Source organism: Hylobates moloch, unplaced genomic scaffold, assembly GCF_009828535.3.
Source record: "Hylobates moloch isolate HMO894 unplaced genomic scaffold, HMol_V3 SCAFFOLD_14, whole genome shotgun sequence".
Taxonomy (NCBI): Eukaryota; Metazoa; Chordata; class Mammalia; order Primates; family Hylobatidae; genus Hylobates; species Hylobates moloch.
Genome location: NW_026652289.1, coordinates 14,345,218 through 14,489,396, shown reverse-complemented (window position 1 = coordinate 14,489,396; position 144,179 = coordinate 14,345,218). Strand labels below are relative to the sequence as shown.

The following is a 144,179-nucleotide window of genomic DNA, read 5'->3' as shown; positions in this document are numbered from 1 at the left end:
AAAAAAAGAAGAAGAAGAATTCTCCTTGGGGACCTGGTCTGCAAACTCCACTTCTGTTCCCACTTCTAAAGGTGCAGCTGTTGTCCATGGAGAATTCCAAAAATGTGTCTTGATGACAATAATGGAAAGTAGTTGGTGTTTTTCTTCCTTCATTTGGATTTCAGTTTTGTATACTAAACAGAAGTAATTGCATTTGATGACAAAGGAAAAAGAATGAAATCAACAAAGGGATCATTTGGGCTTTTTTTGGTTCAGTGATTCCTGTGGTAGCTGTTGTCGTGGTTAATTTTCTGTGTCAATTTGGCTAGGTCATGGTACCCAGTTGTTTGGTCAGGTACCGGTCCAGATGTTGTAAAGGTATAGGTATTTTTTTTTTCTTAAGTAAGAGTCTCACTCTGTCACCCAGGCTGGAGTGCAGTGGTGCAATCTTGACTCACTACAACCTCTGCCTCCTGGGTGCTGCCTCCTGGGTTCAAGTGATTCTTGTGCCTCAGCCTCCCAAGTAGCTGGGACTACAGGTATGTGCCACCATGCCCGGCTAATTTTTTTGTATTTTAAGTAGACACGGAGTTTCACCATGTTGGCCAGGCTGGTCTCGAACTCCTAGGCTCAAGTGTTCTGTCCACCTCGGCCTCCCAAAGTCCTGGGATTATAGGGGCAGGCCACTATGCCTGGCCTGTAAAGGTATTTTAAAAACATGATTAGCAGGATATGGTGGCTCATACCTGTAATCCCAGCACTTTAGAAGGCCAAGGCAGGAGGTTAGCTTGAGGCCAGGAATTTGATACCAGCCTGGCAAGATGGTGAGTCTCTACAAACAAATACACAAAACTTAGCCAGGTGTGGCGGCGTGTGCCTGTGGCCCCAGTTACTTGGGAGGCTGACGTGGGAGTATGGCTTGAACCCAGGAGTTCAAGGCTGTAATGAGCCATGTTTATGCTACTGCACGCCAGGCTGGGTGACAGAGTGAGACCCTGACTCACAAAAAAATGTGATTACTATTTCAATATATGTAGTATACTCTGAGCAAAGAAAATTACCCTCCATAATGTGGGTATGCCGTATCTATCAGTTGAACACCTTAAGAGGAAAGACTGATGTCCCCTGAAGAGGAAGGAATTCTGTCTCCAGCCTACCTTGGGACTGAAGGCTGCAATATCAACTTTTTCCTGGCCTGCACTGCAGATTTAGGACTTGCAGCCCCTACAATATTTTTTTTTTTTTTTTTTGAGACGGAGTCCTGCTCCGTCGCCCAGGCTGGAGTGCAGTGGCACAATCTTGGCTCACTGCAACCTCCGCCTCCCAGGTTCAAGCGATTCTCCTGCCTCAGCCTCCCAAGTAGCTGGGATTACAGGTGCCTGCCACCACACCCGGCTAATTTTGTATTTTTAGTAGAGACGGAGTTTCACCATATTGGCTAGGCCAGTCTTGAACTCCTGACCTCAGGTGATCCCGCCCACTTCGGCCTCCCAAAGTGCTGGGACTACAGGCGTGAGCCTGCAGCCCATACAATTACATAAGCCAGTTCCTTAAAACAATCTCTGTCTCACACACACGCGTGCCACACACTTACACACACACGCCTGCATGTACACACAACTATTTCTGTAGAGAACTCTACCTAGAACAGCCATTTTGCCGGCTGAAAACAGCAGTCTGCTTTCTCAGGAACTTAGTTATTATTATTATTTGAGACAGCGTCTCACTCTGTCACCCAGGCTGGAGTGCAGTGACATGATCATAGCTCACTGCAGCCTCTACCTCCTGGGCTCAAGTGATCTTCCCATCTCATCCTCCCAAGTAACTGAGACTAAAGGTACACGTTACCACACCCAGCTAATTTTTAAATTTTTTTGTAGAGACAGGGTCTCGCTATGGTGCCAGGCTGGTCTTAAACTCCTGCGCTCAAGTGATCGTCCTGCCTTGGTCTCCCAAAATGCTGGGATTACAGTCGTGAGCCACTTTGCCTGAACAGGAACTTAGTTTTAAAGAATATATGCATGTAAGGCTGGAATTTAGTATTGCCAAAATTACTCTTATGAATCTTTGGTTCTCAATAAGGTCTGGTGTATGGAGCCATCTTTACACAATATGTTGTTGGGTGGCATATCAACTCAAAAACAGTCCTTTTCCCTGCTCTTAGAGATGAACAGATTGCTGTTTCTGTGTGTTTGTTTTCAGTTGAGCATCAGTTGAAGGAATTGCTTGGTTATGCGGGGCCTTGTTGTATCAAAAATATGTACTTAAAATAGCAGAATCAACTCACAAGGTGAGATGCTCGCACCATGAGCGGTATCTACAGACTGACAGTGTGCAAAGAAATTTTGGATTCAAATCTCTAGTCTTCCTTCTACTCCAGGGCATAAAATTGTTGATGGGAATAGCAGACAAAATCTCTTTTATGATGTAAACTCATATTCTCTCACTCTCTCTGCCTCTGCCCTCAACATGCATATATACAGTTGATGTAAGTTATGTGTAAATGTAAGCTGGGTGCAACTCTCCTGTCCAGTAAGAATGAGGGCCTGGCCTACTGTCAGATTTCACTAAACACATTTCTGGACTATGGTGTGCATTAAGATGTCTCTTCATAACCATCCCCAAAGGAGTCTTCAGTCATTTCAGTTTGCATAGCAATGCAAAAGAGACCACTCTGTTCTTTTTTTTGAGATGGAGTTTTGCTCTCGTTGTCCAGGCTGGAGTGCAATGATACGATCTTGGCTCACTGCAACCTCCGCCTCCCAGGTTCAAGCACTTCTCCTGCCTCAGCCTCCCAAGTAGCTGAGATTACAGGTGCCCAACACACTTGGCTACTTTTTGTATTTTTAGTAGAGATGGGGTTTCACCATGTTGACCAGGCTGGTCTTGAACTCCTGACCTTAAGTGAGGAGGCCTCAGCCTCCCAAAGTGCTGGGATTATAGGTGTGAGCCACCATGCCTGGCCCTCAGACATCGAATTTAACTCTGGTGAATATTATTTATGATATGACACTGTGGTAGCAGCTGCTAATATGGCCCTCAGTGATCCTTGCCTCCTTGTGTGAAAAAGGGGTTTATGCTCCAGTGTGTCCCCCCCCAGTATTGGCTGACCATTGTGGTGAATAGAATTCTGGGAAAATGATGGTGTAGGGCTGATCTGGTTCAGCTCTGTGTCCCCACCCAAATCTCATCTCAAATTGTAATCCCCATATGTCAAGGGAGGGACCTGATGGGAGGTGATTGCATCATGGGGGGAGGTTCCCTCATCCTGTTCTCATGACAGTGAGTGGCTTCTCATGAGATCTGATGCTTTTATAAGTGTTTGGCAGTTCCTCCTTCACTATTTCTCTTTTCCTGCCACCTTGTGAAGAAGGTACTTGTTTCTCCTTTGCCTTCCACCATGATTGTAAGTTTCCTGAGGCCTCCCCAGCCATGCAGCCACGCAACCTCTTTCCTTTATAAATTACCCAGTCTCAAGTATTTCTTTATAGCAGTGTGAAAATGGACTAATACAGACAGTGGCTTCCAGGGCTAAGTCATCAAAGACATTGTGGCTTCTGTCTTGTTCTCTTGGATTACTCATTCTGAGGGAAGCCAGCTGCCATGTTGCAAGGCACCTTCTGAGAGGCTCATGCAGAGAGGAGCTGAGGCCTCCCATCAACAGCCAGCACCAACATACCAGCCATTTAGGGGGACCATCCTGGATGTGCATGCTGCAGCCCCAGTCCAACCTTCAAATGACTGCAGCCCACTTCAGCCAATATCTGACTACAACTTTATGAGAGAATTTGAAACGGAATTGCCCAGCCAACCCACTCTTGATATTCTGAGCCACTGAAATCATGACAGAAAACACAGAAAACAAGTGATGATTGTTATTATAAATCACTATAAATGAGTAATTTGTTAGCAGCAATAACTAATACAGAAACATTATCTTTTTTAATTATTTATTTATGTTATTTTATTTTTTGAGACTGAGTCTCGCTCTGTCACCCAGGCTGGAGTGCAGTGGTGCAATCTCGGCTCACTGCAACCTCCGCCTCCCGGGTTCAAATGATTCTCCTGCCTCAGCCTCATAACTGGCTGGGATTACAGGTGTCCACCACCACACCTGACTAATTTTTTTGTATTTTTAGTAGAGACGGTGTTTCACCATGTTGGCCAGCTAGTCTTGAACTCCAGGCTGGAGTGCAGTTGTACAATCATAGCTCACTGCCGCCTCCACCACCTAGGCTCAAGCGATCCTCCAGCCTCAGCCTCCCAAGTATCTGGGACAGCAGATGCACACCACCATGCCCAGCTAATTTGATGTGAGTTTGACTATTTTAGTTACCATATGTAAGTGCAATCATGCTTTCTTGTTGTTGTTTTTGTTGAGACCATGTGCTCAGATTCCTAGCACACGACTATAAAGTTAGGAAGGAGTCCCCAAGACCACTTTCCCCTCTGATACCAATTTAAAGTTTAGGGCTCCCCACAACCACCTTCAAGTTCAATAATCCACTTGGTGGACTTGCAGAACTTACTGAAAGCTATTATACTTACACTTACAGTTTATCATAGCAAAAGGACACAGATTAACATTAGCCAAGGGAAGAGACACATAGGGCAGTGTCCAGGAGAGCTTCCAGCAGTCCTCTCCCAGTGGAGTAATGGACTCCTGCAAACTATATGCATGGACCATATACATGGAGTATTGCCAACCAAGGAAACTCACCAGGCTGTTGGTGTCCAGAGTGTATAGTAGGGCTTGGTCTTGTGGACATGGCTGGCTTGACCTTTAGTCTGTTCCTTCGGGGGTCAAGCTGATATGGTGTGGCCGAATCTCCCACCATAAATCACACTGGTCTAACATGTTGTGTCTGTTTGGCATGGCCCATGGCCTCCAGGTAAACATAGTGCTATTATCAAGCAGGACGATCTAAGGGCTTAGAGATCACCTCCCAAGAGGTAAGAGCAAAACCCAGATCTCACTTCAAGTAGGCTTAAAATTCTTTACTACACAATACCCTTTCCTTGTTACAGGAAAGTGGGGGTGCCCTGCTGGCCCTCACAGAGGAAGATCTCATAACTCATAACCCACAAAACTGTAATGAAGGGCAATCCATCCGACTGAAAAACAGGACTGGAAACAGGCACTGAACATTCCAGAAGCAAAGAGAGGGGAATAGGGGAGCGTAAGTGGATTTAATGACGGCTAGTCTACAGGATAAAGTGCAATCGATTCAGGTTATTGAAAATTCACCCCCAATATTTTCCTCTACTCATCAAATATGGAAGAAAGGGGCTCAATGGAGCTTGCTCATGGCTCACATCAGGGCCAGCCCGCCTCAGTCTTGTTCTCTGATTATAACATCGAGGACCCCTAGGTGGCGCTGATTTCCAGCTTGGGTGGCAAATAGTTAAAAACAAAAAAGGAATCTGAAAGTTCAACAAACTTCTTTTTTTTCAAACTTTTTTGTTTTTTATTAAGCACATTCCACAGTACAAAGCTGTCATGAATAATATCTGTTCAATTGCAGTTTCAATAGCTGTTCAGACACAAATTTATTTCAAACAGATAACTGGCAAACATAATTAACTACAAGTTAGAATTAGACTATCCCAGTGCTTTAAAACATTAATATAGCAGTAATTTACATTTGCTCAATTATGGTTAGCAAAATAAAGTCCAGAGTATGGCTGGGAATTTACTATTATAATCCCAGAAAGTCAGAATTCCTTGGGTGCCAAAGTCCCTTGCTATAATTTAGTAGGAACAATTCAAAGGTTGTGTACATATTCAAAGGCCATGATCTCCCAAGGAACAAGGGGGACTTCTCTATTAAACATGCAAAAACAACAAAAAATCTATTCATTCATTGAGAATTGCCTCCTCCTCAGCCCCTACCTTCCCCCTGGGCTTTCCTGACCAGTTTGATATTGAAGTTGTAGGATGAAAGTGGTCAAAACTCAATCACTTTCACAACCACCGTCAAGCTTACAACATCCACCTTATGAATGGAGATTTATTGTTTACGCTTTGAGACTCAACTTCTCAAAAACATAAATTAATTTAGTAACATGAGAAGGAAGGATATTTTTTAAGAAAAACTAAAAAAGCAAAGCCAACTCGATAAATCACATACACACACATTGATCCCCACACCGTTCTCAATGCAAAGGACAAATCGGAGCCCAGGGACCTTCCCTTTAGTAGTAGAGCGCACTTCCACGGGAAGAGGTTTAATTTATAGGAGGCTGTTTATTGGTCCTTTAAAATGCTATTGACGGCCAGGTGTGGTGGCTCACACCTGTAATCCCAGCACTTCGGGAGGCCGAGGCGGGCGGATCACGAGGTCAGTAGTTCGAGACCAGTTCGGCCAATATAGTGAAACCCCGTCTCTACTAAAAATACAAAAATTAGCCGGGTGTGGTGGCACGTGCCTGTAGTCCCAGCTACTTGGGAGCCTGAAGCAGAGAAGTGTCTGGAGGCGAGGAGGTTGCAGCGATCCGAGATTGCGCCACTGCACTCCAGCCCGGGCTACAATGCGAGACTCTGTCTCAAAAAAAAAAGAAAAAAGTTATTGACATTCCTTGATCTTTGGAAACAATGGCAAAGGGCAAATCAAACCTAATATTGAATAAGGGAGAAGGAGTGCCAATTGGATGCCAATGTCCTTTCCATGCACCGTCAGGGTGACAGTGCCAGATGCCAACATCCTTTCCATGCACCGTCAGGGTGACAGTGCCATTTACACATTTGGGCTGTGTACTCGGGAGTATTCAGGAGCTTTGAGAACCTGCTGAGGCCGCAGCAGCAGGTGACACCAGAGATGACTGGGGTGGGATTCATGGGGTTGAGGCTTTACACCACTTAGGAGTGCCCTCCCCTCAGCATGGGCCTCTGAACCAGCCTGACCTGACCTGCAGGCTCCAACACACCAGCAGGCCCTGCCAGAACCTTGGCAAGGACAGGATGCATGAATTCCAGAGTCAAGACAGCCCGTCAATAGGGCCTTATTATTTCCCCTTCCCAGGGCCACAACTGCACAGAATAATGATTTTTGACAGTGAAGTCAAATGAATACTATGGGAAGTGACCACTAGTACTCAGGAGTACTTATGAGAAAAAGAATAAGAACAAAAATGTTTAAGTTACCTCTCTATTGTATAATATATACTGCACAACAAATAAAACATTTCATGTTCAACTTTAGAAATTACATTTTAAAACAAGATTCTCATTTAAAACACACACAAACCACACACACACACACAATGACAACAAAATAAAAACACTGTAGGAATACCGCAGGAAGGGTTCCAGGTAATCCACATCAACCCTGGTATCAGGTTCTTGAGCCCAGCCCATGGCTAAGTGTGAACACACTCTGTATTAGTGTCTCAAGTGCAGGGGGCCCTGACCCCAGTAACTTTGAAGTTAAACTGTTATGTACATTATATCTACATGTGAATACAGTATTTTAAATTAAGAGGCAAGCACACATATAAAGGCATTACTCTACCAAATATCAGGAGATGGTTGCGGGACAGAGAACAGTTAATAAAAGGGCTAACCCCCATGGCATGTGTATACCTATGTAACAAAACTGCACGTTCTGCACATGTACTCCAGAACTTAAAGTACAATTTAAAAAATTAAAAATAAAATAAAAGAGCTATGTTGGGAGATAATAACTGACTTATAGTTCTTTTTTTTTTTTTTTGAGACAGAGTCTCGCTCTGTTGCCCAGGCTGGAATGCAGTGGTGCAATCTTGACTCACTGCAACCTCCACCTCCAGAGTTCTGGCCATTCTCCTGCCTCAGCCTCCTGAGTAGCTGGGACTAGAGGCGCACGCCACCACGCCCGGCTAATTTTTTTGTATTTTTAGTAGAGACAGGGTTTCACTGTGTTAGCCAGGATAGTCTCGATCTCCTGACCTCGTGATCTGCCCGCCTGGCCCTCCCAAAGTGCTGGGATTACAGACATGAGTCACTGCGCCCGGCCAACTAACTTACAGTTCTTTAAATTAAAAGAAATTGGTACAGAAAGCAAGTATAATCCAAAAAATATTACTATAACAATCCAGAGAGATTTTTCTTTTTTTTTTTTTTTTTTTGAGACGGAGTCTCGCTCTGTCGCCCAGGCTGGAGTGCAGTGGCGCAATCTCGGCTCACTGCAAGCTCCGCCTCCCGGGTTCACGCTATTCTCCTGCCTCAGCCTCTCCAAGTAGCTGGGACTACAGGCGCCCGCCACCACGCCCGGCTAATTTTTTTGTATTTTTAGTAGAGACAGGGTTTCACCGTGGTCTCGATCTCCTGACCTCGTGATCCGCCCGCCTCGGCCTCCCAAAGTGCTGGGATTACAAGCGTGAGCCACCGCGCCCGGCCGAGATTTTTCTATTGTCCAGTGTGTTCCTAATACAACAAGTCAGAATTCATAATGACTTGGACGGTCAAAAGGAGAATGCTAACTTTTGAAAATGAGAGCCCTGGACATTCTGAGTAGGTGTTTGGCACCCAAAATTTCACTGAAGAAGAATGCTGTTTCTTAATATCAAACCAAAGTGCAAAACAACATAAATTAGAGGCCAAGAATTCTCTTGTCAGTCAATTTACTTCTGTAAAACAGATTCTATGTTCCTTTTCTATGAAGAGTTTACATTTGAAACATTAGATTTTTTTCACTGATGAGGGAAGGAAATGGGCTTCTGTGCTACTTTGAAGTTGGTGAAGCTAAGGTCTCCTTCTCAAAGTAGAGCCGGAATCAGAGGTGAGAAATGTCGGGACTTGAAGAGTTAGGCTGCTTTGCATCTACCCAGCGTCTAGAACCAATTCCAGCTTCGTAACTCAGCTGTGAACGAAATCCCTTAGGCATTGGTAGCCATGTAGCCAGTAGTTCAAGACTAGAAAACCCAGAAACGGGTGAAAGTGCAGACTGTTATCTAGAGATGTAAGTGTATGTTCTGGAGGGGGAATGGGTCTCATTCTGGGCACTGGGAGGCACATTTAAGAAATCCCAAATCAAAATAGTGTCATCATGGGAGCTGCTGACGATCTGAAACTCATCGAACTGTAGCCAAAACACATAACCAGAATGTTCCACCAATGTGCACAAACACAATGTGCTTGCTGGGGCCCGAGGGTCAAGAGTGGCTTGCAAGTCCTAAACTTTAATTTTCCCATCATAGGCCCCACTAACCATCCTCTTGTTATCAAACTGGATGCATCGAACCAATTCTTCATGTCCCTCTAGGACTCTTAAACAGGAGCCACATTCAATATCCAAGAGCCTAATGGTATTATCTGGTGATCCACTGACAACCAGCCCATCCCTGTACTGGAGACAAGACTCGCCTGTGTCCATTGAGAGTATGAGCAAATTCACAGGTGCTCATGCTCCAGACTTTGATGGTCCTGTCAGAGAGGCGGACATGATGTATTTCTCGTCAAAGTCTACTACGTTGACAGCAGCTCAGTGGCCAACCAGGACACTGCGTAAAGTGATATCGGTCGCAGAAGCCATGTCCCACACAGCAATGGAGCAATCCTTGGAACAGGTCACCATCAGTCCACTGCTGAAGCGTAAGTGCAGTACATCCTCATTGTGGTGGATTAATGTATTAAGAACGTCACCTGTGTTCACTTCCCACACTGTCACCGTAGAATCCGAAGAGCCAGTTACAATGACATGCTCATCCTACTGCAGTCGGAGGACAGAGCCTGTGTGGCCGTTAATTCTTTCAAACATTCCAGGTTGGTTTTATCCCAAATCTTAATATAATTATCTTGTAGGCCACTGATAATTTTTTCATCATCGTACTGTAAACCATAGACACCTTTACTATTTTCAGAGCGGTACTGAATCTTCTGCAAGCTGTGTCGGCCACACTGCTAGGTGGATTCTATAGTTTCTATATCCTGGATAATCTTTGGGTATAATGACCTATAAAATGAATTTGGAGGGCTAGCTGTGGGTCTGTTTTGAAACAGGTACTGATCCCACCCTCTTCTTTCTGAAAGTCCTTTCCATAGGGGATCAGTGTGTACCATTCGTTCAATCAGCTTCTTCCAAAGCATTCATTCTGAGGTCACTCCCTGCCATTCTTTACATCCAGCTCTGCTGCACACAGAGGCCTGGCATCCAGGTATGCAAGAATGTTTTCTGCTATGTGATCTAAGCCTTGCTCGGATAAAGCAGTAATAAAGTCATGCTGCAACATGGGCTTCAGGTAAGAGTTAATATGTCCATGCTGATAATGACACATTCGTGAAATATGATGTTCCACAAATTCCAATTGATCTGATTCAGACCACTGGTTAAAATATTGAATACACAAGTCTTTTTCTTTTTGACAGTTTCCTTCTGATGGCCTCTTTCTGGAGACGATCACAAATGATGTTCCATTACTTATCTGCCAAGGAGTATTTTTCTTTGGGGACTTATCTTCATCTTGATCTTCCATAACTGAAGTGTTAGTTCCACATGGCTGGGGAGGACTCATAAGCATGGCAGAAGGCAAGAAGGAGCAGGTCGCATCTTACGTGCAATGGCGACAAGCAAAGAGAGAGAAGCTTGTGCAGGGAAACTCCCCTTTTTTAAAAACATCGGATCTCGACCAGGTACGGTGGCTCACGCCTGTAATCCCAGCACTTTGGGAGGCTGAGGCTGGTGGATCCCGACCTGAGGTCGGGAGTTTGAGACCAGCCTAACTAACATGGTGAAACCCCGTCTCTACTAAAAATACAAAATTAGCCAGGTGTGGTGGCGCATGTCTGTAAACCCAGCTACTTGGGAGGCTGAGGCAGGAGAATCGCTTGAACCCGGGAGGCAGAGGTTGCAGTGAGCCGAGATTGTGCCATTGCACTCCAGCCTTCAACAAACCTCTTCTATCAAATTACATTTCTCAGTGAGGTAAGATTACAATAAGAATTGGCTTTCAATTTGTGCAGTTGGTGTAAGTTCACCTCTTGATTCACTGCTGTGGTGGTTGGAAAGGTATTCCACTGCCAATAGGACAAAGTTCAACAGGGATGGGGCCAAGGCCTGCTATTTAGGGAGGGAGGAGGGGAGAGGAAGACAACTATGGGCAGAGAGTGGCACAGAACAAACAGCAGGCATTTTCCACAAGGGCAGGGCTTCCTACAAAACTAACAACTGAGTTTAGCCAGCAGGGGTGCCTGAGTGAGGCCCCCCCGCAGTGCAGCGGGAGAATGGGGCAGTGGGAAGGTGGAGGGTGCAGGGGCGAGGTGGGGAGGGAGGGCTGGGGAGTTGGGAGTGACGAAAGAAAACTTTTCCTGCTTCGCCCCTGCTGCCTTCTCTACACCGACTGGGCTGTCTTCAACAAGGAGGGGAGATATTTCTCTTCGCTCTAGTTTCCCTCCCCACTCCATTTGCCTTTTTCAGGATTTCCAGTCTCCTCCCGCCTTCTTGGATAGGAAGCCTGGACTACAAGCAGTTGTTTTATTTCTTTATGCTGTAGACAAAAGCTAAATAAGTCTCAAACTCAAAACTTGGGTATCAAAGCCTTGACAGGTCTTATTTTAGGCACAAGAGTAAAATAAAGAGAAGTGAAGCATTGTTTGGAGTGGTGATGAGACACAGACGGTAAAAATGAACAGGAAAGTGTCCAACGGTGACTATTGCTTATGAAGGAGTGAAACTGAGTGTCTGATAGCGGATGAGTGGGTGGGCATTCTTAGCTATGTCAGGAATGGTTGCTTTAAGAAGGTGACATTTAAACAAAGAGCTGAAAGACAAGAATGAGCCAGTAATGTTAACAGCTTCTGTTGGGGAAAAATCCCTTGAAGTGATTAAGGAAGCCTGGACTTGCCCGAGAACATGTGGAATGAACTAAGACTAAGCAAACCGGCTGAGGATGGAGCTTCCACACCCAGCGGAAGGAGTGTTTGAAATAATAACACATTTCAGTTATGGGAAAATTAAGAAAGCTGCAATCCTCACCACCAAGGGAGAGGCTGGCAAAAGAACTGGGTCTTGGGTGGCTCTACTGAAACCCACCAGAAAGCCTCCCGAAGCTTTCTCTAAGACTTGCCCCTAACTTGGTGAGCTGTGTCATTTCCAGTATAGTGGGGTGGGGACAAGTGAGGACTCTGGCATCAGAGACAAAGCACTGAATTCTAGGTGTGTGACCTTAGGCAAATATTAATGACGTGGAGCCTCAGTTTCCTCATCTGTAAAAGGGGTATGAGAACCCTCCCATTCAGGGAGATTGTGAGGGTTCAATGTGATGATGTGTGCAGAATATTGCCATAGAGTTGTCATGAAGGACCTTAAAAGGTAGTGTTCAGGCCGGGCGCAGTGGCTCATGCCTGTAATCCCAGCACTTCAGGAGGCCAAGACGGGTGGAGCACCTGAGGTCAGGAGTTCGAGACCAGCCTGACCAATATGGTGAAACCCCATCTCTACTAAAAATACAAAAATTAGCTGGGCGTGGTGGTGGGCGCCTGTAATACCAGCTACTCAGGAGGCGGAGGCAAGAGAATTGCTTGAACCCGGGAGGCAGAGGTTGTAGTGAGCTGAGATCATGCCATTGCACTCTAGCCTGGGTGATAGAGTGAGACTCCATCTCAAAAAAAAAAAAAAAAGGTGGGGGTGCTGGGCGTGGTGGCTCACATCTGTAATACCAGCACTTTGGGAGGCTGAGGCAGGCGGATCATGAGGTCAGGAGATCCAGACCATCCTGGCTAACACAGTGAAACCCCGTCTGTACTAAAAATACAAAAAATTAGCCGGGCATGGTGGCAGGCGCCTGTAGTCCCAGCTACTCAGGAGGCTGAGGCAGGAGAATGGTGTGAATCTGGGAGGCGGAGCTTGCATGCAATGAGCTGAGATCGCGCCACTGCACTCCAGCCTGGGCAACAAAGCAAGACTCCATCTCAAAAAAAAAAAGAGAAGAAGAAGAAGAAGAAAAGAAGAAGGAGAAGAAGAAGAAGAAGAAGAAGAAGAAGAAGAAGAAGAAGAAGAAGAAGAAGAAGAAGAAGAAGAAGAAGAAGAAGAAGAAGAAGAAGGAAGAAAGAAGGAGGAAGAAGGAGGAAGAAGGAGGAAGAAGGAGGAAGAAGAAAGAAGAAGAAGAAGACGAAGACGAAGAAAGAAGAAGAAGAGGAAGAGGAAGAGGAAGAGGAAGAAGAAGAAGAAGAAGAAGAAGAAGAAGAAGGAGAAGAAGAAGAAGAAATTAGCTGGGTGTAGTGGTGCACGCCTGTAGTCCCACCTACTCAGGAGGCTGAGGCAGGATAATCACTTGAATCCAGGAGGCGGAGTTTGCAGTGAGCTGAGATTGGGCCACTGCACTCTAGCCTGGGCAACAGAGTGAGACTCTATCTCAAAAAAAAAAAAAAAAAAAAATAAGGTGGTGTGCAGCCACACATCAGAGGTTCTTGACGTGGCCCAAGCAGATTGCTCGGTGGGATAAGCAGGTGCTTTCTGTAGCCCCAGGTCTTGGAAGGGAGGAAGAAATGCCTTTACTACCTGGAGGACTCTTTCCTAGCAAACTCCTTCTTGCAAAGGACAAATGGCATTATCTCATGCAGCTGTTGCATAACAGGTTATGTAACTACTTAAGGGGAAACACAACTCTGTGGATGGCTGAGATTTCACAGAATCACACATCATTGTTTTAAATATAAACACTTTCCCACATCAACATGGAAATAGCCAGCACAGAAGACGATGCAGGTGGCTTGTCACCATTTACATGGTTCTGATTTCCAGCTGGTGGTCAACATAAGCAGAGAAAAAGGCAAGAGTAAGTCCATCTTGTTTTGGGAGGCAGGAGATCCGAATTCTAGTTCTGGCTGGGCAGCCTTGGGCAAGTCACTCAACTCTTGTTACTCCAAATGTGGTACCTGGGCCAGCAGTATCCACGTCCCCTGGGAGCTTGTTGGAAATGCAGAATTTCTGGGCACACCCCAGATTTACCGAATCAGAGCCTGCACTATTAGTAAGATCTTCAGGTGGTTTTATGCACATTGAAGTGTGGGAAGCATTAACTTCACATCTCTGAGCCTTTCTCTCCTAAATAAGGGGCCAAAGTGTCTTTCTTTTTTTTCTTTGTTTGTTTGTTTGTTTGAGACGGAGTCTCACTCTGTAGCCAGGCTGGAGTGCAGTGGCATGATCTCGGCTCACTGCAATCTCCACCTCCTGGGTTCAAGTGATTCTCCTGCCTTAGCCTCCTGAGTAGCTGGAATTACAGGGGCGTGCCACCATGCCCAGCTAATTTTTGTATTTTTAGTAGAGATAGAGTTTCACCATGTTGGCCAGGATGGTCTCGAACTCCTGACCTCGTGATCCACCCTCTTTGGCCTCCCAAAGTGCTGAGATTACAGGCGTGAGCCACCACGCCCAGCCCAAAGTGTCTTTCAAATTGAATATAACTAGCTTCGGCCAGGTGCGGTGGCTCATGCCTGTAATCCCAGCACTTTGGGAGGCCGAGGTGGGTGGATCACCTGAGGTCAGGAGTTTGAGACCAGCCTGACCAACATGAAGAAACCCCATCTCTACTAAAAATAAAAAATTAGCTGGGCATGGTGGTACATACCTGTAATCCCAGCTACTTGGGAGGCTGAGGCAAGAGAATCACTTGAACTCAGGAGGCAGAGGTTGCGGTGAGCCAAGATCGTGCCATTGCACTACAGCCTGGGCAACAAGAGCAAAACTCCGTCTCAAAAAAAAAAAAAAAATCTATATCTATATCTAGCCTCTTAAAAATTATAAAAGTAGGCCGGGTGTGGTGGCTCATGTCTATAATCCCAGCACTTTGGGAGGCTGAGGCAGGAGGATCATTTGAGGTCAGGAGTTTGAGACCAGGCCTGACCAAACTGGTGAAAATCTGTACTAAAAATGAAAATGAAAAAAAAAAAAACCACCTAAGTAGCCAGGCGTGGTGGCACATGCCTGTAATCCCAGATACTTAGGAGGCTGAGGTAGGAGAATTGCTTGAACTTGGGAGACAGAGGTTGCAGCGAGCCAAGATTGTGCCACTGCACTCCAGCCTGGGTGACAGAGTGAGACTCCATCTCAAAAAAAAAAAAAAAAAAAATTACAAAAGTAATATATCTTCACAATTAAGAAAAACAATTAAATAGAAAAAAGAGCAAAAATGATTATCTGGGCATGGTGGCAGGTGCCTGTAATCCCAGCTGCTTGGGAGGCAGAGTTAGGAGAATTGCTTGAACCCGGGAGGTGGAGGTTGCAGTGAGCTGAGACGGCACCATTGCACTCCAGCCTGGGCAACAAGAGCGAAACTTCATCTCAAAAGAAGAAGAAAACAAAGAACAGAGAGCAAAAATAAAATGTACAAGTCCTTCTCCTTCCCATAACTCCCCCTCCCAGGCCTGCCTTCCACTAGCCATCTCCTGGACTTCCTCAGGCTGGACTCTGGCATCCAGGGTTTCTCCCTTCCTGGCAGGCAACACCCACACTCCAGGTGGGCTTCTTTCGAAGCAGAGTTACTTGCCTTGAGTTGGAGGGGTGGGGTGGAAAATCACCCCTTCCCCACAAGCTAACCACACTCTTCACCGAAAGGATTGCTCTGATGTGCCTGTGGATCCTCCCTTTCCCCTTGACAGCCTGCAGGAAAGGAATGGGTTCCAGGTCAGAGAATTGGTCCCGCCACCTCTTAGCAAGTTATGTGGGGTTGCCTTTACTCCTCACTTTGAAGTGTCAGCGGCTTGTCACTTGTCACTTATATTCTCGGTTTGAGGCTTCAGCTGACATCCTCAGACAAGAGTCTGTTATGGTCGTCCAAATCTAGGGGTCTGTAGATTGACCCCATCAGACCATATTTGTCCCAGTGATCATTTCATGGTTGGCTCGCTCTTTCTCCAGCATGAACGTGACATGATCAAAATTATGACTGCCCTTCATAAGGGTCATTCTGGCTGCCCTAAAGGGAGTTTGCCAGCATCACTGGCTTCCATGCCTGCTCAGTTAGAAACTTTCCATCTTTGTCCAGTTTTAACAGACTGAGATCTTGGCCAAGCCTAAAATCTGAGGTTCTCACCTATCATCTCCATGAATGAACAACAAATGCTACCTACTTGGCTGATTTCTATGACTCAAATATCCTTTCATTAGCAAAATGCAGAATTACAGAATGGAAGCAGCTTGCATTTGGTTTTGATATGGACTTATTCATCAAATATTTATTAGAGTTGACTCTGTGTTGGCACTATGCCTGGACTGGAGGTTTAATAATGAACAAGACAGGCAAGGTTAAATTTGACGAAAGGCCAGATGCGGTGGCTCATGCCTGTAATCCTAGCACTTTGAGAGGCCAAGGCAGGTGGATCGCTTAAGCCCAAGAGCTCGAGACCTGCCTGGGCAACATGGCAAGACCTCATCCCTACAAAAAATACAAAAACTAGCTGGGCATGGTAGTGTGCGCCTGTAGTCCCAGCTACCTGGAAGACTGAGGTGGGAAGTTCCTTTAAGTCTGGGAGGCAGAGGTTGCAGTGAGCTGATATCATGCCACTGCACTCCAGCCTGGGAGACAGAGTGAGACCCTGTCTCAAAAAACAAATGGACAAAAGATACCCCTGTGAGCTAGCTTTCAGTTCTGGAGGAAAAAAATCTCTAGGAACTGAAAATCTTAAGTTAGTCTCCATGATAACTGAATCTTACCTCTTGTAAAATTTGCCTTAATAGTATTTTTAATAGTTAAAGCATTTAAAATCTTTATGTTGGATTTATTTTATTTCATTTTGGAACTCAGGTTCCAAAAGTAGATTTAATCATACTCCTCAATTTATGGCACACTTAAAAAAAAGAACTACTTTATTGTGGTAAGAATACGTAACATGAGAGCTACCCTCTTAATACATTTTCAAGTGTACAATACGGTATTGCTAAGTATAGGTACGGTGTTGTACAAAAGGTCTCTAGGGCTCATTCATCTTGCTTAATTGACACTTTATGCCTGTTGATTAGAAACTTTCCATTGAGGCCGGGCATGGTGGCTCATGCCTGTAATCCCAGCACTTTGGGAGGCCGATGCAGGTGGATCACCTGAGGTCAGGAGTTCGAGACCAGCCTGGCCAACATGGTGAAACCCCATCTCTACTAAAAATACAAAAATTAGCCAGGTGTGGTGGTGCACACCTGTAATCCCAGCTACTTGGGAGGCTGAGGTGGGAGGATCACTTGACCTTGAGAGGTGGAGCTTGCAGTGAGCCAAGATCACACCACTGCACTCCAGCCTGGGTGAGATAGCAAGACTCTGTAGCAAAAAAAAAAAAAAAAAAGAAAGAAAGAAACTTTCCATTGATCTTTCCCCAGCCCCTGGCAACTACCATTTCACTTTTGTATTCCATGAATTGGCCTATTTTAGATACTAATTTTAAGTGGAATCATGCAGTATTTGTTCTTCTGTGACTGGCTTATTTCACTTAGCATAATGTCCCAAAGTTCATCCATGTAGTCCCATATTGCAGAAGTTTCTTCTTTTCTAAGGCTGAATAATAATATTCCACTGCATGTGTATTCCACGTTTTTTTTAATCCACTCATTTGCTAATGGACAGTTGGGTTGCTTCTGCATCTTGGCTATTATGAATAATTCTGCAATGAATATGGCAGTGTTAACACCTCTTGGAGATTCTCGTTTCAATCCTTTTGGATCCATACCCATAAGGTGAATTGCTGGGTCATACGGTAGTTCTATTTTTAATTAATTAATTAATTAAAAAAAATTTTTTTGAGAAGGAATCTCCCTCTTGTTGCCCAGGCTGATGTGCAATGGTGCGATCTCGGCTCAGTGCAATCCTCACCTCCTGGGTTCAATCGATTCTCCTGCCTCAGCCTTCTGAGTAGCTGGGATTACAGGCATGCCCCCAGCTAAATTTTTTTTTTGTATTTTTAGTAGAGATGGGGTTTCACCATGTTGGTCAGGCTGGTCTGGAACTCCTGACCTCAGGTGATCCGCCCACCTTGGCCTCCCAAAGTGCTGGAATTACAGGCATGAGCCACTGCACCTGGCCCTATCTTTAATTTTTTGAGGAACCTCTATGCTATTTTTCATAGCAGTTGCACCATTTTGCATTCCCATCTACAGCGTAAGAGGATTCCAGTTTCTTCATATCCTCACCAGCGCTTTTTGTCTTTTGTTTGATAATAGCCGTCCTGACAGGTGTAAGGTGATATCTCATTGTGGTTTTGATTTGCATTTCTCTGATAGTTAGTGATATTTGTCCCCACCCAAATCTCAGGTTGAATTATAATCCCCAGTGCTAGAGGTGGGGCCTACTGGGAGGTGTTTGGGTTATAAGTGTGGATCCTTCATGGCTTGGTGCTATCTTCAAGATAGCGAATGAGGTCTCACAGGATCTGGTTGTTTAAATGTGTGTGGCTTTGGGAGGCTGGGGTGGTGGATCTCTTGAGCCCAGAAGTTTGAAACCAGCCTGGGCAACATGATGAAACCCCATCTCTACAAAAAATACAAAAATTAGCTGGGTGTGGTGGTGCATGCCTGTGCGCCCAGCTACTGGAGAGGCTGAGGTGGGAAGATTGCTTGAGCCAGGGAAGTCAAGGCTGTAGTGAGCCGAGATCGTGCCACTGCACTCCAGCCTGGGTGACAGAGCAAGAGCTTGTCAAAAAAAAAAAAAAGTGTGTGGCACCTCCCCTGAATCCCTCCCACTCTTGCTCCCATTCTTGCCTTGTGATGTGCCTGCTCCCCCTTTGTCTTCTGCCATAATTGGAAGCTTCCTGGGCCCTCCCCAGAAGCAGAAACTGCTATGCTTCCTGTACCGCCTCCAGAACCGTGAGCCAATTAAACCCCTTTTCTTATATATTACCCAGTCTTAGGTATTTCTTCATAGTAGTGCAAGAAGAGCCTTACACAATTAGTGACACTGAGCGTCTTTTTGTTGGGCATTTGGATGGCTTCTTTGGAGAACTGTCTATTCAAGTCTTTAGGCCATTTTAAAATTGGGTTATCATTTTTTATTGCTATCAAGTTGTAGGTAGTCCCCATGTATTTTGGAAATTATCCCCTTATCAGATATATGGTTTGCCGATATTTCTGCACCCTGTTGATTGCCTTTTTTACTCTGTTGATTATTGCCTTTGCTTTGCAGAATTTTTTTAGTTTGGTGTAGAACCACTTATTTATTTCTGCTTTTGTTGCCTGTGCTTTTGGTGTCATAGCCATGAAATCGCAGCCAAGACTAATAGCATGAAGACTTCCCCCTATGTGTTCTTCTACAGGTTTTATAGTTTCAGGTCTAATATTTAAGTCTTTAATCCATTTTTAGTTGATTTTTGGGGTAGTGTAAATTAAGGCTCCAATTTCATTCTTTCCCATGTGAATATCCAGTTTTCCCAACACTATTTGTTGAGGAGACTTTTGTCATTGTGTATTCTTGGCATCCCTGTCAAAGATCAGTTGACCATTATTTGCAGATTCTGTTAAGTCTCTCTCTATTGTGTTCCATTAGTCTATATGGCTGTCTTCATACCAGTACCATATTGTTTTCATTATTGTAGTTTTGTAAAATATTTTGTAATCAGGAAGTGTGATGCCTTCAGCTTTGTTCTTCATTTTCAAGATTAGTTTGGCTATTTGGGGTCTTTTTTGGCCTCACATGAATTTTAGAATTACTTTTTTTTTTCATTCTGTAAAAAATGCCATTGCGGTTTTGATAGGGAATGCATTCAATTGTGGATGACTTTGGGTAGCATTGGACATTTTAACAATATTAAGTTTTCTAATCCATGACCATGGGATGTCTTTCCATTTATTTGGATCTTCTTCAATTTCATTTATTAATGTTTTGTAGTTTTCTGTTTATAAGTCTTTCACCCCCTTAGTTAAATTTGTTCCTAAATATTGAACAGGGTCTTGCTATGTTGCCTAGGCTGGTCTTGAACTCCTGAGCTCAAGCGATACTCCCACCTCAGCCTTTGTGACCTGCCAGCCTCAGCCTCTCAAAGTGCTGGGATTACAGGCGTAAGCCACTGCGCCCGGCCGATTTCTTTCTATTTTTTATTCTCTATATTGTCGATTTCTCCTTTAATTTTTATTATTTCATTTCTTCTGTTAACTTTGGGCATAGTTTGCTCTTCTTCTTCTAGTTTTTTTTTTTTTTTTTTTTTTGAGACGGAGTCTCGCTCCATTACCCAGGCTGGAGTGCGGTGGCGTGATCTCGGCTCACTGCAAGCTCTGCCTCCCGGGTTCACGCCACTTCTAGTTTTTTGAGATGTAAAGTTTGGTTGTTTGAGATGTTTCCTCCTTTTAATATAGGCATTCATTGCTATAAACTTCCCGCTTAGTACTGCTTTTGATTCATCCCATAAGTTTTGGTATGTAGTATTTTATTTTTAATTTAATTTAGTTTTTTCAGAGATGGAGTCGCACTCTGTTGCCCAGGCTGGAGGGCAGTGGTGCAATCATAGCTCACTGCATCCTTGGTCTCCCTGGCTCTATAAATCCTACTGCTTCAGCCTCCCAAGTAGCTGGGACTACAGGTATTTGCCACAATGCCTGGCTAATTTTTTGTTAGTTTGTTTTTGTACAGAAGGGGGTCTCACCATCTTGCCCAGGCTGTTCCCAGACTCCTGGGCTCACACAATCCTTCTGTCTTGGCCTCCCAAAGTGCTGGGATTACAGGTGTGAGCCACTGCACCCAGCTGGTATGTAGAATTTTCATTTCTATTCACCTTAAGATATTTTTTTGATTTACCTTTTTTTTTTTTTTTTTTTTTGAGACAGAGTCTTGCTGTCCCAGGCTGGAGTGCAGTGGTGCAATTATGGCTCACTGAAGCCTCAGTCCTCCAGGCTCAAGTGATCCTCTTGCATCAGCCTCCAGAGCAGCTGGGACTACTGGCATGTGCCACCACGCCTGGCTAATTTTCTTTTCTTTTCTTTCTTTTTTTTTTTTTTCTTTTTTAGTAGAGATGAGACCTCACTTTGTTGCCCAGGCTGGTCTTGAACTCCTGAGCTCAAGTGATCCTCCTGCTTTGGCCTCCTGAAGTGCTGGGATTACAGGCCTGAGCCACCATGCCTGGCCTCAGAGCTGTGTTTTTCTGCTATTGGCTTCTAGTTTTATTTCACTGTGGTCAGACAAGATACTTAGTATGATTTCAGTCTTCTTAAACTTGTTAAGACTTGTTCATGACTGTTATGGTTTGAACGTTTGTCCCCTCCTAAACTTATGTGTTGGAGATTTAATCACCAATGCAACAGTTTTGGGAAGGAAGGCCTAATGGGAGGTGTTTAGGTCATGAGGGCTTTATCCTTGTGAGTGGATTAACGGTGCACTTGAACGAGCTATTTAGAGTGGGCTCATCATCTTCTGCACTTTTGCCATGTGAGGAACAGTGTTCTTCCCCTCTGAAGGATGCAGCCAAACTTCCCAGCACCTTGATCTTTCACTTCCCAGCCTTCAGAGCTGTGAGAAATCAATGTCTATTCTTTACAAATTACCCATCCTCAGATATTCTCATATAGCAGCACAACATGGATGAAGGCAGTGGCCTAACATTACAATTTATCCTGGAGAATATTCCACGTGCACTTGAAAAGTATGTGGATTCTGCTGCTGTTGGGTGGAATGTTCTGTGTATGTCTGTCAGGTCCATTTAGTGTACAGTGTTGTTCAAATCATTTGTTTCCTTATCAATAGCCTATCTGGATGTTCTATTCACTATTGAAAGTGGGGTATTGAATTCTGTTACTATAATTGTATTGCTTTTTTTTTTTTCCTTTTTACAAAGTAGCCAGAGGCTCGGATATTATTGTATTGCTTTCTCTCTTTAGTTCTATCAGCACTTGTTTTATATATTTAGGTGTTCTGATGTTGAGTGAATATTTATAATTGTTATGTCTTCCTAGTGAATTGGCCATTTTATCATTATATAATGTCCTTCCTTGTCTCTTATGACAGTTTTAAATTTTAACTCTATTTTGTCTGATCCAAGTATAACCACTTTTGCACTGTTTTGTTTACCAGTTGCATGGAATATGTTTAAGGACACACATTGCTCTGTGTGTGTCCTTAAATCTAAAGTGAGTTTCTTATAGACAGCATGTAGTCTTGTTTTTTTATCCACTCGGCCATTCTATATCTTTTGATTAGGGAGTTTAATCAATTTACATTTAAAGTAATTATTTATAGGGAAGAATTTACTACAGCCATTTTATTGTGTTTTGTTTTTGCTTTTGTTTTTTGGGGTTTTTTTTTGAGACAGAGTCTTGCTCTGTCGCCCAGGCTGCAGTGTGGTGGCACGATCTCAGCTCACTGCAACCTCTGCCTCCTGGGTTCAAGTGAGCACGTCTGGCTAATTTTTGTATTTCTAGTAGAGATGGGGTTTCACCATGTTGGCCGGGCTGGTATCAAATTCCTGACCTCAAGTGATCTGCCTACCTTCGCCTCCCAAAGTGTTGGGATTACAAGCATGAGCCACCATGCCCAGCTTTATTAATTGGTTTGTGTGAGTCTTATAATTCTTTTGTCCATCTGTTCCTCTCTTGCTGTCTTCCTTTTTGTTTTGTTGTTTTTTTGTATTGATATGCTTTGATTCCTTCCTCTTTTTCTTTTGTGTAATTTTTACAGATATTTTCTTTGTCATTATCATGGGATTTACAAAAACAATCTTATGGTTAGAACAGTCTATTTTAAGCTGATAACAACTTAAGTTCAATTGTATACAAAACATAATACTTTTATTACCCCCTACACACGCTTTATGTTGTCATAATTTACATGTACTTATGTATCTATTAATGTATCCTTTAACTATAGGTATTTATAATGCTTTTGTCTTTTAACTTTTATACTAGAATCAAAAGTGATTTACCCACCACCATAACAGTATTGCAGTATTCTGTATTTGTCTTTGTATTTACCTTTACCAGTAAGTTTTATATTTTCTTATGCAACTGTTTTGCTGTTTTAGCATCCTTTTGTTTCAACTTGAAGAACTCCCTTTAGCATTTTTTTTTGTATGGCAAGTTTAGTGGTAATAAAATCTTTTAGCTTTTGTTTTCCATGGGAAAACTTCATTTCTCCTTCATTTTGGAAGGACTATTTTGCCAGGCATAGTATTCTTAGTTGACAAGTTTTTTTTTTTTCCTTTCAGTACTTTGATTATATTACCCTATTCCCTTCTGGCCTACAAAGTTTCCACTGAGAAATCAACTCATAGTCTTATAGGGGCTCCCTTGTACATGTCCTTATACATTCTCCTCTTAACTGTGTACTATTATTTATTATTATTATTATTATTATTTAGAGATAGGACTCACTCCATGGCCAAGACTTCAATGCAGTGGTGTGATAATAGTTCAATGAAGCCTCAAATGCCTGGGCAAAAGGGATCCTCCCATCTCAGCCTCCAGATTAGCTGGGACTACAAGCACAGGCAACAATGTCCTGCTAATTATTTTATTTTTTGTAGACACAGGGTCTTGCTTTGTTGCCCAGGCTGGTCTCAAACTCCTGGGCTCAAGTGATCCTCCTGCCCTGACCTCTCAAAGTGCTGGAATTACAGGCACAAACCACCACACCAGGCACTTCTTGACCATTTTTAAGTGTATAATTCAGTAGCATTAAGTATTTCATATTGTTGTTGAACCAGTCTCCAGACTTCTTTTCATCTTGTAAATCTAAAACTCTAGGGCCAGGCGTGGTGGCTCATGCTTGTAATCCCAGCACTTTGGGAGGCCGAGGCGGGCGGATCACGAGGTCAGGAGATCGAGACCACGGTGAAACCCCGTCTCTACTAAAAATACAAAAAAATTAGCCAGGCGTGGTGGCGGGCGCCTGTAGTCCCAGCTACTTGGAGAGGCTGAGGCAGGAGAATGGCGTGAACCCGGGAGGCGGAGCTTGCAGTGAGCCGAGATTGCGCCACTGCATTCCAGCCTGGGAGACAGAGCGAGATTCCGTCTCAAAAAAAAAAAAAAAAAAAAATCTAAAACTCTATACCCATTAAACGATAACTCTTCATCCCTCCCTTGCCTTAGCACCTGTCAGGCACCATTCCACTCTTTGTCTCTATGGATTTGACTACTCTGTTTATCTCATATAAGTGAAATCATATGATATTTGTCATTTAATTTTATTGTATTGTAGAGATGGATCTCACTCTGTTTCCCAGACTGGAGTTCAGTGGCATGGTCATAGCCCCCTGTAGCCTTGACCTCCTGGGCTCAAGCAATTCTCTTGCCTCAGCCTCCCAAGTAGCTGGAACTACAGGCATGCATTAGCTTGCATGGCTAATTAATTTTTTTTGTAGAGACAGGATCTCACTATGTTGGCCAGGTTGTTTTCAAACTCCTGGTTTCAAGCAATCCTCCTGCTTTGGCCTCCCAAAATGCTGGGATTATAGGCATGAGCCACCTCACCTGGCCTATTTGTTCTTTTTTGTCTGGCACATATTGCTTAACATAAGGTCTTCAAAGTTTATCCATGATGTAGCATGTGTCAAAATTTCCTTCTGTTTTAAGAATAAATAATATTCTGTTGAATAGATACTTCACATTTTACTTACCCATTCGTCGGACAATAGAAACTTGGGTTGCTTACGTCTTTTGGTTATTGTGAATACTGCTGCTACGAACACGGGTGTACACATATCTACTCATGTCCTACTTTCAATCCTTGTAGGTATATACCCAGAAGTGGAATTACCTCCTCACGATTTATTTTTATTTTTATTTTTGAGACAGATTCTTGTTCTGTTGCCCAGGCTGGAGTGCAGTGGTGCAATCTTGGCTCACTGCAACCTCTGCCTCCCAGGTTCAAGCAATTCTCTTGCGTCAGCCTCCCAAGTAGCTGGGACTACAGGTGCCTGCCATCACGTCTGGCTAGTTTTTGTAATTTTAGTAGAGACAGGGTTTTACTATGTTGGCCAGGCTGGTCTTGAACTCCTGACCTCAAATGATCTGCCTGCCTCAGCCTCCCAAAGTGCTGGGATTACAGGCGTGAGCCACCGCGCCTGGCCACACCCTCACTATTTTTAATTACAAACTAAATGGCTCTGTGTTGAAAAAAGAAAGTCAGGATGGGCACACAGTCTGTTGAATATTTACCACCAGTTTAATATCTTAACTGGAGGTCCTTATTTAAAATGAAGAAAAGGGGCCAGGTGAGGTGGCTCACACCTCTAATCCCAGGACTTTGGGAGGCTAAGGCGGGCAGATCATTTGAGGTCAGGAGTTTGAGACCAGCCTGGCCAACATTGTGAAGCTCTGTCTCTACTAAAAAAGTACAAAAATTATCTGGGCATGGTGGTGTGTGCCTGTAGTCCCAGCTACTTGGGAGGCTGAGGCAGGAGAATCATTTGAACCTGGGAGGCAGAGGTTGCATTGAGCTGAGATCACACCACTGCACTCCAGCCTGGGTGATAGGGTGAGACTCAGTCTCAAATAAAATAGCCGGTGTGGTGGCTCACGCCAGTAATCCCAGCACTTTGGGAGGCTGAGACAGGCAGATCACGAGGTCAGGAGTTCAAGACCAACCTGACCAATATGGTGAAACCCTGTCTCTACTAAAAATACAAAAATTAGCTGGGTGTGGTGGCACGCGCTTGTAGTCCCAGCTACTCGGGAGGCTGAGACAGAAGAATCACTTGAACCTGAGAGGTGGAGGGTGCAGTGAGCCAAGATTGTGCCACTGTACTCCAGCCTGAGCAACAGAGTGAGACTCTGTCTCAAAAAATAAAATAAAGTAAATAAAATGAAGGAAAGGGATTTTTTTTTTTTTTTGAGACAAGTTACTGCTTTGTTGCCCAGGCTGGAATGCAGTGGCACAATCTTGGCTCACTGCAACCTCTGTCTCCTAGGTTCAAGTGATTCTCCTGCTTCAGCCTCCCAAGTAGCTGGGATTACAGGTGCCCATCACCATGCCTGGCTAATTTTTGTATTTTTAGTAGAGACGGTGTTTCACCACGTTGGCCAAGTAGGTCTCGAACTCCTGACCTCAAGTGATCCACTTGCCTCGGCCTCCCAAAGTGCTGGACTATTTTGGAAGGCATGAGCCACCGTGCCTGGCTAGGAAACGGATTTTTTTTTTTACCTTCTCACAGATTCATATAAGGTCCCACTCACTGACATTCTTTCAATCACATCTTGTTTCTGGTGTAACTGTTTACACACACACTCTCTCTCTCTTCATAAATTGTACCCACACAAGTATCATAATCTTATTAAACACTTCCCATACTCACATAGCTAATCACCTTACATTGTAGATATGTAATTTCACAAAATCTATTGCTTTAGGTTTATATAAAAGATCAAGTTCCTTTCAATAAAATAACAACAACAATAAAAAGATTATGACCTTACAAAAAGCCCTTGAAATGTCTAAAATAGATTAAATAAAATATAGATCAGCAACTCAGCAGGGAATAAGAAACAGCTAGCATTTCACAGACTTACACAAAGCCAATGAACACATGAACATATACTCATTAGCATGAATAATCAAGTAAGTAGAAATTTAAAATGAGGTTTTCTTTTTCACCGCTCAGATTGGTAGGTAAAGAGACTGGTATTACGGTTTGGTGAGGCTGTAGGGAAATAAACAGAGTAGGAATGGAATTAAGCACAATCACTCTGTTTTTTAAATTTATTTTATTATTTTTATATATAGGATCTTGCTCTGTCTCCCAGGCTGGAGTGCAGTGGCGTGATCTCGGCTCACTGCAACCTCCACCTCCTGGGTTCAAGCAACTCTTGTGCCTCAGCCTCCTGAGTAGCTGAGATTACAGGTGTGTGCCACCACACCCCCACTAATTTTTGTATTTTTTTAGTAGAGACGTGGTTTTGTCACGTTGGCCAGGCTGTAAGCACAACCATTTTGAAATACAATTTGGCAAAAACTTGTGAGTTGGCATATATACTTTTAGCAATTTGTATCTCAGAAGCATTCCACAAGTCCATAGAAAACACATATCTGTTCTAATAGCAAATAACTGAAAACATCTACAAGTCTATCCATAGGTGTGATATGTTGAATTGTGTCCCCTAAAAAGATAAGTTTAAGTCCTAATCCATGGCATACTTCTGAATATGACCTTACTTGGAAATACAGTCTGTGCAGATGTGATTAGTTAAGACAATGGTCCCGAACCTTTTTTGCACCAGGGACTGATTTCATGGAAGACAATATTTCCATGATAGAGGGTGGTTTCGGGATGAAGCTGTTCCACCTCAGATTATCAAGCATTACATCCTCATAAGGAGCAGGCAACCTAGATCTCTCACATGCGCTGTTCTCAATAGGGTTCACCATCCTCTGAGAATCTAATGCTGCCACTGATTTGACAGGAGGCGGAGTTCAGGTGGTAATACTTGTCACCACTCACTTCCTGCCATGTGGCCCAGTTCCTAGCAGGCCACAGACTGGTACTGGTCTGCAGCCCAGGGATTGGGGACCCTTGAGTTAAGATGAGGGCATATTGATATGGCTCCGATGAGTGGAGGAACACAAGGGTTCTTGGTCCTCATGCCGGTTTAGATAAAACGACATGGACACAAGTGGAGTGGTTTTAATAGGCAAGTTTATTAGGCAAGAAGGGAGAAGGCAGAAGGAAGAAGCTCCCTCGTACAGAGACAAGAGGCAGGGAAGCTCCAAAGCCGAAAGGGGAGACACCAAGTGGAGTGGAAACCAGCTAAGTATATATAGAGGCTGGAGGAGGCGGTGTCTGATTTGCATAGGGCTCAGGGGATTGGTTTGACCAGGCATGTCATTCACGCAGACCGGGAAAAAGCTGGTCCTCCCACCCTAGCCTTTTAATATGCAAATGCAGAGCACCATGATGTTCTACACATGTGGGGATATGTGGGGGCGGCCATGTTTGCCAGGCACATGTGGGGCAAGGGCAAGAAGAAGAGGGTGGGAATCGTCATGTTTGGGTAGACCCAGTTTCTAATGGCCAGCATGTGCATATCAAAGGTTGCTGGCCTGGCTCTAAGAGCCTGGGCTTTACGAGAAACGTTTCCGGAGCAGCTTTAAAAATGAAAACTTCCCAAAGACCCCTTTTCCTCTCTATCTGCCTAAAATAATTTCTTAATAACTCCTACCACAATATGGGATTAGAGTTGACCCTAAACCCAAAGATGGGTGTCCTTGGAAGAAGAGGAGAGAACACACAGAAACAGACACACACAGAGAGGAAGACCACGTGACCACATTGGCAGAGATTGGTGTGATGGGGCCATAAGCCAACGAACACCAGAAGCCACCAGAAGCCGGAAGAGGCAAGGGAGGATTCATTTCTAGAGCTGTTGGAGAGACTGCAGCCCCACTGAGACCTTGATTTTGCAAATCTGCCCCCTAGAACTGTGGGAAAATAAATTTTTGTTGTTTTAAGCCACACAATTTGTGGTAATTTGTTATGGCAGCCCCCAAAAAATATTGTAATAAGGGTTAGTTCAATAAATAGTGGTACAGGCCAGGTGTGGTGGGTCACACCTGTAATCTCGGCACTTTGGGAGGCCGAGGTGGGTGGACCGCTTGAGGGCAGGAGTTCGAGACCAGCCTGCCCAATGTGGTGAAACCTCATCTCTACTAAAAATACAAAAATTAGCTGGGCATGGTGGCGTGTGCCTGTAGTCCCAGCTACTCTGGAGGCTGAGGCAGGAGAATCGCTTGAACCCAGGTGGAGGTTGCAGTGAGCCAAGATTGTGCCACTGCACTCCAGCCTGGACGACAGAGTGAGACTCTGTCCCAAATAAATAAATAAATAAATAGTGGTACATACACATGACTAAAGATGGAAGTGGAAACCTGCCATCTATTCCCTTTTTTTCGTTTTTTTTTTTTAAGACAGAGTCTTTGCCCTGTCGCTCAGGCTGGAGTCCAGTGGGGCAATCTCGGCTCACCTCTGCTTCCTGGGTTCCGGAGATTCTCCTACCTCAGCCTCTGAGTAGTTGGAATTACAAGCCCACACCACGCCCGGCTGATTTTTGTATTTTTACTAGAGTGGGGGGTTTCACTATGTTGGCCAGGCTGGTCTCAAACTCCTGACCTCAGGTGATCCGCTCACCTCGGCCTCCCAAAGTGCTGGGATTACAGGCATGAGCCACCATGCCCAGCCTATTCTCTTTTATGTTTCGGTTTCTGAACTATGTGAAAATAATTTCTTTCAAAAAATAAAGTAAAATTTAAGGGTTGGGTGTGGTGGCTCATGCCTGTAATCCTAGCACTTTGGGAGGCGGAGGCAGGAGTATTGCTTAAGCCCAGGGGTTTGATACCAGCCTGGGCAACATTGTAAAACCCCATCTCTACAAAAAATACAAAAACTAGCCAGGCATGGTGGCATGCATCTGTAGTCTCAGCTGCTTAGGAGGCTGAACAGGTAGGATTGCTTGAGCCTGAGAGGCTGGGGTTGCAATGTGTGGTGATCGTGCCACTGTACTCCAGCTTGGGGGACAGAGTGAGACCTTGTCTCAAAAAATAAATAAGTAAATATGGCTCACGCCTGTAATCCCAGCAGTTTGGGAGGCTGAGGCAGGTGGATCACCTAAGGTCAGGAGTTCAAGACCAGCCTGGCCAACGTGGTGAAACCCCATCTCTACTAAAAATACAAAAATTAGCCTGACGTGGTGGCGTGTGCCTGTAGTCCCAGCTATTCGGGATGCTGAGGCAAGAGAATCACTTCAACTTGGGAGGCGGAGGTTGCAGTGAGCCAAGATCGCGCCATTGTACTCCAGCCTGGGCAACAAGAGCGAAACTCCGTCTTGAAAATAAATAAATGTATAAATAAAATCAAGTAAATGTGATTCTGAGCCTTGTTCTATACACCATTAAAAGATTAACTCAAAGCACATGTCGTAAGAAAACTGGAAGGGGAAGAGAGTCCCGATCAAGTAGCATAGGAAGAAGAGTTTTTATTTTTATGAATATAAGAAAACCAGCCTGGGCAACATGGTGAAACCCCATCTCTACAAAAAAGTACAAAAGTACTTTTTCAGACGTGTTGGCACATGCCTGTAGTCCCAGCTACTCCAGAGGCTAAGGTGGGAGGATCTCTTGAGCCTGGGAGAGAGAGGCTGCAGTGAGCAGTAATTGTGCCACTGCACTCCAGCCTGGGCAACATAGCCAAGACCCTTTCTCAAAAAAAAAAAAAAAAAAAAGAAAAGAGAAAATAAGATAAGCAAGTATACCCTAGAAGGCCTGGGTACTTAGCATACATTCTGTTGAATCAAAATGCATGAGAATCTTAATGATAGTTTACTCATACTGTACTTAATATGCAAAATTAGAATAATCAAGTAAGAACAATGATTAGATGCCATTTTTAAATTCTAAAATGAATGCCATGTGGGGATGAGAGTGCTGGCCTTGAACTCAGAAAACCTCGGTTCAAGTCTGGGTTTTTCCCATTTCTAGGTTGTGATCACTTCCCTCCCTGAGTCCTTAATTAAAATACCCAGTTTAGGCCGGGCATGGTGGCTCAAGCCTGTAATCCCAGCACTTTGGGGGGCCGAGGCAGGCGGATCACGAGGTCAGAAGATCGAGACCATCCTGGCTAACACAGTGAAACTCCATCTCTACTAAAAAATACAAAAAATTAGCCAGGCGTGGTGGCAAGCACCTGTAGTCCCAGCTACTCAGGAGGCTGAGGTAGGAGAATGGTGTGAACCCGGGAGGTGGAGCTTGCAGTGAGCCAAGATCATGCCACTGTACTCCAGCCTGGGTGACAGAGCAAGACTCCGTCTCAAAAATAAAATAAAATAAAATAAAATATCCAGTTTATAAATAGGGATAACAATATCTGACTGGCCTGATAACAAGGGCTTGTAAGTACAAAATGCAATAAGGAGAAAGCAATTCATGGACTTTGACTCTCAGTACCCAGGAAAAGTCTTGAGCATGAAGGAAGAACATAGAGGAAGTCATTAGTGATAAGGACCACAGGTGCAGTTGCAATTCCTGCCCTTTCTGGCAAAGAAAAAGGAGAGATCTGTGCCAAAACAAGCAGCTTCTAACTCAAGTCATACACCAAGTCAGTCCCTTGCACTGCACATTGTCCTACTGCTGGCACCGTCCTGGTCTTGCCAGTAATAGGTTGGGTATCCTAATCTACTGCCCGGAACTTTCAGTGGTTTCCTCTTCAGTTTATCTAGTTAAACGTTCAGGATAATCCTTCCCCTCAGCCCCCTCCCCCATAAGTGAAGAAACTCCATCTCAAAATGGCTTCACCAATGTTGAGGTGTATTATCTCGCAGAAGAAGAAATCCAGAGAAAGTGTGGCTTCGTGTTAACAAATATATGGGCTGGAAGATCATGTCTGTTAGCTCTACCACCTTCGGCTTGTTTTATGGAGTCTAACTCTCATTACGTCTGCAAGATGATTGCTCTAGATATCCAGGAGAAGAAACAAGACCAATTCTTCATTTTGCATATCTTTTTTTTTATTTGTTTTTTGAGACGGAGTCTTGCTCTGTCACCCAGGCTGGAGTGCAGTGATGGGGATCTCGGCTCACTGCAACCTCTGTCTCCCAGGTTCAAGTGTTCTTCCTGCCTCAGCTTCCTGAGTAGCTGGGACTACAGGTGTCCACCACCACGCCCAGGTAACTTTTGTATGTTTTAATGGAGACAGGGTTCCGCCATGTTGGCCAGGCTGGTCTTGAACTCCTGGCCTCAGGTGATCTGCCCGCCTCGGACTTACAAAGCGCTGGGATTACAGGCATGAGCCACCATGCCCAGCCTTATATATATTTTTTTGTTGTTTGTTTTTTGAGACAGGGTCTCTGTCACCCAGGCTGGAGTGCAGTGGCGCGATCTTGGCTCACTGCAGCCTCCACCTCCTGGGTTCAAGCAATTCTCCCACCTCAGCCTCCCGAGTAGCTGGGATTACAGGGGTGTGCCACCATGCCTGGCTTTTTTTTTTTTTTTTTGAGACAGTCTCCCACTGTTGCCCGGGCTGGAGTGCAGTGGCACGATCTTGGCTCACCGCAACCTCTGCCCCCTGGGTTCAAGCGATTCTCCTGCCTCAGCCTCCTGATAGCTGGGGTTACAGGCGCCTGCCACCACACTCAGCTAATTTTTTGTATTTTTAGTAGAGACGGGGTTTCATTATGTTGGCCAGGCTGGTCTCGAACTCCTGACCTCATGATTCGCCCGCCTTGGCCTTCCAAAGTGCTGGGAGTACAGGCATGAGCCACCGCACCCGGCTTATATATCTTTTTGAAAAGAAAAAGAACATATCCCAGAAATTTCCAACCGAGTTCCCCTCTGGGTCAATACCGGAATTGGGTGGGGGTCTTCAGCTCACCCCTAAACTCATCATTGATAAGCAGAATGAATGACCACGGCTGGTTTAGACAACTGAGATTTCCTCTGGCCACTGTAAGGAAGGATAGACACTAGAACAAAATTGGGTCTAACAGAGTGGAAGAAAGGGAAAAGGGTTGGTGGGGAGATAATCAATAGTGCCAGCAAACTGGAAAATCATGTTGATATTTCGGTTCTGCTCTTTGACTATGGTAATTGTGTATAAGTTAAAAGGGGAGGTCCATCCATCATTATTTTTCTTATCTCAGATAGCTAAGAGACATCATGAACTTAACTGTGTCCGAAATGAAACTACTGGTCTTTTTCCTCACACCTGCTCCACTGGCAGCCTCCCTGGCCATATTAATTAACAGCAACTCCTTCTATTGAACCAACACCTTGGAGTTATCCTAGACTCCTGTCCTCTTGCATTCAACATCTTAACCATTGGCAAATCCTATTAGCATGGACTTTGAAATACTGTACCCAACTTGGGGTCCAGGGAACTATGGCAGGGATTTGGGGGAAGGCTATAACTCTCTGCCTCAGCATGAAACCCAGCCATGCTCCAGTACCACAGAAATAGGGGGTATCTGGAGGTACCACCCTTGGCATGGAATTAGGTGTCCTCATGATGCCAGTGGCAGTGGTAAAACTTCACGTGGCTCTGTGAATGATGGACAGGAACAAGAAACCAGACCAGAAGAGGAGGCTGATATAGTTTGGCTGTATCCCCACCCAAATCTCACTTTGAATTGCGACTCCCACAATTCCCACATGTCATGGAGGTGTGGGGGCATGTCTTTCCCATGTTGTTCTTGTGATCGTGAATAAGTCTCATGAGATCTGGTGGTTTTAAAAATGGGAGTTTCCAGTTGGGCACAGTGGCTCACGCTTATAATCCCAGCACTTTGGGAGGCCGAGGTGGGTGGATCACCTGAGGCCAGGCTTTTGAGACCAGCCTGGCCAACATGGTAAAACCCCGCCTCTAGTGAAAAAACAAAAAAATTAGCTGGGCCTGGTGGCACGTCCCTGTAGTCCCAACTACCCGGGAGGCTGAGGCAGGAGAACCCCTTGAATCCGGAAGGTGGAGGTTGCAGTGAGCCAAGACTGCACCATTGCACTCCAGCCTGGGCAACGAGAGTGAAACTCCATCTCAAAAAAAAAAAAAAAAAGAAAAAAAAGACTGGGCACGGTGGCTCACGCCTCTAATCCCAGCACTTTGGGAGGCCGAGGTGGGCGGATCACGAGGTCAGGAGATTGAGACCATCCTGGCTAACATGGTGAAAACCCGTCTCTACTAAAAATACAAAAAATTAGCTGGGTGTGGTGGCAGGAGCCTGTAGTCTCAGCTACTCGGGAGGCTGAGGCAGGAGAATGGGTTTGAACCCGGGAGGTGGAGCTTGCAGTGAGCCAAGATAGCACCACTGCACTCCAGCCTGGGCAACAGAGTGAGACTCCATCTCAAAAAAAAAAAAAAAAAGAAAAAAGAGAACAAAGAAATATCTGAGACTGGGTAATCTATAACGAAAAGAAGTTTAATTGGCTCCCGGTTCTGCAGGCTGTACAAGCATGGCACCAACATCACTCAGCTTCATGGAGGGCCTCAGGGAGCTTTTATTCATGGCGGAAGGCAAAGTGGGAGCAGGCATTTCACATGGTGAAAGCAGGAGCAAGAGAGAGAGTGGGGGAGGAACTGTAACACACTTCTTTTTTGGGCTATGCAAATTCTCCAGTTGCACCCCGGGTCTAATGAGTCAGAAACACTGGGGGTGGAAGCGTATTTCCAGCTACAGCCATGTGAAAAGTCAGCAAATCCTCTCCCCAGAAAGCAACTATAAGTCTGAACAAAATTGACAAGAACAACTATTTCGGTGCTCTGGAAATCAATAAAACTCATACAACAATCTGAGAAGTGTTTAAGCTTGACAACATGCTGAACATCGGGTAAGAACAGTGGATGTCTGAGGCGTTCTTTCCTAGGACTGCTCCCATCTCCTCTAGCCGACTGGGTGTGGAGGTTCTGCCAGGGCACGACCAGGCATGAGGACCTGCAGTGGTGCTGCCAGGTTGGAGGGGGCTTACTGGATTTGCTGTAGCAGGTGATGCCCACACCTATGGCACTGTCAGTGGAAGTGATGACAGTTTTGCCTTTCAAGAAACGCCATAGGAAGTCCTTTAGACTGAAAGAAAGGGACATCAGAGAGCCACTTTAATGCACAGGACAAAAATAGGCCGGGTGTGGTGGCTCACGCTTGTAATCCCAGCACTTTGGGAGGCCGAGGTGGGTGGATCACGAGGACAAGAGATTGAGACCATCCTGGCCAACATGGTGAAACCCCATCTCTCTAAAAATACAAAAATTAGCTGGGCATGGTGGTGCATGCCTGTAGTCCCAGCTACTCGGGAGGCTGGGGCAGAATTGCTTGAATACAGGAGGCAGAGGTTGCAGTGAGCCAAGATCACACCACTGCACTCTAGCCTGGGCGACAGAGCGAGACTCCATCACACACAAAAAAAAAAAAAGAAAAAAGAAAAACCACTGGAATTGTTAAATATGTGGGCTGATAGAAAAGACTCCATAAATATATTTTTCTCATTTCTTCTGTTACCTTTTAAAAAAGACATAATATTGTGTAAAGCAATAATCATAACATTGTATTGTTGGGTTTATAGCACGTATAAATGTAATACATATGATAACACAAAAAAGAGGGAAGAGAATTGAGCTTTATTAAAGCAAAATTTCTATGTTTTATCTGAATTAAATTAGTATTAATCTGAACTATATTTAGATAAGATGCATATTGTTATGAAAATATCAAGTTGTACTCCTTAAATATATAGTTTTGTCAATTATACCTCAATAAAGCTGAAAAAATTACTTTGAGATGGCTCTTATTAAAAAATACATATTGTGGCTGGGCGCGGTGGCTCACGCTTGTAATCCCAGCATTTTGGGAGGCTGAGGCGGGCGGATCACGAGGTCAGGAGATCGAGACCACGGTGAAACCCCGTCTCTACTAAAAATACAAAAAAATTAGTTGGGCGTGGTGGCGGGCGCCTGTAGTCCCAGCTACTCGGAGAGGCTGAGGCAGGAGAATGGCGTGAACCAGGAGGCGGAGCTTGCAGTGAGCCGAGATCGCGCCACTGCACTCCAGCCTGGGTGACAGAGCAAGACTCCGTCTCAAAAAAAAAACAAAAAAAAAAACAAACATATTGTAATCCATACAGCAATGACTAAGAAAATAAATATTTAAATAGTTAAAAAAAGAATTTAAATGGTGTATTAAAAAGTATTTAACACAGAAATCAGTGAAAGAGGGGCAGAGAAACAAAAATAGGAGACATATGGAAAACAAATAGCAGGTTGGGTATGGTGGCTCATGCCTGCAATGCTAGTACTTTGGGAGGCTGAGGTGAGAAGATTGCTTGAGCTCAGGAATTCAAGACCAGCCTGGGCAGCATAATGAGACCCCATCTCTACAAAATTATAAAAAGAAAAATTAGTGGGGTGTAGTGGTGTTTGCCTGTAGTCCTAGCTACTTGAGAGGCTAAGATGGGAAGATCTCTTGAGCCCAGGAGTTTGAGGCTACAGTGAGCTGTGATCATGTCACTGCACTTTAGCCTGGGCTATAGAATGAGACCCTGCTTCTAAAATAATAAAAATTAAAAAAACAAAGAAAAGTAAATTAAGCAACAACAAAAGAAAACAAATAGCAAATGGTAAATGTAAATCCAAACATCATTAATTACATTAAATGTGAATGGTCTAAACTTCCAATAAAAAGCAAGATATTTGGATTGGATAAAAAAGGCAAAATCTAACTATAGGCAGTCTGCAAGAGTTACATCTTCGGTTCAAAGACACAAACAGGTGGAAAGTAAAAACATGGAAAAAGATATGCTATGAAAATAGTAGGCTGGACATAGCAGCACATGCATCTAAAATCCTAGCACTTTGGGAGGCCAAGGTGGGAGGACTGCTTGAGCTCAGGAGTTTAAGATCAGCCTGGGCAATATGGCAAAACCCCATCTTTACAAAAAATACAAAAATTAGGGCATGGTGGTGTGTGCCTGTAGTCCCAGCTACTCAGAGACTGAGGTGCGAAGATCCTTGAGCCTCAGAGGTCAAGGCTGCAGTGAGCCATAATTGGGCCACTGCACTATAGCCTGGGTGAGAGAGACAGAGTGAGACCCTGTCTCGAAAAACAAAACAAAACAAAACAAAACAATAGTAACCATAAGAGAGTTGTAGTCATTAGTTATGTGGCTATCAGCTAACATAAACTTTAAGTCAAGAAATATTACTGGAGACAATGAGGAACATTTAGTAATGATAAAAGTCAATATGTCAGGAATGTACAAGTCATAAATATGTACGTATCTAATAAAGCCTCAAAAACATGAAACAAAACTGTCAGAATTAAAAGAGATATAAGGAGATACAGACAGTTCAACAACAGTTGAAGATATCAATATTCTATTCTCATTAATTGATGAAAAAATTAGACAATAAATCAGCAAGCATATTAAGGACTTAAAAACATTATTAACCTATATGACCTAATTGATATACGTCCAATGAGTCTCAACTCATTCAATGAGAATAGTTAATAAAGACATTTTTATTACCAGAAAATAAAATTACAGAATAATATCCCTTAACATACCAAATTCTGCAACATATATAAAGGATTATATACTCTGAACAAGTGGGATTTATTATAGGAATTCAAGGTTGGTTTAATGTCTGAAACTTGACCAGTGTAATATACTATATTGCTAGAACAAAGGACAAAAACTACATGATCCTCTCAATAATAGATGCAGAAATACCTTCTAACAAAATCTAACAGTCTTCCATGTTAAAAACTCTCAACAAACTAGGAATAGATGGGAACTTCCTCAACCTGGATAAAGTGCATCTATGAAACACCCACAGTTAACATCATACTTAACAGTAAAAGACTGAACATTTCCCTGAAATGTCAGGAACAATGCAAAATGTCAGTTCTTGCTACTTCTATTCAACACTGCCCTGGGGGTCCCAGACAGTGTTATAAGGCCATAAAGATGAAAAAAGACTTAAGTGGACATTTCATTAAAGAAGATACACAAATTGCTAATAAGCATTACGATAAGATGCTCAACATCATTAGTCATTAGAAAAATGCAAATTAAAATTACAATGAAATATTACTATACATTTATTAGAATGGCTGTAATCAAAAAAGAAAAACAATACCAAGTGTTGGTGAGGATGGGGAGAAAATGGAACCATCATACATTGCTGATGGAAATGTAAAATGATGTAGACACTTGGAAAAGCTAATTGGCAGTTTTTTTAAAAAAGTTAAACAAAAGTTAAAAAACCAAAGAGAAATAAAACCATATGTATTCACAGGCATGAATGCCAGTGTTTACAGCAGCATTATTCATAATATTCAAGAACTGGAAATACTCCTGTATGCATTGTCTAAAGCTGCTGTAACAAACTACCATGAACACGGCCGGATGCAGTGGCTCATGCCTGTAATCCCAGCACTTTGGGAGGCCGAGGAGGGTGGATTACCTGAGGCCAGGAGTTTGAGACCAGCCTGGCCATCATGGCAAAACCCTGTCTCTACTGAAAACACAAAAAATGAGCCGGGTGTGTTGGCAGGTACCTGTAATTCCAGCTACTTGGGAGGCTAAGGCAGGAGAATTCCTTGAACTCAGGAGGTGGAGGTTGCAGTGCGCTGAGATCGTGCCATTGCACTCCAGCCTGGGTGACAGAGTGAGACTCTGTCTCAGAAAAACAAACAAACCAGAAAAACAACTACCACAAACTGAGTGGCTTATATAACATTGTCTCATAGTTTCAGAGGCTAGGAGATATCAAGGTGTCAGCAAGGCTGGTTCCTTCTGAGGCTGTGAAGAATCTGCTCCATGCCTCTCCCCTAGCTTTTTGGGGTTTGCTGACAATATCTGGTGTTCTTTGGCTTGTAGAAGCACCACACCTATCTCTGCCTTTATATTCACATGGGGGTGTTCTCCCTGTGTGCTTATGTCCAAATTTCCTCTTTTGTAAGGACACCAGTCATACTGGACTTAGGGGTTCATCCTACTCCAGTATGACCTTATCTTAACTAATTACATCTGCAAAACTCCATTTCCAAACATGGTCACCTTCCAAGTTATTGGGGGTTAAAACTTCAGGGCTGGGCACGGTGGCTCATGCCTGTAATCCCAGCACTTTGGGAGGCCGAGGGGGGCAGATCACAAGGTCAGGAGATCGAGACCATACTGGCTAACACAGTGAAACCCTGTCTAAAAATACAAAAAATTAGTCGGGCGTGGTGGCGGGCGTCCCAGCTACTTGGGAGGCTGAGGCAGGAGAATGGCATGAACCCGGGAGGCAGAGCTTGCAGTGAGCCGAGATCGTGCCACTGCACTCCAGCCTGGGCGACAGAGCGAGACTCCATCTAAAAAAAAAAAACTTCAACATATGTATTTGGGGATGGCGCACAATTCAACCCATAATACATTCAAATGTCCCTCAGCTTATGAGCGGAAAAATGATCTGAGATACAGTCTATCCATGTAACGGAATAGTATTCAGATATAGAAAGGCACAAATTACAGATAAGTGCTGTAACATGAACTGAGCTCTAAAACATCATGCTAAGTACAATAGGCCAGATGCAAAAGACAACGTATTGTATGATACTACTTATATGAAATGTCCAGAAAGGGCAAATTTATTGACAGAAAGCAGGTCACTGGTTGCCTGCAGCTTGGGGTGGGAGAAGGGATTAAGCAAAAACTAGCATGAGGTAAGTTGGGCTGATGGAAATGTTTTAAAACTGCATTGTGCTGGTAGCTGCCAACTACATAAATTTATTTTAAAAATCATTAAAATGCATGCTTACAAAGGGTGAATTGTATGGTATGTAAATTGTATCTTAATAAAACTGTTAAAAAAAAAAAAAAACGAAACCAAGCCAAACCTCCCAGGTTGGGGAGCAGCAATTTTTTTTAAAAGAACAATAACAATAAACCAGTGCTTTTTTTTTTTTTTTAAGGCAGGGTCTCACTCTGTTGCCCAGGCTGGACTGCAGAAGCACGATCTCAGCTCACTGAAACCTCTGCCACCTGAGTTCAAGCAATTCTGCCACCTCAGTTTCCTGGGTAGCTGAGACTATAGGTGTGTGCTACCACGCCCAGCTAGTTTTTGTATTTTTTGTAGAGTTGGGGTTTCACCATGTTGCCCAGGCTGGTCTCAAACTCCTGGGCTGAAGTGATCTGCCCGCCTCCGCCTCCAAAAGTGCTGGGATTATAGGGTTGAACCACCATGCCCAGCCCCTTTCCTTATAAACAGAAAGAAGTTGTGAAGCAGAATCATCCTGTGATGATAAAGGTATGACTAAATAATACTTACATGAAAAACATGCAACTCAATTAACTTCAGAAATGTAATGATCTCAAACAAAATATATCCTCTTATATCCTTTATCTCAACTTAAATATCAATCTTCATGCAATAAGTAAAATCTGCACTGATGAGACTTTTAAAACAGCAGCCCCACCACATATGAGGCTTATAAATCAAGCTTGTCCAACCCGCAGCATATGGTGCCTGTGGCCCAGGAAGGCTTTGGATGCAGCGCAACACAAACTCATAAACTTTCTTAAAACATGAGATTGTCTTTGCGATTTTTTTTTTTGCTTACCAGCTATCATTAGCGTTAATGTATTTTATGTGTGGCCCAAGACAATTCTTCAAATATAGCCAATGTAGTACTGGTCCACGGCCCAGGTGATGGGGACCCCTGGGGTTTAAGCCACACAAACTTGAGGCATTATCATTTCAAGTTTAAGTCTCACCCAACTCCTACCCACATAGTAGGGTAGAGGATCATGAAGAAAATTATGTGCCTTAAAGGGAATAGATAATTACATTTTTAAAAAACAACTTTGAGGCTGGGTGCGGTGGCTCATGCCTATAATCCTAGCACTTGCGGAGGCTGAGGCAGATGGATTGCTTGAGCCCAGGAGTTCTAAATGAGCTTGGGCAACACAGGGAGACCCCATCTCTACCAAAAAATAAAAAAAAATTAGCTGGGTGTGTTGGTGCTCACCTGTAGTTACAGTGAGAGGTGACAGCATGCTGGCAGTCCTCAGAGCCCTCGCTCACTCTCGGCGCCTCCTCTGCCTGGGCTCCCACTTTGGCAGCACTTGAGGAGCCCTTCAGCCCACCACTGCACTGTGGGAGCCCCTTTCTGGGCTCGCCAAGGCCAGAGCCGGCTCCCTCAGCTTGCAAGGAGGTGTGGAGGGAGAGGCGCGAGCGGGAACCGGGGCTGTGCGCAGTGCTTGCAGGCCAGCTGGAGCTCCTGGTGGGCGTGGGCTTGGCGGGCCCCACACTTGGAGCCTGCCGGCCCCACGCAATGAGGGGCTTAGCACCCGGGCCAGCGGCTGCAGAGGGTGTACTGGGTCCTCCAGCAGTGCCGGCCCACCGGCGCTGCGCTCGATTTCTCGCCTGGCCTTAGCTGCATCCCCGCAGGGCAGGGCTCAGGACCTGCAGCCTGCCATGCCTGAGGCCCCCCACCTCAGTGGGCTCCTGTGCAGCCCGAGCCTCCCCTGCGAGCGCTGCCCTCTGCTCCATGGCGCCCAGTCCCATCGACCACCCAAGGGCTGAGGGGTGCGGGCGCACGGCACGGGACTGGCAGACAGCTCCACCTGCAGCCCCCGTGTGAGATCCACTGAGTGAAGCCAGCTGGGCTCCTGAGTCTGGTGGGGACTTGCAGAACTTTTAGGTCTAGCTAAGGGATTGTAAATGCACCAATCAGCACCCTGTGTCTAGCTCAGGGTTTGTGAACGCACCAATTGACACTCTGTATCTAGCTACTCTGGTGGGGAGGTGGAGAACCTTTGTGTCTAGCTCAGGGATTGTAAACGCACCAATCAGCACCCTGTCAAAACAGACCACTCGGCTCTACCAATCAGCAGGATGTGGGTGGGGCCAGATAAGAGAATAAAACCAGGCTGCCGGAGCCAGCAGTGGCAACCCACTCGGGTCCCCTTCCACACTGTGGGAGCTTTGTCCTTTCTCTCTTTGCAATAAATCTTGCTGCTGCTCCCTCTTTGGGTCCACACTGCCTTTATGAGCTGTAACACTCACCATGAAGGTCTGCAGCTTCATTCCTGAAGCCAGCAAGACCACGAACCCACTGCGAGGAACGAACAACTTGAGACGCGCCGCCTTAAGAGCTGTAACGCTCACCGCAAAGGTCCGCAGCTTCACTCCTGAGCCAGCGAGACCATGAACCCACTAGAAGGAAGAAACTCCGAACATAGCCGAACATCAGAAGGAATAAACTCTGGACATGCCACCTTTAAGAACTGTAACACTCACTGCGAGGGTCCGCGGCTTCATTCTTGAAGTCAGTGAGACCAAGAACCCACCAATTCCGGACACGCCAGCTACTGAGGAGGCTGAGGTGAGGGGATCACCTGAATCCAGGAAGTCGAGGGTGCAGTGAGCCGAGATCATGCCACTACACTCCAGCCTGAGTGACAGAGTGAGACCTTGTGTCAAAAAAAAACAGAACAAAATAAAACAAGAACGTTGAATAGGATGTGTGTTAATTCTGAGATGGAGTCCAGACTTAAGAATGATCCTGAGGCTTAGACCCATATCCAAGAGGATGATTCCAGCCTGGCACTTATAGGTTCCTCAGGCACCTCAGATGCACCCTGTCCTGAATTAACTTGAACCTGCTTTCCTTGGTAAACAGCACCAAGGGGGCTAGAAACCTGGGGGCTGCCCTTACCTTTCCTCTCTCACCTCTAATGGGTGGCTGGACTTGTGGTTGCATTTCCGTGATCTCCCAGATTTCTTCCAGTGATGGCCTTAGGTGGGCTCTTATCCTGTCTCCCAAATGGCCTCTCTGCCTTGAGTCTCACCCCATCTGCTCTCAGTCCACCCACTTAGCTATTCCAGAGACCATCTGACTCCCCGTGGACACCCCTCTGGTGGCTTCTCATCTCTATCAGAAATTGCTTTTGACCGCATGTAACAGAAACCTGGTTACGCTATTTAACCAAATAAAGGTTTATTTTTCTCATGTGATGAAAAGTACACAGATAAGCAGCCTACTTCCACTGATAACCATTGAGGGTTTCTTATGACTCTTACAGTAATGAAATGTATATTTACAGTATAAAGACATACAATTTTAAGGTTTTAATATAATTGGGTCTAAGCACAGTATTGTTTGTTTGTTTTTGTTTTCAACTGCCCAGGTGATTCTATTTTGCAGCCAGGGTTGATAAACTCTACATCTAGGCCCAGTGCCTTTGATTTGCAGCTGAGGTCTAAAGAGAATTATTGAAACTGCAGTCCCAGCTACTTGGGAGGCTGAGGTTGGAGAATCGCCTAAGCCCAGTGGGGTGAGGCTGTAGCGAGTCAAGATTGCACCACTGCACTCCAGCCCGGGCGACAGAGCGACACTCCATCTAAAAAAAAAAAAAAAAAAAAAAAATTTCTGGTCTACCTTTTTGCCCACCTTTTAACCACAGAGGTCCCCCAAACATGAATTTTCACTCTCAGGAAGGCTGAAATGACACATTCATTACAAGTGGTTTAGTCATCTGCATGTGCCGCCATCTGATCTGAGGCATCTATTCCTCCTCACCATTCCTGACAAAATTGAACTGTCTACATGTGCCACATTCTCCTCTTTCTCTAATTCCTTCCCTCCTTCCTTGCTTTTCTTTCTTCTCTTTCTCCTTCTTTCTCTCTCTTTCTTTTTCTCTCTTTCTCTCTCTCTTTTTTTTCTTTCTGACAGGGTCTTGCCTGTTCTGCTTCTTTAAACCCCGGGTTTCAAGTTCAAAGGTCGCTCTCATCTGATTACTCTATTTTATTTTATTTAAGTTAGATACTCCACGATGATGACGATGATTATTGTTGAGACAGGGTTTCATTCTGTTGCCCAGGCTGGAGTGCAATGGTGCGACCACAACTCACTGCAGCCTCAACCTCCTGGGCCCACACGATCCTCCTACCTCAGCCTCCCAAGTAGCTTGGACTACAGGGGTGTACCACTATGCTCGGCCAACTACATGTGCCAGGTTCAACCCACGTTCCAGGGTTCCAAACAACCCAGGCTCTATCATCCTGTCTTAACAAATACACCTTCATAAAGACCTGGAAGGCAGGTTCAAATGGAGAATTCTTGGACTTCTTTCAGTTCTGTGTAAAAGGGTAGCAGTGGGGAGCTGGCTGCCTGCCCGTCCCTGGCCTCTCCTCCTTTCCCACCCCTGCTCCTTGTGGCACTGGACAGGGCCTACGTTCAAGGCTAGCAGTGTACTCAACGAGGGACAGTCCCCGTGTGGCCTGTTCAGGATCCTATACACAGGCTCAGGGCTCTTTGGGCAGGAAATTCCAGGATCCTGGTACTCAAGTGGTGTTCTAAACAGTGGTTCTTGGCCGGGTGTGGTGGCTCACACCTGTAATCCCAGCACTTTGGGAGGCCAAGGTGGGCAGATCACTTGAGGTCAGGAGTTTGAGACCAGCCTGGCCAACATGGTGAAACCCCATCTCTACTAAAAATACAAAAACTTAGCCAGGCATGGTGTGCACGCCTGCAGTCCCAGCTACTTGGGAGGCTGAGGCGGGAGAATCACTTGAACCCAGCAGGTGGAGGTTGCAGTGAGCCGAGATCGCACAACTGCACTCCAACCTGGGTGACAGAGTGAGACTCCATATCTAAATAAATAAATAAATAAATAAAACAGTGATTCTTAACTGGGAGTAATTTGGCAACGTCTGGAATTATTTTTGGTTATCCCAGCCTGGCAGGGAGGGACAGGGTATTACTGGCATCTAGTGAGTAGGGGCTAGGGATTCTACTAAACATCCTACAGTGTACAGGACAGCCTCCACAGCAAAGAATTGTCTGGCCCAAAATGTCCATAGTGCCCAGATTCGATGCCCTGCATTAGGAAGACACAAATACTCTTAAATGTCACAGAGTTAAATTCCTTACCCCTGTTCTAGGAGAGATGATATTCTTGGGGGGAGCATCTTCTTGGCTTCAACACGTTCTTTTCTCCATGGGAGATGATGCCAGAAGAGGGACAGAACAGGGCCCGGTAAAGTATGGGGCCTGGGGCCGGGGACCCCCTTGTTCAGGTGTGAGGACCGTCCTAGGAAAGCACCACCCAGGCATCATTAGACCGTCTCAAAAGAAGAGTAATTCACTGTCCCAAAGCAGCTCTCTCGTGTCTGTGGGCGGCTCCCTTGGCAAGTTCACAATCAACTGAAATCTGCCGAACTTCCTGGAACCCAAAGAAACTTCAGCCTTGGGCAAAGGCCGTTTGGCCAGCATTTGCACTGTTTATGCAACCGGTTAGAATATACGAATTATCTGGAGACTACTACTAAATACAACAGGCAAAACTGCAAATATGTATACTTCCTAGAGGATGATAAAAAATGTGAATTGTGTTTCTCTGATAGAGGATGCATTAGAGTCTGAGGGTCTAAATAGCGTAAATAATAAATAAGTAAATAGATAGTAGTGTAACTCCAAACGAGGCTGGAATAGCTTCTACTGTTGTTTCACACTGGACTTCAATTAAGTCTCAGTATTTTGCCAGGCTCAATATTAAATACTAGGTTGAACGTGGTGGCTCATGTCTGTAATTCCAGCACTTTGGGAGGCCGAGGTGGGTAGACGGCTGGCTTGAGATCAGGAGTTTGAAACCAGCCTGGGCAACATGGTAAAACCCCATCTGTACCCTAAATACAAAAATCAGCCAGGTGTGGTGGTACATGCCTGTGGTCCCAGGTACTTGGGAAGCTGAGGCAGGAGGATGGCTTGAACCCAGGAGGTCGAGGCTGCAGTGAGCTATGATCGTGCCACTGCACTCCAGCCTGAGTGACAGAGCAAGACCCTGTCTCAAAAATCAAATAAACAACCCCCTCGCCCCAGACAAAAGTAGTTTGCACTATTTTCTCATTTCATAATATGTTTTTGAAATATTTCCCTTGAAAGGCAAGTCATATTTATCATTCCTGTTGTATGGAGGCATCATAAACTATTTCACCATTCTACCCTCCTTGAGTGTTGTGGCCTTGGGACCAGACACAAACGCAGGAGATGCCTAGAAGCCAACTAGTTGCCGTTTGGTTATCTGTAGGGTTGTGGCCTTGCCAAACAGGAAAAATATAAAAAGAACACCGAATTCTGCCAACAAATAAGAAACTCTATACTAAGGACTAAGAAAATTGCAGAGGAAGAAAAGGTGAGGCCCCAGGTTGAGGTGTAGCGACTTCCTATACCCTCAGAAAACTAAAAAACAAGACAAAAAAATGAAAACTACAAAAGCATCCATCTTGGGGCGTCCCAATTTCTGAGTAACAAATGAGACGCTGTGGCCAAAGTCAGTCATAACTAATGACATTTCTAGACAAAGTGACTTCAGATTTTCAAGGCGTACCCTGTTTACATCATTTTGCCAATTTCGCGTCCTGCAACCGGCGGGCCACGCCCCCGTGAAAAGAAGGTTGTATTTTCTCCACATTGCGGGGTTCTGGACCTTTCCGGGCTGCGAGGTGGGGGCAGTCTCCGGCGCACGCGGCCCCTTGGCCCCGCCCCCAGACATTCCCGGCCACTCGCGGCCCGAGGCTGCCGCAGGGGGCGGGCTGAGCGCGTGCGCGGCGAGTGCTTTGGGGCCAGAGTGGGCGAGGCGCGGAGGTCCGGCCTATAAAGCAGTCGCGGCGCCCTGGTGCTGGTTTGCGGCGTAGTCTCCTGCAGCGTCTGAGGTTTCTCTTGCAGTCCTCGGAACCAGGACCCCGGCGTGGCCTAGCGAGTCATGGCGATGAAGGCCGTGTGCGTGCTGAAGGGCGACAGCCCAGTGCAGGGCATCATCAATTTCGAGCAGAAGGCAAGGGCCGGGATGGGGGCTTGTTTGCGAGGCCGCTCCCGCCCGCTAGTCCCCCCGCGCACCTTTGCTAGGAGCGGGTCGCCCGCCAGGCCTCGGGGCCGCCCTGGTCCGGCGCCCGGCCCCGACCCGTGCCGCCCGGTCGGTGCCTTCGCCCCCGGCGGTGCGGTGCCCAAGTGCTGAGTCACCGAGCGGGCCCGGTCGCGGGGTGTGGGACCGAGGCCGCCGCGGGGCTGGGCCTGCGCGTGGCGGGAAGGCGGGGAGGGATTGCCGCGGGCCGGGGAGGGGTAGGGGCAGGGGCGGGGGCGGGCGTGCTGCCCTCGTTGGTCCGTGGGCCGCCGCCGCGGGGTCTGTCGTGGTGCTTGGAGCGGCTGTGCGAGTCCCTTGCTTGGCCGTGTTCTCGTTCCTGATGGTCCCGCGGACACCGAGTGGCGCAGTGCCAGGCCCGGCCCGGGGATGGCGACTGCGCCTCGGCCCGCCTGGTGTCTTCGCATCCCTCTCCGCTTTCTGGCTTCAGCGCTCTAGGTCAGGGAGTCTTCGCTTTTGTACAGCTCTAAGGCTAAGAATGGATTTTATATTTTTAAAAGGCTTTGGAAAACAAAAATACGCAACAGAGACCGTTTGTGTGACACTTTGCAGGGAAGTTTGCTGGCCTCTGTTCTAGGTCATGGTTGGGCTGCAAGGGCAGAGAAGGTAGCCTTGGATAGAGGTCCTTTTCCTCCTCCTAAGCTCCGAGAGCCAGAGGTTTAACTGACCCTTTTGGGGATTTTTGAGGGCAGTGATTCTTAACTTTGGGTGCACAGTTAGCTTATTTGAAGATCTTAATAAAAATACACCAGAGCCCAACCTCAGACCAATTACATCAAAACCTGTCCTAGTGCAGGGTGAGTACTGCTGTTTTTTAAAAGTTTCCAAAAGTGATTTTGATGTGCACCTACGATTGAGAACTGTTGTTTGAGGACAGTGGGTGGGGCTTCGGATTTGGAAATTAGAAGACCTGGAGTTTCCATGACACCGAATTGGAACTTAATAACTGTTGTCGGAGCATTTCTTAAGCCACATTTTCTGTAAAGTGGCTTTAAAATTGCTCTGCCAGTAGGCAGGTTGCTAAGATGGTCAGAGACAAACTTCTAAACAACTCTTGTAAAATATACAGAAATGTTTCCAGAACTGTTATCAGTAAAATTACAAAACATGTTGCAAGGAAGGTGCTTGTGATAACACTGTCGCCAGAAGCTTAGTGAAGTTACCAACTGGTGGAAAATTGTCTCTTGTACTCGGCTTAAAAATCATGAGGGAATATTTACTATATGAATGAGGTTCAGTCTTTAAAGGGGTTTACAGAAACGGGAGAGGACAGGAACAGTTAGTCTGTGTAAATGTCCGAAATGTATGTGAGGGAGATACATGAGTTTAGCTTTTTTCTTTAATAGGTCTCCAGATTTTCTGGAAAAGGTTCTTTGGCATTTGACTCCATTTTGCTGTTTCATTTGTCAGACTTCTTTTTGTCCCTCTTTACTTCTCCCCACATAATTAACCAGTACTAGTGTTTTGTTTTGTTTTTGAGACCGAGTCTCGCTCTGTCGCCCAGGCTGGAGTGCGGTGGCGCGATCTCGGCTCACTGCAACCTCTGCCTCCCAGGTTCAAGCAATTCTCCCGCCTCAGCCTCCCGGGTAGCTGGGACTACACGCGCGCGCCGCCACGCCTGGCTAATTTTTTATATTTTAGTAGAGACGGGGTTTCACCATGGTTGGCCAGGATGGTCTCGATCTCTTGACCTCGTGATCCACCCGCCTCGGCCTCCCAAAGTGCTGGGATTACAGGCGTGAGCCACCGCTCCTGGCCACCAGTGCTAGTCTTAAGACGCCTCTGAGGAATCCCTTCTCTCTGGCCTTTGAGAATCCATGCATGAACCCAGGTTTCTGTCATTTTCCACCTTCCCTGATCAGCTTGCGTAGTTCCTTCTTTTAAGCGCCTGACTTCGTTTTGTTTGGTGCCCGTTGTACCTGAGAATGAGCCTTGGATAGTGGAGCATTCCAGCTTTCTAGCTACGCAGAGATAATAAATTGGCTATAAACTACTTGACTTGGCCTATTCCGTGTTTAAAATCTTGGACTTGTTGCTAGTTTTTACAAATCAGAATTTTTCACCTATTAGTCCAGTTTTCCTAGCTTCTCTTTAAGAATTTTTGGAGCTCTCTTCGTACTGAGCCTTCGTTAGCCCAGGACAGTACTGCTGTAGCAGTTCATATATTTTTTCGCTTCCCAGGCCTGTGTTACTCAAGTTCATAGCCTGGTCCCTGTAGGGTTGTACCCAAGCACAGCAACTTATATGTCCCGAATGTATTACCGGTTAAATGGAGGTTTCAAAGAACCTGCTGTTTTTGGCCCTGTGCTCTTGATAAGAGTGTTTGAGGGACAACTTTCACATTTGAGTTTTTCCAAAATTAAAGGTTGTGGAAGAGTCACAGTATCTATTGTCGAAAAGAATTTAAAAAGGCAGCAATTGCCAGAATACTTCATTTGAGCAATGGTATTTTCCAGTGGAAAGTCACATCTGAAGGGTTAATGCCCCTTAACTGTTGGCCCTATTTGAAAACAAATTAAGCTAAAAGCAAGAGACACTAACATGTATGACGGTGTGGTGTGGATGTTGTGTTTATTTTAGTCCTGAGATCTAGTTGTAACTTCCTTGATTTCTGTATGTAGCCACGGAGCACCATTACCGAGCATCATTACCTGAATGCCGGTACTGTTTACTTTCATTTTGGTAGACTGGAAAGGTTACCTAGGTTTCAGTGCTTGAAAAGATTTCAGAAAACAGTAGTACCTCTGGTTAGACTAGAATCAGTCCTCTCCCGGGGGCAGTGGAATAGAATATTTTCTGACTGCTAATTAAAAATACCTGTGATAGCCAGGCGCGGTGGCTCACGCCTGTAATCCCAGCACTTTGGGAGGCAGAGACAGGTGGATCACGAGGTCAGGAGATCAAGACCATCCTGGCTAACACGGTCAAACCCCGTCTCTACTAAAAATGCAAAAAAATTAGCCGGGTGTGGTTAATTCTACAGGTGGGCGCCTGTAGTCCCAGCTAGTCAGTAGGCTGAGGCAGGAGAATGGCATGAACCTGGGAGGCGGAGCTTGCAGTGAGCTGAAATCATGCCACTGCACTCCAGCCTGGGCCACAGAGCGAGACTCCGTCTCAAAAAACAAACAAACAAACAAACAAAAAAACAAAACTCTGATGGACACTTAAAAACACTGAGTGGGGAGTGGAGAGCAGGGGTCCTAGGGTAGCTTGTTGGACATTTCCAGGGTGCCTTTTTCTTTTTTTTTTTCAAGTCAAGTGAGTATGCCATATGGAAGAGGGTCTATGTGGAGAAAAAGCAAGGTGCTCCAGAGTGTATGATGAGACATAACACCTTTTGGGTTAAAAAGGCTGAGGCAGGAGAATGGCGTGAACCCGGGAGGCGGAGCTTGCAGTGAGCTGAGATCATGCCACTGCACTCCAACCTGGGCGACAGAGCGAGACTCCGTCTCAAAATAAAAAGGTTTACATGTACATGTATATTCAACATGTACAAATATGACTTATTCAAAAGTATTTACTACATAAATGGGTACTTATATTACCTATTTACTGTAATAGTCAAAGCCTATGAAGTATCTAACTGATGTGTAGGTACTCACGTTGCTTGCCACTCTGTTCGGTGCTTTTTATGTTATTTAATCACGAAGCCTGGCCACAGGGCGCTTGTGCATTGAGTGTGGGAACACGATTACCATCTCCCTTTTGAGGGACACAGGCCTAGAGCAGTTAAGCAGCTTGCTGGAGGTTCACTGGCTAGAAAGTGGTCGGCCTGGGATTTGGACACAGATTTTTCCACTCTCAAGTCTGGCTGCTTTTTACTTTACTGTGAGGGGTAAAGGTAAATCAGCTGTTTTCTTTGTTCAGAAACTCTCTCCAACTTTGCACTTTAATTAAAGGAAAGTAATGGACCAGTGAAGGTGTACGGAAGGATTACAGGACTGACTGAAGGCCTGCATGGATTCCATGTTCATCAGTTTGGAGATAATACGCAAGGTGGGTGTTGTGCTGTGCTGGTGACCCATACTTGTTCAACCTAGTTAGATAAACAGTAGAGTAGCCCCTAAACGTTAAAACCCCTCAACTTGTTTTTGTTTTTGAGAAAGGGTCTTGCTCTGTCGCCCAGGCTGGAGTGCAGTGGTGCTGAGCGATCACGGCTCCCCTTAGCCATGACCTCCCAGGCTACAGTGATCCTCATGCCTTGGCCCGTAGCTGGGACTACAGGCACACACCACCACGCCTGGCTAATTTTTGTATTTTTTTCTAGAGGTGGGGTTTCATCATGTTGCCCAGACTGGTCTTGAACTGCTGGGCTCAAGTGGTCTATCCTCCTCGACCTCCCAAAGTGCTGGGATTACAGGTGTGAGCCACTGTGCCTGGCAAAACCCTCAACTTTTCTTTAAAAGAGAGGTCAACTTTATTGTATATAAGCATTGTGCTAAAATTGCAGAAACTGGGACCATATCTTGGTTTTTGTAATAATGCCAGCAGAGTACACACAAGAAGAAAAGTAACTGCACTAGATTGTGAAGACTGGGGTGGACCTGCTTCTGAACGTCCAGTGCCCTTTGTCTTAAGATTTGGTGTAGTATATCTTTAGAAACCAAAAAAAGAGAAGTCAAGTTAAAATAACTTTGAAGATCAACCTGAAGATTAGCCACAAAACTGGTCTTTGATACCTAGGTGTGGAAAAGAAAGAGAAAGAGTTGATGTTTTGTCTTACAGCATCATTGTAGAAGAGGGTGGTTGTTTTTTTTTTGTTTGTTTTTTGTTTTTTTGAGTCGGAGTCTTGCTCTGTCGCCCAGGCTGGAGTGCAGTGGCGCGATCTTGGCTCACTGCAAGCTCTGCCTCCCAGGTTCATGCCATTCTCCTGCCTCAGCCTCCTGAGTAGCTGGGACTACAGGCGCCCGCCATCAGGCCCGGCTAATTTTTTGTATTTTTTGTAGAGACGGGGTTTCACTGTGTTAGCCAAGATGGTCTCTCTCCTGACCTCGTGATCCGCCTGTCTTGGCCTCCCAAAGTGCTGGGGTTACAGGCATGAGCCACCGCGCCCAGCCAGAAGAGGGTGCTTTTAAAGAAGGCAAATAGGAAATAAAAACTTGGGCTCTTAACTTTTGTAATGATCCCAGGTGTTTGAGCTGGGGGTTGAGGGTGGGTGCCTCAAGCAAAGGGGCTGCATTTATTTGCGTAATGCCATGTAAGAGTAGCTCTACACCCCAAACACAGGCTCCTTAGTGGGACCAAAGTATGATACAAACTGAAGATGGAATGCAGAGGATTGTTGGTACTTTGGAATATGCTTAAAAAAAATTTTTTTAAGTATTTTTAAAAAATCAGGCAGCTCCTGAACCAGAGTAGGTTCAGAGAAACTGCCAAGTTTTATTTTCTTAATTTGGGATTGGAAGCAAGTTAACAAAAGTTTATGAGTTAAGTTGCATTTAGTGATCTTTTGCCATATTTGAGTAATAATCTGATTTTTTTGTTTATAGGTTTCTTCTTAAATTAGCTTTATTCATCTTGCTAATTGAGTTTCAAATAGTGATTTGTAATAATCAGATTTGATCCGTTTCTGTAATTGCTGAAATTCCCCTGAGTTGCTTTTTGGCTTTACTGCCTCTGGTTTGGGAGGTGATTGCTCTGCTGCTTCCTGTAACTTGCCTGCCTTTCTCCCTGTGTGGGACTCCTGCGGGTGAGAGCGCTGCTGAAGACAGCCGTGTTATGAAAGGGCCTCCTGTGCTGTCGAGGTTGTGCTCTGTGAGTGTCATCCCCAGTGCACAGGAGCACCTTCTACACAGGATACAGTTGGAATGCCGCCCCCTCAAGTTGTGTAAGGCAGCAGCCTTGGCCCTTGCACATAAGTTGCTGTTGAATATTCTGCCTGCACCAAGTAAAGGGCACAGATAGAACTGCTTGGCAGTATGTTGCTGGGGAGATGAGTTTTTTGTAAAGTATACTACGTTCTTAAGAATTTGGATCATAACCATGGGATTTTAATAATAGAAAAACTGTTGAAGATCAGTCTGGTCCCTTATTTTACAGTGAAGAAGCCAAAGCCCAGAGAAGGGTGTTAACTTTACAAGTGTCAGACAGTAGTTAGAACTTTTTTTTTTTTTTGAGACGGAGTCTTGCTCTGTTGCCCAGGCTGGAGTGCAGTGGTGCGATCTCAGCTCACTGCAACCTCTGCCTCCCAGGTTCAAGCGATTCTCCTGCCTCAGCCTACCAAGTAGCTGGGACTGTAGGTGCGCACCACCACGCCTAGCTAATTTTTGTATTTTTTTCAGTAGAGACAGGGTTTTGCTATGTTGGCCAGGCTGGTCTCAAACTCCTGACCTCAGATGATCCAGCCACCTCAGCTTCCCAAAGTGCTGGGATTCCAGGTGTTAGCCACCATGCCCGGCCATAGACTTGTTTCTGTTCCCGTCTCACTGTGCCTGTACCAAAGTGTTGCTTATCCCAGAAGTCGTGATGCAGGTCAGCACTTTCTCCATGGGAAGTTTTAGCAGTGTTTCTTTTTAGAATGTATTTGGGAACTTTAATTCATAATTTAGCTTTTTTTTTTTTTTTTTTTTCTTGTAAATAGGCTGTACCAGTGCAGGTCCTCACTTTAATCCTCTATCCAGAAAACACGGTGGGCCAAAGGATGAAGAGAGGTAACAAGATGCTTAACTCTTGTAATAATGGCGATAGCTTTCTGGAGTTCATATGGTATACTACTTGTAAATATGTGCTAAGATAATTCCGTGTCTCCCCCTGCTTTGCTTTTGAACTTGCTGACTCATCTAAACCCCTGCTCCCAAATGCTGGAATGCTTTTACTTCCTGGGCTTAAAGGAATTGACAAATGGGGACACTTAAAACGATCTGGTTTTGTAGCATTTATTGAATATAGAACTAATACAAGTGCCAAAGGGGAACTAATACAGGAAATGTCATGAATAACAGTACTGTCAACCACTAGCAAAATCAATCATCATTGTGAAACATAGGAAGCTTCTGTAGATTAAAAAAAAAAAAAATTGATATTGAAAACTAGTTGAGACTCCATTTGTATGTGTATGTTCTCTGAAAGCCTTTCAGGAAAATATTAAATTTAAGGACAAGATTTTTATATCAGAGGCCTTGGGACATAGCTTTGTTAGCTATGCCAGTAATTAACAGGCATCACAGTAACTGAGAGTTTACCCTTTGGTACTTCTGAAATCAGGTGCACCCCCATCTTTCTTGCCAGAGCATTAGTTTGTAGATGTGCAGCCTTGTTTGAAGAGCTGTATTTAGAATGCCTAGCTACTTGGTTGCAAATTTGTGTCTACTCAGTCAAGTTTTAATTTAGCTCATGAACTACCTTGATGTTTAGTGGAATCAGCCCTAATCCATCTGATGCTTTTTCATTATTAGGCATGTTGGAGACTTGGGCAATGTGACTGCTGACAAAGATGGTGTGGCCAAAGTGTCTATTGAGGATTCTGTGATCTCACTCTCAGGAGATCATTCCATCATTGGCCGCACATTGGTGGTAAGTTTTCATAAAAAGATATGCATGAAACTTCTTCTAACATACAGTCATGTATCTTTTCACTTTATGATTGTTAGTCGTGGTTTCTAAAGATCCAGATAAACTGTACTTGCAGTTCAAATTAGGAAAAGCAATTTTATTGGACAATTATGGTGAAAATGAATTATTTTATCTAGGTCAGTTAAGAACACTGTTCTGCTAAGATGCAGTAAAAAGCAGGTTACATTTGACCATATTGGATCTGAGTTTGGAAAACAGAAGTAGTCTTTTAGTTTTAAAACGGCCAGATTTTCTTGCCAGGATTGGGTTTCTCACTTGTTAAACAGAACATTTTGTTAAGTTTAAAACCTGGGATGGACTCGAGTATTCATGTTCATTCAGGACTGCAGGTTATCATGACTTGTTTAACTTGTGGGAAGCTGTTGCCCCGTTATCCCGGGGAACTGCATCTGGTTCATGCAAAACACCAAGTATAGGTAGGCTCTCTTTTACCTCCCCTTTAGTCACTTCCATTCCGTTAACCCTTTATTTTTATGGTTTTCTTGAGCCATAGTTGTAAAGCAGAAAAGTCATTTATAAAGGTTTGTTGGAACAAAATTCAAAATATTGTTGCTAAAGTATTAAGATTTTTTAGGATTATATCTTACTTATAGGCCTGTCATTCATTTGGCATGAAATTTTGAGTTTTATTCACTTTCACTTTCCTTTTTTTCCAAAGCAATTAAAAAAATTGCCAAAGTAAGAGTGACTGCTGAACTAAGGTTACTGTAACCTATCATGGAGGATTAAGGGTAGCCTGTGGTGGTCTACAACAGTTATTTGGGTTTTAGTATTTCATTTAGACATAGCAAGTTACCTAATGTTTAAAGATAATGTCTTTGCAACACCAAGAAAAAGCTTTGAGTAGTAGTTTCTACTTTTAAACTAAGTATTAGTGTATCTCTCTACTAGGACTTATTTTTCTAATATTATGAGGTTCTTAAACATCTTTTGGGTATTGTTGGGAGGAGGTAGTGATTACTTGACAGCCCAAAGTTATCTTCTTAAAATTTTTTACAGGTCCATGAAAAAGCAGATGACTTGGGCAAAGGTGGAAATGAAGAAAGTACAAAGACAGGAAATGCTGGAAGTCGTTTGGCTTGTGGTGTAATTGGGATCGCCCAATAAACATTCCCTTGGATGTAGTCTGAGGCCCCTTAACTCATCTGTTATCCTGCTAGCTGTAGAAATGTATCCTGATAAACATTAAACACTCACTGTAATCTGAAAAGTGTAATTGTGTGACTTTTTCAAAGTTGCTTTAAAGTACCTGTAGTGAGAAACTGGTTTATGATCACTTGGAAGATTTGTATAGTTTTATAAAATTCAATTAAAATGTGTTTCAATGACCTGTATTTTGCCAGACTTAATCACAGATGGGTATTAAACTTGTCAGAATTTCTTCAATTGTCATTCAAGCCTGTGAATAAAAACCCTGTATGGCACTTATTATGAGGCTATTAAAAGAATCCAAATTCAAACTAAATTAGCTCTGCTACTTATTTATATAAACAGCTTCAGTGGAACAGATTTAGTAATACTAACAGTGATAGCATTTTATTTTGAAAGTGTTTTGAGACCATCAAAATGCATACTTTAAAACAGCAGGTCTTTTAGTTAAAACTAACACAATTCTGCTTAGACAAATAGGCTGTCCTTTGAAAGCTTTAGGGAAATGTTCCTGCTTAGTCATTTTAGCGTTTTGATTCATAAAGTACCTCCGTATTGTAAAAAGATTACAGTGTTTAAGAGAGCCATTTGATAACTTTTTAGTGAGCTGTAAAAGGCAAGTTACAGCCTCAGTAAGATTATCTACCTGCCAGAATGGCACAAATTCTACATTCAAGGGTAGACGTTGGCACAACCTACTTACAGATTAGCCCTTTAAAGAAATCTGTAGCATTAGAAGATGGAACCAAGGAAATGTTTGTGGGTTCTGGCTGTTGATTAATAATTTACACACCGAATTAGTGAAATGAGTCACTTTCTCCTAATGTATTTATGTACCTGAGAGAATGCTTTTAAATATTAACCTAACTCAGGTTTGTCTAAATTATTCAATTGGAAATTATAGAATATTATTTCTGATAAACCAGGAATAAGTGAAATGCTGTTTGTTCATAAATAAATATGTACTTCATCAAATGTAGGAGAGATCATTTAGGAGAGGAAAAGCTAAATTGGGAAGACAAATCTGTACTGTTTCCGAAGTTGTAAAATCATGGTAAAGAACAATATGCTCGCAGTAAGTGGTTAAAACAACCATTCTTTAAATCTCAGTAGATAATTTTTAAACAGTATTTAACACATTTCCCTAATGTAGTTTGCTGTCTATGTGGAATAACTCAGAGACTCACTTATGCCTTTTAAAACTTCAAATACAATCACACACTACCAGTTTTTCCATGTGCATATAGGATGGTCTCAATACTTGAAATTGGAAATACAGGCTGTAAGTCCTTCAAGTCTGGATGTTGGGTAATCACGTTTTCTTCCAGAAGCCATTTGTTAGGACTTTCAAACTTCTCAGTGGGCCAGTGTAAAATTAAGGACGTTTTATAATTTAAATTTACAGATATAAAACAATTTTCTCTCATTTTCTAAAGGCAGGAATATAAGGACATTGCCCTAGATATATTCTCCCCATCAAACCAAAGGTCTTGCTGCTGAGTATTTAAAGCAGCTTCGCCTGAGGATGAAGGCAAAGACAAAGTTAACTGCTCAGCATACTGAAACCAGGAGTTTAAAAAAATAATTAAAAACAACTTCAAGGCCATAAATACTTGGATAGTGTGACATCAGGTCTTGGCACTGGATTTCCTGCAATTTCAGATGAAGGCTTGACTTGGCTTTGGATGTCTTCATGTGATAATTCTTCGAAAACCTACAACGATTTTTCCTATTTAACCCACCAACTTTAAGCAAAAGAAATAAAGTATATGTGGGGGAAAAGTTTGTTTACCTCTGCCCAGCAGGGGAATTAAAAAACTGGTGAAGAAAGGCAACAGGCAAGGCTTATATAAGGAAACAATAATAGGTTGCATTGAAGTTCTCAAACACAACAAAAAGCTTTTAGGTTGCAAATATTAACCTTGATTCTTTTACCCTTTTGAAAAATTCAATGGGATGGTTGGAAAAAAAAAAAAAAACCACACACATGCAACCTTCTAACGTAATACCCAGGCAGTCAGATAATTTATAGCACAACGTGTTAACACTGGGATCCAACTCTTCCCCCAGCAAAATCTCCTTACAAATTAGTTAGGGCAACATATACCACAAAGCCAATGGAAAAAAAAGAAAACCTCGATTGAATTGCAAACACAGCTTTTCAATTGACATTAAAACAACTAACCTTTACCTTATGGCTGAAACACTAAAAATCAAAAGTATTACATATAAAAGTGAGAATAACTACATAAAATGTCTATTTTCATCAAAGAAGTCTAATTTAGACTCCAATACAGTATTAACAGCTCAAACTTTGATGGTGAACAATCCTTTTCCACCTTAATGCAGTGTAGGAAGAATAGCACACATTAAAGTTTGTTACGAAAATAGAGTTTATTAAAAACATCCCTATTGTTTTGAGGAGCTTTCACCGTTACCTTGTCTTAAATTAAAAAAAAAAAAAAATAGAGAGCACTTCTAATTACGATTTGTAAACTTTTTAAAGTCAAAACTTTTAAAAAGTTACAGCAAAAAGGGTAATATTTATTCATATTTTCAGTATTTTTTGTTATTTTGTGGCTATTTTTAAATAGAAGGGAAGCAATCAAATTGCTTACAGTTCCCCACCAGCTGGCGCGGGGCTGCAGTACAGCGGGAGCAGATATAATACAGCATCTGTACACCTCAAGCTCTATACTCCAGGAAGTGTCACTGTCACATTTTCACAAATTCCAGTCTCTAACGAGGAGCCTCTGCTGCTGAGCCAGAATCCTTTTCGGGTTCAACGGATGAGGTAGCCTCAGCAGGTAACTCTTCAGAAGGCTTTAGGACTGCAGCCTCAGACTCCCCCTTCTCAAGTTCTGAAGCAGTGTCTGCATTTCCCACTTGGCTAATGGGAGGTTCAACGGTTTTGTTACCACCTGCCCTGTCTGTCACCTCAGGCTTCTCCTTTCCTCGGGCTTCTTCCTTCTCTCTACGAGACTCTCTATCTCTAGAATCTCTCTCTCTGTCTCGATGCCCACTAGAGCGTCTATTTCTCTCTTCCAAGTCTCTGTGCCTGTCCCGGTCAGGGCTCCTTCTTCCCCACTCTCTCCTGTCACGGTTACTATTATCTCTATCATCATTACGGTTCCCATACCGTTCCCGGTCATTTTCCACCCTATTTCCAAAAGATCTTCTTCCAAACCTTTCTTGGTCTCTACCTGAATTGAACTGCTGCCTGTTATCATTTCTAAACTGCTGTGGCTGCTGCTGTGTTGGTGGAGGCTGTTGTGATGGTGGCGGCTGCTGCTGCTGCTGCTGTGGTTGCTGGGGTGGCTGCGGCTGTGGCTGCTGCTGCTGTGGCTGCTGCGGCGGCTGTTGCCTTCCATCTCTGTCTTCAGGACCCCCTGGGCCTGGCCCTGGGCCCCCGAGCCCTGGCATTCCACCAGGCCTAACAAAGGGGCCATGCGGTGGGAAGGGACCTTTCATTCCATGAGGTGGAGGCATCGCAAAGCCCCCTGGTCCTGGAGGTGGGCCTCTGTGCATCATGTGTGGTGGCATGGGACGGGGCGGCATCAAAGGGAACCGCTGTAAGTGAGGTGGGGGCATTCCTGGAGGGCGCTGGAGTGGGATGAGACCGGGCCGGGCGCCAAGAAGACCAGTAGATGGTGCCTGAAGTCCAATTACAGGACCAGGGGCAACTCCTTGAGTGCCTAAAAGACGACAAAAATAAAAATGTAAATACCACAGAAGATGGCACTCCAGTTTCAGCTGTGTTCTGTGGAGCTTAGAGCAAAATAAAATTCAACCCACAATCTTCAAATTTCATACTGTTTGCTGCTCTACCTGTCACAAACCCAGTGTGAGGCCTAGTAACAACCTAAGGCAAGCAATTGCAAAGACGTTTTTAAAGTATCTAATACAGGTAGAGGCCAGAATAAACTGGAAAATAAAATAGTAATGGTAATACCAATTTTCAGAGAGTATGTCAAAATCTCCTGTAGCTTTCATTAGAAGCTGTTTTCCCACTCCAAATACATTTGAGAAACACAGTGTGCTAAGTCCTAATGAGATGAATACATTCACTATCAGTAACTATTCAAGCTAACTAAGCATACTGCAGGTGCACACTTAGAAAATTTACACTCTAAGTCTTCTTATTACTAGAAAAAAATAAGGTCACTGACCTAGAAAACCCAGGAAAGAGGAAGATCTCTGACTCCATGCTACACTTAGTCCATATTATTAAAATGCCTCATGCAGTTACTATGCAATGTGCATCAAATAAACACTAATGTCTACAAAACAAAGATCCATACGGAAATATGAAGTTTATTGTTACAGTTCCTTTTTCAAGGCACAGCACGATACTTAACTTGCGAGGCCATCACGACCTGAATAATGCTCAATGTTCAGCTGTTCACCTTCTATTCATTATTTCTATTCATTCTTCCAAAGGTTGGTGCTGCTGAAATACCAATGACTTCTTGGTTTTATGTTCCCATCTACATGAGGGTTTGCTCATACTGATATAAGAGTCACACAAGTTCAACAACCTGTCATTTTCTGCTTGGGGTTCACCACTTAGGTAACAGAAAAGCATTGGCATCTCTCAATTTATTCTTTTGCAAATATAAATATTACAAGACAAATACTATAATACTATGACTGAAAGGAGTTATTCTGATAATGGAAAATGTTCCAGATACGGTTAAGAATATGCTATTTACCCATGTGCTGCAGAAAGGTCTTTGAGCAAGTTATGGGTTATGATCAGTTAGCAATGGTAAGAAAAATACTTGGGTGATACTGACAGAAAAATGACCAATACTTTAGTACTAGTTATTTTCTTTCCTCCCCAACATCATGTTATTTTAGGTTTACAATTTGAATAAACTTCTTCCCACCTACTTCAGCAAACTAACAAGTCCTGTTTCTAGATTTTATGTATTAATAATTGTATCACGCTAAATAAGAACTTCTACTTTAGTTTTTGCTACCCACGTGTTGTCCAATAGTACTTGTCACACTTTAGCACTAAAGTGGACTTGAAAAGGTATGTAAACTAGTTTATAACTCTTTTAACATAAAGACTCACCAGGTTTGGTATTTACATAAACAAAAATATCTTCTTCTAAATGCTTAAAGAGAAATATATTATGTTCGGTGAAATACAATCTTGGGCATGTGCCTCAGTATTCTGGCTTATAAAATGGGCATAGTAATAATATCTGCCACTTGTTGAGATAAAATAGGATAAAATACATGAGAGTGAGTTCAGTGTTTGGCTCATGTAACTGCTGAAATTATTCTGCATTATCTATTTAGAAAAGTAATAAATATCCTAATACTAAACATTTGATTTTGCAAAAAACACATTTTCCATTTCTGATAATTAAAATCTTAATCGACTCCTACTGCTTCTTCACCACCTGCCATAGTTTAAGGTCAAGTACTTCAGTAACTGGAAAAAATACACTGAGCTTTCATGTCAGGTCTAAAGTTGGGAAATGCTGATTACCACAGCAAAAATGCCAGAAATTGTGAAATGCATGAGGTGATGACTCTGTCCCTTCACAGGCTCTTCAGACTCTTTGGGAAAATCCCAGACAATGAACATGTACAGGACACCAGCTACACTGTATCTCAGATAGAAATAAAACACTCTTCACATCATTTGGGAAATATTTACTGAGTATATACCATACACTGGGGCAACAGAAGCACATGTCCTTGCTTTCACTTTATAAAGGAATAGTGTAGTTCCAACACCTGTGGACTTTAATCCAAAACATAAAATGCATATGCCAAGGCACAGTCTCTTTTAATAGAGGGATCATTACATAGAAACACCTGAAACAAACAGAACTGTACTTTCCCATCACCTTTTATTAGTAAAGATTTGTTTTCCAGGACTAAAATGACCAATGTTTACTGTTACGGAGGTCAGCGTAGCACATTCTGGTGCCTATCTATAGGTTCAAGTGGCCAAGCCAAATTTCAAAATAACACCAGAAAAACGGAGGAAACAGTTTCAAAGCATCTTATTATAACAACAGAGTTTAGCTGAGATGAGTCTTCAAAAGAAAGTGATTCCTGAAGGGCAATGGGAAGGTCCTACTCCTGATTGCCCCATGACTTGGCTTCCTCAAGTATCTGACAGTGGCCAAAGGATGCAAAAGCCACCTCAACTTTGTACAGAAGAGCGAAAATGGGCCCTGATGATAAAATACAAACCCCAGTCTGAAGGACCACATCTCTTAAGTACTTTACAGCATTCATTTGAGGGTATAAATTAACAGGGTTAAAATTTACAATAATCATAAACCTTATATAAAAGCATGATTTTTATAAAGAATTGCCTACTTGTTTGATACATGTGGATATTTGTGTGTGGGATTTGCTTAAAACATTATACACTCAAATCCTCTTCTTCATAAATAAAGCTAAAAAGATGTGGCCAGCTGGGTTTCCTTTTAACCCTTTGAGATCCAACTAAATTTGTAGATTTCTGACAGAATATGCCCATAGCCCCAGATGGCCTTCAGACCACAAAAAAAATTTTTTATCTGTAGTTCCTTTTTTTCCCCTTTTGCAGTGAACATGTAATGCTTTTATAATCAGTTATATTAAAAACACATTATCGAGACCATCCTGGCTAACACAGTGAAACCCCGTCTCTACTAAAAATACAAAAAAAATTAGCCAGGCGAGATGGCGGGCGCCTGTAGTCCCAGCTACTCGGGAGGCTGAGGCAGGAGAATGGCGTGAACCCTGGGGGGCGGAGCCTGCAGTGAGCCGAGATCGCGCCACTGCACTCCAGCCTGGGCGACAGCGAGACTCTGTCTCAAAAAACAACAACAACAACAACAACAAAAAAACACATAAGATGGCAGAAGACTGGCAAGCATGTTAGCTAGGAAGTCCTTATTAGGAAAGCTGGCATTAGGCATAAACCATCGGAGTATACTGTGAGTTACCCAGGTGAAAGGGGCATTCAAAGCAATTATTCATTTCATCTGGAAATATGATGTGCGATATCACTGACAAGTTTTCTAAAGTTATAAATTTTTTAAAAACCCAATTCATTCACATTATGTATTAAATATCTGAATTTTCTATTAATTTTCATTTAATAGTCCTTTCCTTCAAAAGGGACAAAGTTTGGTAGAAATAGAGAAATTTCTTTTTTTTTTTTTTTTTTGAGACGGAGTTTCGCTCTTGTTGCCCAGGCTGGAGTGCAATGGCACAATCTCGGCTCACCGCAACCTCCGCCTCCCAGGTTCAAGCAATTCTCCTGCCTCAGCCTCCCAAGTAGCTGGGATTACAGGCATGTGCCACCATGCCCAGCTAATTTTGTATTTTTAATAGAGACAGGGTTTCTCCATGTTGGTCAGGCCGGTCTCGAACTCCCGACCTCAGGTGATCCGCCTGCTTCGGCCTCCCAAAGTGCTGGGATTACAGGCATGAGCCACTGCGCCCAGCCAAGAATAGACAAATTTCAATTGCTGTAGGAGATGGCACAAGCTAGCATGGAGGTATAGAGGTGGGACTCATAAAGCTGGTGTGCGAATCTGAGTGGCAGTCATCGGGGGTGTCTGAATTGGATCTCAAAGGAAAATAGACAAGGCCAGTGAGTTAACGAAGGATGTTACTATCAAGACATTACTAGCAGCTTTTGAAAAGGCATATAGCAAGGTAAAGCAGTGGTGACTGTGGTTCAGAGAACCACAATAAAATGACTTTTGATGAAAACTAAGAAGAAAGGAGAAAATACAGATGAGGTTTATGAAGCTGAAGAGGTAAGTCAGGGCAATTCAGAGGCCCTATATGCCATAAGGAGGAACCTGGACTTTGACCTCTAGTGGTGCAGAAAACCAAGGAATTTTTAGCAGGGATAAATGATTCTATGATTGTTTTTGATAGACCCTTCTGGCAAGTGGTGTACAGGATAGTCAAGAGGGGAAGGCCCCTCGAGAGTAGTTAGGCACTTATTCGGAGAATCCAGCAGTGACAGTGATAGTGACAAGAGACTGAAGTGAAAGAGAGGTGCTGGAGACAGAGGACACACTGCAGACATTTAGTGGACAGGAAGGACGGGGTGGAAGCGATGAAGGAACACAGCTCTCTGCCTTAACTGAGCGGATGCAGCTGTCAACACAAGATCAGAAGAGTGATGGTGTTAACTCCCCTGGAATATAGGTGAAACAAAAAAGGGCTCAGACCTGGGAAACAAATTTTTAATAAAGCAAGGCATTAGGGCAGACCAAAACAGTGATGGCTCTAAGTGCCTGAATTCAAATTTGAGAAGTATGGAAAACACACTAGAGTTTAACTAAAAATAACCAAGAATCCGTAAATTTTTCCTATGACGATCCAAAAAAACAGTTGTTTTACAATTAAAAAAGGGGGTGGGGAGACACCATTGCCATCTACAGTGAAGATGCCTGAAATGGTGTGAAATAAAGAACAAGTACATTAAAGGGCTATGGGGGATGTGGGAGAAAGGAAGGCTGATTTCATAGTTGGAGTCCACCGTGGACCTTGAAATCTCAGGAGAATGTGCATAAGGGATACAAAAGGCATATAAATGAATAGGGTGGCTTTCTGTCAAGGACCACAGAGTGTAAACACTCAGGGAAACAGATATAAAACATAAAATGTAAAAGGTCTGATTTAAATACTGTGGGAGTGACCAACTGCATCAGTTGCAGAGGATGCAGAATTTCAGTGAGATCTTTACAGAAAAAGAGGAACGAGTCAGTTCCTCTACCTGTTTTGGTCAACAACCCTATCTTCCATTCTACCAGAGCCACCATCTCTAGGAGCTCTAGATGTTTGATCACTAATAAACTCATTACTTCCAAATTCCCAATTTCAAGTACCCCACTCTTTACCTGCTTCTCCTCTTTCCAGGTTATTCTCTCCAGATCTCCTTTCCCCAAACTTCAATCCCACCAGGCTCATGCCCCACAAGGCCCTTCATGTTTTTATCTTAATCCTTACCTGCTTTGGAGTCCATGGCTCTCCCTCACCGTATCTGCCCGGAAAACCCCCAACATTGGTTTCAAATGCAACTCTTCTGCCTAATCTCCACCTGGACGTGGAGTATGCTGACTGCTCTCATTTCAAATTTCTGTAACTACAACCTAAGTGCACCCTTCATTCTGGCCAGTAATCTAACATTTTCCTAGTCAATCCACATTCTCATGTCCTGGGTGAGGACACATGTTCAAGGTCCTCCTTAATCCTGTCTACTGTTAGTTGTTTTGTTTGGTAATTTTAGTAAGGTAAAATTCACACAGCCTGTAATTTACCCACATAAATGTACAATTAATTCAATGGTTTTAGTATATTCACAGAATTGGGCAACCATCACAATCAACTTTAGAACATTTCTATTACCCTAAAAGGAAATCCTGCATCCGTGGGCCATCTCTATTTCCCCAGCTTTCCCCTCATCTGTCCCAGCCCCAAGCAACCAGGTAATGTTTTCTGTCTCTGTGGGTTTACCCATTAACATTCTGTATAAATGGAATCATAAAATATGTGGTCCTGTGTGACTGACTTTTGCTTGGCGTATCTTCTCAAGGTTCATCCATGTTGCATGTTTAAGTCCTTCTTTTTTTATTGCTAATATTCCATGATATGAATATACCGTATTTTAGTTACCCTAGTTGGCTTATCATTTTTTTAAAAAGGTCTTCAGAAAAAGACTTTTTCATCCACCCACATGCTACCAAATCTACCAATTTACCTGCACCTGAATCCACATTACTCCTACTGTCTGTGACTGTCCGTGCTCCAACGGTTACACCCGTTAATTTGTATCCTGGATCTATCCCCTCTCACCTACATAACAAACGAGCACACAGCCCTTCTTGCTTGCACCAACATTCTCCCCTCTACTGGGCTTCCCAATGGTAAGTATGCCGTAGTTTTTGCCCATCTTTCGGAAACGAGAACAAAAATTAAAAACTCCCTCACCCTGCATCTCTTTTCAGGTATCACCCCATTTTGTTCTTCTCCTCTATAGCAAATCTCCTGAGATGTTCAAAATCCTAATTGTATCCTTCATCTCCCATTTTCTCACAACCCTATATAACTGGGCTTTTGAACTCATCAATCCAATGAAAGCACTTTTCTCGCAGTCACCAGGAGCCTTCATTTTGCTAAATCCAGCTGCCAAGTCGCAGCACTCTTTCTTGATCCATCAGTGTCATCTGATAGTTCACCTCTCTCTCCCTCTTTCCTGCCTAGAAACTCTACTTGGCTTTCAGATTATCTCCCTCTACATTTGTATCCTAGCCCACAGGCTGTACCTTCTCAGTATCCTTTGCTGGAGAGTACAGTATAGATAGTGGTCAAAAGCACAGGGTCCTGTTGGAGTGAGGCTACCTTGAATTCTAACACTGCTACTTGTAGCTATGTGACCCTCGGAAGGTTATTTCATCTCCAAGTGCTTCAGTCTCCCCATCTATAAAATGAAGATAACCCTGAGGGCTGCAAGGGTTAAATGATTAATATACACAAACTGCTTAAGAGTTTCTGGCACGTGGAACTATGTCTACCTTAGTCTCACAGCATCATATTCTTAGCTGCCAAATGCTGAAGAATTCTTGTCCTCAGACCTCTCACCACTTCTCTATCTATATTCTCTCCTTAGGTAATCTCACAGGCTCCTGTGGCTTTAAATATTATCTTTATCTGCTGAAGATGCCAGAATTTACAGCTCTATTAGATGTTACCAGTAGTTTACTTGACATCTGTACCTGGGTATCAAAGTTAGAATATCCAACATTTTAATTTGATAGGCTCCCCTCAAACCCACTCCTACAGATTTGCACATCACAGGAATGGCAATTACATCTACCAGTTACTCACATAAAAAACCTGAGTCATTCTTGACTCTTTTTCACATTCCGTATTTAAGTAATATGGCAATTCTGAAGGCTCTATCTTCAAAATATCTTCAGACTCTAACCACTTATCACCTCCACTGCACCAGCCCAACGTGGGCTAGCTCCCATCTCATCTGCTGCACAGCATCAGAACCGGTCTCCTTTCCACTCTTACCAACTTCTAGAGTCTGTTTCTCTAACAGCCACAGTAATACTTTAAAAACTGTACATCAGATCATGGCATGGATAAAATACTCTACACCATTTCCCACTGCACTCAAACTCTAGTGCTCAACAACCTTCTCTAAGCTCATCTCCTGCCACTTTCTTCCCTTTGCTCTCCCTTCCTGCTGTGGTTCTTCAACAATCCATGCCCCATCTCAATTCAGGCCCCCTTTCCTTTGGTCCTCACTCTACATTCCTTTCCTCTGTATTTACATGGGGGTATTCTCTTCATTACTGGTTCAGATGCTTTCCCTAGCAATCATATTTAAAATTGTACATATCCGTGTTACACCCTTATACCGCCTAACTGTCCTGTTTTAATCTCTTCATAGAAACATCTCCATGTTAAATTATTAGCCCAGGTCTGCGAAAATATAAACTCCAGAAAGACAGGTTTTGTTCATTCTGGTGTTTCTAGTACCTAGAAGGGTGCCCGGCACACAATGGTTATTGATTAGATATTTATTGAACATATGAGTGAATGGTGTTTGCAGAGGTGATGACCAAATTCATCAAGGAGAAGATACCTCTCAGGGGATTAAGAATAGAGGATGCAAGCTCCAGGTTTTTTCCCAGGGTGGTAAGAATCTTTCCAGCATAAACCTAGGAGGACTTGAACTTTGAGAAAGGATGAGTTTTCTTTCAACCTCCTTTTCTGTTCTTTCTTGCAGTTCCACCGTTTTGATTTGATCTCTACAGAATGAGTGTCACTGTGGCATTTTGCATGAACTCAAAATGAAATTTTCCCACATGAAGAAAAAGATGTATCAACCACTCATCTCTTTCATCAATGCCTGAAGAACCCTAAGCATATATCCCTAGGTTTTTTTTTAATCAGCAAGTATTATCTTTTTTCATTTCAGACCTGCAGAAAACTGAAATAACAGTACAACCAACATATTATTTCCTTTGCCTAGATTCACCAATAACATTTAGGCCTATTTATTCTATAAGAATAACACTCCTAGGTTCTTATAGAAGGCACTATGTTCTGAGAGCTGGGGAAAATGGAAGAATAAGGAGCTAATTTTCAAAGAATGAGAAAAAGCATCTTTCAAATTGTATTATACATTAAGATTATATTTTAAAAATGATGCTTAGAATGTCAGCAAGAGATTCTTAAGAGAAATTTGAGTTTCCAATAATATATAATGCAGATATACTGAGATGTGACTCATCTATTTTTGGCATAAGGGTATATTATGTTTTGATAACATCTAATACAGAATTACAAGTGAAACTGGAGAACGATTATCTTTTTTAAATGCTTGGTTTTTTCTAAATAATGTACAGTAGGCTCTGTATGGTCAACTTCCTACAGATTTGCTTTTTGGAATTTCAGTTAGCATAATAATTACTTAAGTATGTTACTATAATTGACAAAGTGCAATAGCTATGAGTTAAAATTTCATTATGAGAGTCAATAAATTTGAAATCTAAAGTTAACTTTCTATCACTGAATGAGATTATCTGTAGGCAATTTTATTTTCAATATTAGCTGGAAAAAAAATCTTACCTGAAATTCTTTACAGCAATTAAATTTGTCTACCAAAATCAATCTAGAGCCCAGAGTTACTGCCCCTCCCACCTTCCTCAAGATGTCCCTCAGAGAGATTTAAAGTTAAGACATTCTTCAGACTTGCACCCTAGAGCAGCCTAGGAAGTGACAGCCCAGGAGAAATGGAGACAATGTGTTAAAATATTTCAAGGTTTTCTGCAAGACTTTCTCCATGTTTCATTTGAAGTGCTTGGCCTTGTGAGAAACTATGGTGTGTTCATGTGTAAATTCATATCCATGCCAAGTATTTGTTCTAGATTAAATCACTATTTTGCATTATCCACTGTATCCAATGAACAATGTTATATACTAAGTTGAAGGTAATGTAATTCGTATTCAAGAACCATTTCTACTATATAACACTAGTGGAATAACATAACACAATAATTAGAGTACCAATTCAAATATTTTAAAGCTTTCAAAGAAAAACACTTTTATAGGATAAGTAAACAGGCTTTTGGGTACCAAATCAAATACCTGATATACCACTCTAGCTTATAATTTAATGTAACCAAACATCAAAGTTAAAACAAAATTAAAATACAAAAATTGTTTTTTAAAAAATTACGTATTATGTTAGTACTTTAAAAACTCTACTTTCTAGAATTTTCTTCAGGCTTCCTTTTAATGTCAGTGGCTAACTAGTGCATTACTAGTAGACTGGTGCTTTAATGCTCTAGTAAGTGTTGCTAAAAATGAGCTACTAAAAAATCTAAAATTCTAGACAGAAACTGGGCAAAGAAATCCAAACTTAAGTGAAATCATCAAAATCAAATTCCAATTGATATTGGATATTGATATTGCTGGCAAAGTTATTCATCTTCTAGGCAGTTTCAGGGATCATAACGATAGCATAAAAACATTTATGCTTGTTTAAATATGATTCACAAACCAATTCTATCCCCACAATTTCCTGAGGTGTCCAAATCTGGAATCATCAACTCAAATGTCTACTGAAGCCATGTCAGGACTGCAGCGCATCACACCACTGCCTAGTAATTCAGCCACAGGCCACCAACTTGTGACTCTTGCTTTAAAACCTTTGGTAACAAAAATTACAAGTAGGAAGTGATCTTACAAATACCCAATTCTTATTTATAAATTTTACCATCAGCTACAGTAGTGTGACAAAAACTGGTGGTAATCTCTTCATACTGATAATTAATGAATAAATATACTTGTCAAGAGGCTTTAATTTTCCATAAAAGGAATGAGTTCGACCTAGAACAGTTTTTGCTTGAAAAGATATTTTGGATATACTGGTAACACAGTAGAGATAGGTAACACAAACAAACATTTTTTTGTGTATTCTTTTTTATTGTTTGGAACACCAAAGTAACCCAAACTTTACATTTACAATGAACTTTTTAATAAAAATAGGTTGTACATATTAGAGATACATGTTATACAAAAGTTTTTGAAAAGTAAACACAAACACTTATACAGTAAAGAGAATGAACTGAATTGCTATCATTTGTAATATTCCTTCTCTCCTAAGTGACCAACAACTGTGGAATGTTACCTTTAGCTTTTATGAAACTACCACCACCGTAGCTATTTTGGTGTGTGAGATTTCTTTAAAATCAAGTAATAATCAATTATTGTGTACCAAGTAATTTTATATTTTCAGATTATCAGTATTACTAAAAGAATCAAAATCTCTAAAAGTTGGTTTTATTCCCTCCAAATTCAGTAGTACAACTCAACTAATTACTCCCAAACTAACACCCGCACTTAAGTCTGATGATACAACCAAACCATCCTTAAGGCACCCGCTGCTTCTTTCCAGTATAATCAGGCTTCACTACAGAATTTTTGGAGACCCACTGAACAACCGTTTGGCACCTACTACTTTAAAAATATTGCCACATTTCACAAATTAAGATCCAAGAACTCAGTTAAGTCTCGCTCACTGGAAAAACTACAGATATCTAGTAGGTATGCTATTTACCACTAAACTGACACGTTTTCTCATTAAGCCAACTGATGGAACTTTAATATGTGTAAATTTATGATCTAATCTACCTCGAAAATACCTGAGGCAACTATGTCAAGATAAATTTTTTCCTAAAAAGTAGGCCAGGTGCGGTGGCTGCTCACGAGGTCAAGAGATCAAGACCACCCTGGCCAACATGGTGAAACCCCGTCTCTATTAAAAATACAAAAATTAGCTGGGCGTGGTGGCACGCGCCTGTAGTCCCAGCTACTTGGAAGGCTGAGGCATGAGAATCGCTTGAACTCAGGAGATGGAGGCTGCAGTGAGATGAGATTGCACCACTGCACTCCAACCTGGCGACAGAGTGAGACTCGTCTCAAAAAAAAAAGTTTGCTTCCTCTGTCTGCCAACACAACAGTTTAAAACAAATCACAGATGAAGTAATATAATTTTAGAATTGCAAAAGATATTCTTCTCTAGGTGTTATAAATACCATCTATGACACTTCTTACCTGTAATATAAGCAGCCACCATTCACTAAGTGCCTGCCCTACAGCAGGCCCCAAAGCAAGTGTTTTATAGATGTTAGCCCATTAAATCATCGTGACACCATTGCGTCTGTCATTTTTCTCCCCCTTTACAGATGAGAAAACTGAAGTTCAGCATTAACTTCTAGACTTATAGCTTTCTAGTGAGCATAACAATTCCTTTTATTATCTTAAAAGAAAACATTAGAGCACCAAGAGGAAATACCAAAGCATCTTAGTTCTGGGATTCCATCACTTGGTTATCCCAACCTAATTACTGATCCTTTAGTACTGCAATACTGCAGTGTGGTTACCACATTCCTTTATCAAAATGATAAAATTTGTTAGTCTTGGATGAACCATTCTTAACTTGCATACACATTTAAAACTCATTCCTCTATAAGGTCAAAATTCCTGTGATATTATTTTCAAGACTGCTGACTGAAGGCACATGGAAGGCTTTCTTTCTCATGACTGAACTAACCTACTTCATTTTAGTTCAAAGTGCTTATTTTAACAAAATTGTTTTCACTTTTCTTATGTCAAATTCTAAACCCTTCTGGATTTAGAATAGCCTTCAATTTTAAAATTTTGTTTTAGAATGAAGATAATCATCAGAAGTAAAATATGAATAGTCCTGCATTGAAAACCACCCACTCGTGTAACAAATGTTCCCCTCTCATGGGTCCATCTAGTGGGAGGAAGATGGACATGCAAACAGTATGTTAGGTGGTGATAAACGCTATGACTGATTCAGAATTTAATTACTTTTCTAGCCATGCCTAGCTATGTTTTTCCAAGCTCACCAACTTCTTATCTGTGTTTGGTTGCACATGTTGGATGCAGAGGTTAAACTGTATGTTCAGTAGTGATAAGAAGTAACAGGCAGGGTCTTCAAGACCTAAATGTTAAATCACAGGCAGGCTACTTACTACTCTTCGGGGTTGCTTGAAAGCAGTGGTTATTAAACTCCTGGAGTTCATGAGATCTTTTCACTCATTCAATAAATTTATTAAGCCCAGTAAAAAACACAAATGCAGCAATTTTATAAAGTTTCAGGTACTCTAACATCCATGGACCTCAGACTAGGATTCATAATCAAGGGTGTGTATGTGGGATGTGAAGAAGGGGTTGATCAGAAAACTATCCAGATTCCATGATTCTTGTGCAATCATGTTAATATGAAAAAAAAAAAAAAAAGCATAACAAAACAGATGCAAAGATGTTCCCTGGTTCCTAGTCCAATGTTCCTTCTATGATATGACTTCCATTGGAAGGTAGACCTCTTAAGCAACTTCCTCATTAAACAAATCATTTTCCATCATTATGGTAACTACACTCCTGTATCACTTGTGATAAATTTTAATCCCAAATCCTCTTTTACCATTACCCAATCTGTGTACTAAGGGAAATAAAATCAAGGCTATTATCAGCCTAAGCTTAGTCTAGGGGAGGGCAGAATACAGTATACCATTTAAAAACAAATTGATTTTTTATTTTAAACGTAGTACATGCAAAAAAATAAAAACTTCCAACAGTACTGAATAGCATAGATGAAAAGTAAAAGTCCTCCATTACAAACCAATGTCTCACAGTCCTACATCTAAGAGGTAATCAATGGGTTCTTTCCTAAAACAACTCAGATTATGAAAGCAAACAGGCATATGCATATACCTTTGAAAAATACTATGGGCTCACAGAACTAGAACACTGTAATACTCTCAAGATATTAACTTCCAATTAGGGGATTCAAATGTTAATTATATTTGGCAATACCACTTCAAATACAACAATTTGTTAATTTAAAAGATGGTCTACTATAACAAGCATGTGATGTATTTATTCATAACTTAAGCAGGAAAGAGTAAGCCCGCTTAAAGATGTAAAAGATCTAAGTCACATCGCCCTTGATCACAGTATTGAAGTTGTGGGTAAAAAGTACAACAGATAAACTCCAGCCAAGTAAACTGAGAGTGAGTGGGAAAGTGGTACCTCAGGCTGCGCAACTGTTACTTAGAAAACAAAGCCATTTTATTGGAATGTATCAAAGATGATTTCTTTGCTAGCCCACAAAGAATGCTACCCAAGTCCAGGGGTTTCAGATGGATAATAATTGGTCCAGACAGAGAAAAACCTATGCTGTTAAAGAAATACCTCCTAAAAGCTGGGAAGAGACTAAGGTTAAGTGAATTACGAACTCTGTACCAATTCCTTTGCACAGAGATTACTTTTAATCATTTTTCTATACCAAATAAGGATGTGAAGATCCAAACTTTTATTCAAGACAGACAAACATGATTTTGTCTTTGAGATTATCTCTTCGTAAAGATCAAGCACACATATTTGACTTTAAGAGGAGGACCTTCCTCAAAATCAAACAAACAAAAAAACAACCAAAAAAAGCCAGTCTTGGAGATAATTTTACCAAAATTAACATTGTTTTTTAAAAAACCTCTTGGGGATGAGTAGGGGGTGGGTGGGGGTGGGGCAAGGAAAACTAATGATAAAAAAAATAACTTACCAAGAAGTGAAACAGGCTGGGTTACAGGAGGGGTGGGCAGATTCGTGGGTGCAGCAGGTGGCACAGCAGAGCCATACATTTTCACGCTGTCACCAGACTCGGCGTTTCCTCTAGCCCCAGACACCACTGTTGGAATGGGATTTCCAATAGATAAGTCTTTTGTAGTGTCTTCATTTATACCAGCGATAGTAGCTAAGGAATATAATTATATCAACATGTGAAGCTGAATAATTAATTATCTCCCGGTCAACATTCTTCTGCCATACTATAGACCCTATTACCGGTTCACTCTCCCTCCTACACCCAGCTCCAAGAGGATAAGCAAACACAAAGAAAAAAACATGCTTACAGTTTGGGATGCTTATTGGTGGAGTGTGAGGAGGAGGAATGGATACTGGTGGAGTTATAGGAGGTGGGGGTCCAGGAGGCAGAAAACCTAGAATAAGAAAAATAATATCAACTTATGCTGTATCACTTCATCGCAGGCTCTAAAGGATGTTCACAGACAATTTTGTGTACCTGGTGGTAAATGCATTGGGTTGAATCCTGGGCGCAAAAATGGTGGAGGAGGAGGGGGAGGAGGAACACCAGGACCAAAGCCTGGTGGTGGTATTCCCAGAGGAGGCGTGAAAGCAGGTGGCTGGAGAGCACCAACTACAGGTGGACCCGGTTGATGTGGTGGGACCTAGAAAGAAAGATAAAAGAATAAACCACCTATCTAGACACCCTCCCATCCACACAGTAAGCACAGATAAAAGAGCATACTGTTGAAAAAATAGATGTTTCTTAATTTGTGCTTATTAGACCAGTCAATTTATTAAATAACAGGTGGTAGTTAACTTCTCTTCGTACCAACTGATAGAAATCAAAGTTGTGGGCCAGGTGTGGTGGCTCATACCTGTAATCCCAGCACTTTGGGAGGCTGAGGCAGGCGGATCACCTAAGGTCAGGAGTTCAAGACCAGCCTGGCCAACATGGTGAAACCCTGTCTGTACTAAAAATACAAAAATTAGCTGGGTGTGGTGGCAAGCACCTGTAATCCCAGCTACTCCGGAGGCTGAGGCAGGAGAATCGCTTGAACTTGGGAGGTGGAGGTTGCAGTGAGCCGAGATTGCGCCACTGCACTCCAGCCTGGGTGACAGGGCAAGACTTGGTCTTAAAAAAAAAAAAAAAAAAAAAAAAAAGGAAAGAAAGAAAGAAATCAAAGTTGTGCTCTCCACTTTATGACAGCAATTTCACACTATATTTCATCAGTTTATTGGTGTTCTGACATCATGTAATACATTTTTAAGATGTTCCATGATCCTTTCGGCAATACAGCTTTAAGACAAGCTACTTGGCAATTTACACAATGGCTAAGATCACAGGTCCTGGAGCCAAATTGTCTGCTTCTCCCACCCACTTTAGTTAGCTGTGTGACCTTGAGCAAGCTATTTAAACTCTCTAAAACGGCAAAGTGCCAACCACACATAATTATGCAGATTAAATGAGTTAATACATACTAAGAGCTGGTGCCTGGCACTTAAATACCCAACAAATGTTAGCTATTGTTTTTTTTTTTGTTTGTTTTTAAAGATAAATTTTAACAACTCCCCCAGCCATGGATAGTTATCAGTCTATGGCCTGTTAGGAAACGGGCCACACAGCAGTAGGCAAGCAAGAACCACCGCCTGAGCTCTGCCTCCTGTCAGATCAGTGGCGGCGTTAGATTGTCATAGCAGCATGAACCCTATCGTGAAATGCACATGTGAGGGATCTAGCTTGTGCAGTTCTTATGAGAATCTAACTAATGCCTGAGGATCTGAGGTGGAGCAGCTTCATCCTGAAACCATCCTCCACTCCAGTCCATGGAAAAATTGCCTTCCAAGAAACAGGTCCTTGGTGCCAGAAAGGTTAGAGATCGCTATTTGAACAGATTAGGCAGGGTTCTGTAAATGAGAGCTGACACACATTGAATTTTGCTTAGAAACTGCACTGGAAGGGCATATCCAGAAGGTCAACTGAAGAGTTTGCCAACTAGGGGAGTCCATTTAAATCACAGCCAAGAATGTACCAAAGCATACAGTTTCCCCCTCACATTGAGAAAATGAAGACACAGTTCAATTTTATGATAGCTCAGATTTATCTGATTCAGATTTAATGTGAGAAACTGAGGAAGGAAGACAAGAAAAATCTAGTAGATCACACATAGAACTACGGGTCAAGTTCTTATAATTTTCAAAGGGTTTTTCATTTTTCAGCTCTTATGACGTGACAAAAAACATACTGAGTACTTAACATATATTATCTCATTTAACCCTCAAAACAACTCTAACACATGAGGAATGCCAAAGCAAGGGAATTTGCACATTTACCAATAGGAAACTGAAGCTTATAGGTTAAGTTATATGCCAAATACCATACTGCTGAATATAAACAATAGAGTTGAGAACTAAACCCAGTTCTGCCAGAATCTAGTATTTCTTTTCAAGTAACAGGTTGGTTAACTAGACAGCAAATATTTTATAATAAGAACATATCTTCATGTTAAGTGGCATTTATTATGAAGTTTTCAATCCATTTAAAAATTTCATAAGGACAGCACCCAAGGTGAAAATTAAGAAAATCCCTGTCCCTTAAAGCAGCAGCTTATTGGGTACATATCCGAGTTTCTTCAGAACATAAAGTCCTTGAAGAATGAAGACTCAGAAAAAAAGTAGGCAGAACCTATGGAACTTGATACTGAATAATCCGGATGGATAGATGTAAGACAATATACATTTATTTTGGTTGTATAAACATTTATGGGCCAGGCACGGTGGCTCACACCTGTAATCCCAGCACTTTGGGAGGCCAAGGCAGGCAGATCACTTGAGGTCAGGAGTTTGATATGAGCCTGGCCAGCATGGTGAAGCCCCATCTCTACTAAAAATACAAAAATTAGCCAGGTGTGGTGGTGCATGCCTGTAATCCCAGCTATTCAGGTGGCTGAGGCAAGAGGGTCGGGCTTGAACCTGGGAGGCAGAGGTTGCAGTGAGCCAAGATCACCACCACACTCCAGCTTGGGCAACAGAGAGAGACTGTCTCCAAAAAAAAAAAATTATGTAAAGAATATAAACTTTAAATCTGACAAAACATGAAAAATTAATATGCCCATGTATGTACTCATGTTTTTTACTATGAACCCAGACATATATCTACACTAAGATTTAGAAAGGGACCTTTCAGGCACTTAAAGTTTAAGTCATGTCCCAATATTCTCACCTGTGGAGGTGGCACTGTTATAGGTGCAGGAACAGGAATAGGAGGGACAGGCACAGGTAATGGTTTAGGTATGGGTGATACTGGTTCTGTGTGTGAGGTTTCAGCACCTCCATTTTGAGCAACTTCATTTTCAGGCTTCTTAGGAATTCCTTTCCAATCTGTAAGCGTGAAAGAAATTTGAGTTTACCATTTTCAGTTTGTAACTTTAAATCTAGAAATGAAAAATGTTGATTAAAAAAACCTAGCCCAATTATTAAAGACATTCCTATGCTAATTTTAGAAACAGTAAATTATTTAAATCAACAACAATAGAAACATGTAAAAGAATGCATACTGTGTGCCAGGCACTATCACAAGCACTCTATTTATACTAGCTTATTTAGTTCTCACAACCATTTACAAATAGATACTACTATTATTCCCATTTTACAAATGAGAAAAGTAAAGACAGACTGCCTAAGATCACATTCTTGGTAAATGGCAGGGATGGATTCAACCCAGACACATTTGGTTCTAGAGTCCATGTTCTTAACCACAAGAATGTATTATTCAAATTAAAGTATTAAAAATAAAGGATAATGAAACATCCAATATTTCCTGAACAAATTTTCACTAATATTAAAGAATAACTTAAATCTTCCACCTATTTCCACATATCTTCTAGTCACGTGAAAGCAAAACCATCTTTCTGCTCTGTCCTCTGAGGCTCTGGCTCCATCAGAGATTCTCCTATATTCTTGACCTTTTCAATACATTCTCCACTGGATCATGAGCTCCAAGATTACACCATCCTCTTTTTACTATTGTCTGGAGCCTCCCAGATGTCCAGCACATAGTAGGCCCTCAATACCTGATTGCCTTAACGCAAATCTAGCTCTACCCTTAGATGAAGGCTTTGTACATCCAGGGAGGGAGTGGGATGTGGGAATAGTACAGCATTGTTTCATCTCTTTTTGGCTCTCAAACCATCACTCCTGCTTGAAGCTTCTTTTATTTTACTTTAATTTTTTGAGACAAGAGTCTTGCTCTGTCTCCCAGGATGGAGTTGAGTGGCGCAATCTCGACTCACTGCAACCTCTATCTCCTGAGTTCCAGTGATTCTTCAGCCTCAGCGTTCCAAGTAGCTGGGATTACAGACACCCGCCGCCACATCCAGCTCATTTTTTTTTTGTATTTTTAGTAAAGATGGGGTTTTACCATGTTGGCCAGGCTGGTCTCAAACTCTTGACCTCAAGTGACCTGCCTGCCTCAGCCTCCTGAAGTGCTCGGATTACAGGCATGAGCCACTGTGCCCGGCCTTGAAGCTTCCTTTAAATGTTCTTTCTGAGGGCGGTGAGGGCGAGCATGGTGGCTCACGCCTGTAATCCCAGCACTTTGGGAGGCTGAGGCGGTAGGCAGATCACCTGAGGTCAGGAGTTCGAGACCAGCCTGGCTAACATGGTGAAACCCCGTCTCCACTAAAAAAATACCAAAAAAATTAGCAGGGCACGGTGGCATGCACCTGTAGTCCCAGCTCCTTGGGAGGCTGAGGCAGGAGAATCACTGGAACCCGGGAGGCACAGGTTGCAGTGAGCCAAGATCATGCCACTGCACTCCAGCCTTAGTGACAGAGCAAGACTCCCTCTCCAAACAAAACAAAAACAACAAAAAACATTCTATGTTGCCATGCCATCCTATGCTCCTCCTTGTTCCGCTGTCTAGAATCTCCAGGTCATGCCCACGCATTCTGCGATTTTCCCCACTGAAATCTCACTGTCAATCTGGTATTTTAAATATTTATGCCCACAAATAACTGCAATTCCTTGTCTTATACGTTTACTTTAGATTGCTTCTCTGGACATCTAAAACTTTCCAAGGTAATTATCATGAAGCACTGGATTAAAACCCAATACCAGGCCGGGTGCAAGTGGCTCACGCCTGTAATGCCAACTCTATGGGAGGTCGAGGTGGGCGGATCATTTGAGGTCAGGAGTTTGAGACCAGCCTGGCCAACATGGTGAAATCCCATGTCTATTGAAAATGCAAAAATTAGCCGGGCGAGGTGGCACACATCTGTAGTCCCAGCTACTCGGGAGACTGAAGGAGGAGAGTGGCTTGAACCTGGGATGCAGAGGTTGCAGTGACTCAAGATTGCATCACTGCACTCTAGCCTGAGCGACAAGAGACTCCACCTCAAAAACTAAGTAAAAAAAAACATAATACCAAAGATGCTCAGTTAAGACCTATATGATTTGTTAAGTTTCACAGGAAAAGTTCTACTTAATTCTGTAATTCATAGACCCCATAATCAATAAGTATTTCACTTGTGTTTGCACCTCTTTTGTCTCATTCACTATTTAACCCTCAGTTTATAACGGAGATACTGACACAGGAGGGATAATAAAAAATCTCAAAAATCACGTCCTTAAGGCAAGGAACAGGACATTCGATTTGTCATATGTACTACCAAGCAAATAAGTGAACTGTAAGAGACATTAAATACTGCTTTACCTGGGTTAAGTGTGTCACTGTCCAACATTCCTCCTTCACAAAAACTCTCCAGTTCCTCAGGCTTAACTTTGTCCCATGGAATATAAGTAACACCAAGTTCTACATCCCAATACTGCTTATAATCTGCCTTTATTCCTTTGTTTAAGGCCCAGGCAATCTATTTCACCATTAGTGAAAATATAAAAAGAAAACAAAGAAAAACAAGGTCATAAGTCTTGAGAGTACTATTCTCTATCATTCTATCCATTCCGACTCGGGCAGCAAGGGAGCAATCTGGACCAGCTAGGCTTGGATCTCATTAAAAGCCTTATTCTCACTACAGATCTGGTTACCCTTTAATTCTCACTTTGTCCTAGGATGGAAATTTCACTGGCATCTTCTCCTTACCAACTCTCACCCAACCCAGCCAACATAAAACTTAGAGAAAAGGAAAAAGTTTAACAGGGAAAGGCTGAAGTTCCCTGAATAGCCCAGTAATATACTGGGGACTACTTTCCCAAGTCTAGGGGTGCCTTGTAATTACTTAACAACAGACAAAATCTTTTTGCAGTGCAATCCAACGGTAGAATGGGGTGTTAAGACACTGAGGAAACACTGACTTTAGCTCCTTAGGGGAAAAATACCCATGTACCTATATGTTTTTCTCTACCTTTGGTGAATATTTTTCAGTTAATTCTAAGATGGCAAACTTTAAAAATACAGTATTCAAATTTTTTGAACAGGACAAAACATATTGCTAAAAGACATTATATTTAAAGCACTAATTTACCTTGATGAACCCATCTACATTTAGGAAAAACAAAACAAAACAAATTCTACCATGCATGTAACATTTACAATTTTATGTTGAAACACTGGAGTTCTTTTAGGAGATACTCTTAAAAAAAAAAAAAAAAAAAAAAAAGATGCAGATGAAATGCCTCAGTGTTGAAAGTCATTTCTAAGACTCAAATTAGTTTTTATAGGCCACATATTTTTCCCCTTCTGCCTATTTTAAAAAAATGAATTATAACATATAAGACTGTACCTTTATGGATTTCTGGTTCACTTTATAGTTTCCTCGGCTCAGTTTCTGCAGGGCACGATAGGCATCTTGCCTATGAACCATAACAATATAGGCACAACCCCTGGGAGGAATCATCTGCTCCAAAACATTTTAATATTATAAAAGATAACAAAATTGAAAAGCAACAAGATACAAAGCTAAGTAAGCAGTTCCAACAATCCCACCCCTCACTCCATGTTATATAATGTAAGGTTAAATTCATTTCTAAGTTGGCAATTCAAGTTTGGTCTCAATTGAGTCCTCCAAGCTTTGTTATATAAAGACTTACCTAGAAATGTTTGAAATTAAACTTGGTTATCCAAGAAATGTTAAATACAAAGAATTCTAAGAAATGTTAAATACAGATAATTCTAAACGTAGACTCTGAACACCTAAACTCTAGTCACATCTATAAACCTGGACAAATTGTAACTTTGGTCTCAGGTCCTCCATTTCATAAAATGACATTAATCACACCTGTCCATCGTACTTAAAAAACTGAATAAACACTCACATTAATTGATTCAATTGGACCAAACTCTTCCAAGAGACTGGCAACATCCTGCTGAGTAGTTCTTTTGTCCAGCTGCCCCACCCAGAGGGTAGTACTGCAAACTTAAAATAAAATTACAATCATAAAGAGATTCACATTTGATAACGAGCAGCACTGTAGCTTAAAAAAATCATTACACAAAATATTCATGAACTATATTACAACACCACAAGTTTAAATAGTAAATCTCATATACATTTTAAAAATTCTAGAAAACTGCATTAGTACTTCCAGAAAGAGAACTGGGATAGTGAAAGGTATACATAAAAGTTGGAAAAAAAATGGTTTTGTAGATGGATCTAAAGATTTCATCTATAAAAACTGAAGCCAGGGAAGCAATAACTTGCCCACTTCACCCTGCCAATGAACAGCAGAACTAGGACTGAGGCTCAAGTCTCTTGATTACCAACCAGCTCAGTGCTTTGTTCACTTACATGTAACTGTCCTTTCTCCACTCTTAAGTGTTCATGGTTTTTCTTTTATGTTGTGTCCTAGGTGATATGCCTTATGGAATCAGAAATCTTACACATGCCCTAGTCATATTATAAATTAAAATCTTAGTCATCTTAATAGTTACTGATTTATATCAAATGTATGTCTAGCACACCTTACTAAATGTATTCTGAAGACATCTGATGAGCTTCACAAAATAATGCAAGTGAATATATTCTGTAAATTTTTGGTTCACTCCTTACTGCTGCTTTATAGCTGGTTTAAGGTACAAAAGCAAATCTAAGGGTATACATCAATGCATAAACAAGGCATAAGAAAGCAATATTTCAAATAAAAATCAACACAGTGGTAACATTTCTTTTATAGCTTTGCTAACAGTTATAAAACACTTTAAACCCAAGACATGAAAAAATAGTACATGAGGTTTGAATATAAAGGTTGAGTTACCACTTGCAGTTTCCGGTTTCACTTGAGGGAGGCCTTTTTGTCGACGTTCTCTCTCTTTTTCTCGATCTCGTCTTTCTTGGGATCGAGATCGGGGAGAATGTCGGCGTCTATCCCTGGACCGAGATCGAGAACGTCGATGCCGAGACCTTCGAGATCTAGAACCAGATCTGGATCGCCTCCTTTTTGGTGACCTAATGTTTTCAAGAGAAGGGAGAATGCATAGCATACCGACAAAAACCAGAAAATACAAGCACATACTAATTTAAAAAAAAAAAAAAAAAAAAACTAGGTAATTTAATTTGGATATGTAAGAATGCAATAGCCGAGAATTCATTTTACAGATCTAGTATGTCCCAAATTAGAAATCATGCACATTATTTAAATAAAATAAACAATGTTGACAGCTTATATAATAAAAGTATCAGTCATCTTCAGCGCCTCCGGTACTATATAAAATTACATCCTTGTAATTTAAGTAGCTAATTTTCATGGTTGAGATACACTGCTACTACTGTTACCTATCTTCTTAGTAAAGTCTTTTCTGCAGCAATTAAAAACATTCTCTGATTACAGCATTACTGTGATCTTTCCACTTCTGCTGGCTGATAAAATTGTAATGGAACTTTGAAAATATAGTTCTTCTAATACCACATACTGATTACCTATGGTATAGAATTGTATAGAATTGTATCTTCAAAATTCCATTACATCTGAGCAACTCAAATATAGGGGAAAAAAAACGTAAGATGAACGACGTAGATTTTTTTTAAATCAATACTTCACCTGCCCCCTTCTACACACATATACAAATACAAATATACCAATTGTTATTTTACTAACATTCTGAATATCTGAAAATAACCCAATCTAATTTTAATTTCTATGTCCCCTTAGACACACAGGATTGGAAAAAACATTTTCTATAAATTACCTGGATGCTGACCTAGATCTTGACTTTCTGTTATCAGACATATGTCGCTTAACCTCCTGAATACAAGGTTGTTCTACTTCCATTTCCTTTAAAAACAAAAACCATGATAAAATGAGAAATTTAAAAAGTATAAACGCAAGAGGACAAAATCTAACAAAAGCTACATTAAAAATCTCCTGCCCTGAAGCAATTCTCTTTTGGTTGCCTGGGACCAAATTACTAGTAACAATTGGCCATCGCTGGAAAAAAAAAAACAGAAACCACTTTTATATTGTTTAAAGGATTAAAAGAAGTATTTCTCTACTTCTCGTAAAGTTACTTTGCTTAAATTACATACCATTTTAATAAACCATCATCTAATGCAGTGAAGTAGGCACTAGTTAAGCCTTCAACACTCTATATCAAACCTCACAGAATCCTGTGGAAGTTGGCAGTATTGGTATGTCCACTTTCCAGATGAAAAACCTGGAGCACTGAGAGGGTTTAATATGTACCTAGGTCTTTCTTCATATTCAAAAATGAAGACAGCAAGCAAATAAAGAGAAATCTACATATAAGTCAAGGCAACAAAAAAAGATACAACTATCTGAGAATAAAATTTTACCTGCTGATGTGGCTTCTGTGTAAGTGGTTCATTTTGTGCCTGAAAAGAAGCTTGGAAAGGCTGCTGCACTGGTGGAGTTGGAGGAATCACAGGCTGAGCCATGGGAGGAAATGGAGGTGTAGGAAGAAGTCCAAATCCTGGCATTTGTCCATTAGGAGGAAGTGGAACCTTTCATTTTTAAAGAAAGTGTATGAGTAATAGCGATCAAAATAATTTGGAAAACCTTTAGTTATCATATAAAACGAAAATATCTTCAATAAAGTTTGATCAAGGAAAAGTTATGACATTCGACATTGTTTAACAACTTCCATATGTACAATTTCCACGCAAGAACTGTTACATACCAAGTATATAGGTTAAAAATCCTGTAACTCTTTTTAAAATTATGAACACACAGGTTTAGTTTTAAATATTTAAAGAAATACCTTCATTTACATAAGGAAGCAATGTGATAAACTGAACTTCAAGTCAGAAGTACTCCATTGCAAATGGTCTCTTTTCAGCTTTAAAGACAATTAAGCCTTTTGGGAGGAAAACTGGCTTTCTAGAAGCAATGACTTCTAGGTTTACTTTAAAAAAATTTACCAAGGGGGAATTTCAACTAACATACCCAACTTGTAGAGTTTCAAATAAAGTATCATAATAATAATGAAAGTAAACTACAATCTAACATATTTCTGCATGTCAGTTTAAACACAAATAAAACTATAAATATAATGCTTTAAGTATTCTTTCTAAATTATTTATGAACTTTCAGTAATTGTTAAACACTTGAAATAACAAAAATGCTTCCCACTCCATCCCCATAATTTAGATACAGAACCAAGTTTAAGAAACACTCAATGAGAGAATTTACTGGAACAAACTTATCTCTACTAACTTCCTGCAACTCTCCAGTGTGCTATGTATGCTCCTTTTATTGCGGATTTCAAACTATATTCCTGAATGTTCAGAGCTCAGAGCCCTCTAAAGTATCTAACCACACAAAATACAAAAGAAAGGCCCTTCCAAGGGAAAAAGCTGTATAACTAAACAGGTCGGTTTCTTCAAATAGAACTGTAATCTCTAAATTATTTTAACTAAAAAAAATGTCTATTATTAAAATATGAGCATGTGATTTTGGCATCCTTGTTTTAATTACAGAAAAAGGCAATTCAAAATAGTTACGTGTTCAACAGCTTTTATCAGAGCTATAGTACGACTTAGCCAATCACATAGCTGCAGAGTGCTCTGTGGAATGCAAACCATATGCTCTATAATGAATAGATCTTTCTTTCAACTGCAAGAAAATGCTTGTACCTGATGATGCATTGGATCCTGTTGTATTCCCATCATTCGTGGCTGAAACTGATCCATATTTTGATGCTGTGTGTATGCTGGCTGCTGCATGCCATCTCCAGGAAAGCCACTAAAAAAAGGTGGATATCTTTTACCCATTCAAAAGCACAAGCTTCTTAGCCACACTTAAATTACAGAAACAGAGTGTTGTTCATGAGTCATTAATCAACATTTTACTGAACCATATATTTACCTATATATTAAATTTAATTTATAAACTCAGTATTATTCCCAACATAAAAGCCATTTTTTGGCTTTAAATCTTAGAGGATCCCTTCCTCATTCAAGAGAAAATACCACAAATTTTACAAAACAACTTCATAAAACATTGTTGTCATTGTTAAATGTTACTTAGATTATGCCTTACAACTATTACCAATTTTCCATCTGCTGAGGAATAAAAAAAAACTAACAATGGTGCCTGTGGAGGAGGAGGAGAGGCAGCAGTGGGTGCAGCAGCAGCAGGCACGGTGGCGGTGGGTGCAGGGGGTACAGCGGCAGCAGGTGCTGTTGTGGTGACGGCAGTGGTATCCTCTTTCTTTGATTCTTCCACAGCTTCTGGCTCATCATCATAGTCAAATCTATCAAGCAACTTCTGGAATAATTATGTCAATATTTCATTTTAAAATTTAGACTGATTCACTGCACAAAAAACTATAAAAACAAAGGATGTTTACCACCATCTAGAAACTCACATTGTCAAGCACAATCTTATTTTCCCTCATGCCCCTAAGGACCTTGGTTTGTAGATATAAACAATTTTTACACAGATGCCAGTTTGGAAAACAAACAGTGTTTTCATTCCTCAATTGTAAGTACAGTGCTTTCTTTCTATTTTCTATTGGTGTGTTTCACAAGTAATTTAGCAGCATACATGTTTTTCTAAAATACTCATTTCCCTAAACTAAAAATGTTTGAAACTTCGTGCACATGAAAATGGGTATACATTTTCAGTCAGTATAAAATGTACAAAAAGACTGTCTTATCCAATCACCATAATGAATATAGAAAAGTGTCCATATACTGCTTCCTCAAGAATATACTAATATAAAAAAAAGAAAAAAATGGCAAGGACACAAAAAAGTCACCAGCAGTTCCTAAGAGGTTCACTTGCTTCTTTCGCATAACTTCACAGCTTACCAAAACTTTCATTAAAAAAAAATTCAGGAGACTTAATGAAATCACATATCTAGAAGAACAATTTTAAGTAAGATTTATTCAGAAAAAAGGTAATGCTTAAATACCTACTAATGTGTATCAGATCATACAGACTTCATCACAAGAACACTGCAATGCAGATAGTTTCTTCTTTTTTACAGACAAGGAAATAAAGGCTCAGATGATTAAGAAACATGATTAAGACTGTACAGTCAGCGAATGGTAGAATCAGGATGCAGACACTAGTCCTTTTGACTTCAAAGCCCTCAGTCTCTGGCTTTCAATAAGCAATCTTTCCTTTCAGGCTGTGCTCATTCTACTCATAGACTTCAACCTTAAATTCCTGAACCTTGTCATTCTATAATAGTTCTGCCTAGAGATTCGGGTTTTGCTTTATTGAACAGATTTCTAAATCTAATGAATGTTCCGTCCTTAGACAACACAGTATATAGGACTAAACTAAATGTAAAGAGTGTTTTGAGATAGAGCTAACTTATGTTTCTTTGTAGTTCTAGGCCAAGTGAGTAAAATTCTTACAAATGAGCAAGTTAGTATTTTCTGAACAGGAACCATCATAGCCCAGGTACCTTGCTGTTTTACACACATTATTATTTAACCCTCATGGCAACAATAAAATATTTTTACTACCATCTTTATTTTACACTACTGAACACTAAACATTAATTCAACAACAGGACAGTCTGTAAGTAATTGGAGCCAAAATTAAAATCTGGTCAAAGTTGCCTACAAAAAACAAAACCTATGATCTTCACAGTTTATTACATATTAATATGTTCTTTAAAGTTTGAAGAACACTGCTTTAAAATACTTAAAGCAATTAAAAAATTAAAATGGGGTCTATCCAAAAAGAAATTTTAGTTGCTTTTTAGGAAACTGAACATCTATAAAGCAGCTGAAACAGACAAATTATTTCCAGTGAGAAGCTTGAAATAGACCTTTTTAGTCAAAGGAAAAGCACAGAATTCCTTTTTCTAAACTTATGGGCCAATCCACTTAAGGTTAAATACCAGAGGAATTAGAATTCACATTAATAAGAGAAACATGCTCACTATCATGGGTTTTCCTAAATTTACCTATAAATTCAAAGGAATTCTATACACTGACATAGAAATGTACAGTTTTCCAGTTCATCTGGAAAAGTATGCTGTGATCATTAATTTTGTGTCAACCTGCCTAGGTTATGTAGTGCCCAGCTATACAGTCAAACACTAACCTAGGTGTTGCTGTGAAGGTGTTTTTTAGATGAAAGTAACAATAAATCAGTAGACTCTGAGTAAAGCAGATTACTCTCAATAATGAGTGGGCCTCAATCAATCAGTTGAAGGCATTAAGAATAAGAACTGAGGTAGAAGGAATTATCCTCAACAGTGCAAGAGAAACCCTGGCCTGAGTTTTTAGTCTGCTATCCTGCAAATTCAGACTCAGGCCTACAATGTTAATTCCTTCTGAATTTCCAGCCTGCTGACCTGCCCTGCAAATTTCAAATTTGCTAGTCCCTACAACTGCGTGAGCCAGTTTCTTAAGATAAATCTATCTTTCATTCAAGAATCTAGATAGACAGATGCAGATGTGGATACAATTACTGGTTCTGTTTCTCTGGAACTCTTGACTAATACACTTCATGATAAATGAACAAAGTTTGAAAAAGTATGAGGGGGAGTTTGAAAAAGAGTTAAGTGGGAGGGGGAGAGACGGGACACCAGGAAATGAAAGACAGTCTGTTACAAGAATTATTATGATGCAGAAATAAACAAATTATCAGTGGGATAAAACAGTGTCCAGAGATAAGACACAGAAACATACGAGAATTTAGTGTATAAAAAAGTAGTGAGGGAGAACTGGCTATTTTCAAAAACATAAAGGTTTAACTATCTTGAACCATATTCTAAAACAAGATTCCAGAGGGACTAAACAGACAATCATAAAAAAAACCTTACTAGGATACAGAATTCTTTTTTAATACAAATGAGTTTTCCTAATCACAACATAAAACAAAAAACTAGGAAAACCAAATATATGAGTTTATGTTCGTATGTGCATGCAAACAAGGGTGCAAGAATATACACAAACAAATCTGTTCAAACTACAGTGTGGAATTCTTTCCTTATTTTATAACTTTCTGTATTATTTGTTTTTTTTTCTACAAGTACATATTTTTTTACTCAAAAAAATGTATCCGACTTTTGTTTAATCAGTCATCACTCATAAATCACTAAGATATAATGAAAACTGTTATTTACTAGGTGGATTTTTAATTTAGACTATTGGCAATAAAGTCCTTCTGTTTTTATAGTTAGGATGTTGGAAAGAATCAGAAATTTTAAAGATGATGAAACCAAAGGCATCAGTTCTGATTTTCAAACTTTTGAGTTTTTTTGCAGTAAAAACTGAAAAGTCAAATGATGTTTTATAAAGCCATAAACCAAATAAAACAGACAAGAGTGGAGCTGTTAGGGTTAAATTTCAATGAGAAGCTCTAAGCTGTTCAGCAAACCCATATCCTTAGCGGCAGCTTCTTAAACATGCCTAAGAAACCTATAGGCCCAATAGAGCAGCTGAAAGACAATGACCTAACTCAAATCCTCTTTTTTGTTGTTGCTTGTTTTTTAGAGACAGGATCTCATCCTGTTGCCCAGGCTAGTGGCATAATCATGGCTTACTGCAGCTTTGAATTCCTGGGGCCAAGCAATCCTCCCACCTCAGCATCCTGGGTAGCTAGGGCTACAGGTGCACACCACCAGCCCAGCTGGTTCCCAAATCCTCGTAATATATATATGGTAACTAAGGTTAAAATACACACACACACACACACACACACACACAAAACAATATATAATTTTATATATTTTTATATATTATTAAAAATAATACCTATATACTATTAATACACACACATATATATTAAAAATAAACACAGACTGAATCTCACTATGTTGCCCAGGCTGGTCTCAAACTCCTGGGCTCATGAGATCCTCTCTTCTCGACCTCCCAAAGTGTTGGGACTACAGGTGTGAGCCACCACACTTGGCTGTCAGGTTTTTTTAACAGCAAAAAACTGAAAGCAATTTGAATGTCTATTAGTAGTGGAATGGCTGAACTGTAATGTGCCCATGTAGTGGAATACTATGTATTACATGCATTCAGTAAAAATGTAATCTAAATTCACTATTAACCTTAACAACAACAAAAAAGATACAAGTGTATTAACACCCAAACAAGTGGGTATGTATTATAATCAACTAAAGAAAAGCATATATCTGTAGGAAATTAATTCTGAAAAGATGTAAGGCAAAATGTTACACAGTAATCCCCAAGTATTGGGGTTAATGAAGAATTTTGTTTCCTTTACTCCCTTTTTTTTTTTTTTTTCACTTTTTTCATTTTACACTAGCAAATTCAGCTTCAAACCCTGGAAATTTTTGCAGTGAGCACATATCACATTTAAAACCAGGGAAAATAATCGATGTTTTGATGTTGAGAGGGAAAATCTATCAAATTACAAAATGACATAATGAACAATCCACAGAAGGGATACAGAAGGGATAATTTCCATAATTCTTCAAGTTGAGTGATATAAATGGTGGGGTGGGTTATGTGAGAGAAATATACCTTGTCAAATGCAGTTTTCTGTTCAGGTGGGGGGAAAGCAGCTTTTTGTTCAGATGGTTGTGTAGGAGTTGTCTTTAACTGAGCTGTAATAGCCTGAACCTGAGCCATCACAGCATTGTCAAGGGCAGGAGACTGTGGTTTTGGAGGCTGTTGAAAAGTCTGAAGGATCTGCTGAAGCTTAAAGAATGGGAAAACCAATAAATCACAGAACAAAGTATAATCATACTATCAAAAGTTAATTTAATAAAAAAATGTCTTAAAGGTGATTCAGAGTAGCACAGGCACAGAATAAATTGGGGGAAAAATCCTTTTACTAATGGTTAAATTTGTTGTGAATGAATATACAGAGATACAATGTGCATTGCTTAAGGTTAAAAATGTATGCTGACAATGTCAATGATATAAGATGATGGTCAAAAAAAGGGAAAATACAGTAAATTGTGAACAAGGTAAGCATAAGTTTTCTAGAAAAATAGAAAAATTATCTCCATTAAAAATAATTTTGAAATCCATCAGAAATGCTAGAATTGTGAGCAACATGAGCCACTTAGCAGTTCTAAAGTCCTCTTCAAAGAGGTACTGTTATTTCTAAGTGTGTTGTTCCCTTGTTTATCACTTCTACATTTTCCCTATTACTCCTACACTTCTCTCGTGAAGGCTTTTCTAGATGAAAAGCAGATGTATTTTCTCCTTAGAATGTGCTTATTAATGAAGAATAGAACACAAGAAGTGACAACAGTACCTAGTTCTGCAAACAATTTCATTTTTGAGTAGACAGTTTACCTGTTGGCCTTGAGTTGTCTGAAACAGCTGAGCCACAGCAGCAAAAGCATCAGAGCTGGGCAACTGTGGTACAGCTGGGACGGAGTTTGGAGCGGCTTGTGTGGGAGGTTCAGAAGAAACTTTTACTGGAGGTGGAGGTGAGCCTAAAAAAGAAAAGGGCATTAAGGCCTAAAAAAAAGTTAACCTACAAGTTTTCCTAATTAAGCTTCTTCGCTAAAATAACATTTTATCCAATTTAACATAGCATAAAATATATAGATTGTGGCACTACAGTTTATACTGTAACAACTACCAGAAAAGCAGACCTTTATTATAAATAGGAATTATGGAAAGAAAATCATACCTTCCAAGATGTAAATTCAAGTTTCCTTCTTACAGAAAAATTCCTTCTAAACTCTGATTGCTTCATGTACAAAAAATAATGCCATTGTGTGAGCTCACAGATACATTTGACCATACCTTCATTATTGGTAACATTTTCTGCTACTGGGGCTGCATTACTGGTTCCTGCTGCCATGTCCAAAAGAGGCTGAATAATTTCAATTTTGAACACTCCATTTTTTTGCCAAAGGTTCAGCACACGAACTATTTTACTCTGTTACGCATGAGGAACACAAATATACAATAAATATTTGCATAAATACCGATTATACTCTTACAAAAAAAAAAAAGAGAGGAAAACTCCTAGGCTAATATTTCCATAGTATGTGTGTTTCATAAACAAGGAAAAAAAAAATCAGAATTACAACCTGGTTAAACTACTCTAATTAGTCTTTCTTCAGTGGTATCATCTAGAGTAAGGAACAGAGATGGACTATAGACCCAGACAATAAAAAGAAATTTATTATTTGATATTTTCATTTTATTTTACTTATGGTTACAAAGAAACTATCACTAACAAAAAAAAAAAGCTATCTTAAAGAAGTAAACAAAGGAGAATTTCTTCAGAGTAATTATAACAGCTAAAATATTTATAAGCAACTGGCCTGTAATCAAAATTTAAATTATGTGGCCAAGTAAATATGAAGATCCAGAGAAGATGTGTTATTCATGGGCACAACTTTTATCTTTACTCAAGGAATCATCTTGGTTTTGGGTGTATTTTTCCCACAAGAGCATTCTTCCAAGAATATAAAAACAGCATCTATGACACTGAAATTTATATGCTGTTTATTGTAAATGTCTCCGTTCTTCATTATTCTGAGTATGTTTACTAGTATAATTCCCCCTATCTACTTATAGTCAGCTACTATAATCTGCAATGTTTTTCTACTTTTATATAGTATGTTGTAAAGCCAACTGTATATATAAGGAATTAAATACTGTAGTCTGATTGCTAATGAATACCACTTAAGCTTTAGTATCTCTATGTTGGGGAAGAACATCAATTATTGGCCCTTTCTTTCTGGAATAACCAACAATCAGATGATTGCTGTCTTTTCCTACTGCACAATTTCTTCCTTACTCAACTACACAAGCACATCTTTCCAACGGTATCTTCTTTAAAGATGATGCGCCTTTCATATTATTTTTTAAAAATTTTACTTTACTGTGGTAAGAACACTTAACATGAGATCTACTCACTTAGCAAATTTTTAAGTGTACAATACAGAATTGTTAACTATAGGTACAAGGTTGTTCAGCAGATCTCTACAACCTATTCATCTTGCTTAACTGAAATGTCATACCTATTGATTAGCAGCTCCTAATGTTTCCCTTACCCCTAGTCCCTGGCAACCACTATTACACTCTTTGATTCTGTAAATTTTGTTCCTGTCATATTTCAACAGTATGACTGATAATCCTGAAGAACTCATAAGAAAATAAATACGAAACGACCACTGAAGAAAAAAACTGTTTTGTCTCAAGCTCACAGACATCGCTACATGAAGATCTTATCTAGTAATACAGTAGGCTCCAAATATCTAACATACATTTAAAATAATATTTTTTAAAGAATACAAGTTTTAGTTTAAAAATTATTTATACCTTATCTTCAGATGGACAAAGATATAAATATTGGAATGTGGCAGTTATGTTTTTAGAGAATCTTGGCCCAAAAACATCTTTATCAGTTCCAAACTGATGACGAGACTGTCGCACAATTGAGTCAATTACATATAATCCCGGAACCTTGTATTCTGGTTTACACTGCAAGGATAAAGATGTAAGATCAGAAAAAAGATGTAAGACAGAAAAAGCAAAGTCGCAATCTGACACCCATTATTTTCACATTTATGAAACTTTTATATATCCATCCAATGATTGCTTTTGTTTAAAAACTACTTGAATGTTTCAGCTCTCTAAATGGCTAACTTGTCAAATTTCCCATGTCTACAACGGAACTACCATTCTCTTGATACTACTGACCCCCAAGATTTTACTCTTCTTTGATTTCTCTACTTCCCTACACCCAATGTCCCCAAATCGACATTATTTTACCAATCCTTAAGCCAGTTCCATATAAATTCACTTACTATGAAAGTCTCTACAATTCATCCTGCTCAAAAAGGTAATTTTTGTCTTTCAAAATTAACAAAACATTTTTTAACATATCAATTTTAATTCTATTACAGTACCAAATAAAAATTAAAAACGAGAAGTCGTTTTTGGCTAACCAAATTGACAACAGCAGAGAAAAGCAGAGAAACAGACACCTATATATATTTCTGGTGGTAAGTGGAAACAGGTATAACCCTTTACGGAAGACAATTTAGCAATAAAAGCAAAGTCTTATTTAATCCACCAATTCTACATCTATGAATTTATGCCAAAAAAAAAAAAAAAAGAAATTAGGTCTAACTCAGAAAATGGCCGTGTGCATCACTGTAACAACCGCAGAGGAGTATTTTGCAAATGTTTATGATAAACTCAGTGGGAAAAGCAGGCTAACAACCAGTATTATATCCATTTTTACTTTTATAAATGTACATGTACATAAAAAATAAATCCAAATGTATTAATAAATATTGCAGTAATTTGGTGACAGTGCCTGTAGGTAATTTTTTCCATTTTATTTATTTGTACTTTGATGTACTACTATGCAAAGCGTCTACTAACCATCTTTTTTGCCTGTTGGAGCTTTAATTTTTATACCTAAGCCAGTATACAAGGGCCATGGATTAGAGACATTTTTATAAACACTGATTAGTAGGTACTACATGTCACAGCTCCAGGTCAGGGGTTAAGACAAAGATGTCTCAGTCTCTGTTTTCTATTTTCTACTGAGACAGATGTGTGCCAATCACACAGTTATAAAACAACAGACAACTGAACTGAAAATAATTTTATTCTGATGGGAAAAGGGAAAAATTGGGAAAATTTTACAAAGTAATTTCATTTGAAATACTCAAAGGTGAGTTAAATGCCTAAATGTCAATAGTAGTCAGGGCAAGGGGGTAGAGTAAGCACTTCAGGTTTAGGGAAGGGTCATAACCAACATTAAGAAACTGCTGTGAGTTGAGTGCTAAGTTCACAGTAAGTTAAGTACCAATTAATGGTACTGCTAAAAATTTGTTTTTATAAACTTCTAGTGATTAAAAAGAACCTCTAGTGACTAAATTTTTGTGAAGTGGTTTTAGAAACAAGCATTGAGATTAAAATTTACAAAGTAAATTACAAATCATATTGTAACTAAAATGAGGTAATAATGAGAGATAGTTACCTTTTTGATGAACTTTTCTACTATTTGAACTACATGCTTATAAAGCTGAAAAGAATTAAGAGAAAATTACTGTTCAGTTTACTTATTTCTACATTTCCTATAATTGGAAAATTCTTAAAACTCTGAAATCTATACAATCTAAATATTATCAATACTGAATGAACCATGAGAAATACATAATAAAAAATTTTAAAAAGTATTAAAAAACAACTCAGAGAAAAATAAACTAAAAACAGAAAACTACAAAAATTCCCCAAACAGAAGATCCCTTTTCTTAAATTTTAAATCAATAAACCTTCATGAAGCAGAATATTTGGCAACCTTATGGGACAAAACCAATGGATTAGAGCTAAACAATGTAGTTTCTAAAATAAGTCACATTTTAAAGTGTGATTTTGGGTAAGACATTTAATTTCATGGAGCTTGAATTTTTTATCTTTAAATAAAAATGAAACTAAATAGTTGGTTTATGATAAGGAATAAATGAAAATTTAAAAAACTGCTTTGAGGCTGGGCGTGGTGGCGCACACCTGTAATCTCAGCTACTCAGGTGGCTCAGGCATGAGAATCACTTGAACCCGGGAGGGTGAGGTTGCAGTGAGCCGAGATCGCACCACTGCATTCCAGCCTGGGTGACACAGTGAGACTCTATCCCCCTGCCCCCACCAAAAAAACCACACTGCTTTGAAACAATATGTTACAATGCAAATGTACACTTATCATGTACCTTCAGCAAAGGCTGGTTAGGGCTCTTTGATTTAGGCCTGAACTAATTCACAAGTTGACTTCTCATGTTTAAGAGTAATAACTATTTTCAAAATTTCAAAAACATTTCTCAAATTGATTTATTTTATCATTACCTTAATAGCTTTAATAGCAGCTTTAGTGATGAGAATCATCTTGGCTCTAGAGATGGGAGGTTTCATATCCATAAGCGAAAAGAGCTTAAAAGACAAAAAAAAAAAACAAAAAACTTTAAAAAATATTTTGAAACGTAAAGTTTAACTATTTGGCTAGTAAATAACCACCTTTCCTACATATCTGCATCACCACTTGGAAAATACAAATGGGGTGGGGGTGGTGAGGGGGGTCTTAGCAGCCAGGGTAGCAGGAAGAGCTTCGGTGGCCAGGTGGCCAGGCACCCAGCACACACCCTCCCCACTGCCATGATACCCAAGAAGAAGGTCAGCTCCGCTAAAGTGGTGGTGAAGGGGTAGTGAAGGAAAAGCCCAAGAGGCAATCAGCGTGGCTGTCAGCTAAACCTACTCCTGCAAAAGTGGAAATGAGGCTGAAAAAAGGCAGCAGAAGTATAAATCCTCAGACAAAAAAGTGCAAACAAAAGGGAAAGGGAGGCGGAGCAAAGAGAAAACAGGCTCAAGTGACTAACCAAGAAACTAAAGATTTACCTGCAGAAAACGGAGAAACGAAAACCAACGAGAGTCCAGCCTCTGATGAAGCCAGAGAAAGAAGCCAAGTCTACTCAGTACATACCATGTCTTATCAGTGGTCCCTGTCTCCCTTCTCTTCAATCCAGAGTATTTTTGTCAACTATTTCGTAAATGCAAGATTTTAGTAGGTCTAGAAACGTTTTTAAGGAGGGAATCTCACTTCATCCCATTTTTTATGTATAAATGCTTTCACTTTTTTTAAAGAGGTAAAATCATTCACCGGTTGTTTATTTTTTGGTACAACCAGAACAGAGTGTGGGATGTTGTATTATGGGAGGCTTTGACTGTCTTGGGTGTCAGCTTAACATTCCATAGATGGGGGGGTTACTTTTTATGTCCTATAATGTCTCTACTAAATATACAAAAATTAGCCAGCCGTGGTAGCGCGCAGCTGTAATCCCAGCTACTCAGGAGGCTGAGGCATGAGAGCTGCTTGAACCCAGGAGATGGAGGTTGCAGTGAGCCAAGACTGCGTCACTGCACTCTAGCCTGGGCAACAGAGCAAGACTTCATTTCCAAAAAACACAAACAAAAGGGGAAAACCAAATTTAACAAATCTCACAACAGTAAATCTACAGCCATCAGGTGCTTCCACGAGACTTAACCACATACTTCCCCCAAAGGGTTAAATCCAACCAAAACATAAGGAGAGTCCATAGAGGGTTATAAAGATAAAATCCTGACATTAAGAAACATATCTAGCTTCTTAAATTATTGTTTTTGTTTGGTTTAACCATAAGCATACACTTACCTGGGACTTCCAAAAGATATTGTGAAGTAAGTTTCAGAGATCCCAACATTATGAAACTCACATGAATCACATTTCCATTCTTTCGATTTATGTCAATATTCCAAATATGGAGCCCTAGGGTATGAACCTTTACTAGACCACTAGCTAAGGGGCTAACCTAAAATATGAGTGTTTTCTCAGAGTAAAATGCCTCACCTAGCAGGGTATCCTAAAAATTCAGACAATTTTCACCTCTTTTCAAAACTATAGACATCAGTAACAATTTTGGAAAAGGCATGGAATGCCAAATATAATCAATAAAAAACCAGATAACTACTTAAGCAGAAAATAATGTATTTTTTCCATAAGATACAGAAAATGGAGAAAATACTAAGATATTAACACAGGAATTCATTTTAATAAAAGGATTCTCTAAATAAGGTTGCGATTCTTCATTGTATTACTTCATTTACCAATGTAATAAAAAAATTATCTTTGAGAATAAAATGCTAACTGAAAGGCAATTAGAAAAGAAATAGTAAGGCCAGGCGCGGTGGCTCATGCCTGTAATCCCAGCAGTTTGGGAAGCCTAGGTGGGCGGATCACCTGAGGTCAGGAGTTCGAGACCAGCCTGGCCAACATGGCGAAACCCCGTCTCCACTATAAATACAAAATGGTGGCGGGCACCTGTAGTCCCAGCTACTTGGGAGGCTGAGGCAGGAGAATCGCTTGAACCCAGGAGGCGGACAGAGGTTGCAGTAAGCCAAGATTGCGCCACTGCACTCCAGGCCGGGAGACAGAGCGAGCCTCTTTGTCTTTAAAAAATAAAAAGAAAAGAAAAGAAAAAGAAATAATAAATCCTTAAAATTATACAAACCAGTAAGAAACAACTTAACATATTTCAACTTAAACACAAATTCTAAAAATATCAACACTGCATGATTTATAAATATGTAGCACACATTTATAAAAGGTATATTCTATGTTATAAAATCTATTAAGACAGTTGCTTATTATTGTTCTATTTTCTATACCTTAACACAGTGAAAGGGGATGCAAAAACCAAAACCAAAACCAAAACCCATGGGTCTTAATGAACACGCCCACACACATTTAATTCTTGGGTTGTCTCCACAACTCTTCAATGATTTAGACAAAAATCCTGAAGAAACTAGAAACTCTCCCTTCCTTGTTCTCAATCTCCTGAGTCAAGACCACTTCTTGATGTGATTCATGCCAAACACTTAAGACACTGCTATATTTTGGATAGATTAAATCTTTAATAATAAAGTAGAAGCAATAAGGGGCCTTTCTGTGTAGAAAGTCAAGAGGGTCAGGATGGCCAGGAGGCCAAGAAAAGGAATCTAAATGTATATCCAAGGCAGTCTGGAACTTACATGTAGGTACAAGAAACTTATGTCAAAGTAGCCACAAGATTATTTCATAGGAGATGAACAAATGTGACTCCCTGTTTACTGTTAAAAATCAAAGCTTTAGGTGAAATCTCTAATTTAAGCTAGGTAAGAAAGCCTTCACCTGTCTGTTCTTTTCCTGATCCCTTCTCCTCATTCCTGAAATGTAGAGACTGAGGCCCACTGGGCACTGGTACCCCCCATCACTGGGGCAGGGGGTGTCTATTTGATAGTTGATTTTGCTGAACCAGGTACTTCCTTTCCCATTTTCTAATGATTTTGTAACATACAAACTGACTCTTTTCCCTTCCCTTCTCCTTTCCCTGGGAAAATACAACAAGTAAATAAAGACTTACTGGTACTGAAACTGTCAAAAAAGAAAAAAAAGAAAGAAAGAAAGAAAGAAATGAGAAACAGTAAGAACTACTTCTCTGGTCATTAAAAGCTTAGAGTAAATTTTAAGGAAACCTAAGCCAGAGCTAATATTCATCTAATGCCCCCAAAAAGCGCTTTATCATTTCAGCAGTAAGCAACTCACTAAATTAACAGCCAAACGAACACACAAGACAGACTAGCGTAGCTTCTAAGGAAACACTCCATAGTCTCTATTTAAATTATCATAACGTATTTAAAAAATTAAAAGTAAAGACTATACCACATAACAGTATAACCACCAGGCAGGCAAAAGACCAGCAAGAGAACCGTCAGGTACCACAATCTGAGACAGCTGCAGAGTATTATTACATTCCATAAAAATATTATTCGGGAAGAGAAGAGGTAACTAACATTTGAGTGCTTATCAGGCAGCAATGAGTTTAAGTGATATGTTGTATTTTTTACTTAATCATGTTAACTAAGGCAGATCTGTTACATCTGTTTTGAGATAATACTAAAAAAAAAAGGGTCATATCTGTTTTAGATGATGCCTAGGCCATGATCTGAACTAATATTTGTTGATTCTAAAGTTCACACTCCCTAATAACATACCCATACCTGATACAATGCTGCATACAGACTAAATTTGTGCAGAGACCATTAACTATGAAAAGGAATATGGGGGGGGGGGGGATCCAGGAAGGCATCTGTGCCTGCCTGTATACTATTTGGATTCAGGAATAACAATGAAACATATTGAATTTAATTTGGGATGCCTATTAAATATCTAGGCAGAGAAAGAAATATGGATCTTGAATGTATAAGAGATCCAGGCTAGAAATGGAAAGGTTATAGAACCATGAGGATGGATTAGAAGGAGCCTGGAGTAAGAAGGGAGCCAAAAACACATACACCAGGCTGGTGCGGTGGCTCACACCTGTAATCCCAGCACTTTGGGAGGCCAAGGCGGGCGGGTCACCTGAGGTCAGGAGTTCGAGACCGGCCTGGCCAACATGGTGAAACCCTGTCTCTACTAAAAATACAAAAATTAACTGGGTGTGGTGGCACGTGCCTGTAGTCCCAGCTACTTGGGAGGCTGAGGCATGAGAATCTCTTGAACTCAGGAGGCGAAGGTTGCAGTGAGCCGAGATGGTGCCACTGCACTCCAGCCTGGGATAGAGTAAAATTCCATCTCCAAAAACAAAAACAAAAAACAAACAAACAAAAAACCACAAAACAGAAGAACAACATATATACCAAAAATTTCAATGTAGCAGAGAAAAAACCTGCAAAAATGAGCACCAGGACAAAGTAGAATCCCAGAAATTAGAGACATCTGGCATAGCCAAATGCTACAAGAGGTTAATCAGGATGCAAAACAAATCTTGTTTATTTAGTTTGGCAATTAGGTGAATGCAAGTGACATCAGTTTTTGAAAGTGATTCCAAATTCCAACTGGTTAAGGAATGAGTGGCAGGCAAGGAAGCAGAAATGCATTTTTGGCTCATTTTTCATTAATTCAACAAATATCTGAGAGCTTAGTAAGTGGCAAGCTGAGTGTTTCGTATATAAAAAGGAGACAGGACCATGTTTCCAAGCTTTTTTATAAATGACCGCCCTTACTTATATCTTATTTGTTAGCATTATCAAGTTTCCATCACATTTCTTTCTTTAAACTCCTGAGTTCAAGTGATCCTCCCATCTCAGCCTCCCCAGCAGCTGGAACTATAGGCATGTGCCACCCCACCAGAGAAGTTTCTTTTCGGATGACTTTTATTCTCCTTTACCAACATTTTTCTTAAAATTTCAAGCGGTGCATTTGCATTTGATACAATTTACGAAGAAAAACACTACAGGCAAATACAGATTTTTCAAAATTGGAGGTTTGCAAAGTCACCTTTTAACACTCAATGAATGCTGTTAATATTTTATTGACTTAATGTACAAATTCATCAAACGGTCTCCACCTTTTGCAAGACAAAAAAGTTCCTTGATACCTACAGCAATGCCTTCACTGAACAGATACAGAAATCCAGAAATTATGCTGATGTACTTTGACACAGAGGATAAAAATTGATATACTTTCCTGGTAAGCATGTACATTGACACTGTCCATTTGGACAGAAATAGTAACAGCCTTTATGGTGAGGCAGATGTTATAATTCCATTTTAGAGATGATAGCACTGACGCTCAACAATCTGCTCAGTTATAAAGTTAATTAAGTGGTAAAATTCAATCTGTAATCAACCATTTCCAAAAACTCTAATTCTTTTTAACTAGTACCTAACAATAACAAAATTATTTCAAATATATTAGCCCAAAAGAATAGTGTACAGATAGTAAAGATAAAAAGGACTGTACAGCTATGTTAAGTGGGGAAAAATTGCAATGTGGACCCAAACTAGAAAGTAATATACTAATATATAATTGTTATGAGGAGTTGAACCCAAGAATTTTTTAAAGAAAAAAATTAAGTGGCACAGAGGTATAAAGTGATGTGCCTACCCAAGCGACAAGTTAGAGGCGATATAAATTACTAAAATAGGGTCAATTTTTTGATGCTTTAAATGACCCTACAATAATGAATGTGGTGACTTAGGAGGAAAGTGTCAGCATAATTTATTTAGATGATCAAAATACTGATCAAATTTCAATTTCTCAAGACTAAAGATCAACACACTGTTTTTATGTTTTAGAACTCAATTTTATCTTAGGGCATGAGGGAAAGCTTTAAATAGCCAGCATGTTATACATTCAGAAATTCTTCTTTCTGAATATTGACTCATCCAAATATTTCCAGGTAAGACATGGGCCCTCTACTGTTGCCAGCTCTGCTGAGTTTCATTCTCCCATTTGTTTGTTGCTTTTTTTTTTTTTTTTTTTTTTTGAGACAGTCTCACTCTGTCTCCCATGCTGGAGTACAGTGGCAGGATCTTGGCTCACTGCAACCTTTGCCTCCCGGGTTCAAGCGATTCTCATGCCTCAGCCTCCTGAGTAGCTGGGATTACGGACGTGCACCAGAACACCCAGCAAATTTTTGCATTTTTAGTAGAGATGGGGTTTCACCATGTTGCCCAGGATGGTCTTTAACTCCTGGCCTTGTGTTATCTGCCCACCTTAGCCTCCCAAAGCGCTGGCATTACAGGCAAGAGCCACCATGTCCGGCCTGATTCTCCTTTTTTTTTTTTTTTTGAGACGAAGCCTTGCTACATTGTCCCCCAGGCTGGAGTACAATGGCGCGATCTCGGCTCGCTGCAACCTCTGCCTCCCGCCTCCAGGGTTTAAGTGACTCTCCTGCCTCAGCCTCCCGAGTAGCTGGGATTACAGGCACTGCCACCATGCCTGGCTAATTTTTGTATTTTTAGTAGAGACGAGAGTTTCACCATGTTGGCCAGGCTGGTCTCGAACTCCTGACCTCAGGTGATCCACTGTGCCTGGCCTGATTCTCCCATTTTTAAAATAAACACTGATGGCCTTCTTTATAAAACTGTTAATAGCATGAAATGAAAGCATCTAAAATAATCAGTGCTTAATAAATGTCTAACTCCTACCCCCTCTCACATATACCAATTCCTGACTTTTGTTTCTCTTAATTAAAAATCAATTATACTGCTCATTGCTATATCTGTTTTATTTTCCATTTATGCATGGTATATTTTTCTCATTCTAAAACCAAATGAACTTGTTAGTTGTAAATGATTTATTACTGAGTCCTTACTTGTGTCTAAAACAAAGTTGCAATTTATTAATCTTAAATAAAAGAGTTAATTGTTATGGTCACCAATATTGTTTGAGGAATCTCTAAAGAGAAGTACATAATCTTGTGGTGATCTAAGATTTTGATTGATTGATTTTCCACAATAATTTGTTAGAATAACGGTAAATGCACGGGCTCAATAATAACTGCCCGGGAAATCTTGGCTCTACCACTTGCTACCTATGAGAATTTCTCCATCTGTAAAATGGGGATAATCGTAGTCCCTACTTATTTAGTTAAGTCTAAGAATTAAATACAAACAATACATACAAAAGCACTTAGAGCAACACCTAGCACAGAGTAAATACACAATAGATATTAATGAGTACTACACGTAATTTTTTTGAGAAAAAGAGAGAATCCTGGAGTTAATCCAGAGCAGTGTTTTTCAAACTGTGGGTTGAGATCCATGAATGAATTACATAATTCCTACTGTGTGTATTGTGGTCAAAAATATGAAGGACAACAGCCCAGGGAAAAACTATTTTGTTTTTAGAAATGAGGAAAATAAGGCCCAAACTAATTGCTAGTCACCTTTCCATAATGTGTAGGTTCCTTCAAACCATTAATAAATTTCTCATGGGCAAACCGGGGCGGGGGTGGGGTGGGGGGGGGGCAGGGAAGAAGCACTGCCATGTCAGAAAAAAACTTTATGTTTTTCAATCAAGTTTAGATACACATAAGTATTAAACACAGAGTAGACAACAGATTCAAAGATAATTCAGTTACTTATGACCAACATCCAATTTCAGTCAACAAACCTCAGGAGAAAAAGCTATTAGCTTTATATATCAAGTCTGAAAGCCACAAAATTTAATATAATTCCAACAAAATCTACTAGTGAAAAAAACCAGAAATTGTGGTATTCTATAGAGAGTGAGAAAGATTTGGTTTTGAATCTGGGTCTGGCCATGCAGATGATTCTGGGCAAATTAATTTCTCTAAGCCGTAATATCCTCGTTTGTAAAAAGGATATACCAATATCTGCTTGATAGGTATCAGTTTCAGTTAGAACTAAACGAGTTTTTGTATATGGAATGACTCGCACTATGTCACCTGGCAGAGGAAAAGTATTCAATAAACACCATTAGATGCAGAGCTCCCCCAACATTATAGCCTGTATTCACAATTAATGTTATCTGTGAATGAATAAAAAGTGTCAAAGCAGCCAGAGAAAACCACGAAATCCTCCTGCATAAAAATAACAACAGCTCCTCCAAATACAAGACTTCTTTAGAAGGGATAAGCATAGTGGAAAAGAATGCTACTTGTCAGCAGTAGATATGAGTTTGGCTCTTTGCTTTGTCACTAGCAGAATGACTATGAAAACGTCTAAACATGACCACTGCCCTGCTGCATGACATATAGAAGCCTGAGACACAAAATCCTCTAAAAATTATGAAGAACGATTCATCCTGATCCCTCATACCAGTAAAGAGTTTCAAGTGAAGATAAAGAACGAGGGTATCTGCCTGTGATACCTGCAGAATTCACAATGTTTGGGGATTAGTCAAAGTAACATGGGTACTCTGCTATTTACCAATGGCATAAACCTTAACAAGTTTAGTCAACCTTTCTAAACTTCAAGGATTTTTAAAATCTGAAAAACAGGGATTAATAGGCTCACCTCACCGCATTGTTAGGATTAAATAGGATAATGTATGTAAATCTCTTAGCCCAGTACCTAACACATAAGTGCTCAGTAAATGGAGAAAACAATGTGAAGATAACTAGTATTTCCTCTCTTTTTCTTTAACTATTAGCCAAATGATAAGGTTTCTAGATGATCCTGGTTAATTCCCTTTAAGTATGGTATCCTCAAATGGACAGGGTCCAGATGTAGTCCTGCATTATGAATTGGCTTTTGTATTAGTTTCCTATTTCTGTAGTAAGAAGTTACCACAAATTTACTGGCTTAAAGCAACACGAATTACACTTCTGAGGTCAGAATCTCACTAGCATCAGCAAGGCGACATTCCTTGTAAAGGCTCTAGGGAAGAATCTATTTCTTGCCTATTCTAGCTTCTACAGGGTGCCTACATTCTTTTGGCTCATAGCCTCTTCTTCCATCTTCAAAGCCAGCAGTATGGCACCTTCTCCTTCTATCTCTTCTGTTGTTTTATTCCCTTCTTTGACTCCTAACTCTCTAGCACAAGGACCCTTATGATTACATCGGGCCCACCCAGATAATCCAGGATAATTAACCCGTCTCAACATCCTTAACCTTATTCACATCCCCAGTCTCTTTTGCCTTGCAAGGTAATATATTCACAGGTTTTAGGAATTAGATTATGAACATCTTTGGAGAAGGGGGCATTATTTATTACCTAAAAAAAATAGGGCTTAATTCATTAACTCCAATTTGTAATCATCTGAAATCTTCAGGCTGCTTTCACCAGGATTCCCATCAAAACTAGATCTTCATATTGACTTTGTGTTGGTTTCTAAGAGACCTTTCAACCTATTTAGCAAGGAAGTCATTTTCTGCTATTTGATGTAGCTCCAGCTATTCCAATCAGCTTGTAAATTTCATGAACTCGTTGTGCATGCTTTCCTCCAAGTCAGTGTTTTCTAAAAATTAAAATAGGACCTATTTGAAAGATGACCTTAACTGATATTCCTTGGGTATTTATAACCAGTCAGCTAAAATCCACTTAGCAATACTGTCATCCTGCCCATATTTTTCTAATTCATTCATAATGCAATCATATCCAATACCTTTCTGAAATATTTGGTATATAGTTTTCACTAGACATAACATACTTTACAAATGAAAAATGTTTAGTTTAGTCTGTTATAAATTGTTAGTGAATCTGTTCTGGCTCTTAGTGACTAGCAATTTCTAAAATTAATAAAAACTGGCAGACAAAAGTAAACTGGCACAGAGTTTACAATTTCTAAAGTATGATTTTTCCTACTTTTTGAAATAAAGTTGCCAAGGCAATAAGAATTAGAAGACTATATACTAATCTAAGTCATCTTTTTAAAACTTAAACCTCTCAAGCAATATTTCTTTCTGAATCTTTCTCAATGGGATATTTATCCCTTTCTTTTCGAAACCTAAACTTTAAAAAATGTATTTTCCTAAATTTACTTTGTAACGGATTACACTGATTATTTCCAGTATTCCTTCCTTTGGTAGTATGACCTCCAAGATGACAAAGCAATTTTCCCTTAAGCTCCTATTACTATGTAAAGTTGAATTTAAAGAAAAAATAGAAATCCTTCCTAAAAGAAATACATATATACTCACAATGACAGGCTAGTATTCAAATCTTCTTCCTGTTAGATGCAAATATCAAAGCATTTAGTTCTACAGTCTTTCCTCCTCTTTCATTCTCAATATATCAAACACACTGTCTTAAACCAAATAGTTAAATCCAACACAACTTTTATGTTTATTAGCAACGTATAAACACTGTATAACAAAGTACACGCTAAATTTCTTAACAAAAGATAATTTTTAAAAAGTTTTAAAATCATCTTTCCTGTAAAGATGCTTTATCCATCTAATTTAAACCTGAAGACAACTCCATAAAACACTACTGCTAGAACAACTAGGTAAGGGATCATATATAGTCCTTTTCTTACTTGGTATTTCATCTTATGCCTTTAATATATAATTTACTAAATGTGTGTCTGGGTTAATACTTTTTTAGTATCAGGTAATATAATGGGGCGAGGAAAGAAAGCCAATCACATGTTAAACAAGTACCACTATGTCACTCTACCTGAAAGCAGAATACTGTGTATGAGTTAATCAACAGTACATACACACAGTAAGAGATACAATGAAACGGAAAAACGTACAGAAGCAACTCATTTAACAAAGAAAATCTCAACATCTAATTAACAAACACAGGAAAAAGTGTTCAACCATACCAATCAATAATCAAAGTACAAATTAATACAAGGAGATAAAATTCTTACATTATCTAATGGACATGCATGTGGACTAGCATAAAGCAAAAAGAGTACTGGGCTGGTGAGATCTAATGGATGAGTTTTAATTCCGAAGGGAAATTTAAAACTATAAAACAAGAACTAAAAAATGTCCATACCTTTTAAACCAGTAATTCTACTTCTAGAAATTTATCTAAGGCAATTATTAGATATTCTCAAATTTTCCACAATGACTATTGAGAAAATGATAGAGAATTTCATGCTATTAATAAGATCTGGTAACTATATAAAAATTTCCAAACACAAGTGGAGGAGAAAAAAAGACAAAGGAAATACTCTAAAATGCTAATGGTGTTTGATGGGATTGTTTTATTTTCTAATTCAAATTTATCTAACTTGCATTAATTTTTAAATAAAAAAATTAAATTCATGGATTTAAAAATGAACTTTAATTTGTATCTGAGATACATCTTTGTTCAACTTTTGATTATATATATAACTAAGTGATAAAGAAATATGGTTATATACAATCACCATTATTACATAACTTGTCCACAGAGTAAATCTTGTCTTTGAAGCTCAGTTACTATGTTTAAATCAGTAACTTGCAAATCTTTAATAAAGCCTTTCAAAATTAGTAAATTTTTAAATTAAAAAATTAAATTAAAAACACCCCTCCCCCCACAAATCCTTACAATAACTGAAGCCCTGTGGATAAAATGAACAACATACACTGTGCAAAAAAAAAAAAAAAATCTGGGAAATTGCTGCCACACACACACTATATATATATATATATATATATATATTTTTTTTTTTTTTTTTTCACAGTTTTTTTCGGTTTTTTTTTCCTCTTGGCTCCCGTTTTTTTGAGGGTCGCGATCTCGGCTCACCACAACCTCCGCCTCCCAGGTTCAAGTGATTTTCCTGCGTCAGCCTCCCGAGTAGCTGGGATTACAGGCATGTGCCACCATGCCCAGCTAATTTTTTTGTATTTTTAGTACAGATGGGGTTTCTCCATGTTAGTCAGGCTGGTCTCGAACAACTGACCTCAGTTGCTCTGCCCACCTTGGCCTCCCAAAGTGCTGGGATTACAGGTGTGAGCCACTGCACCAGGCCCATATTTTTTTCAACATCTCTTCATTAAAGAAAGTGTCCCTTTAATTATTGATATACAGCTTATTCCCATATAAATTCCATTTGCTTGTCACAGACTCAAACCTTTTGAAACTAAACATTTAACCATTTTTCCACTTGCTTAGAAGGAAGGTATGAAAACAAGATAAATCTGGCATTGTCAATATGAAATACTCCTAAGGTGGAGAAAATTTACAAAGCTTTTTCTTTTTGGTACAGACGGGATTTTGCCATGTTAGCAAGGATGGTTTCGAACTCCTGGCCTCAAGGGATCTGCCAGTGTCAGCCTCCCAAAGTACTGGGATTACAGGCGTGAGCCACCTCATCCCGCCCCGAAAAGCTTTTTAAAACAAATAGGGGAAAGATGCTCTACCATTTTCTTGCTCCTACTGAGCAGAGTCTTATTTGAATGTAAACATTACAAAACAGTTCCATCTACTTCTGTACAAAATTTACTCTTCAGATTTCAAGAGATTCCAAACTAGGTACTTTCATAAGCAACAGAACTGCACATAATATTCAAATTCAAAATTTTCATACTTACTTCTTCCTAAATTTCTTTACTATACCATATTCTCTGACAATCTTGTTGACTTTTCTTCTAGTTCCAGAATTTAAAGAAATGTTTTACCAAATAAACACATGGAACTGCTAAATTACATTTAATACTAAATATAACATCAATTTTAGGCTAACTACTTTTATTTCTATGTGCAGTAAGAACATTAAGAAAACAGAATATAGGCTGGGCACGGCGGCTCACGCCCGTAATCCCAGCACTTTGGGAGGCCGAGGTAGGCAGATCACCTGAGGTCAGGAGTTCGAGACCAGCCTGACCAACATGGAGAAATCCCATCTCTAGTAAACATACAAAATTAGACGGGCGTGGTGGCACATGCCTGTAACCCCAGCTACTCAGGAGGCTGAGCCAGGAGAATCACTTGAACCCGAGAGGTGGAGATTGCGGTCAGCCAAGATCACGCCATTGCACTCCAGCCTGAGCAACAAGAATGAAACTGTCTCAAAACAAACAAACAAACAAACAAACAAAAAAGAAAACAGAATATAACAGACAATGGTTTAAACTTCATCTGCATTATTTTTCACTCTTTAATTGTATCATCGAGCCCTTATTCTATTATCATTTACTCCGGGCAGAACTAATTTTCTAAGTATTAATAGTTAATTTCTGAAAACTTACCCTATAAAGCATGTCCTAATGTTGTCTTCTTTTTTTTTTTTTTTTTTTTGAGATGGAGCTTCACGCTTGTTGCCCAGGCTGGAATGCAATGGCATGATCTCAGCTCACCACAAACCTCCGCCTCCTGGGTCTAAGCGAGTCTCCTGCCTCAGCCTCCCGAGTACCTGGGATTACAGGCATGTGCCACCATGCCTGGCTAATTTTGTATTTTTAGTAGAGACGGGGTTTCTCCATGTTGGTCAGGCTGGTCTTGAACTCGTGACCTCAGGTGATCTGCCCGCCTCGGCCTCCCAAAGTGCTGGGATTACAGGCGTGAGCCACCATGCCCGGCCACGTATTCTTCATTTTACACTACCTCCCCTACAATTTCCAAGGGTCTACCCTTCACTCAAACTTTCCACTTTTTGAATCAAGGCTGTATACCTCACCAGGGCTTTTAACCTTACTGGTTCCAGCTTATCACATTAGGTTATTTTCCAAATGTACTTCCCAAATCAATCCACAACTTCTTCCTTTTCACTTGCTTGAAAGACAGGCCAGGAGGTGATTTTAGGAAATGCCAAATGTTTTATCCATGCCAGTGCGCTCCTTTAGCAGCACAGGTGCCATATCTCAACATCACATTTACTGTGCCTCACTAATGAACTTCTGGTCTCCCTCCCCTCATAGTTGGCTATTAAACATTTTTGTGAATTAAACACTTCTTCCTAGACATCAATACAAGAAATAAAAATTGATTCCAAGATATAAAATCATTTAATTAGAAAACAATTTTAATGTTAGCATTTATAAAATCCTTAATAAGTTAAAATTTTTAATTGAGTATAAACTGGTAAAGACAATAGACATCTTCAGTTTTAAACGCTGATTACATTTACTGCATTACTGTGGATGACCCAAAAACTTAATCAAACCTTGTTATTCTTAAACTGTGACAAGTCCTTCCAAAAGTATACATTATTTTGATAGTTATCACTTGCTACCATGCTTCAGATGTATAAAAGCTGTTCACTGAGTCTTCTCCCCACATAAATGGTCCATTAGATAAGGATTCACTGCTCAAAAACTTCACAGCAGCCATGTGGGGCTGTGGACTAGACTCAGATGGGATCTTAAAAGGACTGTGTCAAATCTCAGAACTGTTACTTTTACACTGTGTGACCTCAGACCATTCACCAAACTTCTCTAGTTTCCTTACCTTTAAAATGGAAAGAATGCAAAGACATGTACACAACACTCATCAGCCAGCACCTGGTTATTTAATGGGGAAATGCAGGATTCTTTTCTTGTCCTTCCGTTAAACTGTTCCCACTGGATTACTCCTTAAAATAGTACGTCAAAACTAAACCTAACCTTTGAACAAACTTAGGATTCGGGATCAACAAAATAATTTACAGAGCCATGCAGAGGCTACTGGATATTGTTTTCATCTTGATAGAAAATCAGGTAAGGCAAGTAAACAACAAAATGGTTATGATATAACCTGACATTTCTGTGTATTTTACAACAGCTTTGTGATATAAATCACATACCATAAAAATCCATCCATTTAAAATGGACAATTCAGTGGTTTTTGATATATTCAAGAGTTGTGCACCCATCAACACTTTATATTTTCATCACCCCCAAAACAAATCCCATCCCCATTACCAGTCACTTTCCATTCCTCCTTTTGCTCTCTGCCAGCCAATAATCTACTTTCTGTCTCTACGAGTTTGCTTTATAAAATATATCCCTATATTTGTTAAAACAGATAGTGGTAAAAGACCTTCATAAAGATTTGGACTTATTTCAACTGATCCCCAAACTTGGCTGCCCTATCTAAAGTGATTTAACATTCGGCATCTTTTAATTAAGGTAAACTAAGTCACGTATGGCCATTAAAGCTTAAAGACTATTATATATTTCTTAAAGGCTTTAAAACAGATATCACAGTAACTTTCGGTATTACAGGTTTCCTTTAAGCATAGAATGTAGTAAGATATACTGGGCATATTGCAGAGGGAGACTTTACAGACTAGCAGATTGGTCAACTATTGCTCTTTAATGCAACTGCATACCTAGAGTGAGGCAAGGGGAGCAGTCCACCCAGGTGCAGGCAGTAAGTGGGTGAACTATCAAGACTAAATAAAATAGCAAGACTTTGATTTTGTTCTTTTATTACCACCAAGCACGAGCAATTCTTTTTTTTTTTTTTTGAGATGGAATCTCACTGTTGCCCAGGCTGGAGTGCAATGGCACGATCTCAGCTCCTTGCAACCTCCACCTCCCAGGTTCAAGTGGTTCTCCTGCCTCCTGAGTAGCTGGGATTACAGGCATGAGCCACCACACCCAGCTAATTTTGTCTTTTTAGTACAGACAGGGTTTCTCAATGTTGGCCAGGCTGGTCTCAAACTCCTGACCTCAGGTGATCCACCCACTTTGACCTCCCAAAGTACTGGGATTACAGGCGTGAGCCACCACGCCTGGCCTGAGCACAGGCAATTCTAAATAACACCAGGGATAAAATATATCGCCCCCAAAATATTTTGGCAATACTCTTTAAGTTTTAAGGGGTTGCTGTGGTTACTGCTGAGTTTTAACAACATACAAATGTCAAATCCGCACATTTTTATTACATACCCTTTAATAAGCAATCCATCTTAACTGGAAGTTTATTAGGAAATCCCCCAGTTACATAGTCAGTTCCCAACACATGCAGATTTGATATACCTGTTCATTTGGAAAGTAAGTACAAAAAGGTTCAGGATAGCTTCCGCTCTCCTCAGGCTCAGCATGACTCCAATCCTATCGTACCTATATACATTCCTGTGTTTAAATAGTATATTCAAAATTATAGCTGTGTCCAATTTTTCTCTGAGATAAATTTTTTTCTGGCATAAATATTTACAAATAACCAGAATCAGCCTCAAACAAATATAGAGATAAATATAATAAAACTTTTTTTTTTTTTTTTTGAGATGGAGTCTCGCTCTGTCACCCAGGCTGGAGTGCAGTGGCACGATCTCGGCTCACTGCAAGCTCCGCCTCCCGGGTTCACGCCATTCTCCTGCCTCAGCCTCTCCGAGTAGCTGGGACTACAGGCGCCCGCCACCACGCCCAGCTAATTTTTTTTTTGTATTTTTAGTAGAGACGGGGTTTCACTGTGGTCTTGGTCTCCTGACCTTGTGATCCGCCCGCCTCGGCCTCCCAAAGTGCTGGGATTACAAGAGTGAGCCACCGCGCCTGGCCTATAATAAAACTTTAAAGTGAAGACCCGTGAACAAAAATGATAGAGATGCCATCACTAAGCAACAAAGTACAAGGAAGCTGTACTTCCTTGTACGTGAATATCAAAAGTGGTTATCAAATATAATAGACATTTACATTGAATTTTTAGGTGATAACCATTTCAGTAAAATTTTGACTGAGGCATTTCAAAGTCATTACACTCAAGGTCGGGTGTGGTGGCTCACGCCTGCAATCCCAGCACTTTGGGAGGCTGAGGCAGGTGGATCACGAGGTCACGAGTTCAAGACCAGCCTGGCCAACATTGAGAAACCCCATCTCTACTAAAAATAACAAAAATTAGCCGGGTGTGGTGGCACGTGCCTGTAATCCCAGCTAGTCAGGAGGCTGAGGCAAGGAAACCACATGAACCCAGGAGGCGGAGGTTGCGGTGAGCTGCGATTGCGCCACTGTACTCCAGCCTGGGTGACAGAGCAAGACTCCATCTAAGAAAAAAGAAAGTCATTACACTCAATGCTGAAAAAAATACATGGATAGTATTGTCATTTCTAGAATTTATTGTGAAGTGTGTGCTGCCAAACACAGTATTGTGTTTAAAACTTCCTATTTGTGTATGTGTTGCTGCATGTACAACCTTTTGTAATTAAAATTAATTAAAAGTGCTCTTAACTGTGGGTGAAAACAGATGAGTAAATCTGGTTGTAACTGTCTACTGAACACAAATATGTGAAGATCAATTTTAACAGTCATTGACAAACCTGCCTAAGACTTTTAAAGAAACTGGCCAGCCTGGCCAACATGGTGAAACGCCATCCCTACTAAAAATACAAAAACTGGCCGGGCCTGGTGGCGTGCGCCTGTAATCTCAGCTACTAGGCAGGGCTGAGGCAGGAGAATTGCTTGAACCCAGGAAACAGAGGTTGCTATGTGCCAAGATCGCGCCACTGCACTCCAGCCTGGGTGACAGAGCAACACTCCGTCTCAAAAAACAAAACAAAACAAAACAAAACAAAAAAACAAAAAAACCCTGTAACATTCGTATTCATTATTGTGACATATCAGTATGCAGGTAAGTTTTTCCACTATTTCAAAAAACATACATTAATGCAATTTAAAAGTCTGGTATGATTTATATGTAGTGTGTGTGTGGTGGGGGTGTGTGTGTGTACGTGCGCACATACAGTTCAAGTTTCCTTTCTGGCCATTTCCATTATTCATTTCATGATTATTTCTGAAAATAATTTTGCTATACAAAAAGGGTGTGTTTAAAAAAAATCTGCTCTGGATGTCAAATATGCTAGCTATATCACTGCTCTCTGGTCTCTTCCAACTGGGATTACTGACCCACATGGATTTATACCAAGAATCATCAATTACCCAAACATAAATTATAACTTTCGAGAGGTATTTGGATGGCCATCCACCTTTCACTGAGCCCTGCTGTTCTCCCCTACGCCCTAGTAAAAACCTGGGCTTCTAATTCTTAACTCCACTGCTGAGTTACACTGGTTTTCTTCCTGAATTTACTACTAATCTGGTACTTTACTGGAATATCAGGTTTCTGTATACTTACTTATCTATGTCTTAAAAAGCACCAATAAAAAGCTCAAACTACTCAGCAAAGAAATGTAATCAATAAACCAAGCAAATATTGAACAGAATGAAGGTGATCAGGGTATAATAAATTATAATATTGTTTGTAAAATCTCTTGTAGTTCTCAAAATCACAGCAGCACAGTATTAATTACACTTAATATTAACACAGAAATGTAGACATGTCTCTCCTAAGCTCTCAACAGATCCTGGTAAGGCCTATTCTAATGCAAATTTAACTATTACCCACCTCTATATTTTCTGTGGTTTGACAGAAACATAATACTAATTAATATACCAATGTTACCAAAATTTTGAACTGTTAATAGGTAAGCTGCTTATTCTGCTATATACCTGACAACACAGTGCAGTTTTCAGCTTATCATGAAAGTTATATGCTGTTGCTCTAAAGTGTGCTAAAAAAGGATTTGGTATATTGTCTCAACAAATGTTATGAATAACACTAAAGGTTCACTACTTACATAACATTTTTTTCCCTACTATGTTATCAAGGTGTATTTCAAATGAGATTTGAATGTGCACAGATATGTACAAAAAAGTTACTTCGAATTCTGAAGTAAATTATATTTGCACTTGCCCCATGACACAGAACAACCTACAATTTTTATAGTGGCTTCGTATGTGGTAAAGAAAACAAAAATCAAAACAAAAAAACACTATCAATTGTGTCATCTCTCTAGTAGGTACAGTTTTAACCTGAATTCTGTTTCACAAAGTTTAGAAACCAACTTTTCCATTATTCTAATTGTTCTCCGAATCAATTCCTTATGTGTTCATGTAATTTTTTCTGAAACAAAATACTAGACAAAATGATAGACTAGGGAGGGATAATACTTACAACAAGAACATCAGTGATAAACCCTGCTACAGAAAGCTCTGAAGAATCACTTTATTGCAATCACTATAAAGCCAGACCAATACCCTTGTCAGAAACTAAGAATTCCCTGGGTCAAGAAAGTAGAGAAAGAAAACTATGTATAACTAACTTTCAACATTCAAAAACTCCTGGGATAACACAACAACATGGTCATCTTTTGCAAGAGAAATCTCCAGTTTTACTGCCAATAATCGACCTGGTCCTCTACATCTTTTCCATACAGTAAAGAACTTTGAACCCTCTGTCTACATGTCTTTAGATAAATGTCTCAGAAATGATCAAACCCCAAACATTAACACTACAGGTTAAAAAAAATACTTAATAAGGCATCCCCATCAGATGAACTAAATTCTAGAAGACAATCATCCCTAGTAATCAACAACAGTCATACAGAACAATTAATAGTGAGAAGAGGAAGGAGTAGCAAGCTCCCCACTAAGATGTAGAAGTCAACTCTTCCTTCAGAATAACGATTGACAGCCCAACTGGATAAGTGTACCAATGTCAATTCGTACATTAAGCATTCATAAAGCTTAATTTATGTCCAATTTTAAAGATAACCATGAATATACAAGTACTTGCATTTTTTTTCTGTACTGCAAAATAGCATTATATGCATATCACCTCAGCACTGCAGTTCTCAAAAAGTAATCTAAGGACCTTTGAGAGGTCTTTGAGTCCCTTTCAGTGGTTTGAAGTCAGAACTGTTTTCATATGAATACTAAGATATTTCTTGCCTTTTTGTTCGTTTTCTCAGAAGTATGTAGCAGTATATTACAGAGGCTACCTGATGTGTGTTATTGCAACAGACTGAATGAAAAAGTGGAATGAGGATCCAGGTTTTATTAAACCAAAGTTTAAATGAGATGTGCAAAAATGCAAAATGATGTCACTCTAATTTTTTTGTTTTAGAAACGTTACTTTTCATTAAAAGTGTTGTTTATGTTAACATATTGTAATAAGTTTACTGTTATTTTTAGTAAATTAATAAACACTTGCATTTCTCAGTTTAAATTTCTAATATGGTAAATATCAATAAATATAATAACCAACAGAAAGATACAAAAGCTCTCTGTGGCCCTTAACTTTTTTTTTTTTTTTTTGAGATGGAGTCTCGCTCTGTCGCCCAGGCTGGAGTGCAGTGGCATGATCTCGGCTCACTGCAAGCTCCGCCTCCTGGGTTCACACCATTCTCCTGCCTCAGCCTCCCGAGTAGCTGGGATTACAGGCGCCTGCCACCATGCCCAGCTAATTTTTTGTACTTTTAGTAGAGACAGGGTTTCATCATAGCCAGAATGGTCTCGATCTCCTGACTTCGTGATCCGTCCGCCTCGGCCTCCCAAAGTGCTGGGATTACAGGTGTGAGCCACCACGCCCAGCAGTGGCCCTTAACTTTTAAGAATTTAAAAGGATCTGGCCAGGCATGGTGGCTCACGCCTGCAATCCCAGCACTTTCAGGAGGCTAAGGTGGGCTAATCACTTGGGCCCAGAGGCTTGAGACCAGCTTGGGCAACAGGGCCAAACCCCATGTCTACAGAAAAAAAATTGAAAAATTAGCCAGGCATGGTGGCAGAGGTTTGTAGTCCCAGCTACTTGGGAGGCTGAGACAGGAGGATGGTTTGAGCCCAGGAGGCGGAGGTTGCAATGGGTGGAGTTCGTGCCACTGCCCTCTAGTCTGGGCCACAGAGCCAGACCCTGTCTCAAAAAACAAATAAATGGGTCTAAAACCAAAAAGTTTGAGAACAGCTGTCCTACAGAAATTCCTACACATGTGCACAAGGAGACATGTTTGAAAAGTTCATTGCAGCCTGTCAGCAAAATATGAACTAAATCTTAATAGACAGTATTAATATTTGAGCAAACAAAAAAAAGCAGGTCAAAGCTGCAGTAAGCCGTGCTGGCGCCACTACACTCCAGTATCAGAGAATATTATATATCGTTTATAGACCACAGAGATTAATACTAAATTATTTGATTGCCTCTCCTGCAAGTGGGAGGAGGGTTGGGGTTGGAGTGAGGATGAAAGGAAGACTTTATATTTTATTTTTAAATTAAAAACACAAAATAGTAACAACTGTATATTCTTAACTGTTTCATTTTCTCTGCACTATTTTTGTACTTTTTTTCTTTTTTTTAAGATGGACTCTCGCACTGTCGCTTGAGCTGGAGTGCAGTGGCCCAATCTCGGTTCACTGCAACCTCTGCCTCCAGGGTTCAAACAATTCTCCTACTTCAGCCTCCCAAGTAGCTGGGATTACAGGTGCCTACCACCAGGCCCAGCTAATTTTTTGTATTTTTAGTAGAGACAGGGTTTCACCATGTTAGCCAGGCTGGTCTGTAACTCCTGATCTCATGATTCACCTGCCTTGGGCTCCCAAAGTACTGGAATTACAGGCGTAAGCCACCGTGCCTGGACTATTTTTGTATTTTAAATGTCTTGAAACTGCAGATGATGCAAAAAAAGTGGGAGGGGCAAGATATAATTCTTCAGGATTTAGGCAAGATGGGTTAAAGACTAAAAATACAATCAATGGGTTAAAAAACACAATCTGGCTGGGCGCAGTGGCTCACGTGTGTAAACCCAGCACTTTGGGAGGCCAGGAGGTGGATCACGAGGTCACGGGATCAAGACCATCCTGGCAACATGGTGAAACCCCGACTCTACTAAAAATGCAAAAATTAGCTGGGCGTGGTGGTGTGCTCCTGTAGTCCCAGCTACTCGGGAGGAGAGACAGGAGAATCGCTTGAACCCAGGAGGCAGAGGCTGCAGTGAGCTGAGATTGCGCCACTGCACTTCAGCCTGGTGACAGAGCCAGTCTCCATCTTAAAAAAAAAAAAAAAAAAATTCCATACTCTTTATTCTATTCCACAAACTTTAGCAAATTCTTCACATTCAGAAGTATATAAACTATACAACAGACACCATTAAGTATTAGCCATAATTGATAACTGATTTTCACTCCCCTTTTCATCTTTCACAACACTTAATATATGTCTTGGCATAAAAATATATGTCTTGGCATAAAAATTCTCCAAATATTCTGTTAAATGGGTATCTTTAATAACCTCATCTTTCTTATCTTCCTTTTCTTCTGTATCAGAGATGGACGTCTTTCACTTCTGCTTCTGATCTGTCCCATTTCTCTTATCCATAATTTTGCTTCAAGTTAGCCATCCCCTCTTGCTGGTAAGCTATGCTATTCTACACCCTCTTCCTTGAAAATGCTAAAGCCTCTACTCCCATCTAAGAGACTAGGGATTCAACACTACTAACTAAAGCTAAAGCCATATGTGTATATATATATATATATATATATATATAAAACAAACAAATGTACTGCCTATCACAGTGCCTAGTACACTGCTAACTGCCCTTCCTTCCCTCATCCTTAAGCAACGTTTCCCTCGAATCCCTCAAAACCAAACCTCTAAAGACTACTTTACACTAGCTACCTCTTATTTCCTTATCTTCCATCACCATTCAACCCTAAACTTCAAATCCTGTTATCCTCAAATATTTCAGTGGCCAAGTCCCCTCATACTATACAAAATATTATCTTCGGGCAGCAATTAAATTGGAGAGATCCCAATTCAAATCCTAGTTCTGCCATTAACTAGCAATATGCCCTTAGGGGAGTTTTTATTATAGTTTCTTGGAAAATCAGTTTCCTCATCTGTAACTGGACGTCTATGCAGGATTGTGGGAATACATATTAAATTAGATATGTGTACATATCTAATGCCTGACAATGCCATTGGTCTTATACGAATTCCTTTTCCTCCCCCTTTCAATTTTCCCCCACCTTTCCCATCCGAATTCCTGGATGTCTCCCTCTATCTCTTAGTTGCTTCCAAGTTTAAGTCCTATAAGCCCAACTGCTTGCCAAAAATGTCCACATGATTGTTCCAGAATTAACTCAACCTGTTCAAAAATCAAACACATTTTCTTCTCTACTAAGCAGGCTTTTGATGACTTGTGTTAAGGGTAGCACCACTCTCTCAGCCCTTAGGATGTGGGGACAAAAGGTGCTTATAAACCTATCAGATGCCAAGGTCCATGGATTCCTTTGGCCCACATCCTTTCCTTATTCTCCATTCCCACTATACACTTGCCAAGTTCAGGTTTTACTTATCTTTCCTACCAAGTCTCTGCCTCCTACAACACATACCACTACGAACGAAACAGTTTTGATTACATTATCCCACTGCTTAAAACCTTCAATGTTTACCCACAGCCTAAAACTGAAATTCAAACACATTAGGCAAACATGAAACTTGTCAGGCCCAAACTACTTTACCATCCTTACTTTCCAGTAGCCTTCAGAATCAAAATACTCACTTTTCAGCACCACTGCCCTTCGATCACTGCTTCCTACATCTTCTGAAACCCTAAAACTGATACCTGCTCCTCTTCCCAAGCCTTCACTGATCTCCAATGGCTATGCCACACTGCAATGGAAGGATCCCAAAGGAAGCTGTTCTACCTCATATTAAAGTTATTTGTCTAAGTCTTATGTCCTCTATTGGATTAGACTTTTAGGTGACTGAGATCCCTGGTAGCCCTACAGTATTCAGGACATGGCTGTGCAGGTGAGCAGGCACTCAGAAGTTTAAGTGAAGATCAGATCTGAGAGATTCAAGATTATATGGGGAACGCATCAAGAACATTTCATGAATGGGGAGAAATAGCTGAGAAGCACTACACGTCAAGTAGGCACAGTAAGATGAATTTTAAAGTCAGATTAATTTCTCTAGAAGAGTTTTAATTTAGCAGAAGAGAGCTGGCATTCTTTGCAGTTCATAAAGACTAGGAATAGAACTGAAATGAACTGGAAAATGAACAATGATAAGAAAATGCTCATTTTGCACATTTAAAAGGTCAAATATCACTTCCCTTTTTGAAGGAATCAATACCATTCCTAACTTTGGTTTTTCAAAGTAAAAATTACTGATTGTGCCTTTTCAGGATTAATAGAAAATACTCTGCTTAACAATGTGCTTGATGTCAACTTCCATAATGCCTGAATCAGAATACTTCTGGATCTTAAGAATAAACTAAAAATCCTCTTCTTTCATCAAAAACATTCATTCTTCCGATTCTGAAATAAATTTTTAAAATACACATTCATTGTTGGGAGAAAAATGTATTTGAAATATTTTAACTATTGTTGTGCCATTTGTTTAAATTCTCATTCAACAATTATTTGCAAGGCGTCTGTTTTGATTGGTAGAGAAGAGGGGAAAAGAACTGAAACTTCCTGCCCTCATGGAGCCAGGAGCCAATATGCCAGTGAATTCTACCTTCAGAAAACAATCAACTTCCAACCCTGAAATATTTGAAGCATTATCACAAATTCTCTGGCGATCAAAAACTAGGACATTATTATTTTTATTGTTTTGAAATCATCACTACTGAACTTTTACAAGACATTGTCCAATACCGGTTGCAACTTCTGCAGTTAGGGCATTTTATGTACCCATCAATTGAACAAAATCATTTTTTAGGATAATTTATATGGCAATAAATTGTCTCAACTGCAGTGTAACCGGAAAGTCCCATATATTATGGCACTGCAAATCTAAAGGAAAGTTATTGCACCATAATTGTTACAAGTAAACCTGCAAAATCTGTGAGACGCAGCACGTTTTTAATGCCACATCCACACATCACGAACTACTACATTTGATTTTTCAGTGTTGCTTTATCTTTGGCATTTGGAAAGGGAAGACAATACAACTCAACCCATGACAACAGTTCCCATTCTGTAACTGCATTTTAAATCATCAATGGTCAAGTCTCCTCCTCCCAAATCGATTCTGACAAATAGGATGTATGGACTCTACACTCCAAAAGCAACACCTGGAATGATCAGAGAAACAACTAGAGAACTTTAAGGCCGCAGGCAGCTTTGTTCCCAGTTTGGAGAGGTTTTCACATGTAAATGTCCTCGTAGAAGGGAGCCGAGGATTAACTACCTCGGGAGGGGGTGCGAGGGTAGGGAACTGGAGGACAACGCCAGCTTTCTAGCGGACTAAGGCGGAGCGAATACTCCCCTCCCATTCAACTTTTTAGGCGTCACGTTGGAGCCATAGAGCCTGTAAGAGAGTTATGTTCACGACTTTAAATTATAACGACCACCTCCTCTCCGTTTATTAGCCCTACTTCCCAAGTGCGTGAATCCCGGAGAAGGGGGATGAACACCCTCTTCAACTCCTCCCAGACCCGGGATCAGAGTCCAGCCGTCGACGCGCCGCGGCCTGAGCAACAGGAGAGCTGAAGCCACCTCTCCGCCAGCCCCACGACCGGCAGATGCTCCCGTTCCCCCGCCCCCAACCCCACACGCCCGCCCGCGCTTCTTTCTTAGCCCTTTGCGGGCTCCCGGCACTGCGAACCCGACAACGGGGCTCGCGGAGCAGAGAGCGAGGGCGCCCAGACCCGAAAAAGGGCCAAGTTAGAGAAACGGGCACAGACTTGGGCTGGGGGAGGCCGCAAGGGGGCGAGGGGGGAAGCCCGAGGTCGCCGTCCGGGGGTGGGCAGTGGGGGGAGGGGTGCGGGGTCAGTTCTCGTGGTCGCCGCGACCTCTCCCGGGCCACAGGCCCCGCTCCGCGCAGGCCCCGCCGCCCCGGAACCGGGGCAGGAAGCGTCCCCACCCGGACCAAAGCTTTAAACCTCCGGCGGCGGGAGAAACGGGCCCCGGCTCCCGCAGCAGGCCCGGCACCCCCCTGCCCCGAACACCCCTTACCTCCTGGTTGAAGGCGTTGACGGCGTCCATGTTCGCGCTGCGGCGGCGGCTGCTCCCGGCCCGCCGGTCACATAGACCTCGCGCCGCGGAGGAGCGGGGCCGGGAAACCAGCCGGGCCTGGTGGCCGGGGGGAGGCGACGAGCGGCGGAGCCCGAGGCCCGGGCAGGAAAAGGCTGCGGCCGAAGCGGCGAGGCAGGCGGCCGAGGCAGAGGCGGAGAGGTGGCGGGCCCCCTCAGTCCTGTTCGCAGGATGAGGAAAAGGAGGCGGCGGCAGCGCTGGTCTTCAACATGTCCGTTTGCTGGTGGCGGCTGCGCTCTGCGTCTCGCTGACACGGCCCCCCGCGCCCTCACGCACTGGCTCACACTGGTCCGGCCGGCGAGCGGGCGGGCCTCTCTCTCCCTCTCTCCAGCAGGATGGCGGCAGCGGCCCGAGTCCACGCCGCGCGGGGCACCCTGGGACGGCTCAGGCCTCCCAGCGCTTCCTGTGCCCGGCGTTCGCTCCGCCCCGTCGCGCTGGTCCCGCCCCCTCCCCGCCTCGTCCCGCCCTGTGCCGCCCTGCGTGCCGGGCTGCTGGCGCGTGACGCCGGGACGCCGGGCGCTTTCCCGCCGGCGGCGGCCGCGGGCCGGGGAGACGGCCTTGCAGAGCGCGGGATCCCAGGGCTGCGAGGGTGACCCAGAGCAAGCCCTGGCGCACGCGCGCTCCGCTCGATGCGGTGCTCCCGGGGTGCGTCTCTGCGAAACGCTCGGCCCTAACCGGGCCTGCACCCGGCGGGGGCGGCGGGCATTGAGCCGCTGGCTCTCGGCTGCCGCGAACAAAGGGCGCAGGATTTAACCTCGGCTCTCTGGGCGTGCCTTTGCAGGCCCTCGTGCGCTCTGCTGGGGAAAAGAAAAAAAAGCTTCTGCCAATGCCAGTGCAGCTGTGTGTCCGCTGTAGTTGTGCAGGTTAATTCTGCGCGAGCTAAAACACCGAGAAAGACGTTCGGGCACTGGATATCCACGCAGGCCTTAAGGAACCCCTGTGCAGCCTTGTGCCACGAGAGGAGTGGATTCACTAACTTTCACGCTGATTCCTCAAACCAAGTTGTTTCATTTTTGGCCAAAACTCTTTATGCTGATCACTTACCTTGAGTACCTACTGTCTGCCTGGTGTTGAGGGCATGGAAATAAAAGATAATTGTTTTGCCTGAAAACACCACAGTTTAGTGGAGAGGACAGACACCTGAGCAGATACTTATAAAAGCATGCTTAGTGTTAGGGCAGAGGCCCTGGGAAACAAGAAAGATGCGCCTCCGACAGGAAGTCCAGGAAAGCTTCCTAGAGGAAGTGGCACCTGAGCTACATCTGGAGAGAGGAGAGGCCTACACAGCCTGATGAGGACTGCCACCATCACCTCCCCCGAAGGAGGACCAGCTGGAGCTTTAGGAGCAAGGTAGACTGAGAGAGGAGAGTGAGACCATAAAGAGGCTTTGCTCTTCCAGAGTTTGGATTTTGCCCCTCTAAGGCAGAGGGGAGCCCTTGAAAGGGGAAGGTGGAGTGATGGATGCAGTGTTCTCTCAGAAGGATGGTGCAAAGTAGTAAGAGGGGACAGGGAAAGAATAATCCCAGGCCCCTGGGAAAATGAGGGCTGAAGGTGGTGGCGATGGAGAAGGAAGGACAGATGTTTAGGAAGTGGAGTGGAAGGGCTGAGGCAGAATAACTGTGAGGTTAATAAAGGGGGCGTCAAGGAGGATGCCCAGAGCCTGACTTGATGAATGACATGGGCGGTGGGTTTATGGGTCAACGTAGGGGATTTATGGGGAAGAAGACTTGGGTTTGAGGGAAGACAAAATGATGGTTAACACTTGTCGCTTACCATGTGCCAGCGTCTACTGACATGCTATTCTGTACTGTTTCATTTAATCTCCGTAACAGGCTTCTGGGTGAGGTGTCCATTAGTAATGCCCTCGTTTTATAATTCAGGGAGTGAGTTAACTAATGTGCCCAAGGTCACACAGCTGGATCATTTCCGTTTGGGGCCTGTGGAGTTTGAGCTGCCCCTGGGACAAATAAGTGAGGATGTTTAGGAGGCAGTTGGGTAAACACTTGCAGAGTCAGGAGCGATGGCTGAGATGATAGAAATCTGGGAGTCATTAGTGCACAGCTAGTGGTGGAAGGAGCTGAAATAGGGGGAAAAAAAGCCCAGGAACACAGGTATGTAAGGGATAAGTTGGAGGTAAGAAGAGGTGAAGAAAGAGCTCTGAAGTGATCAGCTCTATCTGGTGCTGGGAGTAGAAGTCCAGCAAGATAAGAATTGGAAAGTGCCTGACGGGTGCTACATGCAGGGAGCTTGTCCTGCGTGTAGGCTGGCGTGGTGAGGGCAAAAGCTAGACTGATGTGTATCAAAGAGGGGAAGGCAGGCAGGAGAAAGTTTATAGAAACTTGGTTGTGAAGGCAAGTTGTGAAGACAACAGAAAAAACCTGCAGGAGGAAGTGAGAGTGTTTGCTTGTGTGTTGTTTTGTTTTGAGATGAGAGTAATGTATTCTTAATTACTTGTTAAAGGAACAAACAAAGTAGTTTTCAAATTTTATTTTCGGGTCCACTCATCTTCTACTTCATTACCACTTCCTATCACTACTTTTTAATCTTCCAACTGAACTACCATTATATTTTCTAAATCCATCTTGCTTCTGTAACAGCTGTCATCCACAAGACCACTAACATTGCATTAGAAAGTACAGACATGAGGCTCGCGCGGTGGCTCACGCCTGTAATCCCAGAATTTTTGGAGGCTGAGGCAGGCAGATCACTTGAGGTCAGGAGTTCGAGACCAGCCTCGCCAAAATGGTGAAGCCTGGTCTCTACCAAAAATATAAAAAATTAGCCAGGTGTGGTGGCACGTGCCTGTAATCCCAGCTAGTCTGGAGGCTGAGGCAGGAGAATCGCTTGAACCCGGGAGGCAGAGCTTGCAGTGAGCTGACATCATGACATTGCACTCTAGCCTGGGCAAGAGAGCAAGACTCCCTCTCAAAAAAAAAAAAAAAAAAAAAGTACAGATGTGAGTAGATCTGTTTCCTACCCTTTGGCATTTGGCATTTCTGGAGATCTACTGTCTACCAAATTCTGTCCAAGATCCCCACACCATGTTTCCAGCCTATTGCCAGGGCACAACCCAACCCAGGTTTTGTCATTCTCTAGACACATCTGGGAATTGACATGGCTGGGCCTTTGCTCTCATAGAAAACCCCTCTCTGCTCCTCTATATAGGCAGGCCCATTTAACATCTAGTTGATATTGAGATGTCACTGCCTTTTCATTCATTAATCATGTATTGAGCATGTACTTTGTGCCAGGCACTATGCGGAAAAGCTTCCCCACTCTCCTTTCAGCCAGTCTCGGCATCTTCCACCGTGTATGCTTCTATGACTCCACCATAGCACCTCTTACCTTGTATTGCTGTTATCTGAAAAAAAAAAAAAAAAAAAAAAAGTCTGCATTCTGACATGACGTGCCCCTGCTGTATCTCTACCTGTTTCTGTGAAGAGTGGCAGAACTTAAAAATGGATCCACAAAGCCAAATGGGATCCCCCTTCCCCAATTCATACAGTCTGCTTTCCTCTTGTGAGTCAGGGAAATAGATTTGGCTAAGGAAGGATGAAGTCTTAAGCTGGGGTTGGAAAGGGGGACTTGGGAGGAGAGTAGTGAGGTAAGCTTTGGGCAGGTTGCCTTGGGACTCAGTGCTTTACAGCTATTGGGGCCTGTAATGGTTGTTGAATGAGAGAGTGATAGTCCAAAGCGGGTATTTTCTGTGTACCATTCTACTGAGATTTGAATGCACAAGAAACAAGATTTGGCTTCTGAGATCCATGTGCTTGAGGTAGTTAAAAGATTTTGGAGGTTCTTTCCTGGATAGGATTGTTTGGTTTTTATGTTGACAGTGTTTGAGAGGTCCTTTAGCAAGTAGTTGGTATCAGCTAGACTTTGGGTGCCTTGGCAGCATTTTCTAGCATTTTCCTGCTGAAGACAGCAGCACCTGTATCTGTTCTGGAACATCTCTGGACTTCCATCTTTATCTCTCCAGGCAGAGGAGTCGAACCTTCTAATAGGAAATTTTGGGTAAATGACAAAAACTCATGAGGGTTGTCCTTTGTGAGCAGACTTTGAAGCAGTAGGAACATAGCCTATTGAAAAGATGGCCAGAGGTTCAGAGATAAACGTGACAGATAAAAATCAGCAAGACATTTAATACATCTGCAAACTTGCCTTCTTTCAAAGAACATTGATTGAAACAGATTCGTTTGTTCATAATGTGGGTGTGAAAATAGTTCTGAAAAGCCATTCTAAACAAACTTATGTTTTTAAAAAGAGTAGATGAAATCTGTTTGCGTAGGAAGGAAAAGACGACATTCAGGAAGCAATATTCTGGTTAATTCTGTGTTCTTCAAAAGCCAACTCATTTTCTTGAAAGGAATGCCGGCTACAGTCCACAGGTAGAGAGAATATGGAGAGAAAGCATCTCACGCCTGAAAAGTCCAATAAAATATTTATAGATAAGAATTTAAGAGAATATGGGTTCTTTCTGTTTTTTTGTTTGTTTGTTTGTTTTTGAGACAGGGTCTTGCTCTGTCGCCGACGCTGGAATGTAGTGGTGTGATCATGGCTCACTGCAGCCTCGACCTCCTGGGCTCATACGATCCTTCTACATCAGCCTCCCAAATAGCTGGGACTACAGGTACAAGCCTCCATGCCCAGCTAATGTCCCTATGTTGCCCAGGCTGGTCTTGAACTCCTGGGCTCAGGCAATTCTTCCATCTCAGCCTCCCAGAGTTCTAGGATTACAGGCATGAGCCACTGAACCTGGCCTAATTTTAAATTCGTTTGTGGACAGGGTCTTCCTGTGTTGTCCAGGCTGGTCTTCAACTCCTGTTCTTAAGTGATCCTCCTGCCTCGGCCTCCCAAAGTGTTGGGAATATGGGTGTGAATATGAGCCACTGCACCCAGCCTTGAAAATGCGTTCTTTCTAATGCTTTATGCCATATACTTTCTGGAGAGAGTATAAACTGGCTGTATTATATGAGACTTCTTTCTCCTTGGTCTGCTTTCCTTCTCTGGCCAGCCTCCTGGATTCAAGTCATTTGTCAGATATGCGTATTGTAAATACCTCCTCCCAGTCTGTGGCTTACCTTTTTATTGTCTTGCCTCCTCCTCTCTCTGAAGCTTTCCCTGACACCTCTATGATTCTTCCTCTTCATCACTTAGGGATGTGACTGAACTCTCTCCTGGTTTAGAACTGCATTTCAACTGCCCACTGCCCCCTGGGGAATTCCACATGGGTATCCCTGCATCCCCAAGGGATCCACCTGACTCCTTTTGTGCATCTTCTGTCTTCATGCCCTTTATGCTGTTGGGGCCAAAACAATGGAATGAAACGTGTGGAAAGCAGGAACTCCAAGAAGGAAGAGCTCAACGGCAGTTGGGCAATGGGATTTTAGGGAATTTTCATTTTCTTCTTAATTTTTCAGCATTTTTCATACTCCTCACAGAAGGCATGTATCACTTTTTTTTTTTTTTTTTTTTTTTTTTTTTTGAGAAGGAGTCTCACTCTGTTGCCCAGGCTGGAGCGCAGTGGAGTGATCTCGGCTCACTGCAGCCTCTACCTCCTGGGTTCAAGCGATTCTCCTGCCTCAGCCTCCTGAGCAGCTGAGATTATAGGCATCTGCCATCGTGCCTGGCTGTTTTTTTTTTTTATATTTTTAGTAGAGACGCGGTTTTGCCATGTTGGCCAGGCTGGTCTTGAACTCCTGACCTCAGGTGATCCGCCCTCCTCGGCCTCTCAATGTACTGGGATTACAGGCATGAGCCACCACACCAGGCCAGTTTTATTGTCAGGAAGAGTGAGCTCCTTAAAAAAAAAGTAAACATACAAGTAAGTATGCAGCAAACCTAAAATGTTTTGGATTTGTCATCTTAGCTATGATTGCAACAGTGAGCATATGAGTAACTAATAAAGGAAAACAATTTCTCTTCATCACTTCCTATCTTACTTAGGATTAGGAATCCAAGATTCTCTTTCCAAAATGGAAAGTATTAAAAACCAGTCTCATCTGAAGTGAAATGTCACCTTTTAGGACTAGGCCACGCCAATCCAATATTTGCTATTTAATTCATTCAGAAAATAAATGTGTACATCTCTTGTGGATAGGCACTGTGGTAGGTGTGTGGAATACTGTGATAAGCCCAAACACAGATAAGTTCCTTCCTCGAGGAACTATTCCTCTAGAGTCTGGCACCTTGCCCTGATGTTGAGTATTTTCCATGTGTATATTGGCCATATGTATACTTTCTTTTTCTTTTCTTTTTTTTTTTTGAGATGGGGTCTTGCTGTGTCACCCAGGCTGGAGTGCAGTGGCTGGATCTCGGCTCACTGCAAACTCCACCTCCCAGATTCCAGTGATTCTCCTGCCTCAGCCTCCTGAATAGCTGGGATTACAGGTACATGCCACTATGCCCAACTAATTTTTGTATTTTTAGTAGAGACGGAGTTTCACCATGTTGGCCAGGCTGGTCTTGAACTCCTGACCTCGTGATTCCCCCCACCTCGGCCTCCCAAAGTGCTGGGATTACAGGCGTGAGCCACCGCACCTGGCCATGTATACTTTCTTTAGTAAAGTGTTCAAATCGTTTGCCCTTTAAAAAATGGATCATTTGGAAGCTTCAATAGGAAGCTATTGAATGATATGAGTCCTTTGTCAGATATGTGTGTTGTAAACATTTCCTCACAGTCTGTGGCTTTCCTTTTCATCTTCTTTTGAAAAGCAGATGTTTTTAATTTTGATGGATATAATTTATTACTTTTTTCTTTTATGGTTCATGCTTTTCTGTCATACTGAAGAATTTTTGCTTATCCCCGGGATATGGAAATGTTCTCCTGTATTTTCTTCTTGACTCTTTATAGTTTAGCACTTGTGTTTAAGTCGGTGATCCATTTTGAATTAATGTATGTGTATGAGATAAGATAAATATCAAGCTTCATTTTTTTACATTAGGATATCTAGTTGTTCCAGCACTATTTGTTGGAAAAAAAGATCATTTCCCCCATTGAATGACTTTGCCTCGTTTGTTGAAAATCAGTTGACCACATATGTGTGGATCTAGTTCCACATATGTATACTCTGTTCCTTTATATATATCTATATACCTCTCTTACATATACATAGCCCACTGTCTTAATTTCTCTAGTAATTCAAGTAAATCAATTAAAGTCTTCAACATAGTTCTTTTAAAAATTGTTTTCACTATGCTGTGATCTTCGCATTTCTACAGAAATTTTTAAATCAACTTGTTAATTTCAAAAAAAAAAAAACAAAAAACACCCCACACAACTGAAAACAAGACAAAATAGGAAGTATGCTGGCCAGGCGTGGTGGCTCACGCCTGTAATCCCAGCACTTGGGAGGCCAAGGTGGGTGGATCACAAGGTCAGCAGTTTGAGACCAGCCTGGCCAACATGGTGAACCCCCGTCTCTATTAAAGATACAAAAAATTAGCTGGGCATGGTGGCACGCACCTGTGCGCCTGTAATCCCAGCTACTCGGGAGGCTGGGGAAGGATAATTGCTTGAACCTGGGAGGTGGAGGTTGCAGCGAGCTGAGATCCCACCACTGCACTCCAGCCTGGGCAACAGGGCGAGACTCCGTCTCAAAAAACAAAACAACAACAACAAAATCACAAATGTGTGTTGAATGTTGTCAGATGCCGTTGCTATATTCATTGATTATGTGATTTTGTCTATTCTATTATATTAATGAATTCCTGTGATTGGTTTTTGAATGTGAAACCAACCTGGCATTCCTGTAATAAAAACCGCTTGGTTATTGGATATTACTTTTTTTATATGTTGTCGGGTTCAATTTGCAAAGATTCTGTCAAAATATTTCCTTCTATATTCGTGAGTGGTATTGGTGGTCTGTGTTTTCCTTTTCTTGTAATGGTTTTGGTGTCGGGGTAGCTTGCTCTCATCAAATTATTTGATAAGTGCTTCTCTCCTTCTCTGTTATCTTTTTTCTTTTTTTTTTTTTTAGATAAAGTTTTTCTCTTGTCACCCGGCTGGAGTGCAGTGGCGCGATCTCGGCTCACTGCAACCTCCTGGGTTCAAGCGATTCCCCTGCCTCTGCCTCCCAAGTAGCTGGGATTATAGGTGGCTGCCACCACGCCCAGCTAATTTTTGTATTTTTAGTAGGAATGGGCTTTCACCATGTTGGCCAGGCTGGTCTTGAACTCCTGACCTCAGGTGATCCACCCGCCTCAGCCTCCCAAAGTGCTGGGGTTATAGGCGTGAACCACCACACCCGACCTCCTTCTCTATTTTCTAAAATAGGTTGTGTAGAATTGATATTATTTCTTTCTTAAGATTTATTAGAATTCACCAATGAAGTCACTTGGGCCTAAAGTTTTCTTTATGATGTACAATTGATGTAGTGTTCCTCAGGTCTTCTGTTTCTCGAGTGAGTTTTGATCATTTGTATTTTTTTCAGAAAATTGTGCATTTAAAGGTTGTCAATTTATTGCATAAAGTTTTTTCATGATATTCTCTTATTACCCTTTTAATATCTGTAGTGATATTTCCTCTTTCATTTCTGATATTGACAATTTCTATCTTCTTTTTTTTTTTCTTGTTGAGTGAGGTTAGAGATTCATCTATTTTGTTGTTCTTTTCAAAGAAACAGTTTTTGGTTTCATTGATTAGCTCTACTGTTTGTGGACTTTCTAGTTCATTGATTTTCACTCTTATTTATTTCCTTTCTTCTGCTTGCTTTATATTTAATTTGCTCTTTTCAAATTTTTTTTTTTTTTTTTTTTTCTGAGACAGAGTCTCACTGTCGCCCAGGCAGTTGGGTGATCTCGGCTCACCACAACCTCTGCCTCCCGGGTTCAAGCGATTTTCCTGCCTCAGCCTCCTGAGTAGCTGGGACTACAGGTGCGCGCCACCATGCCTGGCTAATTTTTGTATTTTTAGTAGAGACGGGGTTTCACCATTTTGGCCAGGCTAGTCTTGAACTCCTGACCTTGTGATCTGCCCACCTCGGCCTCCGTAAGTGCTTGGATTATAGGCGTGATCCACCTCGCCTGGCCTCTTTTCCAGTTTCTTAAAGTGGAGGCTTGGATCATTGATTAGAGCCTTGAGATGGAGTCTCGCTCTGCCACCCAGGCTGGAGTGTGGTGGCACCATCTCGGCTCACTGCAACCTCCACCTCCCTGGTTCAAGCAATTCTCCTGTTTCAGCCTCCTGAGTAGCTGGGATTACAGGCACATACCACCATGCCAGGCTAATTTTTTTGTATTTTCAGTAGAGATGGGGTTTCACCATGTTGGCCAGACTGGTCTCAAAATCTTGACCTCAGGCATGAGCCAACAAGCCCAGCCGAGCCTTTTTTTTTTTTTTTTTTTTGTATTGTAAGCATTTAAAACTTTAAATTTACTTCTCAAATTTTGGTGTGTTGTATTTCCTAAATATTTAGTTCAAAATATTTTGTAATTTCCCTTGGGAGTTTTTCTTTTGCCTAAGTTCTTATTTACAAAAGTAATGTTTAAATTCCAAATATTTGGGAATTTCTCAGTTATCTTTTTGTGATTGATTATACTAATAGAATTCCATTATAGTCACATATCATACTTCATATGATTTCGGTTTTTTTTAAATTATTGAGACTTGTTTTGTGGCTCAATTCATGGTCTACCTAGATGATTGTTCCATGTGCACTTGAAAATAATATATATTCCGCTCTTGTTAGGTAGGATAATAATATATATTCTGCTCTCATTAGGTTTTGTCTCTTGGATCAAGTTGGTTAATAACATTATTTAAGTCTTCTAGATTTCTATTCTTTTTCTACCTGCTTATTATGTCAATTAGAGAGGAGATTTGATGTCTCCTGATGTGATTGTGCATGTATTTATTTTTCCTTTCAATAGCTTCGTGTATTTTTTTGTTTGGTTGGCTTTTGAGATGGAGTCTCCCTTTGTTGCCCAGGCTGGAGTGTATTGGTGTGATCTTGCCTCACTGCAGCCTCCGCCTCCCGGGATCAATCGATTCTCCTGCCTCAGCCTCCTGAGTAGCTGGGATTACAGGCATGTGCCACCATGCCCCACTAATTTTTGTATTTTTAGTAGAAACAGGATTTCACCATGTTGACCAGGGTGGTCTCAAACTCCTGACCTCAAGTGGTCTGCCCACCTCAGCCTTCCAAACTGTTGGGATTACTGGTGTGAGCCACCGCGCCTGGCTGACTCATGTATTTTGAAGCTTTGTTACTAGGTACGTAAAAATTTAGCATTATTATTTCTCCTTGATGAATAGGCTCCTTATCAATTGGAAAATTTTCTCTTTCTCCTGGTAACATTCCCTGCCCTGAATTCTCTTTTACCTGATATTGATAAAGCCACTTTGGCTTTCTTGTGGTTAATGCTTGCTTGGTATATATTTTTTTCCATCCTTTTGCCTTTAATCTATCTGTGTCTTTATTTTTAAAGTGGATTTTTTTGTGGACAGCATGTAGTTGGGCCTTGCATTTCAGTCCATTCTGACATGTCTGACTTAACTGAATTGTTTAGACCATTCACATTTAATGTAGTTGTCAATAGGGTTGAGTTTCATTCTACCATTTTGCTGTCTGTTTTCGGTTTGTCCTGTCTGCTCTACCATTTTTCTCTTCGTTTGCCTTCTTTTGGCATAGTTGAGTATTTTATTAGTATTTTATTTGATCTCTGCTAGTTAACTTACTATGTGCACCTCTTTTTCTTTAGTGGTTGATCTAAGGTTTACAATATGCGTATTTTTTTTTATTTTTTATTTATTTATTATTTTTTTTGAGACGGAGTGTTGCTCTGTCACCCAGGCTGGAGTACAGTGGTGCGATCTCAGCTGAGTGCAAGCTCCGCCTCCCGGGTTCATGCCATTCTCCTGCCTCAGCCTCCTGAGTAGCTGGGACTACAGGTGCCCGCCACCATGCCTGGCTAATTTTTTGTAATTTTAGTAGAGATGGAGTTTCACTGTGTTAGCCAGGATGGTCTCGATCTCTTGACCTTGTGATCCACCCGCCTCGGCCTCCCAAAGTGCTGGGATTACAGGTGTGAGCCACCGCAGCTGGCCTACAATATGCGTCTTTAAGTTATTACAGTCCACTTTCAAATAAACTTATGCCACTTGACATATAATGTGTGATTCTTATAAGCCTCTATTTCCTCTCCAATCCTGTGCTTATTGTTGTCTTATATTTTATTTCTACATGTATATTTTATAAGCCTACGTTAGTATTGTTTTTTCTTTAGCCATTATTTTGAAAACAAGAAAATACTTTTTATATTTTCCCACATATTTAACATTTTCAGTATCTTCATTCCTGTGTATAGATCCAAGTTTCCATCTGTTGTCAATTTTCTTTTTCATAGGGAAGTTTCTTTCATATTTGTTTTAGGCCAGGCACAATGCTTACGTCTATAATCCCAGCACTTTGGGAGGCCGAGGTGGGTGGATCACTAGAGGTAAGTAGTTCGAGACCACCCTGGTCAACATGCCAAAACCCTGTCTCTACTAAAAATATAAAAATTTGGCTGGGCGAGATGGCTCACACCTGTAATCCCAGCTACTCAGGAGGCTGAGGCAGGAGAATTGCTTGAACCCAGGAGGGGGAGGTTGCAGTGAGCCGAGATCACGCCACTGCGCTCCAGCCTGGGCAATAGGGCGAGACTCCGTCTCAAAAAAAAAAAAATTTTGTTTTAGTGCACATCTGCTGTCAGTGAAACCTCTCTGTTCTTGTTGATCTGAAAAAGTCTATATTTTACATGAAATTCTGAAAGGGGTTTTCTGTGGGTATAGAATTCTACATTTACAGGGTTTGCCCCCTACCTAGCACTTTAAAATGTGTCATTCCATTGTTTTCTGGCTTGCATAGTTTCTCATGAGAAATCTGTGAGATAATTCTTATATTTGTAAATAATTGCCTTTTGTCCAAAGTCTGAAAATTGTTATTTCCTGTGTATTTTCCAGTTTTCTGGTTTGTTTCTTTTTTTATGGTGAAGTGGTAATTCTGCACCCTGTTACTACCTCATGATGAGAGACAGAAGTTCCCAGAAGTTTTTAATTATTATGGAGTAAAATGTATTAGTTTTTTTCTTTTATACTTAGAGGCTTTTTGTGTTCTAAGAATTCTTTGCCTGTGCTAAGATCATGAGGATATCCCCTGTGTTTCTTTTAAAAGCTTTACAGTTTTAGTGCACAGATTTTAGGTCCATGGCCTATCTCAAGTAAATTTTTTTGTATGTCCATGAGACAGGAATAAAGGTTCATTTTTTAAAAAGTTATTTCATCATCCTTTATTGAAAAGCTTTCTTCCCTCCATTGAACTGCATTGGAACTTCTGTCTAAAATTAAGTGGCTACATATATGTAGACCTATTTCTGACCTCATTATTCTGTTCCTTTCATCACTAGTACCACACTGTCTTGATTGCTGTAACTTTATAGTAAGTTTTGAAATCAGGAAGTCTTCCAACTTTACTCTTCTTTGAGGTTATCTCGTCACAAGGACCCAAGTGGCAGTAATTTTTAAAGCTCCTCAGGTGATTCCAATGTGAAGCCAAGGTTAAGAAGTATTGTCTTACGGGTTGAGGAGTCCTAGGCTGGTCCCCCTGGGTTTGTGGTTTTGTGATTTTGTGGTTTTGTGTTTTCAACACATTTCCTTCAGGACAGTATGTTTATAGTCCATTTGCTTCTGAACAATTTCATGTGTAAGTAACCACATCCAAGGGCTTTGTGGAGAAATGGCCTTTAAGCCTAAGAACTCTTGGCTCCAAGCTGCTGATCATTGTGCCCTGTCTAGTCCCCTCTCCCATAGGTTCAGTGGCCATTGCATGAGACAATTTGATAGAAAAGAGTTACAAGGGGAACACTGCCCTTAGTCACCTCTTTGGTGTCTAAGTGCCCAAACTCCCCTGCTTAGACAGTCACTTTCCTGCATCCGCTTGTATTAGCTTCAACTGAAGTAGAGGAAAAATTGCCTTTATTAACTCTGCCAGGCTTAAAATTATGGGACTCTCTGTTAAGTGGGATTGGAGAAGAACTTCACATTTAGTAAAACTGATTTTCCCCCCACTCACCTCTCAAACCAGGTGTCTCTAAGTTAAGATCTCCTCTTGGCCGGGTGCGATGGCTCACACCTATAATCCCAGTGCTTTGGGAGGCCAAGGTGGGTGGATCATGAGGTCAGGAGATCGAGACCATCCTGGCTAACATGGTGAAACCCTGTCTCTACTAAAAATACAAAAAATTAGCTGGGCGTGGTGGCAGGCGCCTGTAGTCCCAGCTACTCAGGAGGCTGAGGCAGGAGAATGGCGTGAACCCGGGAGGTGGAGCTTGCAGCTAGCTGAGATCGCACTACTGCACTCTAGCCTGGGCAACAGAGCAAAACTCTGTCTCAAGAAAAAAAAAATTCTCCTCTCTTGGTAAGTTAGGGTATAAGATAAGCTGCTGAAACAAAGGGACCCCCCACCCTCTAACACAAATATTGTGTTTTAAAAAGTTTATTTCTCTCTCAGGTAATGCTCCAGAAGTGAGCAGTCCAGAGCTGGTGAGGTGATTCTGCCATCCCCAACATGTGAACTCCAGGGTGACTTTGCCATTTGTCATGATTTTCTAGCCACAGGATGGAGAAAGAGGAAGTAGAAGGCCTGCAGTTTCCGTTTTAGGATGTTACATACTTCATGTTCACTCATATCCCATTGGTCAGAGCTTGGTCACAGGGCCATGCAAGGTGCAGGGGAGGCTAGGAAAGGTATTTTTGGACCAGGTGACCATGTATCTTGCTGAATCTCAGAAAACTTCTATTATTAAAGGGAGTAAAGTCTGAATGGATATGGGAGGAAAATCATTAATCTTCACCATGGCTTTCTTTTGCCAAGAGCCCGATAAAGTTTGGCTGTGTCCCCACCCAAATCTCATCTTGAATTGTAGCTCCTATAATTCCCACATGCTGTGGAAGGGACTTGGTGGGAGATAATTGAATCATGGGGGCAGGTCTTTCCTGTGCTATTCTTGTGATAGTGAATAAGTCTCACAAGATTTGATGGTTTTGTAAAGGGGAGTTTCCCTGCACAAGCTCTCTTCTCTTGTCTGCTGCCATGTGAGATGTGGTTTTCACCTTCTGCCATGATTGTGAGGCCTCCCCAACCACATGGAACTGTGAGTCCATTAAACCTCTTTGTCTTGTAAATTGCCCAATCTCAGGTATGTCTTTATCAGCAATATGATAACAGACTAATACAGAGCTGTAACAATGAATAAAAAAATCAACATTCTGAAATTTCATACCATTCCTCCCAATAGCACAGCATGTAGAGTTGGCCACATTTTACCTAAATCTTTTGCCATCACCAAAATACTGACCTGGAATAATTTAATCTTACTGCCTTCTATCCTACCTCTTCTGCCCAGCCAATTAATATTTTAGAGTCTATTTCTCATAGCAAACCACTTCAAAACATAAAATTCTGTCTCAAGTAGGAATGCTTATGGCTGCAAGTAAAGACAATCTGATCAATAGCTTAAAAAGGGGTTTATTTTTCTCATTACATAAAAAGTCTAGAGTAGGTGGTTTCTGGCATTGCTTCCAATGCTGCAGCTGAGGACTAAGACTCTTTCTTTCATTCTGCTTGACTTTTCTTAACATGTTGGCTTTTTGACTTCTTCTTTGTTATTTTGTGCTTGCAAGATGATTGCTATAGTTCCAGCCATCACATCTATTTCTTTTCTTTTCTTTTTTTTTTTTTTTGAGATGGAGTTTTGCTCTTGTTGCCCAGGCTGGAGTGCAAGGGCAGGATCTCAGCTTACCGCAACCTCCACCTCCTGGGTTCAAGTGATTCTCCTGCCTCAGTCCCCCGAGTAGCTGGGATTACAGCCATGTGCCACCATGCCTGGCCAATTTTTTGTATATATATATATATTTTTTTGGTATATATATATATATATTTTTGGTAGAGACAGGGTTTCTCCATGTTGGTCAGGCTGGTCTGTAACTCCCAACCTCAGGTGGTCCACCTGCCTTCACCTCCCAAAGTGCTGGGATTACAGGCGTGAGCCACCATGCCCGGCCCATCGCATCTATTTCAAAGTGTGAATCAGGAGAGAGGGTGGTATCTGCTGGGTCTGCTCCTTAACTGATGTAAAGAAAGGAGGTTATTCCACCAAGATCATGCCATTGCATTCCAGCCTGGGCAACAGAGCGAGACTCTGTCTCAAAAAAACTAAACTAAACTAAACTAATAAAAATTTAAAAATTAGAAAGGAGGCTATTCCAGAAATGCCTCCCCACAGGTCTCCTTACCTCTTTATTAACCAGAAATGAGCCATGTGCTCATTCCTAAACCAATGCAAAGAAGAAAGGGATTGGATGAACACCAGTCAGGATTCATCTGCTAGGGCTAGAATATGAGCAACTTTCCTTTAGAACAAGGGATCTTTGCGTTCTATCTGAACAAGTAAGTTCTATTAGCAAGGGAGAACAGGGAAGAAGGAAGCTAAGGTATGGCTAATGAGTGAGAACAAAGACTAACGGCCACACAGGCAGGACACTGTGAGTGTGAGTGTGGGCTGTGTGATTGTGTAAGCACGCAGGCAGTGTGGAAGGATGTATACTCGGTTGTTAGCACATGCCACATCACAGTGGGAAAAGGGGCAGGGATACAGGTGAAGGCAGGAGGGGAAGCAAACAACTGAAAAGAAAAAGTGGCCTAAAAATATGGTGATCATGTTTATGCATTTATGTCCAATTATGTACTTAGTGAATATCTAAATAAATTTGAAAAATGTTTAAAATAATCCTGATCCCATCCTAAATACAGGTAGTTTTTTGCATTATATCAGCACCCTGGCTGAGCCCCTGCATTCAAGCACAAAAACTAAATCAATGAATGATGAGTACATGAATACATAAGTCCATAGCAGCCACAATAGATATCCCATTGTCCACAGATTAAGATCGTTTATGCCACCAGCTAGAGGGACAGCCACTCTGCACTCACTCCCTAGTGTAGTTATCTAGTGCAATTCTAACATCTTGAATCTTCTTCTTCTTTTTGTGTTTTAAAGTCCCAGCATATGAAAAGTAGAAAAATAGTTAAGGAGGCTACTAGAGATAGGGAAACTGACAGCAACTAGAGGTAACAGCTGACATGTTGACAGTGAAGGAGAAGACAGCCATCTGTAGGAAGCAGACACAAGAACACACAAAGAACATACACAAGAACACACACGATCTATAAACAGCAATCTATAGGAAGCAGATGCAAGAACACACAAAGACAACACTGTCAGGCCATTCTGTTTAGGAGGAACTCGTTCCAGGCACCTCCATAACCCCCGGTGGCACTGGTTTTACAGCAAGTCACAACAAGGCTGCTATACACACCAGCCCCCAGTGAACGGGGAATGGGAGAGTATGCGCCACATTGTCTGTTTAAGAAGGCAAGGCGGTGTGTGATAGAACAGAGGACGAGGGCTATGCCCAGATCATCCTTATGACTTTCAAGGCACAACTTTCAGCTCTCAGCTGGATGCCACATCTGGGCTCCGCAGCCTTCTCAAGCTCAGCACATTTTAAACTCTTCCTGCGTCGTTTCCAATTGAGGTGCCAAGTTGTCATTGGCTACCAAAGCTATAGGCAAATCCATGTATTGAGATTTTCAAGGGAAATGTCTGAGAAAGTGTTTCTCAGCAATTCCTCATCCTTCCCTACTCAGAGATAATAAACATGATCAGGGTGCAGAGAGAGAGAATTTGGGATAAGGAGATTGGTAGTGAGAGTTTTTGGGGAAAGGAGTAGACTGTTTAAGGCTTCTAACCCCCCTCTATTTGGGGCAAGAGGCCAGCAAGCTTTTGTCCTGTGAGCCAAATCTGGTCATAGCCTATTTGCACAAACAAATTTTAATTGGCACGCTGCCACGATAATTTGTTTGAGTATTGTCTCTGGCTGTTTTCTTTTTTCTTTTTTTTTTTGAGACAGGGTCCCACTCTGTCACCCATGCTGGAGTGCGGTGGCTTGATCTCAGCTCACTGCAACCTCCACCTTCCAGGCTCAGGTGATTCTCGTGCCTCAGCCTCTGGAATAGCTGGGATAACAGGCATGTGCCACCACGCTCGGCTAATTTTTGTATTTTTAGTAGAAATGGGGTTTTGCCGTGTTGGCCAGGCTGGTCCCGAGCTGCTGGCCTCAAGTGATTCGCCCTCTTTGTCCTCCTAAAGGGCTGGCATTACTGCCATGAGCCACCATGCTTAGCCTCTCGCTGTTTTCAAGTATCAGTGGGAAGGTTGTGACAGAGGCTGAAGCCCATAAAGCCTAAAATATTTGCTGCCTGGCTCTTTCCAGAAAAAGTTTGCCATCCCTGATTGTAACCTCATGCCTCATGAGGAAGACCACAGGGGTCCCCAGGAGAGTTTTAAGATATGTCCCTTGTAGGTGGGCAACATAAAGGATGAGTACCTAGACTGTATCTAAGGTGGCCATGGGCTAGGCTCTGACTCTCCCAAGGGGGAGAGAAGGGTGAAGACCTGCTTTGGTGGCATATCCCATGCTGTGACACTGGGATGGGAGGTGATGCTGAGTGTTTCCCAAGGACCACACTCAGGATTGAATGGGAGAGAGAGCAACCACCTGGAGACCTCAGCAGATAGAGGCTGGAGTGGATCAACTCCTGCCCAGGGATTAAAGAGATCGCAAGAGACCACCCAGAATAGGTGCATTCTTTGCAGTCAAAGGAAGTGGGGGAGAAAAGGTTGCAGAAAAGAATCTCTAGGCCAGGTGCGGTGGCTCACGCCTGTAATCCCAGCACTTTGGGAAGCCGAGCCAGGTGGATCACCTGAGGTCAGGAGTTCGAGACCAGCCTGACCAACATGGTGAAACCTGGTCTCTACCAAAAATACCAAAATTAGCCGGGCATGATGGCATGTGCCTGTAATCCCAGCTACTTGGGAGGCTGAGGCAGGAGAATCACTCAAACCCAGGAGGCAGGGGTTGCAGTGAGCCAAGACTGCACCGTTGCACTCCAGCCTGGGCAACAGAGTGAAACTGTGTAAAAAAAAAAAAAAAAAAAAAAAAAGAAAAAGAAAAAAGAAATCTCTAAAGAGCTCACCAAAGTGAGAGAGAGCCTCCTCTAACCATCTGCCAGCTCCAAGTTGAAGCTGGGCTAGACCCTTCCTTCTCCCTATCCACCGCTTCTGATGCACCTGGTGGGACTGCACCCACAACTGGCAAGTTGGGGGACACATGAGTAAGGGAAGAGGAGGACCAGAAGGCCATGGTACCTTCCCTGCTGCAGGCTTCCAGCCAAACAGTGAGGGAGATTTAACACTGTCATGTTTGGCATTCTGACATTCTTCTCTTTTTTGAGAGAGAGAGACAGGGTCTTACTCTGTTGCAGGCTGCAGTGCAGTGGCATGATACTAGCAGCTCACTGCAGCCTCAATCTCCTGGGCTCAAGCGATGCTCCCTCCTCAGCCTCCCGAGTAGCTAAGACTGCAGGCATGCGCCACCACACCCAGCTAATTTTTTCTTTTCCTTTCCTTTCTTTTCTTTTCTTTCTTTCTTTCTTTTTTTTTTTTTTTGAGACAGAGTCTCACTCTGTTGCCCAGGCTGGAGTGCAGTGGCGCGATCTTCGCTCACTGCAACCTCCCCGCCTCCCGGGTTCAAGCGATTCTTCTGCCTCATCCTCCTGAGTAGCTGGGACTACAGGCGCCTGCCACCAAGTCTTCTTAATTTTTGTATTTTTAGTAGAGATGGGGTTTCCCCATATTGGTCAGGCTGGTCTTAAACTCCTGACCTCGTGATCTGCCCTCCTTGGCCTCCTAAAGTGCCAGGATTACAGGCGTGAGCCACGGTGCCCGGCCAATTTTTTCTTTTTTTGTAGAGACAGGGTCTTTCTGTGTTGTCCAGGCTTGGTCTCAAACTCCTGGCCTCAAGAGATCCTCCAGCCTCAGTCTCCCAAAGTGATGGGATTATAGGCATGAACCACCACACCCAACCCATTCTAACATTCTAACTACTAAATTGAAACTGTTTGTGACCTAATATGACTCATCTGTTCCAAGGAACGAGTGGAAAAGGTTTTAGACCTGCCAGAGTTTCCCAGCTCATGAGAAGGCCACCTCCACTAAGGAGAGCTTAGGGGGCTGATAGGAACACACTGAAGTAAGGTTTGGTTTCTGGCATGACTCATGCTTGTTCGACATGCTGGATTGAATAACACACAGAATGAGCGTCCCTAATCCCCAAATCCAAAATATGAAATGCTCCAAAATCTACTAGTTTTTGAGAACTGATGTGACATCACAAGTGCAAAATTTCTCATTTGACCTCATATGAGGGATGGCAGGCAAAACAGTCAAAACTCTGTTTCATGCACAAAACTGTTTAAAATATTGTATAAAATTTCCTTCAGGCTATGTGCATAAGGTGTATATGAAACATAAATGGCCAGGGGTGGTGGCTCATGCCTATAATCCCAGCACTTTAGGAGGCCGAGGTGGGTGGGTCACCTGCGGTCAGGAGTTTGAGACCAGCCTGGCCAACATGGCAAAACCCCATTTCTACTAAAAATACAAAAATTCACCAGGCATGGTGGCACATGCCTGTAATTCCAGCTACTTGAGAGGCTGAGGCACAAGAGTCGCTTGAACCCAGGAGGCGGTGGTTGTAGTGAGCTGAGATTGTGCCACTGCACTCCAGACTGGGCAACAGAGTGAGACTCTGTCTCAAAAAAAAAAAAAGCAAACAAACAAACAAAAAACTGTAAATGAAACAAACAAAAAACCGTAAATGAATTTTGTGTTTAGACTTGAGTTTCAACCCCAAGGTATGTATGTGCAAATATACAAAAAGTGAAAAACATCTGAAATCTGAGATATTTCTGGTCCCAAGTATTTCACATAAGAGATATTCAACCTGTATTATTAAGCACACGCTGGACATCATGCTAAGCCCTTTTCATACATTACACATGAAACCTCCCAACCAGCCTCTACTATTAAGCCAATTTCACAGAAGAGGAACCGAAGCAAAGGAAAGATAGGCTATGGTCTAGAGGAAGCTTGTCCAACACACAGCCTATAGGCTGCATGTGGCCCAGGACAGCTTTGAATGCAGCCCAACACAAATTTGCAAACTTTCTTAAAACGTTATGAGTTTTTTGTTTGTTTGTTTGTTTTTTCTTATTCTTGTTTTAGCTCATTAGCTATCATTAGTGTTAGCGTATTTTATGTGTGGCCCAAGACATTCTTCTTCTTCCAATGTAGCCCAGGGAACCAAAAGATTGGACAACTCTGGTCTAGAGCCTCATTATTAAGTGGTGGAGATGAGATTCGAACCCAGGCAACCCAGGACCAGCCTGAGTTCTCAATCGCTATGTCACGCTGACTGGAAGCACGGCAACCCAAGTCTTGGTTCTCTAAAGGTTTGTTATTGGCTGAGAGGTCTTGACTTCCCCTAGAATCCCAGGGTTGCTGACTTTGTTTCTCCCATCAGAGCCTGCCACAGACTCCTTATCATATCTGAGTTGGCCAGAGACCCTTCAGACATCATTGAATCAGTTGGGTCACAAGCACTAAGTTGCTTGCAGTGCAGCCTGGACCAGCTCTGGAACTTCTCATTGTCAAAGCTAAGAGTCAATTGAGTCACCCCCTGAGTCAGATGGCATACTCAAATGTATTGCACAAGTCTAAAATCCTGTGTAGGCCCACAAATATTGCACCTGAGTCCTAGTGATAGGGCATACCAGGCACAGCAACTTGCTTTTCATTTTGGAGAAAGAGCCCTAGTCTCCCAGATCGTTGAACAACTTCCCCCACCTCTGCTCCAAATCCACTGTCCCAAATCTTCTGTAGCTTTGGGAGATTTCTCTTCTGCCCATTGGTGTGAATTTTCTTACCCAGGCATCCTTGGTGTCTGCTACTTCAGCTCCTTAGATTCTATCAACTTAATGTCCCTTGAGATGGTTCAGGTTCCCGCAGACCAAACTTAAGCCCAGCACCAGAGAGGTAACAATACTGAGGTAAGTAAGGAAAAGATGTACTATTGTCCTTGCCAGGTACAACAAACGAATGAACAAATGAATGAACAACTAACCTGCTTCTGCTTCTAGTGTGTGTCATAACAGAGAAACATTTGGCAAATCCACGGATGCATACCAAGTGCCAGAGTCTCTGTATATCTGTTTTGATCAAATGAAGCCACCTGGAACAGCAGATGTAACTGATTAAGTTTATGATAATGCACTGTCATTCCCCAAGCCCCATCTGGTTTTCTTCACTAGTCAAACTAGAGAGTTAAAAGGAATGTGATAGCAATCATCACCTCTGGATCTTTCATGTCTATTAATCTCTGAAATTCTCCAAGGGATATGGTATCTCTTGTGATGTGTCATTTTGTACATGAAGAGCCCTTTGAGTTTACACTTGGCCATTTGAGCCAATGTGGGGATTTGCTATTGTGACATGTATACGTTCCACTTACACCCTCATGAGCTGGGGAAATAAAGACAGATTTGGGGACTCTTTGTGCCTAGTGACAAACTTAAAACTTCGTTTCTTACCTAACTCACCATAAATCCCTTCTCTGACTGGTGGGCAGCAGTGGTATTCTAGGTCCATAGGAATTAGCATTAGTAATGGATGCAGTTTTCAATAATCCTTCAAAGATCTAGGTTTTCCGTTTCTCTAGTACACATTGCCTTGATTAATGGTGGCAGTGATTTTGGGGGCAGATGAGGATGAAGATTTATAGCAGAGATGTCCAATCTTTTGACTTCCTTGGGTCACGTTGGAAGAAGAAGAATTGTCTTGGGCCATGCATAAAATACACTTAACACTAACAATAGCTGATGAGCTAAAAAAAAAAAATCATAATGTTTTAAGAAAGTTTAAGAATTTGTGTTGGGTGGCATTCAAAGCCAACCTGGGCTATATGCGGCCCACTGGTCTCAGGTTGCAAATAATTTAGAGTATATATCTGTGATCTTATTGTAACATTCTTCATCAAGAATACCTGGTCTCTTTTCATTCAAGAGGCTCTGGGTCTGTGGTATAATTCAGGTCTTGGAATTGAGAATGTCTATCCCAGAGGCTCAGTCCATGCCTCTTGTTAATCAGGCCTGAGTGGGCTCCTTAATGCTCTTGGTCCTAGAAATTCCTCGGTCAATTAGCACGGTGAAAGACCCCTGCTAGGCAGAGCAGTTGGATTCTATTCTGGCCCTACTTCCTTGTGCACTAGGGGGTGGTTTGGGGATAGGCTGGGGAAATAAATACTGATTTGTATTTGCTATCTGGGGGTGGTTTGGGGATGGTGGTGGTTTCTAGTTAGCCAAGTGTAGGTCACTTATCCATACCCTTGCAGCAGAAGAGCCTGGGGAGTTGTGAAACTGGGATTTTCAGTTTCAACTGCCGGAAATAGTCTGCCTTTCAGCAGAATTTATAATCTGGGGAAATAAATTCAGATTTTCATTGTAAATATAGGAAGAAGGTTCAGAGGTTGCTCTGCCAAAAATGATGACAAATGCTTTTCCACAATTCATCTCACCTTCTTCTGTCATTTAACAACTGTAAGGTTTAGAAGATTAATCTCAGCTTCAAAGGTAGTTCATGTTTTATTCAAACCAAGTTGAATAATGCAGTTGTCTTTGCCAGTAATTTGTTCAGAAAATCAGACCTAAGCTAGTTAGGCATGTGGCATGCCTCTGACCTCGGGGGTTGGTTCAGGGGTTCAGGAATAGGCATCTGACACAATTTGGTCTAATGAGACGCAAGATGACATGTTCTGGGAGATTCTGGGGAAAAGTTTCTCATGTTCCAGAGAGCCAGAGAGAGACAATAGTATCTTCTGTACTTGATCCCTGCAGGCATCTTGATAGCAACATGGAGCTCCTGCAGGACAGCGGGCAGAGCTAAGAGAATCCTAGAGGAACTGAGCTGGATCTGCTGGGGTTTATTTCTGTATTTCATTTTATTTTTTTAGAGACAGGGTCTCACTCTGCCCAGGCTGGAGTGTAGTGGAGCAATCGTAGCTCACTGCAGCCTCAAACTCCTGGGCTCAAGTGACCCTCTGGCCTCAGTCCCTCCCGCCTCAGCCTCCGGAGGAGATGAGAGTAACGGCGCATGCCATCACACTCTGCTAATTTTTTTATTTTTAAATTTTTTGTAGAGATAAGTTCTCGCTTTACTGCCCAGGCTGGTCTCAAACTCCTAAGCTATCCTCCTGCCTTGGCTTCCCAAAGTGAGAGGATTTACAGGCATGAGCCACCCCGCCCAGACTGGATCTTCTGGTCTAAACCAACCCTGAAGCCTTCCTTCAAGACTGACTAGATTTACTTCTACACATTTCCTCATTGTTTAAGCCAGTTTGAGTTGGATTTTCTGGTATTTGTGATTGAAAGCATCCTAATTTGATTCCATATAAAATAGTCTGTGTTTACAGCTCCTAGTGGCATCTTCCAGAACTGGTATTCCTTTATAATAATCACTACTGTCCTGACAGATGGGAGTGGCTGGAATCTGGACTAAAATGGCAATATAACAAATGTAAATTTTGATATGAAAGGAAATAAATATCGATTAAATGAAATAATTATTAAAATGTATAGTTTTTATAATAAAAGAAATAAGTTTTAGTTACCCAAATTTTTCTTTTTCTTTTTCTTTTTTTGAGATGGAGTCTTACTCTGTCACCCAGGCTGGAGTGCAGTGGCTCAATCTTGGCTCACTACAACCTCCCACCTCCTGGGTTCAAGAGATTCTCCTGCCTCAGCCTCCTGAGTAGCTGGGATTACAAGCGCCCGCCACCACGCCTGGCTAATTTTTGTATTTTCAGTAGAGATGGAGTTTCACCATGTTGGCCAGGCTGGTCTCGAACTCCTGACCTCAGGTAATCTGCCCACCTCGGCGTCCCAAAGTGCTGGGATTACATGCATGAACCACTGCACCTGGCCCCCAAATTTTTTAACATACGGACCATTCAATTCCATATAATACAAATAAATGAGGCACTATTAAGTGTTTAGAAAATACTTATACAAGTAAAATTATAAGCCTATTTTCATCTCTCTCCACCCTTCCTCTCCCATTGAGCTGCTTCGTTATTCTGAGGCATTGCAAGTCAGGGGAGGTGGTTTGTAATATGTCCTTAGGCAGGTGAATCTGCTTTTCTCAATCTTAAGCTTCTAGTCTGCAAAACAATTTCTGTTAGTATCAGATTAGTTCATATGTGTGAAAAATCTTCATAAAGGCCAGTGCAGAGAAGAGGCAGGTATTATTCTTGGTTCTGGAGGGATGAGATACTCACACTGATCATTAATTAATTTTAGTTCTCATGTACATACTTTGTTTCCTATTTTGGTTGCTGATTTTCGTATTTGAAAAAAATAACAAGTCTGGGCACAGTGGCCCACGCTTGTAATCCCAGCACTTTGGGAGGCCGAGGCGGGTGGATCACTTGAGGTCAGGAGTTCAAGACCAGCCTGGCCAACATGGTGAAACCCCGTCTCTACTAAAAATACAAAAATTAGCTGGGCATGATGGCAGGTGCCTGTAATCCTAGCTACTCAGGAGGGTGAGGTGGGAGAATTGCTTGGAGCTGGGAGGTGGAAGTTGCAGTGAGCTGAGGTTGCCCCACTGCGTTCCAGCCTCGGCAACAGGGCAAAACTATGACTCAAAAAACAAAACAACAACAACAAAAAACAAATCAATTGGTGTATATCTTCGTCTCCCATGGCATCATAATTAGTATTCCACATATATTTGATAGACAACTGA

At 41.5% G+C, this 144,179-nt stretch overlaps 2 protein-coding genes, 1 non-coding gene and 2 pseudogenes across 5 annotated transcripts; 3 read left to right on the top strand and 2 right to left on the bottom strand.

Annotated features, from left to right (window-relative positions):
- Positions 1-8,862: 8,862 nt before the first annotated feature.
- Positions 8,863-10,489, bottom strand: LOC116482081 (F-box/WD repeat-containing protein 11-like; annotated as a pseudogene).
- A 35,422-nt stretch (positions 10,490-45,911) lies between these two features.
- SOD1 (superoxide dismutase 1) lies at positions 45,912-55,006 on the top strand. The gene is made up of 5 exons (XM_032175776.2): positions 45,912-46,140; positions 50,124-50,220; positions 52,805-52,874; positions 53,619-53,736; positions 54,796-55,006. Exons 1-5 carry the CDS (start codon positions 46,069-46,071, stop codon positions 54,901-54,903), a joined length of 465 nt encoding a protein of 154 aa, XP_032031667.1. The 5' UTR covers positions 45,912-46,068; the 3' UTR covers positions 54,904-55,006.
- LOC116482830 (small nucleolar RNA SNORA81) lies at positions 50,639-50,818 on the top strand. The gene has a single exon (XR_004252089.1). It is a non-coding gene; the product is annotated as a small nucleolar RNA SNORA81 (small nucleolar RNA).
- Positions 55,007-55,104: 98 nt separating the features above from the next.
- On the bottom strand, positions 55,105-119,814 carry SCAF4 (SR-related CTD associated factor 4). 3 transcript variants are annotated; one of them, XM_032175773.2, is made up of 20 exons: positions 119,361-119,814; positions 93,795-93,878; positions 92,935-92,979; positions 91,260-91,421; positions 89,730-89,865; positions 89,271-89,413; positions 88,488-88,664; positions 84,113-84,294; positions 83,661-83,769; positions 82,362-82,529; positions 81,758-81,843; positions 80,827-81,017; positions 79,888-79,988; positions 79,356-79,469; positions 78,329-78,485; positions 75,839-75,996; positions 73,115-73,280; positions 72,945-73,031; positions 72,596-72,787; positions 55,105-58,640 (listed from the first exon to the last, which is right to left on the bottom strand). In XM_032175773.2, exons 1-20 carry the CDS (start codon positions 119,388-119,390, stop codon positions 57,685-57,687), a joined length of 3,444 nt encoding a protein of 1,147 aa, XP_032031664.1. In that variant the 5' UTR covers positions 119,391-119,814; the 3' UTR covers positions 55,105-57,684. The 3 variants fall into 3 exon arrangements, with proteins under 3 accessions (XP_032031664.1, XP_032031666.1, XP_058283237.1); XM_032175775.2 differs by having other exon boundaries at positions 72,596-72,721; XM_058427254.1 differs by having other exon boundaries at positions 88,488-88,658; positions 119,361-119,802.
- Positions 94,016-94,734, top strand: LOC116482393 (non-histone chromosomal protein HMG-14-like; annotated as a pseudogene).
- Positions 119,815-144,179: the final 24,365 nt, after the last annotated feature.

What these genes read in the sequence shown, in the direction of transcription:
- SOD1 (XM_032175776.2), top strand. Translation starts at nt 46,069, where the DNA reads ATGGCGATGAAGGCCGTGTGCGTGCTGAAGGGCGACAGCCCAGTGCAG. An exon ending in TCATCAATTTCGAGCAGAAG is followed by an intron (nt 46,141 to 50,123) that starts GCAAGGGCCGGG and finishes CTTTAATTAAAG; the next exon opens with GAAAGTAATGGACCAGTGAA. An exon ending in TCATTGGCCGCACATTGGTG is followed by an intron (nt 53,737 to 54,795) that starts GTAAGTTTTCAT and finishes AATTTTTTACAG; the next exon opens with GTCCATGAAAAAGCAGATGA.
- SCAF4 (XM_032175773.2), bottom strand. Translation starts at nt 119,390, where the DNA reads ATGGACGCCGTCAACGCCTTCAACCAGGAG. An exon ending in TCAACGCCTTCAACCAGGAG is followed by an intron (nt 93,879 to 119,360) that starts GTAAGGGGTGTT and finishes TTGTCTTTTAAG; the next exon opens with CTCTTTTCGCTTATGGATAT. An exon ending in CCTCCTCCACAGGCACCATT is followed by an intron (nt 83,770 to 84,112) that starts GTTAGTTTTTTT and finishes ACCTTTTTTTAG; the next exon opens with TGGCTTTCCTGGAGATGGCA.